The sequence below is a fragment of the Lampetra fluviatilis genome, chromosome 21 (genome assembly GCF_964198595.1).
Source record: "Lampetra fluviatilis chromosome 21, kcLamFluv1.1, whole genome shotgun sequence".
Taxonomy (NCBI): Eukaryota; Metazoa; Chordata; class Hyperoartia; order Petromyzontiformes; family Petromyzontidae; genus Lampetra; species Lampetra fluviatilis.
Genome location: NC_136295.1, coordinates 6,680,910 through 6,792,269, shown reverse-complemented (window position 1 = coordinate 6,792,269; position 111,360 = coordinate 6,680,910). Strand labels below are relative to the sequence as shown.

Genomic DNA, 111,360 nt, shown 5'->3' with positions numbered 1-111,360 from the left:
TTATCGATTTGATTTTAAAGCTCATGTTACAAGCATCAAATTTTGCCCATGAATGTGTATACTTTTGGGGGTTGTCTACATAACTGGTAGCCGTTTTCAGAATTGATTACAAATTCCCTGAAGTGAGGAATCGGTTATTGATTCCAGTAGAATGTTCGTCATGAATGCATTTTTATGGTTATATAAAACATCAGGGTGAGGGACTGCAATGGCTTGCTCAAGCCACTGCTCCCGTTTGGACCTCCTCTAGAGGGAGCTGTAGAGTTATTGGCCAATATTCACACTTTACCCCACCACACTTGCCCTGCTGAACGACTAACTTTGGTGTCCCCATTTATACTGCTGGATGGAGAGAGGCGATGAGGGGTTATGGTGGGGGGGGGGGTTTAAGAAACGTGCCCCATTGTTTAGACTGCCGTGCTGGGAGGTGGAATCAAACCGGCGCCTCTGGATGGAAAGTCCAGTGTTGCTATATGCATTGCACCAAGGCATCTCTCTATGTTTCTCCATTAAAAAGGTACAAACGTTGCGTTTAAAAAACGTGTTTGGAGTGGTGACGTGAACAACTGGTAGCCTGTTCTCACTACCTGTTGCAAAGCTTTGTGGTTCGAATTCGGAAGGTCCTCCTGGTTAGTACTATGGGTGCATTAACCATTAAATAAGTGCCGTCAGCCTCGCAGCGGGCGTTAGAAAATCCGAGCCGTCATCTGAAGACAAGTAGGCTATTTTCGTGCCAGCTTCACGGTCCAAATTTGCCAAATGTGAAAAAAACTTAATTGTAAAACACAATAATCGTAGCCCTCTTCTGCGAAAACTTCAGGTCCCTCTTGAAAAATATTGTTGAGACTCAGTGAGACTTTCCTGGCTAAACAAGTGAATAATACTAACTAGTAATGTTTTTCGTGCGAAGAATAACCAGACAAATACTATACACGTGTTGCCCTTTAATCACAGATAGTTGCCCGTATTCAAACTCAATGTCCGTGGTGTTGGCTCAGTGCTCTGTTACAGCATTAACCGGGAGTCATCTACCCACCAAATGTACGAATATTTCATGGGCCTGTCCTTTGGCAACATAATCTTAAGTTTTGATTTAAAGTTTTCGTGACTGCAGGGATTCATATTCTTGGTTCTTTCGGTAAAGTCACGTAGAAGGGAAGTAATAAAATAATACAAATATTAATTGTTTAATAGTTTTTATTATTATTTTGTTACTTCCCTTCTACGTGACTTTACCGAAAGAACCAAGAATATAATCGAAAGTATTTCAAAAAACCACGTGACTTTTTCCACGCATTTTTATGCACGCTCATGACCACAATAATCCCTGGGATGTATGCCAGCGAGTGGCAACACTGACAATGCGAGAGGGGGAGATATTGATATATTTATTTATTTCGTGCTTAGGTTGGCATTGCCAAGGAAGACCAGCTGAAGGTGCACGGCTTTTGAGCGTTGGCACGAAGATGCGTGCGCACAGACCATGATGCGGCGCCGCGCTGCACGACCGGAGCCACCCACGCCTGTTCTCAGATGCTTCCAACACCGCCACGCTCGACCGCATCTCCCCGCACATCTACGCAGAAAATGAATACCCACAGTTGCACATTTATCACTGTTTTAGTTGAAGATGAAGTAAGGTTTGAATAAATTTTACCCAGTTCATTTTCCCCACCACCTGATTTAAACGAATTATCCCACTATTCTGTTTAGCACTTATTGCAGTCTTTCACTTAAGAACGTGTTTAAATAAATCTGAGAAATGCACGAAAATATTTGATTTTGTATTACTACACATTTTTTTACTTAATGTTACAGTGTTCTTTTTTTCTCTCTATAGCTTTCAGACATGCTTTCCTGGCCTACATGGATCTCTATATGTTTTATTATTTAAAAAATATGAGAAGATGCACATTGTTTCAGAGACCTTCATAATATGGATGAAAACATGATAATATATTTTAAGAGAATGTAATCCAGGCATGCCAATTATCTAGTTTTAAGAGGATTACCGCAATAACACTGAGAAACAACTATTAAAGCACTAAGAATGTTTAATGTCGACTCATGTTGGACAAGACATACATCCCTTTGAAATATATTTTTAACTATGGGAAACATTGCTTGCCCTGTTCAATGTGACACCGGTGTTCATGGATGTAAACGAGATGTGAATGATAAACACATTTTGTGCAGAATTCAGTTTCATTTTGTGCTCCACTGACCATTTTTTGTCGTAAAATTCATCCAGGAAACGCAATTATTATACTTGGCTTAATTTATGTCAGATAAAAACACTTTAGTATAAATACATATAAATTTTGATTCATATGTTGTTTATATCTGACTTTATGTGAAAGAAAAGACATTTGCCTGTTTTCTCATTGAAAATAGGTAAGTTTCAAAATATCACTGTTCTGGTCACAAAAGCAAAGTTTGTGGGGAATAATAGCCATTTTCTGTACTTTTGAGGCATAAGAAATTAGGAAATAACACTACCCATGAACAAAATATAAATAAATGTTACATGCACAGTCGAATGTTCTGTGATGTCAACCAGCGGTGGAGCGTAGTTGGCATTATTTCTGCCTGGAACTGTATGAGAAATGAGAAGGCCCACTACCCAATCTCCTGCCACCTAGCAGCTCGGCACTTGCGTTTCACTGGGCTATGGTCTCAGTGCATTTCCAACACCGGCACACGAGGTAGCCAAGCCACTGATATCAACACTGATTGTGGAAATGTCTCTGCGGGTATCGTACCTACTCCCAAAACAACCTCATGACAGTGACTGCTATGGATGATTATAATGCATCTTATACATTCTTAGTTTAACACGTAGGTTTTCGTGACCAATATCCATAATACAGGTTTTTAAATTGTAAATGTGGCTTTGCTCTCCAACACACTTGTGCTGTACTAGTAACGAATTGGCATGTTCTGTTTACGTGAAAAAGCTTACTAATTGGCTGTCGGCTGGTAACGGGTTTAATAACACTTTTACAAATTTACGCGATCTAACCCCAAAAAACCCCTTTATTTTGTATAAATTATTAGTTGTGTGTTTTGTTGGGACAATACTGGTCTTGTCTCACCTTCAACTCGCCCTGACCAACGTGGAGAAGTATGGTCAAGCAACCCCTATGACCGACAGCGTGGGGGGAGGCATTTATCCAGCAGTGTATTGGCAATGGGCTACGCATTCGGCAAACATTAAATTGGAAACCCGGTAACCGATGTCCGTGGCTATCTTGTTTATCAGTGATTAATAACAAGCACGTGTCCACTGGTGTTGCTCGCTTCCAGTCAGATCGCTGGCTCTTGCCACCCCTCTACTTTTTTACAGTCACTGGGCTTTTTATTCCCTTTTCAGCATTCCTGGACATTTACAAATTCATATTTTAATATCTATAATAATAACGAACTTGATTTTACACGGAAAATTCTCACCGAGTCTTAAGACTTTTTTTTAGGAGGGTTCTGCATTCCACGTTACTACGGCGGAGCTGTGTATCAATAAAAGCGCAACATTCGTCAATGACACTATCTTAAAAGGAAACTAAATATATACAGTAATACTGTATGCTAGAATTCAGGCAATAGCCCTTCATAGAACAAAAACGAGAATCGGAATAATGGAGGAATCATATGAGCTTTGAAGCTCGTTTGACAAAAACAGAAAAACGATATACTGTAAGAGCAAATATAGAATAGGTAAGCAAGTCGTCATACATAAATATAAAGCATATAAGAACACATTTTCACAAGTACATAAATTGCCGCCGATTTAGCAACACCAAATGTAAGCTTGGACAAGGCAGAAAAACAACAAAAACAGCCCCGAGACCACACCAAGGCAACAAGGACCATTGCCCGAAACGTCACCAATTATATATTTTTCATTTAAAGGCAACAGTATTATTGACAAATGTGTTAAGGTTTGCTGTGTTTACACTATTGGAACCTCCTTTGCCAGTAGCAAAATATGATAATAGTTTTTTTACTCTTTTATCTGGCAACAAAACTCACACCTTTTTTACAAGGAGTATTTTGGCGTTATCTGGTGCAACACCATGTGAGACAGGGCTCTAAGAAAAACTGTCTCGGGTGTGGACCAATCAATTTCAAGGACAGTGCATACATTATCAGAGTTGTGTGTTTTGTTTGCATTCCGACCGCAGGTATTGTGGTCAATGCAAACATGACTCCTTGTAAAAAAGGTGTCAGTTTTGTTGCCAGATAAAAAGGGTAAAAAAACAATCATCATAGTTTGCTGTGTTATTTGTGATCGTGCCCACCGCTTGCCAACGCAGTCCTTGCAGCAGCAGCAGCATCATCACGCAATCATGATTTGAAGTCACGTAGGTAAAAAATAAATAATAAAATAATAGAACTAATCTAATATAAAATTTTTTTAAATATTGTTAAATAATATAATAATTAGTTTTTATATTGTTTCTATTATTTTTATTTCGGTAAAGTCACGTAGGTAAATAATAAAAATAAAAGAAAGCAAAGAAGTTTTCTATTATTTAATAATTATTATATTCTTTTTCTATTATGATTTCTATTATTTTTATTATTTATTTTTTACCTACGTGATTTTACCGAACAACCTAAGAGTATGAAGTGGCCTCCCCACCACGATACACAGCGGTGACGTCAGCACTCATCATCACCTGGCACAGGTGAGAGCAACGAGGTCCGGGGGAGGAGGGGCGGTAGGGGGAGGGGCCAACACAAACGCTCGCGAGATTTGGCGCACAGGTGGGCCAGAGTTCTCGCGAGATTTCGAGCGGCCATAGCCTGCATAGGGGGAGAAGCCGCGCGGAGGAAGTGGTCGCGACTGCTCGCGACTCGTTTTATTTCTTCAACTAATTTAAGTTATTCTTGCTTGTCATGCATCCGTAACGCGGTCTGTCTCTCTATCGTCTACAAATCGCCGAGCTATGGAGGAGGAGAAGCGACGCAGGAAGGTTGAAGCGGGAAAGGCGAAGGTAAAACCACCACCACCCCCCTCATTGATGCACCGAGTCGAGTGAAAATTTCGTTTAATTCGCCGCGGTTTTTGCTGTTGGTGTCGTGGTCTCCCTTCTACCTCATGCCTTCTCTCGTCGTCGTCATCGCCGCCACCACAACCACCGCAGCTCCCACCACAACCACCTCAGCTCCCACCACAACCACCACCACAACCACCTCATCTACCACCACAGCCACCTCCCCTACCACCACCACAACCACCTCATCTATCACCACAATCACCACCAAAACCACCTCAACTGCCACCACAACCACCACCTCGGCTACCACCACAACCACCTCAGTTCCCACCACAACCACCTCAGCTCCCACCACAACCACCTCAGCTCCCACCACAACCACCTCAGCTGCCACCACAACCACCGCAGCTGCCACCACCACAACCACCACAACCACCTCAGCTCCCACCACCGTCTGTTGTCAACGCGTGTCTATTAACCCCGTATCTGTCAACCCCTTAATCGGTGCCCTCAGCTTATTACGGGCACCAATTCAGGACCTTATTGGTCACCACCGTGCCCTTGTACATCTCAACGTTCGTCCTACAAAGTCTCACGACAGGTGAGAAACACAAACAAATTGACACGTTTTGTGTTGCCCGTACGCCGTATGGACCTGAAAACTCAAATTCCCTGTACAAGAATACGGAGTGTAAATCGTATGGGTTGACATCGCTATGAAATCTCAACGTTTATCCTACAAAGTCCCAATCACAAGGGAGAAACACAAACAAATTGACACTTTTTTTTTACTGAAACGGCTGTACTCCGGATGGACCTAAACACTCAATTCGCCTGGACAAGAAAACGTGGGACACCGTATGGGTCGACACGCTATCTCTTAAACCGGCTTTTGCAACGTGGACAGGGGCTCTGCTTGGGCGAACCTACCCACTCAGCCCGCCAGCGGGACGATTGGTGTCGCTTTTAGTTGGTGGTGGTGGTGGAAACGAAGTTGCCACCCTGCCTCGAATGTGCGTGCGTGACCATGTGATGGGTGTCAGTGACACAGCTGATGGCTGGCTGTAGGTTAAAACTGGTGGTGTGGTGGAGGAACCGGGGTGGGTGGGTGAGTGGGGGACATGTGTAAGATGATGTGTACATACTCTCTGGTTCTTTCGGTAAAGTCACGTCGGTAGAAAAAATAATAAAATTAAATACAACTTTTCTATCTCCGTGACTTTTTCCGAACGAACCAGAGAGAATTGATTCCTGCAGTCACGAAAGCTTCAAATCAATATGATTTTTAGCTATTCTTTGGGTCTATCGGTAAAGTCACGTAGATAGGTTCAAAGAAAATAACAACAAAAAACTACGACGTTTAGATCGCAACACAAGCGGTCGTCATCAGGAAGACAAACGTTTGTGTTGCGATCGAAACGTAGTTTTTTCTTATTTTCTTTGAACCTATCTACGTGACTTTACCGAAACACCCAAAGAATTTTCATTCAAACAGTCACGAAAGCTTTAAGTCAAGATGACATATAGCTGGCTGGTGGGAGTGGATGCAACAGGTGTATTTTTTGAAGTGACACCTGGGGTGGTAGATGAACTTGTAGGATTATATCAGCTGATTGGTGTAGGTGCCCGGTGGCCTTCTACGACCTCATCTGATGGCTGTAGGTGACGGCTACGTTTGTATGCTATCAATTGGTGGGTGCAGATGTAAGCAGGGGGGGGGGGGGGGCTGTAAGATGATATCACCAGGCTGGTTGGGTTATCGATACAACGGGTGGATTATTAAAGTAACACCTGGGGGTGGTTATAGACGATGGCAGATGGGCTTGTAAGATGATATCAGCTGATGTGTGTCGCTACTTTACAGGTGGACCTGTAAGGTGATCTCAGCTGTTGGGGTGGCGCTTAGATATTGTATGACAGGTGGATTGGTGAGGCGACAGCATGTGAGCGGGGGTGACAACAGGTGTACATGTGAGATGGTGGTTTGTAGGTGATATACATTTGCAGCCCCTTTTGTCAACTCACTGCTGGCTGAGGGCCTCCACATGATCCACTGCTCACGGGGGTTGTTTGATCATATTTCACCACTTTGGTCAGCGTGGGTTGGTGAAGACGGCGGTTAACACAGACGCCTGGTACAATAGTGCAAGCTTCACCGCAGCCAAGAACAACAACCTGCTGTGCATGGCGGTCACTCATCCAAGCACTATACTCTTTGGTTCTTTCGGTAAAGTCTGAGGCAGTCTGCCTCAGCAGCAGACCATGACGGACGCTTGTGTTGCGCCCGAAACGTCGTGATTTATTTTATTTTATACCTGCGTGACTTTTCCGAAAGAACCAAAGAGTATGGATTCCTGCAGTCACGAAAGCTTCTAATGAAGATTCATCCAAGCACTGTTCGAGCTCAACCAGACGAGATCGGGCACATTCCAGGAGATACGGTCACAGGCGCGGATGATGAGAGGGGTGTATTAATTATGCGACCAGTGGAATTGCGGAGGTGACGGCTGGCAGGTACAGATTCAAATGTCAAGTTCATTTTGTTTGAACCAGGTGGGAAACTCTGTAGAGATCAGAAGGATAATTTGATTTGCAAGAGCGACCTGGGGCAATAGTCAGCCAGTTGGCGGGCAATGATTGCTGTGTGTAATCCCCATTGAGTAATCTGTGGGTTATCATCATCACTCACGATCTATGGGGCAGATAGCCCGTTGGTGTCCACATTTGTTTCCACTTCCCTCTGTCTTGTGCCAATATTCTCAAGTAGTGGCACATCAATATGCTCAAGTAGTGGACAATTTGTGGGTAATTTTAGAATTTGTCAAATAAAAAATAGATAATAGTAGCAGCATTCGTGATATCACATTAGTTAACGATTGAATAGACATGTTGTCGTGGTTACAGCTGATTTTTGTATGTGACAGCAGGTGAATAGGTATGTGGCTAACCTGACAGTGACTGAATGACGAGACAAATTGACAGGGATATGTAAGTGCCCAGAAGGTGGGATCAAGTGGCAAGCCAAGGGGCAATGGAGCAGATAATTCAGGACACCCACCTGTTTAGGTATGAGATGAGCGGTATGTATGTTCAACTTCTTTCACACAACTTATGTCCATCCTTGGAAGGGGGAGGGTGCCTAGGTTGGTCCCTGTGAGCACCAAACCTGTTTCCCATGCTTAATTTTACTCGCTCACATTGAGCTATTTAAGTCTCCCCGTGTAGTTATTTTTTACATGCTGCTAGGCTTACTATTAATACTGGATTGTATGTATGGCAATCCTGCATAAGTTCATTATTACCATCTTTAATCAAATCATCCAAAATTCCATAAGCCAAGCAGGTTTGAGCATGGATAGTGATTGGATGAGCGACCACCAATGCATCAAATAGGTGTTGTAGGTTTCTGTGGCGTTGCATTGTTAGCAGACTGCAGTACTGTACCATGCTCCAGCATCTGTGCTCTCTGCCTTCAGTATCCTGCGCTGACCAGTGTGGTGAAGTATGTTCAACTAACCCCCCACATAATGGGGGGGAGACCCTCATCCAGTAGTGGACTAACAAAATAGTTAACGTACATGTGGGAGCGAGTAAGTGTGGTTACATGTGCAATCAATGCCACGCAGAGAGAGGGTGTGTGTGTGGAGTGGTTGAAACTAAGTGTTGCTTAACACTTTGGCCATTTGCAAGTGTCTGGATCAATCCGCCTTGGAATGAATGACGTGGGCCAGTGACACGGAAATGCCAGCATGGCACATTTTCCCCTCCTTGTCCACGTTTATTTACCCGTGGGTGCCTTTGCTCGCTCTTCTCTCTCTCACTGGGTGGCTGTTGAAGCAACGCGCCCCCACCACACGCCCAGCCAGAGCCCCCCAACCATCGCCCAGCCAACAAACAAGGGGTTTCATTGAGTCAAGGGTGAAATGTTGGCTTCATTGCTATGCCACACGTGATTACTTCGCGAACAGTTTGGTTGCATCAGTCCTTGTTGGAGTAAAACGAATATATAGTAGAGATGTGTTGTTAACTTTGTTAAATTGTGGAGCCTTGATCCATGCCATTTCTTCGTTTGTACAAAAGCATACTGTGCTGTACTTGAAAATGTTATGGTTGCTTTGTGATCAAAAGTACATATTGTAATTTTTCACTCTCAAATTTGGAATGAGATGTTATTTGTCTTGTATTACTGAAGATTATACAATGATTAGTGTTTATTTTTACTATTTAGCATCATCATCAACCATAACCAATGCACTGCTGGATGAGGGCCTCCCAGTGTCATCAATGACATAATCTATATTGCTACGGTACATAAGCTCATGTCATCTCTACATCTTTATGGTGGTTGTCCTCAAGGATATGTTTCTCCCTTTGGCTGCCATTCAATCACCAGTCTTGTCCATTGGCCATCCCTTCCCGATGTGCCCTGCCTGCTTATTATTAATAGTCAATGTGATGTGTCTGGTTTGTGTTCTGTAATCCACGTGCTCCCCTTTCTGGCGTGTTTCTATGTGTACCTTTCAGATTTTGTTTCATTTTGTTTGTCAGTGTTAATATTTGCGACCATCTATCGCAGCAGGATATACAGTATGTGCTGACAGAAAACATTTCACTTTAGTCACATTAGTTTGTTGCTTTTCATTATAAAATTCAACTTTCCAAAAGTGTTCATCTATTTAATCATTTTGGTCCAGGATAAAGCAACATACCATCCGAGCAACAGAGACTGGCTGGGGGTGGTAGTGTCTTGTTAACGTGTACGGAACTGGTTGAGCTGGCCACGTCACCCATCACAGGTCTGTCTTTGTAATACGAGATGAATGGAGTGGCAACGTGTATCGTCTTAGCAGAGCTGACTTTCACTGTAGGTGGGGTAGATTGGTGAAGGTTTTAGAAACACGTTTTGCATGGCAAAGCAACATTAAAAGTTTTTCTTTGCTGATACGAGTGTTAAGTCACCCAGTGATCGTCTCACATGGCAGTCGTAAGCAACTGATGGGAGCGTACGTTTCCTGAGGTTGGCAGTCGGCAAGCCAGGGGAAAATCACGTTTAAGGGGAAAATCACGTTTAAATTACTCCCAAGTTGTGCTTGATTGTTTATTGCAAGCTTTATTAATGTGAAATAAGGCGAAGAAAGGCTTTAATTGCGCCTCTAATTTCATCATTATGAGCCATGATCATTTCACTGCTGGATGAAGAACTCCCAAAGCCTTAGGCGTCTTTGACAAGCCAGCGATGTAATAATCAGAACCGGCCCTAGACCTTTGGGGGCCCTAAGCTAAATTTGGTTGGAGACCCCTTTGATGTATGATTTTTTTCACCCACTCGCTAGCAGTGACTCTAGGGGGCCCTCTGCTGGCCACGGGGCCCTTTGCAATTGCAAGGGTCGCTTAGTGGCTGGGCCGGCTCTGGTAATAATCCACCAAGCACGTGTACACACGACTTCATCGCTCCGTGTCCTGGGTTTCATTTCTTTGCTGCGACCGATTACTTTTGAACATTTGGCCATAATCACCTTGAGCAATGTGTTCTTCCCAAGCCCACTGACTCTTCTTAACAGTTTGAATTATCTCATTAACCTGCATATGTCCAAATGATGGGCCAATTTGTTGAGCTATCATTTGGGACTAGGTCACTTCTGAAATAGAAATTAATACCTCTGGACTTTGCCTGGTAGGATGGGGATGGTTTAGTTTAATTTGTATTTGTTTGGGCCATTTGTTTATCTTTCTTGTACTTTGTACTACGATCATATTTTTGTATTGTTTGTTGTTGTAACGTTCTTACTCGCCCCATACTGAACATCTATGAAAAAGAGCTTTATAGCTCATCAGATTCCCCCAGTGTAAATAAATATGATTCTAACCAAATTGACAACAATTAGGAGGGTGTTGTTCAGATGGAGCGTACGCCTTTATGCAGGTTGTCAACACACTAACATCCTCCGCACAAGCCGATTGAATTTTGGGATTACAAGGTAATCTGTGAGACCCAATTGGACGCTCAAAGATGAGAGAGGAGGAAGTATCTTGGGAGTTTATGATCATCAGCCATTGTCTATCCACTGCTGAATGAAGAAGGCCTCCCTACATGTGTCCACGGGATATTAGTAATGTTCGTTTGTTTCAAACACACTAATGGAGTTGTCAGTACTGTAATTATTTATAAGTTGTTAATTAATTGTGTCAATGTTATAGTATTTAGGAGGTCGCTGGGTGGCTCTGCTGTCTGTGACCCTGGGTTTAAATCCGGCCAGGGCAGACATTCGTGATTCAACAGGTTTATCAAATACAGTACAGCAAGGTCATTGGATCAGCCTGGTCACTGATACATGCACAAATAAACCATGATATTAAATGTGGGTTTTTGCTTAATTTGGTTGAAATAACCAAATTTTGCGACAAATACTCTTTGCGGGACATAAAATGTGTGCCTTGAATGTGGATAAAGAGTGTGGGCGCCATGTTCGTGAGATGTTAACTACCTCGCCTGATATACGGGAGGTGGTGGGTTCTATTCCGACCCTGATGCCTGTATATTTGGAGTTTACTTGTTCTCCCCGTGGTCGCGTGGATTCTTCTGTGGGTCCTCCGGTTTTCCCCTCCACATTTAGAATCAATGTGCGTTTAGGGTATTTGGCTGCTATAAATTTCCAGTTGATAAGCCACTTCGTTGAGCTATCATTTGTGGTCAGGTTGCTTCTGAAAAAGAGCTATATCGCTCAGTTTAGTTTATAGTTAATAAAGCATAGTGCGGTATAACCACTGTGCCACCGCTGCACCCCAGCTATTCCAAGCTACAAATATGACATTTAAAACCCACAATCCAGGCATAAATTACTTTCAATAGGTAACAAAACATGGAACAAGATGAGTTTGCCTGGTATACTCACAGGGTCAGAATGTAATTGTGACTTTTACAGAAATGCAACCATCTGCACTCAATGCAGCTTCTGTGTATGGCTGTGGAAATATTGTATTATGGTATTGGACTTATTTTTACACATTCTAATGTGTATATATAGGAGTTATCTTATCTTAACTTTTCAATGTGTACATGTATAGCCCTCTGTCAGTACATTGCTGGATGAGGACCTCCCCATGTTGTGCAGGTCTTGGGTTATTTGACCGTACTTCACCATGCTGGTTAGTGCACGTTGAAGGTGGTGAACATGTATGTGGGAGCATAGAAGTACAATGCAAATAATGTTTTTGTTGCGATGTCCTATCGTTCCCATAACGTAGTAATTTGGCAACACTGAACCTACGTTTTTACGCAACATTTTTGACCAATGCAGTAGAAACGAGGCCAATGGGTTGCCATGCATATTCACAATCTTATCCTATTAGCGCTATAGGGCTGTCTGGTAATTCCTGTAATCCGCTTTCTTTGGATTACCCGTAGCGGGGGCGGATTTGCAGTTGCAATTGTGTCTCTGCATTAAAGCATGTTGCATTTATGAGTCTACAGCATGGATGGGGGCGCAGCGACGGCGGGGAGGTTAGGGCGAAGGGTGCTCGGAAGGAGCAGTCTGTGGTGAAACTCCATGTGAGCCGGCGCTTTGTAGGTTCCCTATTCGAGGCACGATCTAAGTGTCCCACGGTGGTCGCGTTGATTCGCAGAGTGCGCCCTCAATAACGTCTCGTTCGCCGTCTCGCCATTAATAATGTACCGTGAGTCTCCAGCTTTAGGTCATTGGGTTAATTTACTGCTGGGTTAGGTGTGTCCGTCTGCCAGTTTCCTTTGCAAGATTTCCGTGTTAAACTTCCACAGGCCACAATGTAATAATTGTGCGAATGTAGCCCGCAATTTTTTGTTGTTTTTCGCGTAGTTAGTAATACACGGAGATGTTCGATTGGAAGCGCGCAATGATTGGACTCGTCGGCGCGGGCTGAGGAGGGCTTCACCCTCGCTGGCCGAAGCGGCATGCTGCTACTGTGGTCGTGCTATCTGTTCCTCGGCTACCTGTCGCTCTACATCTTGTTCGCATTCGTGTGCAGCTTGCTGAGTTCCGACAGCGAAAAGCAAAAGGTGACGTCGCGCATCCGGAGAAAGAGAAGAAGAAGGGGAAGAGGACGCCTCTCCATCAACATGACCTGTCGACGGAAGAGCACGCATTGACCGCCGGTACATCCCGCTCGCCTGAGCTGGCGAAACTTATTCGTTTTACGAGAGTGGTGGGGGGGGGCAGCTGACACGTGAGAGTGGGAGTGCGGGAGGTGGAATCACTGTTGTAGAACAGGCCACTGTATACAATGCAAACAGCATGTCACCAGTCTATGCTCTGGTATTGCTCTAGACTGTGTGTATGTTTAGTCTATGTGCCAGTATCACTGCAGACCACTTCTTCTGTCTCTGTAATTTACAAATAGGCATATCTGCAGACTGCATGTCTCCAAAGGTGACACTCTGGACATGTCCTTGCGGGCTGCTTAGCTTTAGTCCATGCAACGGTATCACTTTTAGGTCGTGTGTTGGTATCGCTACAGACTGTATTCCTCTGCAGTCTACCACTCGGGCGTCGCTGGAGACATGCTCCTCTAGTTGGCACATCGCGCATCCGCACTACACTGGTACCTCGCGATAGGATCGCATTGTTCGTGTACTGATGACATTGCTCCATTGGCTCGTCATCAACAGTGCACCACACCTTTTCATTTGTGACGTTTACCTTTTGCCCTGCCAAAGCAATTCACAAGAGGCATCTGCAAAGCCTAAAATGTAGGGTCCACCACTCAAGCTGCTCATGCATACATCACAGCCGTCCTCGGAATCTGCATCTAGCTGCCAGTGTTGCTTTAAAGACGAAGCCACCGAGGTGTGGAGGCTTTCACAATGAGAGTCAAGATTTGCTCAGTCGCATTTGAACGTTCTAACAGTTAAAATACATGGCAGGTTTATTCACGTACTATTTTGACCTGTATCTTCGCAGTGGTAAAAGTTGCCTAACTTTATTCTTTGTGGTCGGGTTAAGCGTAGCCACCAAATTCTCTGCCAACATGTCTGGTCTGCTTAAAAGAGGTTTAAATACCCCTTTTTTTGCCAATCTTGTTTGGAATTCTCTGAGTAAATCTTTTGGTTGTTCATGTTTGTGATAAACCTGAATAGACAAACCTGTGTTGTGAACATGGGACATCAGCTCTCATGTTATTGATATTGTGTGCACCTTGTGACAATGTACATAAAGAATAACAGCCTAAGGCTAATGTTTACCAACCTTAAGCACTGTACCACAATATTTGCACAATTCGGTGATTATTGTTTTATCTCGTTTAGTATTTCATCACAAAATGTACAACCAAGCATTTCAACATAACATTTGATTGAACAATAGCTTAATCTTTTCCCCCCATTATATCCGATTGATAAATGGTAATGCATGATTTAGATTGTAAAACCCATGATTATTGCAGTATTGCCTATTAAATGGTTGGATTAAAAAATATATTGATACTATAACATGCACGTGTGATTCAAATAATTATTTGATTACCTTTGTAAATCCACTGCTAGATGAAGACCTCCCCAAAACTTTGTTGGTCACCGGGGTTTGTTTGACCATACTTCACCTTGCTGGTCTATGCGTATTGGTGAAAGGGTGGCTCAGGTGGCTTGGTACCTGATGCCAGCCACAGCTAACATCGGTGGCGACCTGCGTGGTGAAGTATGCTCAAACAATTTCCATGACTGACACGGAGTGGGGAGCCCTTCAACCAGCAATGGATTGACAAAGGACCTTCAAGATGTTAGACACTCTTCATTGAGATTGTAATTAACTGGGCAGCTATATTTTGCTGTATTGCTGTGCAGGCGAGATGGAGGGCGGCATGGAGGTGGGTGTAGAGACGATAGTGGAGGCTGGCCTGGGTGAACAAATCCCCTCTGAGGATGATGCTCCTGGAGGCCTGGGCTCTGTTGAGCCTGAGACCACAGAGGACAGGTCCTCGGAGGTCCCATCTCCGCCCACGGACAGGGACACAGATGGGCTGATGGCCCTTGAAATCACCCAGGTAGGCAACAGCACTACATCGCATTGTACATATCCCCCAGGCCAGGCCACCAGCACTACACCGCATTGTACAAATTAGCTGGGATATACGATTGATTACTCTACTGGTTATTGGTTCACTTGCCAAGCTAATTTAGATAACACAAAATTGGTTGGGGGGTGGCGGGAAAGTCTCACCTCTGTTCCCACATGTGCCGCTAGACGGGAGGAGATGGGCGGCGCTTGGTGAAATTATCGGCATCATGAGCCACACCACGCCTGGGCGTGACTTGCAGGGGGTTTCACGTCTTGCGGCACCATTTTTAAAGGAGCCTGAGTCATCCATCGCATGAAAATAGCCGGTTACAATTCTTAATCAATCAATTGAATTATCGGATAATCTGCCTCGCTCTACTCCTGACACCGACGTAATTCCTGCAAGTGGAACTTTCTGCTATGAAGCATAAATGGCTCGTCATGTATAAATTCCTTTTATTGTTTAATATCGCTTTCTCAAATTGAACCTTGGATATTTTTATTATCCATGCATTGATGCTTCCTGGTTGTTATGCTCATGTAGTGTGCTGATCCTGGGTAGTGCTTGGATTAGGGTTTGGGATAGTCTGGCATAACAGGCTATTATAGGCTACAGCACTCAATAGTGGACGGCAGAGGGCAATGTAGTGATTGCTGTGTGTAATCCCAATTGAGTAATAAGTAAAAACGATATTAATTAGTGTGGCATGCCCGTGTTTGTGTGCACAGTTTGTGGGAGTGGTAGTTTAGTGATTAGCGCTTTTCACTTTGAACTCGGATGACCCGAGTTTGATTTCCACTTGAGGCCAATGCCAGTGAACCCTCCTTAAGCCTCTCCGAGATCGACTTGGCCTCAAATTATTACCTTATGCGGTGTGTAAACATCACCTCTCGGGAGACAAAGACGGTCGGGCGTGGTGCTGGCCACCCACCACCTCGTGTGCCGTGCTGGCCTTCATAGGTTGCTCGCTAATAGCACACTTGCCCCAAGAATCTGCTAAGGATATATGGGGGATCTTTGTCTTCGTGTGCACAGTTTGAAGCCGCAATCCAGCAGAGGGACGAGATCATCACGCAGCTGAGTGCCAACCTGCAGCAGGCGCTCAGCAGCCGGGATGGGGTGCAGCAGGAGACGCAGCACCTTACTACCCACATCCAGAGTCTTCAGCAGCAGCTGCAGCAGGTGGGAACTAAAGTGTGCAGCTGTCACCATTGGTCAGATGTTGTGAACACGAGATGGCTTTTTGAAGATATAATTATCAACCTGCACAACTTTTGGACATCCATCCCTCCCACCTAGCCAGCCAGCCAGAAGAACGTTGTATCTTATATCGAGCCCTGTCTCTCTCCACCTTCATACTCTTAGGTTTTTTCGGTAAAAATAATAATAATAAAATTAAATAATAATAAATGAAAATAACTAAATTAAATCCACGACGTTTCGGAGGCAACACAAGTCTCCGTCTTCAGGTGGGACCGTCACAGCCAAAATTACTGTATCAAGTGAAGGGAAATCCAAGAGACAAGATCTTATATACTGGTTAAGGGGAGGAGCTTATCTAAATGTGTCAGTCAGGGACTGGGAGGGGGGAGGGAGGTGGGCGGGGCTAGAGGGAAAGGTACTGGTTAAGCACCTCAAGAATTACGGCCGGTGTTGGCTTCCAAAACCAAAAAATAGCAACACTGTTAAACGCTGGGGATGTCAACAACTTGGTAAAATAGACTAGTACCTGTCAAATAAGATGGTACAAATATGCGTAGTTAAATCTTTTTTACATGGTTAATAACATATTTCCAATGATTGCTCAATTTGTACCCATCATCACGGTTGAAGTTATGTCTATGTTTGTATATCTGGATGGATTCATGCATAAACCTTCTTAGTACTGCATATCCCATTTTGCCTCGATTTCTCACTTTGTTTCTTTTTCTCTATTCCCGTGTTCCATATTATACATCTCCCTCGATATTCCTCTCCTCTCTCCACCTGTATCTCACCCACTTCCCTCCCCCCCAATCTCGCTCCCCGTTTCTCTCTCTCACCTCTCACCCTCGCTCTCCTTCTTCCCACCTCTCCCTTTCCTGTCTCAATCTCTCTCACCTCTCCCTATTCCTCCCTCCCACTGCTCGTCGCTTACCCTCGCTCTCCTCTTTCCGTTTTGCTCTCTCGCTTTCCTCCGCTCCAGGTTCTTTCACTCTCTCCCCGTCCCAGCGGTCTTGGTTCAGTGCTCTGACCCCTAAGCTACTCAGCCAGCTCAGAAAATAGGTAACTTTTATTCTCCAGAGTAACATCTTTCCAAAGTATATTAACGTTACGGTTTACAATCATATGCATCTGTCCTTATTAGGAATCTCCTAAACGCTCAAAACCCTTATTTAATCACGGTTGGTTGCCTATATTTTACCCCCTGACATCTCAGCAGTGTTGGCTCATTGCTGTGCCTTCTGAGCCACCCAACCATCTCGAATACAACTCGGCCAAACGCGGCGCTAATGAGGGGAACCCTCGTTTCTGCACGTGTGCGTCCTCCCATCTCCGTTTGCACAGGCCAGTGAGATGCTGAGGAGCACGCGGCAGTGGACACAGACCCAGGAACTGGCGCAGGCACAGCAGCAGTTGTCCACGTGCCAGAACCTGCTGTGCGAGAAGACTTCCGAGCTGAATCGCCTGCGCTCCCGGCTCGAGCTGGCGCATGCAACTCGGCAGCCGGGAGCCGAAGGAAGTCTGGGAACTCGGCTGGATGGGCTGGCCCAGGAGGGGGCTGCAGATCACGAGGAGCACACTCTCATCCTTCAGAAGGTGACTATCAGCATCATAATCATCATCATCATCGGCCATGATTATTGCACTGCTGGATGAAGGCCTCCCCGAAGGCCAGGAAAGTCACAAGTTTTTTTTACACGAACGACGCATTCACACTAGCACCCGATGCTCAGTTTTGAAGTTTTAAAATGAAACATCTTTGAATTGTATGTTTTGAATTAGATAATTTTATTTCATAATTTAAAGCTTAATGTAATTTTACATCTGGAAGACTTAATTGAAAGGGACATTTCGTGTGAATTTTCTCTCGTCGTTAAGTGGATGGCCTTGCTGGGGGTTCGGTTCGATGTGGACTTTCACCTGTTTGGGATTGCGGGATTGAGATAAGGCGACATAGAGCTGGCCGTGTGATAAGACAGCCGTCTGCAGATCGATTCCAAGTAATTGAACGTCTGTCCCTGCGCCTCCTTCGTTCATGCAGGGGGCGCGTAGGTTTGCAGCGCTCCCTGCATGAAAACGACGGAAAGTGCAGCGTTCATCACAGATAGATAAAGTTGTGCGCTTATAATAATGGATATGTCTGAAACTTGAGTAACACTCCTTAAACTACTAGACCCGTTGTCATACATTATAGATCTTTGCAAAAGTGTCAGTCTAAATAAATAGGCCCATGTGCACTAACAATGACTTTGATTTTAACCCTATAACAGCCAAATATGTATTTTTTTTTGAAAACATGCTTTGTAAAGTAACGTATCATTGCTACGAGGTAGCCAGTAGATGGAATTACAACAATGTATTCCTACATATGTGTGGATCGTTCATTGCGTATCCCCTTGTATATCTGGGTTTTCTCTGTATAGTTTATTATTCTCCCATATACCAAACATATTGATGGAATTGGCAAATGCAGGATGCTGTTGAAAAAACAGTCATAAGACTCAATGGAGTTTTCCAGAGCAAAGAGCATTGTTTTTCACTTTTATTATTATTTTACTATTTAATAAAATCCATCACAGATAAGCGTGAAGACTTGTGTGTCATGAGCACTGTCCATTAACAACGCACATTAGGATAACGTATTGGCCAATGGTTCCTGTTATAAATATTTTTGTTATTATCTAATCTGACGTCTGCAAAGTATAATTAATTCCGTGAGCATGCACACTGTTATGCTGCATTTACCCCTTGCAGGGGGTATTTTTTTTATCTGCCGTAAAATATTTGCACGTGACATTTCACAAAAATTATAGTCTGCGGCTGTAGTTTTGCTTCTGCCTATGGGCCGCCAACTGCTTAATGCAGCTTACTGGATTAATACCGTCGGGGTATATTGACCTATGCCTTTGGGGACGAGATGTGAAGAAACAAAACGTAAATTATCTTTGTACCGGTTGGGGTGCACCGCGCTGTAAACCCAGTGCTGTGCATTTGATCCCTAGCCACCCCCTTCATAGAGTGCCGCAGTGGTGATATGTTAACAACCTCGCCTGGTATGCAGGAGGTCGTGGGTTTGATCCCGACCCTGAAGCCTTCTATAGTTGGAGTTTGCATGTTGTCCCCGTGGTTGCGTGGATTTTTCTCCGGGCCTTACCTAGTAAAATAAACACTGTTTAACAAAAGTAAAAATAAATTATCAAACCGCTTTGCTCAGTGTGGTGAAGTATAGTCAAACAACCCCCAGGGCCCATGCTATATCCTTTCATCCTGCAGTAGATTGACAAACAGCTGTATCCAGTATTTATTTTTACAAGTTTTATTATGCCGTGTTTGTGAACTTGGAATGCAAACTTTTATGGCGTTTGATAAACTATGAAACACATGCAAATATTCGTACAATATACGTTTAAACGTTAACATTACTGAGTAATTTATATTAACGGCTTTGTTGAAATGTGGCGATTGAATTATAAATGTTTTCTTGCAGGAAACCGATTCTATTAAAAAAATAATTTGTATGAGATGATTAATGTTTCACATTCTTCGTTTGCGCAGGAATTACAAGAATCCAAAACCATCGTCAGCCAGCTTGAGGCCACGATCTCTCAAAAGGAGGCCATCATCCTGACACTTCAGCAGACTTTACCCAGCAAGGACAAGGCCCCTACAAGTACGTCCACCAGTTCCACTGGGACAGAAAGAGCTGCTTTTTGCGAGCCGACAGAGAAGGTAGGAGAAGCGGAACGCACCGTGACCGAGTTGCAACGAGAAGTTTCATCCAAGGACTTGGCCTTGGAGGATCTAAGGATGCGACTGTCGGCTTCCGCAGAGAAAGAGCAGCAGCTTTCCAGAGAGAATGTCAAGCTTCTCAATGATCTTGATAATTTGGCCAAGAAGCAAGGACACCTCGATGGTAACCTCACAGAAGTGGCAGAATCAAACTGGGAAAGAAGAGAGGGAGAACTTAAGACGGCGCTCGGTGAAGAGCGCGATCAGCAGGTCGCCGCCCTTCGTTCGGAAATGCAGCGAGAGGTCGAGAGGCTCCAGGCAGTCATCGAAGACCTCACGGAGAGCAACAGGAGATCGCACGAGAGTTTACTGCTGCTGGAGGAATCCAACGGCCAACTCAACACATCGCTGAGAGATTCGCAAGCGCAGCTCGCAAGTGTGCAGGAGCAGCTGTCGTCGGTGTTGAGCGAGAGCACAGAGATGGATGCCAGGTATGGGCGGGAGCTGGAGAACTTTCGCGTCAAACTTGAGATGTTGGAGAATGAGCGGACAGAGGCTCGGGGTCGCGTGGCCGAACTGGAGGAGCTCAACGCAGAGCTGTCTTTCGGCCGGGAGGAAGCTCAGAGGGCACTCGAGCAAATCCGCGAGCAGCAGGAAAAGGACACTGAAGGCTTGCGGGTAGCTCTGGGACTGGAGTATAAAGGGAGCATTGACAAACTGACGGCCGACATTGAGAACCTCAGCGTGGCCTTGTCGCAGAGTGCGGAGGAGTTGCGAAGCACGAAGGAAATGTCAGAGCGGCAGTATATTGAAGAGATGGAGGGTCTCAAAGAGTCGCTGAGGCAGGAACACAAAGAAAATGTCAACAAGCTTCTTGCGGACAACGAGAGGCTGACCGCGGAGCTGTCCCTCGGTAAAGAGGTGGTGAAGAGCGATCTGGGCAATGTGCCCACAGGCGAGAATGACTCTCTGGGCATTCAGGACAAGTGCAACAGAGAAGTAGAGAATGAGAAAGATGCTGATGTCCAGGAGTACAAAGAAAACCTAGAGAAGCTTGAGGCAGAGCTAGAAAAGCTTAGAGGAGACTTGGTGCACAATACACAGGAGGCACAAAGCGCTCTTGAGGAACAACGGCAGCAGCACATCGCTGAGGTGGAGAGCTTGAAAGAAACTCTCGGGCAGCAACACAAAGGAGGCTTGGACAAGCTGCTTGCGGACGTTCAGAATCTCACCGTGATGTTATCTCGGCATGAGCAGGAGGCACAGAGCGCTCTAGAAAAACAGCAGCAGCAGCACCTCATTGACAAAGAGGCTCAGAAAGTCACCCTAGATCAAGAGCACAAGGGAAATATCGACAAACTGTTGGGGGACCTGGAGAGGCTCAAAGAGGAGCTGCTGAACAATAAGGAAGAGGCACAGTGCTCGCTCGAGAAGATGAAGCAGCAGCACAGCATTGAAATGGAAGGTCTCAAAGAAACTCTAAGGCAGGAAAATCGGGTCACCATGGACAAATTGCAGGCAGAGGTGGAGAAGCTCAATAATGAACGGTCTCAGAGTCGACAGGAAGCTGACAGCAGATACGAACAGATGCAGCAGGACTACAGCAGGCAGGTGGAGCAGCTCAAAGAGCAGCTCAAAGAGCAGCGCATGGGGGTGCAGGACGATGCGTGCAGACTGGAGCAGCTACTTCAGCATCACCGTGAAGAGGTGGAGGCACTCAAGGAAGCCTTGCGTCTGGAGCACAAGGGGGCCGTGGACAAGCTGCTCAACGACACGGAGACACTGAACGCGGAGTTGTCGCTGAGTCGGCAGGGGGCGTGGGAGGCGCAAGAGCAGCTTCAACAGCAGCAAAGTCGACACACGGAGGAAGTGCAGAGCATTTGTGAGCAGCACATCAAAGAGCTGGAGACTCTGAAGGAGACCACAGGCCAGGAGCACGCAGTGAAGGTGGACACGTTGACGGCTGACATTGAGAAACTCGGCGCAGAGCTTTCTCTGCGTCGAGAGGAAGAGCTGCATGCAACGGTTGAGCTCCAGGAGCAGCATGCGAGAGAGCTGGAGCGGCTGAAGGAGTCGCTCGTTCAGGAGCACAAACTAAGCACCGACAAGCTGCTGGCCGAGCTGGAGAAGAGCCATGGGCTCACTCTGAAGGACTCGCAGGAGAAGCAGAAGGACGTAGACGACCTAGCCAAGCAGCTGGAGGAGAAGCACAGGTTAAGCTTGGAGTTGGCGTTGAAAGGTGCAGAGAATCAAAGTAAGGTAACTAATGAGGAATCCAAGGCAGAGTTGGAGAGCAAGCATGCGGAGGAGTTGGCAGCGCTCAAAGAAGACTTCAGAGAAAAAGTGGAAAAACTGATTCAAGAAAATAAATCCTTTGAACTGGAGCAACTTGAGACTGAAGAGGGCATCAGTGGAATTCTCCGTGAGCTGGAGGACTGCGCAACCTTCCAAGAAACACTGGAAATATCTGGCAGCACATGTGACAATGTGCAAGCCTCTGGACCCGCACTTGTCCCGTCAAACCCAAGTGGCAAGGCTGTCGCAAACCCGCAAGAGTCGCCCCCTAAACCCGATGATGACCCGGCCTCCCAAAAGCAGGGTCGGCAACTGTCGCAGCTGCTCTGTGCTTTGAGGCGGCAGTGCATTGCTATGAAAGGGCGAGTGCAGGCGCACGTGCTCGAGAAGAATCCACGTGAACCGGCGGCACAGTACCAATGCGAATCGGAGCCAGCTCCGGATGCTTCACCCCACAGTGTGGTTGATGGAGCAGGCACCGCGGGTGCAAAATCGAGCGGCGGAGGTGATCAGACGCAAGGTCAAAGTGCAACAACCATAAGCACAGCTGTTCCTTCCGCGGACGAATTCAACGCGTTGCTGCAAGAAAACGCGGCTTTGAAAGAGAGGGTGGGCGACCTGCGTAAGACGTGTGACCTTCAGCAGGAAGAGATGGCGTTTCTTAAAGCTCAAGCGGCAGGCGACAACGAGGTGGTGGAGGAGGAGAAGAAGGAGGTGGTGCGTAAGGGGCGCGGAGGGGTGGCGCAGCTGAACGTTGGATCTCAGGGGGATGTCCAGACGAGAACCGTGGAGGAGCTGGACCTGCCCGGGGCCACTGGACCCTCGCCACAAGCTGCTCTGTCTCACGTGCCACAGGTGAGAATTGCCTACATTACATTTCACTTCTGGGCTTGGATCCCCTGAGATCTATGCATTGACCACAGGAGCATTGGACGAGTTTTGATGGTGCTGGATATGGGCGATCCCTGTGCACTACAGGTTGTCGTCTGCTGCGGTGCTACTTGGTGGGTAGCATAGGGCAGTGCAGCTACAACATTAATTGTTGGACTGTACTTCTATGCTACCCAACTTCACCCAAGCCACACTCGCCAGCATGATGAGAATGGTCAAAGGCGGAGGGGAGGCTCCCTCATCCATCAGTGGGTTGACAAAGGAATCTACATATTAGCACCTCCGATTAGTTGCGGTTGGCTACTTACGGTGCAAAAAAGTTCAGCATACATCCAACAAACATATACATAGACTAGTTATGAATAACAACTATTCGTATGGGACGGCAACATTTCATGCAAGGGTTTGCTTCATCATAGCTTAAATCCGTTATAACTAAACAACACTTTAGTGGTGTGAGGGAAAACATGATTAGTCACCATGTGACATGTGGTTTCCTGATGATGAATTATTCTGTGCACTCTGGAAACACATGCTGTGCAATCACATTTGTGCAAACACAAATGTGATTGCAAAGGAATTACAATTTAGTTAAAAGCCTGACCGCTTTGTCCCATTATGCCCAGGGCTAAACCTTTGGACGTGTAGACATGCCAAGGCACCTGTTCGCATGCTAATGATGAAGGCCAGCTTGATTAACTTTTGTTTAATTACAAGTGTGCTCATTTGTCAATTTACCCATGCATGCATGACCGCAAATATGAGTCAACACATAGGAACATTCTGTGCCGGTAACTAAATTGATAAAGATGAATTCTGTGGGCATGCACGCATTGATGCATGCATTTGTATAATTGATGGTACGATTAAATTATCCCACTGAGTAACTCAATCGTAATACATGTAATAATTATAATTTACAGACCTTTATCAATGCACTGCTGCCTGAAGGTTCCTGCATTCCATGTTAGTCATGGTGAGATGTGTGATCATACTTCACCACACTTGTCAGTGCAGGTTAGTGATGGGGGGTAGTTGTCCAGGACTGGTGTAGATATAACTCGCCACTGATGTTAATCACGGCCGGAAATTTTACTCTGGACACCAGGTTGATATTGCAGTGTGCTAGCCACTGTACCACTGCTCGACTCCCAATGATTTATTGAACATGGTGAACAATGTAATTTTTCTGCAACTAATCAGAATCGGAATATGTATTTTTACTGGAGGAATCCGATGAGCTATAAAGCTCTTTTTCACAGATGTCCAGTTGGGATTGGTCAGAACATTACAACAACAAACAATGCAAAAACACGATAGGAGTGCAAAGTATAGGCAAGGTAAAGAAATCGCTTAAAAATGTATATTTTTTTTATCTTACCTGGTAAAACCCGCTGAGATATTAACTTATCTTTTAGGAAGCGGACCTGGCCACAAATGATAGCCCAACAAAAGTGGCTTATCACGTGGAAATGCATAGCAGCAAAATAATCCAGCATTCATTCTGTCATTGGAGGGGTGGTGCCCTTTGTGCCAAGTGTCTTGGTTGGCGTACCTGCTGGACAGCGCGTGCACCGTGTAGGGGAGGCATCTGCCGCGACTCGGGTGACGATGCGTTTCCTGTTGAGGCAGCTGCGTCTCATCACGGTCTTACCTTTCAGCAAAAACATCACAGGTTTCCAGGCTGCGCCAACATTTTCATAAGTAATTGCATACAATTACGTTTTAATGTCAAAGTATTTTTTAACAAATAATTTGGTAAGTCAATGTCAGTCCGCTGCTGGATGAGGGCTTCTGCACTCCGTGAAGGTTGTGGGGGTTATTTGACAATACTTGACACTGGCCAATGCTGGTTGGTTAAGACGGAGAAAATATGCATGGGAGCATACAAGTATAATGCAACAAAGGGGTAATACACATCACTAGCCTATATAATTAATCGTGGTCACCCATCCAAACGCTATCCAGGCTAAACCCTGTTTAGCTGCTGGTTTTCCCAATCTCATTTGTTTAAGCTGGTTTACTATGGACTCGTTTTAGCATTTCTGGGTAAGGTCTCTGAAACATCAGAGATTCAAGTGTTTTAAACAAATGCCACTATGTTCGATGTTTGTGCCATGTCACCTATTAGTAATATATTTTGTACAATTTAAGTTTATAAAGTATAAAAATGCAATTGTATACTGAGACGCTCTATAAAAATGAATAAAACTACATCTGGGTTGCAAGCTCGGTGGGACGGTTACTTCATCGAAACATGTGAGAGAGAAGAAAGACAGCAACAGCGTGGAACAGTGTGGCATAGCGTGGAATAAAGTAACCAGGGTGTAGCACAAACGAGCCCCAGAGACAGCTGGACAGCTGGGGCAGCCAGGGCAGCACCTACGAGCCCCAGAGATAGCTGAGGCTGGCTAGGGCCCATCCAACATTGAGTCTCGCAGGAATATCAGGGGGCCAGGACCCATCCATGTTGAGTCTGAGAAGAGTCTTGGGGGTCCAGGGCCATTTTTGCCAATGAGTTCCAAGTTGTCTACATGTGGGAAAAAACCCCATCAATAAGTCTTCGAGCAGCCCTAGGGGGGGCTAGGGGGTCATGCCCAAGTGAGTTCCGGGCTCGGTTGGGGCAGCCCAAATTGATGAGTTCCAGGGTAGCCACAGTGACAGAGTCCGAGAGAGAAATGAAATTTTTTTTTGTCAAAATGTTTAGTTCAGTAACAGTATTATAATGTTTCTTACTGTTCTCCTCTGATATTGCTGAGGCTAGGATAAAGTGTACTCAGCACGAACCACACATCTGAGATCCCACTTGTGTTCAGTGCAGTTTGTCAGAGTAGAATTTAATTTCATAGCTATTTTCACTCTTGTAGTTTTTGACAATCAGTTATTGCTTATCAATAAATGCACATGGGTGAGGTTTTCACTCCTGTACTTGTTTAGCTTATCTACAAATGCACATGGGGTGAGTGAGTTGTTCAGGTTCGTGCAGAAGTGGGAGGGTAAGTTGGTTTAAACTGTGTAAGTGGTTTTAAAATTGTGCAAATAATTTGTCCAAAACGCCATACACACAAACTTGTTGTTCAACTCCCATTATTCAACCTGAACTGTGATGATCCATTTGAAAGAATCTTCATTTTAATAAGATAACGACTCATACTTTTTAAATATATGCATGGTGCGTTGATTCATGGTTTACATGGACTAGACGAGATGCCGTATTTAAATTTTGTTTACATATTAAGTGGTAATGTTGGGGTTAAGATTAATTATGGTGGATGTGCATGTAATTGTGTACACTCCATAGATATTTACGATATAAGCCATACTTCCTACTTTTAAAAAAAGCGTTATCATATCTGCCTTCTGCAACAGCAGCCTTACTTGCTACACAAACTGCAGAAGGGAAAAGATGAGTGCAGATTTGATTTAAAATCTGTGGATCCGAGTCCAGCTGAAATGGCCCATGGCCTCTCAAACCTCTACAGTCAAGAGACAAAACTGACCACGCAGTTTCCAACCTCACTGACTGTCACCGTGGAGTCTCGCACCCCAAATGAGAGTGAAAATCCCTTGGAAACAGCTGGTTTCACTGCTGGAGATAACACAATTCTACTGGTTGGCAGTTCACAATTGAGAGGATATTGTGAGCAATATCCAGATGAAGGGTCTTCTTCATACCCAGCCATCTCAAGTTCTCACCAATTTGCCGATGTGTGCACCTCTCCCAATGGGCCTTCTGCGCGGGACATTCAAGCACTTTTTTATTCTGTTGATGGTCCATCACAGCAGCAACAGGAGGATAATCCATCTGGTTTTGATGTCTCGTTGAATCACGCTGCTCCGGTTGATCGACCTGTGGTCATCTCCAAGTACAATGTGGTACCCGGATGTGATCCCGAGTCCGAATCGACCGTCGACCCCGTACGATCACCTGACATGGAGTCCTTAGACCGACCTCTCGTCCTCACTCACCCGTCCCGCTCCGAGCCTGACGGAGATTCATTAGCTCGTGATTTTGACCACTGGCGTCCAGAGGAGTTTGCGGAAGGTTTCTCAGAGATGATGGTTACTATTCCTCTGCCGGTGGGACCGCTGGTGCCATGCGCTGGCGATTCCGGCATTGACGTGCACACGTGGTTGTACCGCTGTCGTGGATCTCGAGGGAGCGGTGGAAGCGGTCGGCATCGACTCACGGCTCAAATATCCCTCCCGTCGCCACCCTTCGCGGTAAGGACCTGGTGTCGGAGGCTGGGACTGAATCTGGAAAAATTGAAACCAAAAACGCGAAGCAAAAGCGGTCCTTTTAATTGAGAGTTCTCCAATGGCACAATGTTAGGTTTAAATTATTTTTAGATTTTTTTTCCACCTTCTGTGTTGCTTGCCAATGGTGGCTTGAAAAAAATGTAAGCTAAAAGCAGAATATTGCATTAACTGCAATATTTTTAAGACATTGCTAGAATTAAAACAATATATAAAGAAATATGACAAAGTGTAATTATGATTAACTGCATTACTTGTTTACATGTAAGATTTAATATCTAACTCTACTATAAATCTCCCATAGGAATTTGAAGCACAGGGCTTTGCGTTATAATGTTGTTTACTCATCTGAAATTCAGGAGAACATTATCATCACCAGTGTGGGCATCTAGTTTATTAAAGGATTTAACCTATTCGATACCAATTGTGCTCTAGGCATCACACGATGGACCAAGGTGTCCATTAAGAACATTCACGCTGCTGTTACTCCTTGGCCTGTGGAAGGAAATGTCACAGAACTACCACTGAGATCCCCCCTCACTTGACCTATTTATATCCACACTACAAAGAGGCACTGCACGTTGTTTCATGTCCTGCTACAGATAAATGTTGAAATGCTGATATTTTATTGTTATTCGAGATAGAATTTGACCTAATGAAGTGAAAACACGAATTTAATCATGGATTTTTATTGTGCATTCATAAGTGCTTTATTTGAGAACATCAACTCCCTACACTTGGTAACCTAGTGCCTGAAATCTGAATTCAAACCCAGAATCTCAGCAGTGCCAGTTCAGTGCTCTTACCCATAAGCTAGTTGACCATCTTGTGGTAATAACCCACATGGATCACCTGAAGTAACATGGTTGCCAAGTATATGAATGCATACAATTTACAATCAGAATATGCAACTTGTTGGAATCGGCCTCCTGATATGACGTCCTAACTAATCGGTGTTTGCTGCATTGTTATTACCACTGCACTTGGGGAGTTTCATCTGAAAAGGTAAGTCCTTGACTTTTAAGTCGCATGCCGTGTGTGGTTGGAATAGGGTGCTGTGGATCCTTTCCAGAGTTTGTTTGATCAGATATGCATTTTCTCATTTGGTATGGCATGCAGTGTGCCTGGCTTGGATTTTATTTGCATGCACTGTTTAATCAAGAGGTTTGTGTTTGTGTCTCTTAGGTGTGGCTGGTTGTTGATTAACTTCCCACCTTGCAGGGCCTGTGGTGTAAATGGCACTTGCATTGTGCCCCACTCTGAAACGATGTGCCATGCTCTGAAGCTACGTCCTAGCCTATCAAAACGCCGAGGTGTAAATCGGTGAATCCACATCAAGCCGTGTAACGGGTCCTCCGTTGTGCGCGCAACGTAAGCTAAGTTGCGCATATCATCCCGTCAGGTGGAGCAGGCGAGCGGCGTGCAGGTGAGCCTGCTGAAAGGGTGGGCCAGCGGCAGCCCTCCCCACCACGGCATTGATGACAAGGCCACGACAGCGCCTCCACCCGCAGAGCAGGAAGCTTGCGAGGATGGTGTTCAGCAGCAACAGCAGCAGCAGCATCATGGACAAACAGACTCGGAGTCTGAGCAGAAGAGCAAGACACAGCTGGAGAAGCAGGAGGCTGAGCTACAGGAGCAGGCCGGCAGGGTGATGGTGCAAGTGCAGGTGCAGCAAAAGGGGCAGAAGCAGCAGCAGCAGAGGAAACATCATCGCAAGCAGCAAAAGAAGCATCCCGGCATGGTGCTGGTGCAGCATATGAGCGTGGTGCCAGAGGAGGGGCAAGAAGACCAGGTATTCGTTCATTCACCGGTTTGTTTGTTGACTTAACAGTGTCTGTTCATATGGCTTAACAATTCTAGATTTGAAGCTTTCGTGACTGCAAGTCACGTAGGTAAAACATTGAAATTAATAAAAGTAAAATAAAATAAAAATCACGACGTTTCGGAGGCAACACAAGCTTCCGTCTTCAGGTGGAACCGTCACAGCCACGACAGCTGTATCAAGTAAATGAGAGATTGCAAGAGCTACCACTCCGTTATATATACGGAGTGGTAGCTCTTGCTCTTGCAATCTCTCATTTACTTGATACAGCTGTCGTGGCTGTGACGGTTCCACCTGAAGACGGAAGCTTGTGTTGCCTCCGAAACGTCGTGATTTTTATTTTTTATTTTATTTTACTTTTATTAATTTTTATGTTTTACCTATGTGACTTTACCGAAAAAACCTAAGAAAATATGGCTTAACAATGTATGGCTTTAAGAGAAATGGCATTTCAACTGAAACTTCATTCTTGAGAGACGTTTTCGAGTTCGGTCCAATCGAGCTGTCAGAAACTGCGTTGTCTTTTATAGTGAACTATGAGCAGCTTCGGCATGAATAAAGGAGATGCTCATAGAAATTAGGGCTAACTTCGGAAACGTCTCTCGATAACTAATTTTCTGTTGGAATGCGATTTTTTTTCATCGTGTTTTCCCTTCAAAAAGTGTTTGTTTTGTCTTCATATCGCTCAATAATATGAGAAACCAAGTGATTGAATTGAGCTGGAAGAAGAAAGTCGGGAAAAAAACCCCACTTCAATTACTTCTCATGTAGTTTTCTGCTTGACGAGTTATCAGAACATTCATTGAGAACAAATTTCATACGGAGAAACACGATCAGGCGCAACGACCCATTCACGTGATTGTGTTACACCCGGAATGCAATAAGCGCGCATTTCACAAGCTCGATACATTGTGGATTCCCTGTGCATCCTCTCATTTTCATGCCATTTGTGTTCATCTGAGGAGTTTACCAGTTTGACTAACGACCATTTAAAGGTAAGTTGTTGCATGAACATGAGAAAAAAGTATTATTTTCTTAAGTTAAGCTGCTTAACTCAACATTTAGTGTGCTGCTCTACCAACATTGCACCTCCTTTGAAATACACAAACCATTGAGCATGCTTTTAACGTGCAGAGCCTCCCACCCAGTGAGCCGATTCCAGAGTTTGCTTGTACTGAATCAATGTTGCTTAAATTATGCACTCCCAGAAACTTGGTGGGTGTGTCATAAATATATATTTTGTATCGTTTACCTGGAGAGACATATTGTGAAACAGATGTATTGTCTGCTTTACCTATTTCGTTACTTAGATTTTCCACGGCGATGCTAAATATTATTTTGTGATTCCAGTGTGAAGTTTTTTATTTGTTGCCACTGCCCAAATTCTGGCCCTTGTGTGAGTCGTGCTCTGCCTTGGGTCATTGAGGCACAGCCCTAAAATGAGCCTCTTGTAATTTTTACTGCACACTTTATGGCCACCGTCAAAGTACTAGGCTGTTAAATGTAAGCATATATAAAGTACATTTCATAAGTCAAGGCATAAATTTCATCACCGCACCACACAAACCTCCATACACTCCCACAGCCACTGACATATTACACGAGCTATCAGAATCAATTTATCCTGGAGAAATCCGATGAACTTTGAAGCTCTCTTTCACAGATATCCAGTAGTTTCACAAATGCCCAGTTGGTTAAGTGATAGCTGTAAAGCATTAGACACCGATTGACACTATCCAAATAAAAACATTAGCTCGTGCAATGTGGCAGTGTGTGTTTGTATAAAGAAAATATGGCAACAACTAGGACCCCTACAAATCTTTTTGCTTTGTAGTTTCATTCATGGCTTTGTGCGATAACTGTCACATACCTGTGCAACAAAGTTGTTGCACAAGGACATCGATTGTTGTCTAACTTACTCTCCCTCCGCAGGTCGTCCAGGAAGATGTGGACCGTCGCGGTGATGGCACAGAACTGCCTCCATCCGGAATTCTCTCCGAACTTCGGAAGATTTTGAACGATGGGGGAGACCACACATCGGACGGTGCGTGGAGCCGCAGCCTGGGTGAAGTCCTGCGAAGAGCCTTGCAAGAAATCAATTCCAGTGCAACCTCCGGGGAAGCTGGGACTAACAGAGCGGCAAATCTGGACTATTGTGCGCTCGGACCTCAGAAACCGGTAGCAGCAGAGGGGTGCAGCAATGCAGCCCAGAGTTGGAAGGGGCAGATTACAGAGCTCCTCAGGTTGTTGTCGATGTTGGAAAGCCGTACAATTCAGAAGTGCGGTGAACAGGAGAACCCTGACACCAAGTTGTTTAGGTCCCTGGAAGCCGAGCTCCACTCGTTGCAGGTTTTGCTCGACATAAAGCACACCGAGGTGGAGCTGCTGCAACAGCAGGTTCAAGCTTGGGGCGACCAGCAACACTCGGCCGAGGTGAAGCAAAAAATGAAAAAATCCACGTTCACGCACTTCCAGGTGTCTCTCGAAGACCTAAATGCCTCGGTCAGGGGCGAAGAAACTGCAGGTGGAAATGGCGCTCTCCTCAACGGTGATTCCTTCGCCCTTCAGAAGCAGGTGTTGCAAAAGCAAGACGAGATAGTGTCCTTGCAGGAAAAAATCCAGGAATTACAACCCTTAGGACGTCAAGTGAAGGAGATGGAAACAATCTTCCACGGCCTGAAACGCCAGCTCGTGCAAAAAGAGTCTGCGATCGTGTCACTGCAGTCGTTGGTCTGCGAGCTCAGGCTCGGGAGACGGGGACTTGAAGGAGGCTGCAGGGAGGAATCCGAACACGGCGCGCAAGACCCGTCTAACGTCGCGCACATGACTCTCGCCGCCGGTAAGGATCCAGAGCTCCAGTGTCTTCAGTCGTGCATTTCTGAGGTGGACCACCTGAAGGAGCGACTTAACTCCATGTCACGTGGTGCCGAGACCCTGCGGTCGCAGCTGAGCCAGAAGGAGGTGGAGGCTGAGAAATTTGAGCTGTGCGTCGCGGAGCTAGAGACGCTCAAACAGCAGCTGGATTACGTGGCGAGGGACTGCGATGGACTGAAAGATCGGCTTGCTGTGAAGAACGTTGAGATGCAGACGATGCTGATTCCACCCGTTCAAGAGGCAGCCGAGGGTCAGCCTGGCGAGGCCATACGAAGCTACCAATCCCTTTGCGCACAACTTGAATGGCAGAACACAGAAATCCGCTCTCTGCGCGCTCACATCGTTGAGCTGGAGGTGCTGAGGCACCAGTTCCATTCGCTCAGGGAAGACTACACGAGTCTCAAGTGGCAGCTCTCGCAGAAGGACGACGAGATCGACACGATGGAGTTCCGCATCCAGGAGCTGCAGTCGGTGTACAGCGGCTTCATGGACGAGAGCCACGAGCAAGCGGACAGCCTGGGCAGCGGCAAAACATCGCCCGCTTTTCCCCAACAAACAAGCGCGGCCGCTGACCGGGAACGCGCTCAGAATTTCGACACCACCACGACAGCTGCCACCGGTGCATCAAACCCAGAGTCGGAGTGTCCAGGAGCAGATGCCGCCCACTCTGCGATGTTGTCACAGACTGACGCCGCCGCCACCGCCGAGGCCTCGTGCCTGAATGCCGCCGCCACCGCAGCGGCATTCGGCGAAGACGGCAAAGGCGAGCAGCGTCGGGAGCACGGAGGCCGCACCGCCGTCCAGGTACTGCGGGACGCGTGTGCGGGTCCCCCGTTGTGGCAGCACGTGGCCAGGCAGAGGAGCAGGATGAGCGAGCTCACCCGGAGGCTGGATAGGCTGTGGGCTCCAGGCGAGGGGTTGGTGCGGATTATCCTGCCGGGGGGTGGAGGAGCGGCCCCAAGGGTAGAGGCGGCCGGCCCGGAGGGTGGCGGAGGCGGCGGCGGCGGCCAGTCGAGCAGCGTGGCGGCCTCGCATGTCCTCTGTAAAACGGTCACGATATACCTGTGAGCGGGGCTTAATCTCTGCTGCACCCGGCATGCCATGTCCAGTATACGTCTCGCTCTGGCCATTACTGCCAGTTGCATGCTACCCACTCCAGTCCACGAGTGACGTGGGAAATGTTCGGTGAGAAATTAAGCCCTGCCTGTGAGTGTTTTTAACAACCGGGCTTGGTGAGGGAGTCATGGGGAGGGGGGTGGTGTTTAAATGCCTGGCAGACGCTTGCATTTCTGGTGCAATGGACGTTTCTGTTACACTAACTGCTGTGGCTATATTTTATGTGCATATATATTAATGACAGCTTATTTTTAACTAATGCTTGTGCATGTCTTTCAATTTTAAGCAAATGGAAATTAAAGTGTAAATATTTGTATATATATGAAATAGCTATTGGGAATGTGGCAAAAAAATCTAACTCGCAAGTGCAATTAACAGGGGAATTTATGATTAATAATGTTGTCTTGGGAGGTAAGGACTTGGAGGACATATGTTTAATATATACACATCATATACACGTCACAATAAACTTTATTATGAATAACCCTCCTGCCCAATGGCTTCTTGCTTCGCCAAATCTGTGTCCTAACCCATAAGAATGACAGTGTGCTTGTGTGTCTTTCATATTGTTATTCCATGCCTTCATTTGGATATGGCCTTTTCTTCGACACAAAACTCTTAAAAAACTGTTGCAAATTTTAAACTCCAAAGCCAAACATTATTCATGCAAGAGCAGCCGATGATCTGGCCGTGTTTCCAAATGACTGCCAGAGCTTCAGGTTTGTTCCCAGCCATTCCTGCTAAATACGCTGACCATGATGAGCATCCTATTTGTGGTCGGTGTCTCGCAACGTGAACGACATCGATGAATTCCAATATTGCAGCATTGAAGAGTGTAACGTGTATTAATATGGGGGTGGGAGATGTTTGTCATACAGACATCTGTATGTATGTATGTTGAACTTAATTAACACCGTACATAGCCAACCGTGCTAATCCGAGGTGCGATCGATTGACATAACATGGCCCTATGTCAAAACCCAATTGGATGCATCGACCACAAATAGTCTGCATCAACAGCAGACCAAGCTTTCTCACCTGATGACGGACGCTTGTGTTGCGCCCGAAACGTCGTGATCTATTTTATTTTATACCTACGTGACTTTACCGAAAGAACCAAAGAGTACTTGCCATAAACATTTTGTCTGTGCTGTGCCCGACTAACTGATCGTAAAGTGTCCACGTGCACTGCAAACATATTAACGCATTTTCTTTGACTGTGACAATACATGTTGAAACGCAAACGGTCGCACATCTTTGTCATCATTGGCTTGGCTTCTTATGCGGCCTTTCAAGCGCATCCTTTTTGCCAACTTGGTCCGAATTAACGCCTGTCAACCCCTAGTGCGCACTGATTCGCTGTCTCAAGTCTTTGCGTGTGTGCATTGCATTCTTAAATTTCCTTATGAAGCGATTTAACCACTTGCACTGTCGCCTAAACTTTCTTCTTACTTTCTTTATAAAATCGCGTTGTATATCCGTGTAAATTACGTGTCCAGAATGATGAAGTTTGATATTAAACTTCTTGGCAGTCTTAATTCGTCAACACGTTATGTTATAAATGGTGTAATGTACGTCATGAAAACTAATAGTTTACGGATGACCTCTGAAATGATAAACTCTTTAATTCCCAAATAATTTGTGGACACTAAGTGGGAGGATAGCAGTTGGTTGTCATGTAACACAATTTACCATAGCAGCCTAAACTAATTTAGTATTCATTACACACAAGAGTATGTATTTGTGTTAATCTTCACATATGCTGTGCATTTAACACGATTGAATAAATAAGCACGAGCCAGTAACTTAACGATAAACGACAGATTGAAGCTGCGTTTTTGGAAAGCAAAATCGAGTTTTCAGCACAATCTCCAGGTCTACCACATGCAGTTGCCGCCAAGACCTGGAATGGAAGCTGGGGCCGGAACAAAACAAATAAAACCAAAATTGCAGGTCTTGTTTTCAGCGCCACTAAACCTCCCAGGTGCATGAGCATGCAAGACATGTCTGCCCTGTCTGTAGCCTACACTATTTCTTGCTAAATGTCAACGTTAAAACTCGATTGCATCGATAAATCTGTTCTCTGCGTGCAATGACCCATGAGGCACGGTACGTGAACACGTGGCTTTTATTCGCATCCTTATTATGGGTGTAACAGTGAGTTCATTCAGCGACAAATATAGATTTTTGGGCTCACAATACGTGCGTCGAATCGTACGTGTAAGGCTAAACGTTTCTCTTTTCCACATCCTTCCAGCCACTAGAGGCTATTCACAGTATAAAAACAAACAAATATATAGATTTTTAAAAAATCAATTCAAGGCGGTGTGGGGTACGGACCCGTTGCGTCTCTCATGTTTACAAATGAAATTTAATAATTGTATCTGACATGGAATTTCATTATTGCCAGTGAGTATAGAAATGCACAGTTATCATATAGGACTGCATCAAGACACTACCCTGTAAAAGGTCCTCTTTCCATTAACCTCTCCAAATTCAGTTTCCCAACTCCAAAGTAATTGTTTTTTCAGGACACCCCACTTTGAAAAGGCCACTTTCAGATTTCATGTGTGAAGTTGGCCTAAAGCAGCCAACAGGTAAGTTTCTAGATAAAATCTTCTTGCCCGTGTTCCTTGAATGATTGCTCATATCCAGGTGTAGTCCATTTGGTTATCGACTAGTGGCAGGGAATCCTCTTGAGTCGTGAGCCAAACGCGTTCCGTAACTTTTATTTATACGGCCCATAACCACATGAAGCCTAGCAGTTCAAAACAGTCCACTGATGACATCGGTCTGTGACTGAAAGCATCGTAGCTACACCAGTGGGGTATTGGAGGGAAATATTTTGACCTGCCAATACCATCTCCAATTTTAGCGCCCTCGGTCAGTTCTGTCACTGCAAAGGCCGAGGTGCGTATTTATTGTGTGGGCCACCAAAGGTATTTAAAAGTCATAATTTGGCCCTCTGCAAGAAAACTGTTACCCAACCTTGCTATAGACCTTTAAACCGACCAGCACCTCCCATATCCAAAACCTGCTGCTTATGTAAATAATGCCAGGAAAGCACATTCTGATAGGCGGTGGTTTTGTTTGGCAAGTTTCCGTCACATGGTCACCCAGGTACCCGAACCCAGCACCATAAGCGAAGCTCGTGAACTAGCAGGGTCATGCGTGGCGGGTGACGTCAGTGACATTGTTTTTTTAGGGCAGAGGTGACCTCAAAGGTAAGAATTGTGTTAATGTTGGTATGTCTGCATATTGCTTCTAGCTGTGACTTATTTGCATAGTCATCGAAATCCGCAGAAGCCTTAAGTTGAAAAAGCATGTTTTGTGTAATGTAAGCACTACAAATACTGCCCATGCTTTTTTTTGGATAAATGTGCAGGGTTAATTTTTAATGAGTTTTTTTTACATATTTTACCCTAATTTTCCCATTTCATGCAAACGATCGATCAGCTTCCAAAACTTAAGTCGACACTTTCTATGATTTTCACTGTGCCCTGTGGTGGTAGCATTCGGCTGCACCGTGATGGATGTCGCAAATAATGGAGGGGCAAGCTGGTGACCTATAAAGGTATTTCAACCTGACAGTGTAAACCTCAAAATAGCTTGCCATATCCTCGTAATATTTCGTATGTAATGATTCCTTCTGCCCCTCCCCCCTCACAGTTTGGTAACTGAGCACGATTCAGGGGGTCGCAGATCAATTCAAGAAAATGTTTTCAACAAAATGGGTGAATTTTTAGTGCCTCCTCGTGGCCGCACTGGTCATGCAAACCCATTACAACATCCAAGTCGTTCATAATTGATTCTCACACGCATGATTCCATGCCTGTGTCATAAGCGCAATTATTATAAATCAGTCCATCCTTGTATATCTCATTAAAAGTTAACATTGTCAGTGTCCGCGAGTTGTTAAACTCGCTCAAGAGCGAGAACACTGCAATTCCGTTAGCAACCGCCACGTGTGCCTCTGTGTCCCCCGTGTTCGAATGGCAGTGCAGCGCCCAGGCAGACAAAGACGATGCGAAGCGATGGGACATGCCCAGCAGCCAAGCAGCACTGCAGGTTGCAGTGGATGCCCAGAGGGCTTCCCTGGAGGAGGTGCACGCACTCCGGTAAGAGCATGGCCTCAAGAGCGTACAATGAATGAGTTTGGGTAGTGGGGAGAGGCTTGAGCTCAGTACGAGCCAAGGGCTGGGGTTGATCTGAAATGCATGGCGCCAGCTCTTCATAAGACAGTTCTCTGCAGTGAGTACCATATCTTGAAAAACAACAGTGCTATGCCTCAATCAAATTGACGCTGAACCGCTTGAACATTCCGAAATTCGGCGGTAAACGGGACCCACCACGCAACTTGCAGATATTTCAAAACGGGTCGGGGTGAACAAGTGGTACTGGAAGGCGGTGGTTGGATGGCTCAGAGGCTCCAATGCAGAACTGACACCGCTGAGAACCTGAATTAAAATCCAGGCAGCTGGGTTCTCAAGTGTAGGGAGTTAATGGTCTTAGGCCGGTCACCAATGACGGCACAAAAAAACGTCACGTTAAATTTGGTTCTGCACTTTAATTTGGCTAAATGTTGGGTTGAAAGTCACCTAATTTTTTTAGTTTTCCAGGTAAGGCCCACGGAGCTATATGGCTCTTTTTCAGAAGTGACCTGGCCACAAATGATAGCTCAAAGAAGTGGCTTATGTGTACATTTTTAGTTGGCAAATACTCTAAAAGCATGTTGATTCTAAATGTGGAGGGAACAAAAACAGAGGACCCGGAGAAAAATCTGCGCGACCACAGGCAGAACATGCAAACTCCAAATATACAAGCGTCATGGTCGGAATTGAACCCACGACCTTCGGCATACCAAGTCAGGTAGTTAACATTTCGCCACAGCAGCGCTCCAATTCATGTTGAAGCACAACACTCTCATGCAGAGCGAGTGGGAAAAGTGCTGCCTCCTACTGCTTGGACCACACGTCGTTTGAAATAATCTTGAGCATCGCTCCCGAACATGAAAATATCTACTGCTGTGTTAGAATCGAATGGGTACTGTCTCATGACATGATGCCGATAGCACAATTGGGATTAAATTGGGGAAACATTACGAAAAAGAGTGGCAAAAACAGGCGTGGTGGAAGGCCTTTAGGCAGGGAAGGAACATCAGTCTGTGAAATATTTCGTTGGGTTGAACAGATGGTGCAGAGAGCTAACAGAGGAGCCGATTGTTTGACAGGTGGCTCTGGTTATCAGCAGGGTTCTTAGATGGTATTGTGAGTGGGAATTAAGCCTTGTTCAAGCAGGGGGCTTAAGCCTAATGTGATTTTCCTAGAACTTGGATGTTCACTGCATGCCTGTCTGTGATGCAGCACGATACTGGCGAACCAATCAACTGGTGCCATCCCAGTTCTTTGTTTATCATAACTGACACGTCACGCCACCTTTTGAATTGTCCATTTGTTTGTGTGAAACAGGCTGGCCCTGGCGATGAAGGAAGAGGAGCTGGAGGCCTTGAGAGTTTTCATGTCCACACCGCAAGGAGCAGTGGAGCTGGCGGGAGAGAGCGGATCGCACAGCGAGGAGGTACGTGTGGGATCTCCCATTCCCATGTATCTTTGTGTTATTTGTACACGCATGTAATCTTATTATTATAAATATTGAGAAGGGATATATTTTACGTTTATTGATTGGTGCATTGTTAAACGTAAACTGGTGAGTCTGGAAGCTCTGTCTATGAGCTACGTTTATATTCCCTTATCCGAAAGCTTCAGTCACAATGTGGTGAACGTTACAGAACATTCAGTACTGCCACAGTCATTTGCATCGGCCACCGTGATTCCCCTTCTCTCCGGGTCTTCATAAATCCTCTCTACATATCATTTACGGTCTTCCCCATCATTATTTTTTCTGTTCATATAAGCTCCTTTACTCTTGTATGCATTGGTATGAACTATATTAATATTCGTGTGTTTCTGTTGCATGCGCTACAACAGGATGCAGCTGAACCTTCACATGCGGACTCCGACGGAAGGCAACAAACGCAATTATCCAAGGTCGCTAAGGACAAAGCCGCTGCGACAATGTTCAAAAATCTGCCATCGCAGCAGTTGCTTTTGGCTGCTCTTGAGGGACCGATGCCCGAGCCTGACACAGACACCACAGGTGATACTGTGTGCACAAAGGCTGCCCTAAGTGTTGCAGATTCTGAACATCCCATCCAAGGCCAGCATCTGCACTTGGAATCTGTACCCCCGCAAAAGGATCTGGCAAGAGGCTGGCAGAAATCTGGACCTTGTCGTGGCAGCTCCCCCTCCCAGGGAACTATCCCTGGGGAGACGAGGAAGCTTTCCAGAAAAGAGACAATGAACAAACAAAAGCCCGCAGGCAGGTCCGCGAACGTTAAGAAGGAGCCCGCCTCCCAGACGAAGCCTTCGAGCAGGGCGGCACGAGCCACGCCACCAATGGCACTGCCATGCGGAACGTGCACGCAGCTTGAAGCGGAGAGGGACGGCCTCGTGGAGGGTTTGAGGATGGAGAGAGAGGCCTGTCAGCACCTTCGGCAGCGGCTGCAGGTTCTGCAGCAGGAACGGTCGCGCCCGGCTATCGGCGGTGACGCGGATGTGGCTGGGAGTGTCCCCTCGCGGGGCGACCGCTCTACGGGCCGAGGAGATTTGGACGTCGAGCAGAGGACGGGGTCCCCCTGCGAGCTGGTGGAAGGAGCCACGCCATGTGGCACGGACTGTGGAGATCAATCGGAGCACGTGGAGACTCGGCGGGAAGAGCCATATGGGCCGAGCCTGCCTGTGATTGAAGGTTCTGCTTCTGGAGTTGAGACAGAGATGCAAGCAAGCACTTGTGTCAAGGTGAGACATACCTATGGGATATGTTCAGGGTTATCTATATGACATTGCGTTTGTGTGTCTGTATGTGTGTGTGTCCAAAGGCAGTGGTAGTTTTGCGGTTAGCGCGCTGCGCTATGAACCCAGTGACTTGAGTTTGATTCCCGCTCATTGCCAACACCAGTGACGATTGTAATCGATTATAATTGTCTGAACCGGTCCTGGACCTCCCCTAGGTCGACTCAGCCTCAAATAAGTACCTCATGTGGTGTGTAAACATCGCCACTCGGGAGTCAAAGGCGGTCGGGCGTGGTGTTGGCCACCCACCCTCTCGTTTACCGTGCCGGCCTTCATAGGTACTCGCTTAACAGCTCTTGCCCCAACAGCCTGTTAAGGCCATACAGGTAATATTTGTCTTGCGTGTCCAAAATCCACTTTGATGAACTGGGAGAGATGTGCGAAAGGTAATGTGTAAGGTATTGCTTGTCAATGGCATGGATATTTGTTTTTTTTCTGGTAAGATGTCTGCTTACAAATAATAATTATAATATCTGAATGAAACCTGAATGTTAAAGAATATAAATGTAATCACGAAAAATTGTATCATAGTTTGGTTACAGATTTATCTGAATAAAAACGGTACATAAATACATTTTAGGGATAACAAAACGTAAATCAATCGATTAAAATGAATAATGCTTACAATGTGATGTATTGCAAGTGTAAAAATAATTTACTTTAAATGGATGCACATTATATAGAGAGAGTTGTATTAATATTACATTGAGCCTAATAGAATAATGAGTGTTTAACACATAGGCTTTCGAGACCAATATTATGTATAGATATATAACATCAATATTTAACAAATGAGATTGGAAATATGGGGCAACAAAATCATGATGCTAAATCATATCAGTTTATTAAATAACTAGGGGCAGAGGGTGTCCTCAATAATTCCATACTTAGTACGAACAATATTGGAATAATCTTGATTTGAAGCTTTCGTGACTGCAGGAATCCATACTCTTTGGTTCTTTCGGTAAAGTCACGTAGGTATAAAATAAAATAAAATAAATCAGGACGTTTCGGGCGCAACACACCTGATGGCGGACGCTTGTGTTGCGCCCGAAACGTCGTGATTTATTTAATTTTATACCTACGTGACTTTACCGAAAGAACCAAAGAGGATAGTATTGGAATACTATATAAACTAGCTACGGTGGTGCCATGGTTAGCGTCCTGCACTAAGAACCCGACGACCTGAGTTAATTCCCTGGCCACTGCTAAAATTACCGAAGATTAGTGATGAGTATTATCCGAACAGATCGTAGGCCCCCCATTCACCACCATGCGCTGACCAGTGTGGTGAAGTATGATCAAACAGCTCCCATGACCGACACAGCAGTGGATTCACAAAGGGCCGTCAGGAATAATTAAGTACCGAACAAATTCTCTCCCTCTGTCTCTCTCTTAGGCTGCAGAGAAACTTTCCCTCCTGAGTGGCTCCCGGACAGAGGATGGGACGGCTGACACGGAGATGACCAATGGGAACAGGGACATAGCCGGGCCTAGCGAGGGCTCTGGCTTGGTCGCATGTGACGGTGGCAGCAGCAGTCGCACAGCTGGCCTCTCCTCCGACAGCACCGATCTCTCGAGACGCCACGGTCTGCTGCAGTGTGCATGCAGACGACTGCAGCTGGTGTCAACGACCACAAGAGATCTGCTGGCCCAGATCAGCATCAGGTATGTTGAGCTGTTTTGCTGCTTCTCTCGCAAACCAGTTAACATGCGTAGTGGTCACCATTTAAACTCAGAGCATTGGGGTTACCCATTTGAATCCAATCCATGGTTTCTAATGGTCGGCTGCGTCAAAATATGCGGCTCTAATTTGCGTGTATTGTTAATAATTTTCTCCAATTACAAACGAGGCTTTGGCTTATTTAGCTTCCAAGGTTAAATGTTCCATTGATGCTGCCTTAGGTTTGAAGATTACACACTGGTTTCAATTGTCATTTGCACAACTTCCAATTACTTTCTGTGGTTCAATGGCCCATATTCTGGCAAAGGAGGTTTCTTTCGATCCTACTTTGGCAACAAGCAAATGTTAAAGGAGATCAATTTTGGCAATTATAAATAAGTAACAAGAGCCTTTGGTATCTATATCAATGCTTTTCATTCACACGTGTACAGCCCTCTTTGCCAATCAAGACTCGATGAGGGCCCCTCATGCAGTTAAGGTCGTGGGGGTTATATGACCACACCTCACCATGCTGTTCGGTATGGGTTGGAAGGTGGGGATTGCAGATGAGGATGCAAAAATGCTTTATCACAACAATGGATTTTGCTGCACTCCCTTCTGCTGCGCGCCAGCGCTCGACATCCGCCTACAGAAACCTATTTGTGCATGTTTTTGTCGCCCATCAAATCACGATCCAGGTTAAACCCAGCTTCGGTTCCGAAATATGATGAGATGTATGTTGAATTTCTTTCGCGCCGTACGTAGCTAACCGTGCTAATCGGAGGTGCCGGATGAGGTGCATTCTTGGCGATTTGTCATCGGCCACATTCACACAACACCATGTAACTCTGCCCTCTGTGCTCTTGCCGTGCCCCAGGGTTATCTCTGTGGTTGACTTGACTCGGGATGAGGAGCTGGCGCAGCTCTTGCGACGTTTGAAGGAGCTCGACGCTGAGATCGCCCACTCGGAGGCCGATCTGACATGGGTAACGGCCGCCCCCCCTTCGTTCCCCCTCCACACCGAGTGACTTTTGCCGTCTCATCCCGATTTGTGGGAGAAACCTCGGAAGTCGTTTATGGAGTGTTAATGAATATTTCGCATGTACTGATAACGACTCAGATTTGCTGATGACCAGTGGCATAGCTATGGAGCAAGCAGGCATTGAAACTTCACTGGGGCCTACGGGCTGGAGGGAACCCAGGAGGTACGCATGCGCAAGCCTTAGACCATGCTTAACCAGCGCCTTGAGTGCCTTGCAGAAAAGTGCTTTATAAATGTTATTTGTTCTTAGTAATATAATATGACATTCTTATTTATCTATCCGGGAAAGCATTATTGAGTCGCAATACATTTTCAGGCGGTACTGTTTTTGCAGTTCATTTTTAGATAATGTTTTTTTTTGGGGAGAGCACAGGAGTACGCAGAGAAGACTCGCACATACGAAGGCATAACACTCACAAGATCTGCACAGATAGCCTTCCGAACCCATTTGCGGTGTTGCCGTGTTCTTGCAGGGGTTTAAGATAAAAACAATTGTTGCAATTGACCAACCCTTGCCCCTGAAGCACTGCTGTAGATGTGTGGGTACCACCACACCCAACTTAGTAGGCCTCTCTCCGAATTACCAATTGAGGAGCCCCATAACAGAGCGCTGTCATACATTGTAATTCAGTTTTTTTGTAAAGCGTCTTGAGATATGATTGCAGTTAGACCTGTTAGCGTAAGTCGCACTCGGGCAGATTATCTTGACAAACGATTGCATTGAGACGACGTCGTAATTTGAAACCGTGGTCATCGTGTCGTCGTTGTTCGTCCCCGGCGCGGCGATCAGGATTCGCGACTGGCGAGCGGGGACCCGTTGGGCCGTGTGGCGCGGCAGCTGAGCGAGCTGTACGGCCGCATGACGGTGCTCTCCGAGGAGAAGGAGGCGCTGAACGCCGTCGTGCTGGACCTGACCCGCTTGCTGCAGCAGCGAGCGCAGACGCCGCCCCCGCGGTTGACGGGCGGTCCCGAGCCGGCGCCCACCTGGAGGAGTGACCGCCAGCTGGTGCCGCCGCCACGCAGGGCCAGCCGCGGCAGCCCAGCCACAGAGCGAGCGATGCTCTGCGTGCCCATCGGAAAGGCGAGTGCAAATTATCTCTTACACGACGAGAGGGTTTATTGAATATTTTGCGCGTTTTATTACAATGCCAACATTCGGCTCGTCAACAGCATCGTCAGCCATGATCTGTCCACTGCTAGTTGACGGTCTCCCCAAGTCATCACCATTCCTCATGGCCACACGATGCCACTGTGGTCTCGCACCTACACACGAGCTGATCTTGTTGCTCCATCTCCACGGTGGACTTACTCTAGGTGGATTAAAGTGTGCCGATTCCCACCACTTCTACGACATCTGATTAGTTAGGCCAAAATACCTTATGTAGGGGCTCCCTGTAGCGGAGGCCCTTCTGCCAGGGGGCTGGCATGAGCAAGCATCTGCAGGACTGCACCTTGACCTTATTATAGATTTTTATATCCAAACCATTCAAATTCATAATTTTAAATTAGTGACTCTTAACAGCATATTGTAAATCCCCCACCCACTCTTAACGGCATATTGTAAATCCCCCCCCCTCCCTCACCTCTTGTCAACTGCACCAACCACAGTTCCAGTCGCTGCACCGGCGGTTCACGAGAGCCGAGAGCCAGCGCCGCGCCCTGCTTCACCAGAAGCGCTACCTGCTGCTCGTGCTCGGCTCCTTCGCCGGCCCGGAGCAGCCGGCGCTCGCTCTGCTGGCTCGCCCTCGCGTGGAGCTGCTGCTCATCGCGCGGGAAACGGCCGCCAACGCAGCCAACGCAGCCACGCAACGGCGCTTTCGCGTCGTGGCCCGGGCTGTCGCCGCCACCTGCAGGTGAAGCGTGTGTATTGCACCCGCGGCTGTGGTATTGTATTGTGGGGAGTGGCGGTGTAGCGGTTAGCGTGGCTGTTCTACGAACTGGGCGAGCCGAGTTTGATTCCCGCTCACAGCCAACACCGGTGACGATTATCCGAACCGGTCCTGGGCCTCCCCTAGGTCGATTTAGCCTCAAATGAGTATCTCGTGCGGTGTAAACATCACCATTAGGGAGACAAAGGTGGTTGGCGTGGTGCTGGCCACCTACCCTCTCGTGTGCCGTGCCGGCCTTTATAGGTGCTACTCGCTAAAAGCACTTGCCCGAACAGTATGTTAAAGGCAAAACGTAGGATCTTTGTCTTGTACTCACAGCAGGGGAGGGTCTGTTGGTTATCTGTGTAAAGAATGAGAAGCAAAGGGAGGAACGACGATTTGGATTGATGTAATAAATAAGACATTGAACAAAACGGTGAGAGGATAGCTGCAGCAACAAGGTTTGTATACGACAGACAGACCGAGGGAGTTATTTCAGCTTCGTCGCTCTTTAAGCTGACGAAGAGGTCCTGCGTCAGCTGGCAGGAGAATGTGAACTCGTTCAATAAATTAGCGACAGGAATAAAACAATCTGGATTGGGTCGGTGGTAGTGAGAGGGAGCAGCTTTCTGGAAGAGGTGATTAGAAAGAGGATTCCTTGGGCAGAAAACCAAGACGTTGGAAAAGAAGGCGGATATCGGAGAATGTTTAACAAGAATGGACATATGGACAGATCAAGCGACCAGAGGAAAACAGCGGTACATAGAAGAGAGAATAGTTTCTTAAACCTGTTGTAATCCTGGGATATTACGTATTTCGTTAAATTGCAGAAAGTGATGGTGTCAGCTAAAAAAGAGATGTTTGCGGAATGTAAGGGGAAACCAATTAAACTGTTCTTCTGTAGTTGTGGCTCAAGAACCCAAATTTAGAGCGTGGTGTTGTGTGATGCGGGGAGAAGAGAGTGGGATCAGATGAGATGGATAAAAATTGTGCAGTGGACTTCACCTTGGGCAAGTTAATTTAAAGACAGGCGCTATGCTCTTTAAATTACCACCACAATATTTTTTTTGCCCTCCGTTCATTGATGTACTTGAGTCATTTCCCCTGTTGCAGATTGAGGATGCTTCTGCAGAAGCAACAGCAACAGCAGCAGCAGCGGCAAAGAGGCTGTACAGCACATGGCTGGAAGGTTGACATGCCCGTGACGGCGTTCAGTACACCGGGTAACATTGCGAGCACCGGCATGCTTATGGCAGGCCTTCAAACGCGCACATTTTCCCCCAACCATGATGGTACAAGATCCATACCAATGTCAGCAGGTGTAAGTGGTCATATAATTGCAATGCTCAAGTAGAATGCAAGGGTGGCCGATCTTCTGGGTCTGCAGGGAGAGGTTAACCTGTTCTTTTACGTGAAGCGTGTAAGGCCTATTGAGCTAAAGAAGCTCTTTTAATTTTTTTATTTTCAATATCGCACCTGCCTATAACGCCAATTACCATTATCTGGCTGCTATACATTTCCACATGATAATTTACTCATTTGTGGCCAGGTCACTTCTGAAAGAGAACTGATGCTCACTGGGCTTTACCTGGCAAAATAACAATAGTGTAGCGATTTACTTACCTTTCCCTATACTTAACAGTCCTATCGTTTGTCTCTGTATTGTTTGTTGTAGCTTTATGATCTGCCCCAACTGCACATCTGTGAAAAAGAGTTTCACAGCTCATCTGATTTCTCCAGGATAAATAAAGATGTTGATTGTGTTTACAGTTTTCTAAAGAAGTACAAATGAGCATCCTCCCTCTGATTTCCTTTTCCCAATTGCAGTCCTAATGCATTGCCTTCTTCTTGTACAGCATTTTGAGATGTGTTCAGCTTGATATGCCTGTAAATTATAATTGTATTTTTTAAATTGGGTTTCCAGGTTAATTTGTGCCCAAGTGAGGTCATTGTTATTTATGTATTCCCACAATGGTGTGAATTGTAATGGTTGACGCACCTGCCATTGTGAAAATGTTGAACCAGTCGTAACCCGTGTCTGTGTTTTGCTGCAGGCCGACACTACCGTGGTCATAGTCTGGATGAAGTAGAACGTGAACACTTTTGGAACTGGTGAGCTCTTATACTGCTAGCTTTTTTGCCCGCCCAAGGACGGGTGTATATTGCAGTAAGTCTGAAATAGTCAATAGAAAAGTTGTTCAGCTCGTGATTATTAATGAGGGCGGGGGGTTGCCCCATGTGGAGTGACGTCACCCCCTCATGGTTATTGTGGAGGGGTGCGGCATGTGGAGTGACGTCACCCGCAGGGGTGCGGCAAGTGGAGTGAGCGACCTTCTTGTGCGTTCGTGTAAATTTCCACGCGGGCATAAATATTAATGAAGGGGGGGGCCTCTGTTGCAGTGACGTCATGCACGGATGTAGTACTGTGCTGCATAGATTTTTTTTTTGCGTCCCTTTCTGTAAAGAAACGTCAGATTTGAATCGACTTTGCATAATAAATTATTTAATTCAGCTAGACCTTCTGTGTTAGTTTAAAAATCCACCCACTCATGAATATTCATGAGGGAGGTGGGCCTCATGTGGAGTGACGTCACGCGGGGGGGGTGGGCCTCGTGGAGTGACGTCACGCGCGGGACGGACAGACATTTCTGGGTGATTATAGTCGGTAATGGCCTAGTGCTGACCTTCGCCCTGCCTCCTATCCCCTAAAGAAAATCATCTTTAACCCTTGAATTTTCCTGACAGATAAACTGACTTTGCTACGTACACTCACCCTTGAATATAGGCATAGATGGTGAAGCTTATAACAGGGTGTGGTAGATATTTCAGGACCTTGCTGTGTATATTGTAGTTTAGTGTGGAAGATCAGTGTTGATATTGCAGAATGTTCAAGCATCCAGTGTGAAACAGATTGAGATGTGTCCAAGAAAATGCAAGGTTTCATGACCTCCGATTAGCGCGGTTGGCTACATACGATGCGAAACAAGTTCAACATACATACTTACATGCATCTGCTAAAATTTACTTACTTTTTGGCACCTGGTTGGTGTTCCCCTGAAATGTTTTTTTAAAATCCTAGGCACTGCCCCTAATAAAATGTATACCTACGATCAAATTACTCTAAATGCACCCAAAATATCATTGGACCTTCTTTGCCAGTACCAACATATGAGAATAGGTTTTCCACTTTTTTTTGGCAACAAAACAGGTGTTAAGATGTTAAAACACCAAACTGAAACCTTTTACAAGGAATTATGTCTGCATTAATCACAATACTTGTCGTCAGAATGCAAACAAAAAACACTCTAATATATGCATTGTCTTTGAAACTGATTGGTCCACACCAGAGACAGCTGTCTCTGACCACAAGCATTGTGGTTAATGCAGACATGATTCCTTGTAAAAGGTTTCAGTTTGGTGTTTTAACATCTTAACACCTGTTTTGTTGCCAGAAAAAAGGAGAAAACCTATGCACCCAATATTTTGAGATCATAGAAGCGAAGCGGGATGATGAGCCTGGTTCGTACTTGGATGGGAGACAGAAAGGAAATCCCAGGTGTTATAGGGTTGGGCTGGGAGGTTCGTTCGTTTCTCAGTCCGCTTGTCTTGGTGATGGTCGTGGCGGCAGCATGTTGAGTAGTGGCGGTCCAGACCTCCCTTTCCCTGGCGACAGACTCTAGCTTTCCTGGGGAATTCCCAGGCATTCCCAGGCCAGCCAAGCGACATAGTCCCACCAGCGTGTCCTGGGCCGGCCTCGTGGTCTTCGCCAGGAAAAAGCAGTGCAGTGCCATGTTAATTCCTCATATTCATGGGTTTCTCTGGACACTCCGATTTTCTCTGACATGCCAAACATTCATGTCATAGAATTGGCCAAATATCCCAGTGCAGGACCCTCCTTAAATAAAACTCGGTGAGGCTTTCCCTTATATAGGGCATCTAACCGTTCTTCCCCCCCAACAAAAATTGTGTTCACCACTTCTGAGCATATCTCAGCCCAGATTTGTATGCTGGTACAATTTTGCTGTCGTTTCAAAAATTCGATGTATAGTTGCCTTGCTTCAGCTTACGTGAATCATAGCTCCACCTCATGCATTCAAAATAGAAATTCGTACCTGGCAAAAGTTAAAGTTTTTTACAACATAACAAAGGCAACGGCGTGAGTTCTCTGTAAAGTTATCATACACTCATGATTGAACACCCCCCCCCCCCTCCTCCGCTGTATTCTAGCTCACCGTGGTCCTCCCACAGTGCTCCTTGCGCTGACGAGCACAAGAACCCCGACTCCTTCCTGCACGACTTCATCAACAAGCTGGAGTCCATCCAGCTGCGCCTGGGGCCCTACTACACAGGTAACTAGTCGTAGCGTGTTCACCGCTTGTTGCAGAGGTTCGTGCTTCAAACCCCGGTGGATGTCGCCTGCACAGCAATTGAAGCAATGGGCACTCGTCTTAATTCCCTCCACTTATGTCCACCCCGCAGTATAAATGGGCAAAAACCACAGTTAGTCGATCAGCTGTGGGGTAAAGCGTGGATACACCAACATCCTTCCGAGATGTCTGGCCAGTGTGAAAGAGTAGGCCAAAAACACCATATAGATTGGTTCTCTCGAGCTCCATCTAGTGGAGGCCCTTCTGCCAGCAGTGGCATGAGCAAGCAAATGCAGGGTTGCAACTTTCCTCACAAAATTCTGATCATGTCTGTTATTTTGACCACGGAGTGTCCACCAGCCGTCACCTTGAATGTCAAGCTCAGCTTTACACCGTTTATGCCGTAGTCGTCACATGTTTCACCACTAGGTGGCCACACTGAACAGTTGACGTCCTCAGGAAAAGGACTGCGCACACCAAAAAGTTATGGGGTGTGATCACCGTAGGTGAAATGCCAACAAATCATAGCAGTCCACCACACTGGACATGATGTATGCGAAGGTTAATTGACATTGACGAAAAATGGTCTTTGAAATTGGGTGGGGGGAGGAATGGGGGTGTGCATTCAGTTCACTGAAAACTGGTTCCCAGAACCCTGCTGTTCAAGACTGGTTCGTGGGGTTTTGATAAACACTGAGGATGGAATACTTTTCACAGAGAGTGCAAACATGCATACATAATAACATGTCCTGCTTGTGTTGTGTTCGTGTTACAGAGACGTCGTCCTTTTCACGTCTGGCCAAGAAGCCCTGAGCTGCACATCTCCTTTGTCTTGGGGAGAGAGCGCCTCCGACTCAACTTCCAATGAACTCTACTTAACTAAATAATACATTGTTTTAGCTCTCAATGCCCCATGTGTCTCGAAAGACCTTGACACCACGGTCAGAAAATACTTATTTTATGAAGAAATATAACTTAGTTGTTATTTGTCTTTGTGTCTATTTAATTTAGTTGGAATGTCACTTGCCGGTCTTTACAAGGTAATGATGTTGTTTCAGTGCAAGGTAGTACACTACAATAATGATTAAGTTCAAGAAGAGATCCCCAGTGCAAGATAGTGCACTACAAGAATGATTAAGTACAAGAAAAGATCCCCAGTGTTAAGGTAGTGCACTACAAGAATTATTAAGTTCAAGAAGAGATCCAATCACCGGTGATAACTCTACCTTTAGCAATGAACTTCAATTTAAACCCTCGCACAAGGTGCAACTCTAGTTCTAGCTTAAACCCTATGACAAACCCTAGTCCAATCTTGAGCCTTATATATCCAGCCCTTTCTATTAGCTGAAATGGGAACAATTAAAGTGGTCTTGTTTGTTTAACATAAAAAGGTGGCACGTTATGTTTTTTTCTCCCTGATGTATTTATGTTCAAAGCTTGAGTGATAGACTTAGTTGATCAAATGTAGAAATACACTTTTTAGATCTTGTTTTGTAACAGCCTATTCAGATCTTGCTGAAGTCGAGAACTTGCACTTTAATGTGTAACACGATTGCCGTTCCAGTGGTTGAGGGATAATTTTCACGGTCCTTTATTTCTATAGTGCAGGGTTTTCTAAATCCAGGCCTCATGACTTAACACGGTATACCTTCCCATGTTTAGCAATCTCTGTTCAAACACAAATTAAGTTGTTACCTTCAGCATATGCATAATGATTGCTAAACACGCCTCGCATGACATAGGTAATTGCTGTTTTAGATTAAGCTTGCTTCAGAGATCACCTGAAACACACACACAAGATCTCTATCTTAATTTCAATTGGCAATCTGAGAGGAGACGTGTTTAACACCGATGTGTGTAGCATTGTAAATATATAGTTTGTATGTTGAGCAGAGAACATGGAAATCTATATCATGGTGGGTCATAAGGACTGTAATTTGGGGAACGGTGTTTAGAGTGCAGTTATTTATTTACTACTTTATTTATTATAGAATATTGCTATTTTCACCCTCCCCCGTTAAGACAGTCTCATAGTCAATGTTGAAATAAAATGAGTGTAATTACTGCAGTCTCTACAGTGGGTAGTACTTGCATAACTAATGCTAACCCATGCAGCAACAAACACTCCTATGGGCTAAAGTTTCTCATTCAGAATCGATACTTTATTTCCTTACTATTTTATTAATTCGTCATCAATATTATTTAGTGTTGTTCTTTATATACAATTGAATCCATAAATGAGCATCGCCTAATATAAAAGCATTGGCTATATCCACACTTGCACGATATGCATCGCAGGTTATGCAATGTAATTAATGTAATTAATATAATGAAAATCTCAGGTCGGAAATTAAAACTATTTGCACCAACATGCAAACATTCCATATTTATATTAACTTAATATACAACTTTATCTTTTAGCAGAGACTCTTCTGCAACGGTTATCGGCTACAGTATTTACATGTTATCTCAAAAATGTTAAAACGATTGTGCATGCCGGTCAAAGTAAATAAAACTGAGCCCATGGCAATAGGTTTCTCTGAACATCAATGATCCCCTTTAACATTAGTAAGAGGGGCGGTTGTTGCTTACAGTTATTTCCACATTGTCTTATAGCTCTGCGATGTGTTTTTGGGTTGTACTGCGTGTTGTTAGACATGATGTCTTGACGTCTACGTCCAGGGAGCTTCTTCAGCAACTCAACAAAACATTCAGTTTCTTAACAAGCTCCGAGCACATGCAGCGAAATGTTGGACATCATGCTGAACAACACACGGTACAACCAGAAAATGTATCGGAGGGCTGTACAGAACAACCGACGAAACCCACATTTGAGTATCACTTGTTGCCTTCGTTTAAACAAAGCTCACCTCCGTATTGCAAGTGTGAGATATATAGCTATGCAACTCCTTCATGCTACTTTGAGCAAGTGTCATTTATGTTGAGGGGATCGCTCTAAGTCATCCTGAAAGAAGCATAACATCTCATGTCTACCCAGTGCCTGGGCCAATTCTCAAGAACACTTGTAGCAATTTTCATAAAATTCCTTAGGTGGAAATCACTTGAGAATGTGTGTGTGTGTGCAACTGGCATCTAATCAGTCTCAGTAAGATTTGGGTGTGCAGATGCTGATTACAGAGAACAATTAGGGTCCCCCACGGGTTCTTCCCAGTCCAGCATTACAATATCAGCCAATCTTACCAATTTTCACATCACACTTTGTACACTTGAAAAAAAATCATAGACCGTTGAATTGTCAATGTTGATACGATTGTAATTATAATAAAGATAATAAAATAGTTTTATTATAAGTCTATACATTCATCTCGTGTCAATATTTCTTGTTGTGTTTACGAGGCTACAATGAACTTTTGGAAACGGCGTGTTTGCGATTCAAAGGGCACAGAATATGCTGCCACTGCAGTGTGGTGAATGTGTTTACGGTGAACTTGTACACTTTATAATATACCCTGTACATGCAATAAAAACTAACGTGTTGAGCACCCTCGGCAATAACGAGGTCACAAATTACGACTCGTGTGTGCTTTTAAGCTCCAGTGCTATGTGCACTTTGAAGTTTGCTCACGTTCTGATTTATTATATTTTTGCTAAAGTGCCATCGGTGGCGTTAGCCGAAACGTAAAAATTACACATTTTGTTCAACCACTGAACCGAGAAAATAATTTAATTATTTTAAAGGCAAATGGGTAAATGTCACGGTGCATACACATCTCATCATTGTACTGTCAATAGTGACGTTTTAACTAATACAAGATCAGGTATATGTTTATGCAAGTGTATACCTACTCTTTGGTTCTTTCGGTAAAGGCACGTAGGTAGAAAAATAAAACAATAATATATCACGACGTTTCGATCGCAACACAAGCGGTCGTCCTCAGGCGGAAAAAATAATCCAGCAGTGGAACTGCTGAGCCAGCGAGAGAGCTGTTACAACAAGAGATTATTTACGTGGCGATGGGCAAGCAAGCGGGGTCTGAGCTGTGTATACCATGCATGAACATATTTCAATTATTGTATTACGATTATAGAGATGTTTATTAATCAAATGTCCGACTCGGAATATATTCTGGAAGTATCCGATGAGCTCTAAAGCTCGTTTTCACAGATGTCCAGGAGGACAGGTCAGAACGTTACAACAATGAACAATATAAAAACACGATAGGAGTGAAAAGTACAGGGTGTTTTTAAAAGATGGAACCGATTTGAAATCGCTATATCTCTGCAACGACGAACCGCCCATGAATGAAACTCTTACCACTTGAAAGGGCGGGGCATAGTGAGGAGGGCGGGGCATAGAGGAGGGCGGGGCATAGAGATTTCAATGACCGCGAGATGCCTCTCCCAGCGCACAAACAGCCCCTAGCCTCAGTCATTCGCTAGATGGTGACCCCGCAACATAAGGCGTGTTGCGTTCTGCAGTTCAGCAAGACTGAATCCGTAATTGCGTTGCAGCGTGCGTTTCAACAGTGTTTTGACATTGATCCGCCAATGTCAAAGAGCATTCGTCGTTGGTACCGACAATTTGAGGAAGCAGGCTACTGTTTATGTAAGGGGAAGAGCAGAGGACGACCACGCACCTCAGAGGAAAACGTGAGAAGAGAGGCGTTTGGGGCGAATTCAACTATCGTCTCGATGTTGTCCGTACAGCAGGTGGAGGGCACATAGAGCATTTATAAAATGGTTAGTAAAACTTGATAACTCATTAAACCGTTTGTAACTTTTTGTGTAATTGTAACATGTTGCCATCGTGAAATATACTGCTTTGGAATTGGGTCAATCTTTTTTAAACACGCTGTATAAGGAAGGTAGAAACATCACTTTAAAACTAGATACAAATAAAACTAAGCTTTTTAATCTTACCAGGTAAAGCCCACCGAGCTATTATCATCTTGTTTTATAAGCTACCTAAATGATAAGCAGCTCAACGAAGTGGCTTATGTGGAAATTTACAGCAGCATTATAATAAAAATAATGCAGACGCATGTTTCTAAATGTGTAGGGGAGGATTTGGAGACACAATCCACGCGACCACGGGGAGAACACGCGTGTCGTCTCCAAGCCAATGATTCTGATGTAAATGTTGGCCATCGCTATGACTGCAGTGTACAAGGCGGTACAGATGTCTCGTGACCCCTCAATTATCGTGTTTTTCTATTGTTGTAACGTTTTGCAACCTACCCCTACTGGACATATTTATAGCTCGTTCGATTCCTCCGGTATAAATAAATATTCTAATTTTGAATGAACCTTCTGAACTTGTGTTTCCCTTGAACATGTGCTTTCCACGAAGCACGATTTTATAAGCAAGCAAATTCTGCACCTGTTTCAGCTTTCAAAGTGTCACCACTGGTCACGCCTGTTATATAATTGTACAGTATTCGTTTATTGCATTGCCTAACTAAGCCAGAAACAATTTTTTTTTGTAATTTAGGGTAACCACCTTTTGATTTTAACAAAAGGTAACACCCAAAAGTGCTGTGCTTTAAAGCCATTTATTTATATCCTGGCAAACAGTTGTTTGGAACAACTAAGTCAGACCATGAAAGCTATTTAAGGAATCAAAACAGACCAGATTGCAGTAAACATCGCATATATAATGTGCTGTCCGTAATTAGGATGTATGGTGGAAACGCGATTGTTAATCCACTTCTAGATGACCGCCTTCAGTGGGGCAAGTGCATGGAGGTGGTGTGATCTCAAGGTTTATTCAAGATGGGATTGGGAGCCAGTGGAGCAATCAGAGACTTGGGTAAAAATGTACAGTCTTATACTGGTAGGAACCTCCTGGTTACACCAGCCCACAGGGGATTATTGTGTCCGTCCGTCCGTCGTGCAGGGAGGGGCTGGGTGGAGAGGGAAGGGCTGGGTGGGGAGGGGAGGGTGGGGAGGGGCTGGGTGGGGAGGGCTGGGAGGGGAGGGGCTGGTAGGGGAGGGGCTGGGTGGGGAGAGTGGGGAGGGGCTGTGTGGGGAGGGTGGGGAGGGGCTGGGTGGGGAGAGTGGGGAGGGGCTGGGTGGGGAGGGTGGGGAGAGTGGGGAGGGGCTGGGTGGGGAGGGCGGGGCTGGGTGGGGGGCGGGAGGGGTGGGGCTGGGTGGGGAGGGGCTGGGTGGGGAGGGGCTGGTCACCCCGTGGTGCCCTTATAAAACTCAACGTTTAACCTACTCACGCCGGCTTGTGCCCGCCCTCACAGTCGGGCATATTTGCGGAATACACCACGCCGCCGTTGACCCTGGCCATTGACCGAGTAACCCAACGTTCCTACCAGCTCCCTCCGCAGGAATGTGTTTTAAGGGTGTGGGTAAAGAGTTTTGCAGTGACATTTCGGACTTTTGAGATGAGTGATACGGGGTAGCCATAGAGGAGAATAGCAGCAGTCGCGTTGGGATGAAGGCATTGATGAGGGTTTCTGTGACATCCGAAATAAGAAATGAAGGAGATGTTACACAGATGGAGGTATGAGGTCCTACAGTGTTGAGATCTGGGAATAGAACACAAGCTCAGAATCAGTTAGTCCATCAGTATCTACTCATCTGGAGATTACATATACCTAATGAGATGACACGTTGTGCATTTTTCAAGGCCAGATTTTCAGCAATACAGAATCAGTACATTTATGCTGGCGAATCTGATGAGCTATGAAGCTCTTTTTCATATATATATCCAGTAGGGGCAGGTAAGCAATTTACAACCAACAATACTGAAAACAATAGGAGTGCAAAGTAGAGAAAAGGTATGCAAGTCACTTGAAATGTATAAATACAAATACAGTAGAAAGTACAAATGGCATAAGTACACATATTCCTGCTGATTTTTCAACACTAAATGAGAGTTTGGGAAAGGCAGGAAAACAACAAAAAACAATCCCAGACCACACCAAGACAACACACAGTCCCACAATAAAATGTAAACTATAAATACACGGGTAAGGATCAAAGTTCTTAAATGACATTTTCAAATGTGGTTGTATCAAGCACTAATCTGCTTGAGGGTATTTTTTGAAGGAAGATTTACAATGTTAAGGGAGGAAACAGGGCTTTTTTAAAACGTTGTATATCGAGTGTTTTAGAAGATTACATTTATGAAGCCAAGATTTCACCAACTCTATGCCAGTGTTAGCCAGTTACCTAGCTAGTTCCGGTGGCAAAAGCCTGCAGTCATTAACAACAGAGTTATTTAACACGTAGGCTTTCGCGAACAATACTGTATTAAACTAGATTCGAAGCTTTCGTGACTGCAGAAATTACTCTTTGGTTCTTTCGGTAAAATCACGTGGAAAATGTAATCAAATAATAATAGAATACGACGTTTCGGTTGCAACACAAGCAGCCATCATCAGGTAAGAATGAATTATGAATGTTGTTTCTGTGTCTGTGTTTTATGATTAAATTGTACCTGATGATGGTTGTTTGTGTTGCAACCGAAACGTCGTATTCTATGATTATTTTATTTTCTACGTGACTTTACCGAAATAACCAAAGAGTAATACTGTATTATCCACAATAGAAGGTTTTTTTGGGGTAAGATTGCTAACATATAAATGTGTCGTTAAACCCGCCACCATCCTATAGTCAATTTGTAAGGTTTTTCACGTAAACAGAATATGCCAATTCGTTACTAGTTCAGCACACCCAGTGTGCTTTAGAGAGTGAACCAACAATATTTACAAGTCGAGTCCGACGTTTCGCCCCTAATGGGTGAAACGGTGGTAGTGGGTTTAACGACACATTTATATTTGCGCAATCTACCGCAAAAAAAAAAACCTTTTATGGATTATAGAGTTATTGTTTGGGTGAAGAGGAGCCCAGCCAGCAACCAAGCAGGAAACTCGAGCCACAGAACACATTCCTGCAGAGGAAGCTGGTAGGAACGTTGGGTTGCTCGGTCAATGGCCAGGGTCAACGGCGGCGTGGTGTATTCCGCAAATATGCCAGACTGTGAGGGCGGGCACAAGCCGGCGTGAATAGGTTAAACGTTGAGTTTTATAAGGGCTGACCAGCCCCTCCCCACCCAGCCCCTCCCCATCCTCCCCTCCCCACCCAGCCCCACCCTTCCCACCCCCCACCCAGCCCCACCCAGCCCCTCCCCATCCTCCCCTCCCAGCCCCTCCCCACCCAGCCCTTCCCCACCCTCCCCACTCAGCCCCTCCCCATCTTCCCCTCACCACCCAGCCCTACCCCTCCCACCCCCCACCCAGCCCCTCCCCATCCTCCCCACCCAGCCCCTTCCCTCCCCACCCTGCCCCTTCCTACCCTCCACTCCCCACCCAGTCCCACCCTCCCCACCCAGCCCCTCCCTCCCCACCCAGCCCCTCCCTGCACGACGGACGGACACAATAATCCCCTGTGGGCTGATGGAACCAGTGGGTTCCTACCAGTATTATTTCTAAAAACTGTAGTGTATGATTTTACAATAACATACATTATTGAAACCCAGTAAACTTCAGCCCTCCATCTCTGCTTTGCGGTTATGGTGACTGAATGAGTCGTGTTAAGTTGTAAATATTTTGTTAATTGCTGTTACGTTAGTACGCGTAATTAAAATGTTGGATGTTAATTACATCTAAAAAATATAAAAAAAACATTCTTTATTTATTTGCAGTATGCTGGACAGCCCCCATAACTTAAAATTATCTCCATAGCCTGGCTTGGAGAGGTTTTTTTTCTGTATATGTCATTACAAAAACATTTCAGATTGGCAAAATACTAATTTTACTTCTTGAGTCATTAAAATTACAAATCTTACTGGAGTAATGTGACGAAGGCACACATTACAAATGCAGTGTTTTGTGTAATTGAATTTTGATTAGCCCGAGCCAACTTTCGTGACAAGAAATAGTTTTCTTTCATATTTATGTGTGTGCAGTATTATAATGCAGTTGTTTTTTTTGTTCTCCGAGTTCTATTTGCTTGATTGTTGCATTTTTATCCCACGTTTTCACTTTTGTCATTTTGATGACCCAGGACATTCGCAAATGAGACTAACCCTGGTCTCTCTGGTCATTTCTCAACTTGTTAAACAAAATAAACATATACTTTAACACACAATACCAATTACTTTCATGGTGGGTCATTTAAATGCCAATTACAGAATACAAATGTAACGAAATTACATATTTAATTCACACACTTAAAATGTGTGGCATCTCAAAAATAGCCCCAACAACATGGAACCGTGAACAAAAGGGCACGACTCCTATTGGCCGACACAGCCGACCAATCAGACCGCCGTATCTTACGTCACCCCCCCCCCCACTCACCTCCTCCCCCACCCACCCTATCCCCCCCCCCACCCGCAACAACGACATCTCGCGAGACTTGGAGGGGGCGAGGTGGTTCCACGCAAGCGAGCGCGCAAGATCTCGCGAGAAGTGGATGTAAACAAACCCCTTGCTGACAAGCGCTGGGCTTTGTGTCGAGGTGAGGCTGACGTTGTTGATAATTTTTTTCCCCTCACGGAAATGTTTTTCCGAAAAAGGTTACAGTTCGAGGATAAGACGACGACGAAGACGACGATGTTTAATTCCCCTGGTGTTTTAAATTGTTTTAATTAAATCGGTGTTTCTATTGCGGTGGCCGAGAGGGCCGCTTTATGCGGAGCGTCACTCGCGGCGTGCAGATTCGGCTTTTGAGACAAAAAAAATGTTGGAAAATATCTTTCCCATCGATTGTGCTACTTTAAATTCTACAGTAATACTTATCGCCCGTTCGCCGTTTTGATCAATTTTTTTAACAATAAAAAACTATCGATAAAGTTATCCGAACAAAACAAAGGGCCCTTTGATTTAACGGGTGGCTGAACGGCGACGAATCGGGGCACCGCGGGGGGCGCTGCTGCCGGCTTGTCGTGCGATTCTTAGAGTTCAAGGGGGGCTCATGGAACCAGAGGAGGGCATCAACAACAACAGCAGCAACAACAGCGGGGGTGGTGGGCGATTAGGCCGCCTCATCGCCGGCTGAGGCTGTAAGCGTCTCTCCTCAGACTCCCTCGCTCATCTCTCTCTCTCTGTGTGTGTGCCTTGGTGTAAGCGCAACAGCAGAGTAGGCGCCGTTATCGAACCGTGGCACAGTTACCAAAGTGCCCTCTCCCCCCTCTCCTCCCTCTCTCTGGGTTTGTTTGTCAACACTTGACGGCTGTCTTCGGGTCCTGCCATAATAACGTGGAATTTCCATCGCTTGCTTCGGGTGGTAGTGGTTGTACAAAAAACAAACACGGGCTGAGAGAAACGATTGCGATACTTTGAGCTGAAAAAGGCGTTTGAGACCTATTATTTGAAATTGTTGTGGTCATCGATGGAATTGTTTCGTCTTCAGGCCAAGTGAACGTTGCATAATTATTATTTACGGCCGTGTTTTTTTCCCATACGTGAAGTATGGTGAAGTAATCTCCACGACGTGTGGAGGGATGCACTCATCCAGCAGTGGATTGCCCAAGAGGGGTTTAAGTGGGTTTAACACGTTGGCTTTCGCGACTAATATCCATACGATGCTATTTGGAGTTAGATCGCTTCAATATAAGTGTCTTCCCCTCCCAAATGGCCTTTTACACCTGAGGTACTCACAAGTGACATCACATTTATGCCCTCTATTTAAGAACGAAACAGGATTTCTCCACAAATCTGGCTGTCGCCTGATGATGGTTGTTGTAAATACTGGCGAAACGTCGTACTCAGATTGTAAATGTTGTGGATTTGCTATCCAACACACCGGTGTGCTGTACTAGTGACGAATTGGCCACGTTCTGTTTACGTGACAAACCTTACTAATTGGCTGTGTCGGGTGGTGGCGGGTTTAACGACACATTAACGCTATCTACCCCAAAATAAAATCTATAGGGTTATACGTGATTTGAAGCTTTCGTGACTGCAACAATCCATACTCTTTGGTTCTTTCGAAAGCTTTCCCACCTGATGATGGACGTCTGTGTTGCGCCCGAAACGTCGTGATTTATTTTATTTTATACTTCCGTGACTTTACCGAAAAACCAAAGAGTAATGAAATGAAAGTCTCTCAAGTTTGTAGTGCAGTGCGTTAACCACAAAAGTAATTGTGATGAATTTTTTTTAACAACGCATGAACATCACTGCTTTTGGAAAATGTCAGTATTCTGAACGATGGTTTTCTCTCCATCCTAACTTATGACCTGGTGATGTGTATGGTGAACGTGAAGTTATATTAATGCGGTCCAACGTGAATAGACGATTAGATTACTGTGGTTGGACACCAGGGTTATTGGGAGTTGACCTCACCTTGGTAGAGGCAAATTCTCACTCCTGTGAGTTCGCGGCCATGTGAGAGTGACACGGGGCTGTGTCGGTCCCGTTGTTATTGCCATGCTGCGAGCCACAGCATTTGACTCTGCTTAACCGCATCAAGTCACGTTCGGATTGATTTTACCCAGAGTTCGATAAATAAACCTGTGTTTAAAAAACGATGGTTTTCTCTCCATCCTAACTTATGACCTGGTGATGTGTATGGTGAACGTGAAGTTATATTAATGCGGTCCAACGTGAATAGACGATTAGATTACTGTGGTTGGACACCAGGGTTATTGGGAGTTGACCTCACCTTGGTAGAGGCAAATTCTCACTCCTGTGAGTTCGCGGCCATGTGAGAGTGACACGGGGCTGTGTCGGTCCCGTTGTTATTGCCATGCTGCGAGCCACAGCATTTGACTCTGCTTAACCGCATCAAGTCACGTTCGGATTGATTTTACCCAGAGTTCGATAAATAAACCTGTGTTTAAAAAAAAGAAACCGATCGAACGGATGTTCTCATACAGTTCCCCCTCGGTAGTGTTGGTCGCAGTGAGTAAATTGCCTAAAGACAGAGACAATCGACACTGTTTTGTGGCCAGGGGGCAGATTGCGACACAACCTCCATTGCGCGTGTGTTTTTGACTTTCGCGATTTCTTGATAGCCGTGTATGTTGACTATTGAGAGTTAGACAGGCTTGGTGGGTGTCGGATTCTAATACCGAGGCAGACGTGCGTGTTGTTGCCTTGTTGTGGGCGAGACAAGCGTGTGCATTGAGTGTGTGTCAGGCGTGTGTGTTGTTGACTGTTGAGTAGAAAGTTAGGTGTGTTTGACTCGATAGGGTGATGCAGGATTGTGTGTGTGACTGTTGTATGTGAGACATGCGTGTGTGTAGAGGGTGTGTCAGGCGTGTGTGTTGTTGACTGTTGAGTAGAAAGTTAGGTGTGTTTTGACTCGATAGGGTGATGCAGGATTGTGTGTTGTATGTGAGACATGCGTGTGTGTTGACTGATGGGAGTGAGGGAGGTGTGTGTGTTGAGTTGACAGTGAAGCAGACGTTTGTGTTGACTGTTGTAGGTGAGACATGCGTGTGTGTTGACTGATGGGAGTGAGGGAGGTGTGTGTGTGTTGACTGATGGGAGTGAGGGAGGTGTGTGTGTTGACTGATGGGAGTGAGGGAGGGAGGTTTGTGTTGACTGATGGGAGTGAGGGAGGTGTGTGTGTGTTGACTGATGGGAGTGAGGGAGGTGTGTGTATGTGTTGACTGATGGGAGTGAGGGAGGTGTGTGTGTGTGTTGACTGATGGGAGTGAGGGAGGTGTGTGTTTGTTGACTGATGGGAGTGAGGGAGGTGTGTGTGTGTGTTGACTGATGGGAGTGAGGGAGGTGTGTGTGTTGAGTTGGCAGTGAGGCAGACGTTTGTGTTGACTGTTGTAGGTGAGACATGCGTGTGTGTTGACTGATGGGAGTGAGGGAGGTGTGTGTGTGTGTTGGCTGATGGGAGTGAGGGAGGTGTGTGTGTGTTGACTGATGGGAGTGAGGGAGGTGTGTGTGTGTGTTGACTGATGGGAGTGAGGGAGGTGTGTGTTTGTTGACTGATGGGAGTGAGGGAGGTGTGTGTGTGTTGAGTTGGCAGTGAGGCAGACGTTTGTGTTGACTGTTGTAGGTGAGACATGCGTGTGTGTTGACTGATGGGAGTGAGGGAGGTGTGTGTGTGTTGACTGATGGGAGTGAGGGAGGTGTGTGTGTGTGTTGACTGATGGGAGTGAGGGAGGTGTGTGTGTGTGTTGACTGATGGGAGTGAGGGAGGTGTGTGTGTGTTGAGTTGGCAGTGAGGCAGACGTTTGTGTTGACTGTTGTAGGTGAGACATGCGTGTGTGTTGACTGATGGGAGTGAGGGAGGTGTGTGTGTGTGTTGGCTGATGGGAGTGAGGGAGGTGTGTGTGTGTGTTGGCTGATGGGAGTGAGGGAGGTGTGTGTGTGTTGAGTTGACAGTGAAGCAGACCTTTGTGTTGACTGTTGTGGGTGATACAAGCGTGTGTGTTGACTGTACAGTGAGGCAGGTGTGTGTGACTGCTGTGGGTGATACAAGCGTGTGTGTTGACTACAGAGTGAGGTAGGTGTGTTTTGACTGTTGTAGGTGACACAGGGGTGTGTTGACTGTTAGGGCGAGGCAGGCTTGTTTAACTGCTGTAGGTGATACAGGTGCGTGTGTTGACTAGTGATTGAGGGAGGTGTGTGTTGAATTGTTGGTGAGGCGTGTGTGTTGACTGTACAGTGAGGCAGGTGTGTGTTGACTGTTGTTGGTTAGGCGTGTATGTTGACTGTACAGAGTGAGGCAGGTGTGTGTGTTGACTGTTGTAGGTGATACAGGGGTGTGTTGACTGTTAGGGCGAGGCAGGTGTGTGTTGAATGGAGAGAGCGAGGCAGATCTGTGCCTACTGGAGAGTGGCGTGTGTGTTGACTGTTGATGGTGATGTAGGGGTGTGTTGAACTGTAGAGAGTGAGGCAGGCGTGTGTTGACTACTGTATGTCATACAGGCGTGTGTGTTGATATTCATGTAGGGGTGTGTGTTGAAATGTTAGGGTGAGATCGGGGCCTCAGTTAGCACACTGTACTACTATCCCAATGACCTGAATTACATTACTGGTCAAGGATAACATCAGTGGTAAATATTTGAACTGGTTCAGGGCCTCCCCTAGATAGACTTAACCTTAAAGCATAACCTACTATGATGTATAATCATCAGCACTGAGGAGACAAAAGTGGCTGGGCGTAGTGCTGGCCATACCACTCTCTTGTATAATATTCCGACCTTCATAGCAGCACGCTAACAGCACTTTCTCCCGCAGCCTGTGTAGGCTGTATTTTGGATACTGTATTTGTCTTTGGTCCAGACGGGCACGTGTGTTGAAGTGTTGTGGTTGAAACAGGTATGTTTATTGACTGTTGAAGTTGAGACAGGTGTTTTTGCATCTATTTCAGGATGGAATCTCCTTGGCGAGCGAGCCGGTGCAGTGCTGGTGGAGCCATCGTGCGTCCTCAGCCAGAGACGTGCGTTGTTGACTCACTTTACAAACACCGATGTCATCGTCATCATTGTGCCATCGTCCATGTAGTTATGTTCTCACTAAATAAATAAAACAACTCTCACGTTGCGTAATGGTGCCATCATCAATATCAGTCCTGTTCTGGCCACTGCTGGATTAAGGTCTCTCTCTTGCCATTGTCATCCCAGACTTTTCCGTGATGCCATAGTGCATCGCAGTCCTGCAAGGCGCTGATCTCATGGCTCCTCTACTGTGGTTGCCTTGGGCATATTTTCTGTTTTGGTTTCCATCCCATGAACACATCTGTTGGCCATCATCTCTTATGGCGATATGTAATTCCCAAACCCAATGACTTTTCTTAGCAGTCAGTACGATGCCCATAAATAGTTTGTTCCCTCATCAATGTGATTATCTTCTTGTCTCTTCATGTCAATCCGACGACAATTGTACAGCGCAAACAATGAAATAGTTTAATGGTGCAGTTAAAGCAATGAATAATACATACTCTGCTATGATGGTCAAATAAAATGCATTTCACTTATACCATAAACTCAACCGCTTCTGTAAATGTTATTTCTGCAGTCGTAACAGCTAATGTACACTTGGTCACACGTGCGATGTTGAATGCTGTGTTCTTGTGGATTTTGCAGAGAGCAGTCGTACATGGATAGTGTGTTTACATTCATACAAGATGTTGTGCCGCAGGTGAGGCTGCCCTAGCCACGCTCATTGTGTTAAGCAAACACTCATATTTACACCAAGCCAGCGCCTCTGATAAGCACGCTTGGCTACGTACTGTGCGAAAAAAGTTCAATACATACAAATAACTATTTTGCACACACTGTCCACAAATAAGCTAATATTTAAGTTAATGGTCAGAATGGACTTTCCCCCATCTAGATTATTTAACTGAAAACTAACGGTCTGCTCTTTTTTAATTTAGTCCTTTGCATTTGCCATGCTTTATACTGTGTAGCCATCATGTGTTATGTGCTCTGAGTGATTTGCAGTTTGCGGTCATGGTTGATGTGTATGCCTGCTTGTTGTGCCTGCATGCTGAGTTGCAGGCATATGCGGGCAGCCCAGTAACAGATGAGAAGGAGCGTGTGGTGTGGGTACGCTTTGAGAAGGCTGATCTCAATGGTATGAACTAAAGGCACATTGCACATATGGCAGTCTCCAATGAATATTGCACATCCATGAACACATTCTGTATCTGAGTACACACACAATTATTATTTATGTTTGACGTGACACATCTATTTTACACGCGTAGTGTCAACGATTCAGAGACATGAGTTTCTAGTAGGCACCTTTATTAACAACTTCCACGGTCTCGTCCACACACTCTCCGCAGTATCTTAGCCTAGCCTAGCCTGTACACAACACTAGCCGCCTAACACTGACGGCGCTGACTGAGATAGCTAACTGCTATCCTTCGTAGCGCGGAGACGTTTAGCGACGACGGCGACGAGACTACAGCAACGACGAGACGAGTCCATTCCCAGAACCGGCAGCCTCGACCTCCTCCTTTCGGCTCCTTTTATGCTCCCAGCACGGCCTGGCTCCGCCCTGACTGTGCCTCCCTTCTCGAACCCGCTAGCAGGTTCCAGGGGCCTCCAGATGGGGCCCTCCATGACCCATGCCCTAGTTCCTTCTCTCTGCCACACCTGCACACCCTCACAGGCGTGTGTACTGTCTGTCCACGACAGTTGCCGCTGCTGTCCACCAGCCAGCGCTATTACACTACGCATGTACGCATATCCCTTTTTGTTAATCAACTGCTGGATATGCACCTTCCAACGGCGTGCAGGTCGTGGTGGTTATTTGACCATACTTCATTCACCGCACTGGTCAGTGTGGGTTAGTGAAAGTGGAGAGCACAGGCATTATATATATATCATAATGTGCAACTGTCCGCCTGTCATGCTCTTTATCTCACAAACGGTATGTTGCACAGAACAAAAATCATTTAAACAAAAATATATTTTTTTCTCAGCAAGGACCTGCCTGCAAAAGTGTCACTTTTGTGCATTAACATTTTGCCTCCAAAGTTATGAAAAACAACGTCCAATACAAACCAATGGGAGCCAAAATAATCTAGAAGATTGACTCGTATTTTATTGAAAGAATTGTCCAAAAGTTCGGCTCCCCATTGATTCATGCCGTTATCATCCCTTAACGCTTTGATGCTGTGGTGATGTTATTGTGCTTAATGCAGACTCCTGCAATGTTTGGGAGCAAGGGCACGGTTAAGTTATATTCTCCGCAAATGTGTGGGCAGTGCTAGTTGGAGCATATTACAGCGTTGGATGTTGCTGTTCTGTGCATAGTGGTTGCCTATCCAAGCACTATGCAGGCTCTACCTTTTCTTAGCTTCACCTTTCAGGTTATTTCATCATCGGCTTGTGTGTATTGGTTCAAAGATACTCTTGTTTTGTGTGCCACCGGTGCCGCTCATAATGGATGAGAAGCCCCGGGGCTGTTTGGAGTATGGGCCTGGCCTTAATGCGTCCCGTGTTTTGGCGTGTGCTGCAGATGTGAGCAGGAACCCTGAGCTGTGGGAAGGTGGAGGAGGGGCAAGCACGCCCCCCCTACTGCTGATGTTGGGTTACAACACTGGCATGCACATATGGGGCCTGCCTGTAAGTGTACACCTTGTCTGATTTCACATGTACAATTCAATATGCATGTTTATTGGAAGAGTTTGTAACCCTGTAGTTTATCTTTAGATAATCTCTCACAGTGAACTAGGTTCCATTTCTACTTGTGATGGTGAATATCAGATACATAATTCTACTCCAGATGAGTCCTATATATATTTTTTTACATTCGAACATGAGTATTTGTACCAATGTATCAGTACTAATACTATCACTGTTTCACTAAGAGCACTTAATTAATTATTTATAAAGGATAGTCCTTTATAAATGTAGTCATTTAAATACATTGCCTTTGTATATGGCATGTGTATCACCCAGAGAACATGATAACTACTCGGAGTGAGACATCATTCACATTGCTTTGTTCACCTTACAATACCATACAGTTTGGATTGTTAGACTGTTTTAAGTACAACTGTTGCTCAAGATGTTGTACATTACACTTTTTAGCTGTTTAACTGTAAGTGCCATGTTTGGAAACAGCATACGCGAGTGTCCATTGTTACATCTGTTGTCTAATGCCCATGTGTTGAGTGTAGGTCAGTGGAGAAGCTCAGGAGTTGTACTCGGTGAGGAGTGGCCCGGTCAGGTGTGCTCGCCTGCTTCCCACACCACACTCTGGTGAGTGAACGTTGGCTACGGACAAGCCATGAGTTGCAATGCATACCATAAACCTCACTCTGCTTGTTGCTTGGCATTTACTGAGTCTTTGTGTTTGGAAGAGCAGTTTGTATTGCCTCTTGTTCATTGTTTCATTTGCGTCATTCGCCTAAATTACATATTTACATATAATTAGCATAATCTGTAAATAATTTTTTTATCCCATGGTTTGGTGTGTGTATCATGAGTGTAAAAATCGGTTAAAGAGATTATTCGATGCAGTTGTCTATGTCTATGTGTAAATAATGAAAAGTTCACAATAGTGTAATCTTCAACCATGAATAAGACGTTTTCTGGGTCTCGGTGTCATCCATTCCACGTCACACCACAGGCGTGGACAGGAAAGACCTGTTTGCAGACAAGCGGCCATTACTAGCCACGTGCGATGGAGCCTCATCTACCGGGTGAGCTAAGCCAGCTTGCTCACTGAGCGCCCACCTGTCAATCACTGTTCTGTGGCATTTTTGGCACACTGGCTGTCACGTGATTTCATGGCACTAACCCCCTACGCGACGTATCCGCCGCAGGTCTCAGCCATACTGCGGTGTGGAGGTGCGTTCATTGCGTACAGGAGAGGTGGTGAAATCCATTCAGTTCAAAACGCCCATCTTTAATCTGCATGCCAACCACAGGTAGGTATGAGAGGGTGCTTATTCATTTGCTGACCCTGTGATGTGTCGGCTATGTTGTTTACATTAATTGGTGTGAGACACTTGATTCAAGGACTTTGTAAAACCTTAAAAATGGTGCTCCAGACTATTTTATTATTATGCAATTGTGGTAAGTCATCCGGATTTGAAAACAAAAGGAAATGAATGCTGCCTTAAGGAATAACAGTTTGATCATGTAAAACATTTTTAAATACCAATAAAACTTTTTGATGAAAATAAAATGCATGAAAAACGATAAAAAATTAACTTATGGTGTAATTATTGACAAATTATTTTAGGATAGCTCGGCTATTGTTTATAGTTTGTATTGTGTTTATGTATGTGTGTTGGTTGCATTAGTTGTACCAATTTCTGGGTTCATTGTGTAAATATATGCGGTTATCTTGGTGAAAACTATTTTCCACAGCACATCTGTGTCATTTAGACACAATTCCAAATGATGTATTTGTGGCTAATGGTCTGAACCATACTAATTTAATATTTTGTATTTGTGAGTGTGTAGGGTTCTGGTGGTGGCATTACAGGAGAAATTGGCAGCTTTCGATAGCCGTACACTCGTCAAGACCTTCTTTATCACAAGTGAGACGAAAGAAAAGTTCTTATTTTGCACCGTTGCAAACCCACCATGCTAGTCTTCAAAGCACACGCCAGTATTATCGGTGACCTTTTATAGGAATAATAGCAAGTCACACAAGCATTCACGTACATATTTACTTGGGCATTTCGGACACTTTTGGGTTATTTTTATGGATGGAGATATAGTGGATTTAAATGGATGATTTGTAGGTCTTAGTTGATATTTTTCATTGATTGGACATAAGGCACTTTATACATATATAAGAAAAATAAGATGGACCCACAGGCACACAAAATGTGTACGAGTATCCATACGAAATAGTACTGCACTTATTTGAATTTTAATATTTGGTGTCACACATTCCCAAACATATGTCTGCATCTGTCGAGTACACGTTTGCATGGAATATGTAAATTGGCAAAATGTAAATGTTTTTGTTCTATGAATCATTGTGTTGGTATAGCACATGTGCCAAAATCGGTCCGAGAATGATTTAGATAAATTCACTAATATGACTGACAAACGTATATGATGTGCTCACAGTAAAAAAAAAATGTTGTATACTTTCTTCATCCACAAATATTCGCTATATTCATGAAGTCTTAATGTTTATGTGTTGTTATTCTTGTGTGTCCTTTACTGCCTCAGGTTGCTACCCCAGTCCAGGACCGAACCCAAACCCGCTGGCGCTCGGGTCACGCTGGCTCGCTTATGCTGACACTAAGGTTGGAGCGCGCTATGTATGTTGCAACGCAAGTCTCACATTTCACATTCTCATTATTATGGGTGCAACAATTTACAATCCTCCCCCCCTCTCCCAAATCCATTACATACAGCATAAACTCATGAAAGACATTTATTCTTACACACACAATTCATTGCATGTATCATGAGCTGAATATAAACCGATATTAATCGATATGTTGACGCATCATTGCACCCATATTCATTGATCTTTCAATTGAGAGTATGTTAGATGTTTGTTGTCTGCATGTACTACATGGCGATGTCGAACATTTTTGCACGATGCCTTGCTCATGTTGTGGCCTAAATGGGGCGCACAGGTGTGCCGGTACGAGTAGTTCGCCGCTCTGCCCTGCGTGTATTTGGTGCCGTTGGCAGTTGGTACAGAGGCACCAGACGTATGGTGGAGTGAGCGGAGATGCTGTGCAGTCCTACACTGCCACTGTGATCAGTGCTGCCAAGGTACCCCTATGCATGCACCATCCATGTCCCGTTCTGGTGAAAATTAAGTCATAAACATTTGTCTGCTTCATTGTGGCATCCTATATAATCTATTGTTTGATTGCCCTTCTTGGCCATTTTGTCACGTGTGCAGACAATTCGCTCTGGCCTGTCTCTGTTTGGAGAGGCAGTCGGCAGGCTTGCCGGCGGGGTACGTGGAACGGGGATGGGCCCGGGGGGCTGTGAGGAGGATGGGGGTCCACCCCCTACACCGCGCAGACACGCACACCTTCCTGGGATTGTCACCATCATCGACACTGAATGTGTCCGGCATGGGCAGGTGCGGGATACGTATCATCTCACTCGCGCTCTAGTGCCTGTCATCTAATATTGTCGTTTGATGCCAACCCTTGATCGGTTTTGTACGAGAATTTTGTTAATGCGAAAAGGGTGAGTGAAATTTTACGTGGATGAAATTTTAATATCTTGGATGGTATAATTTGACATCTTTTTCACTTGTTTTATTATACTTTGTGTAAATGTGTTTGCCTCTATACTACAAACTTATGCGTTTTGTATGTGTCCAAGAAAAAAAGGAAAACCTGGCAGGTGTGTAAAAAATTGTGATCTATTATTTTTATACCTACGTGACTTTATCGAAAGAACCAAAGAGTATGTATAAATAGGCTTGGAGAGATGTCAGCATGATATTACATTGAGAACAGGAAAGAGGTACAAATTGATTACAGAATATACGCAATTTACACATCATTAATTGTTAGCAAAAAGTATGTGAGCTTGAGCAGCACACATCATTTGAAGCGATGATGGCCGGTGGTTGCAACTAACAATTGGAGTGGCAGCCATAGGAGGGACCACGACCGGAATGACTTTCACCACGGAGATGGAGAGGTTACTTCAGCTCATGTAGAGGTGTGAGATGGATTTCTATATTGCAGGAGGATGAAATTTCAACAGCTTGGGGGGAGGCCTGCATCCAGCAGTGGCTTGATTGTTGTTGATGATGTCTATTGTTTTGGTATACAGTGATCCCTCGTTTATCGCAGTTAATGGGGACCGGAACCCCTCGCGATAGGTGAAAATCCGCGAAGTAGGATTGGCCCCCTAGGAATTTCCATATATGTGTGTGTGGGTACCAGAATGTTTAAAATATGTATATTTATACTTTATATATATATTACTTAAATCTATTTAATTATAAAACCTTAATATTATACATTCACTCTCTCTCTCTCATACGATACGTATTATGGTGTTCTACACTCACCAATGACAGTAGTATCTTGAGACTTGACTCCAGTAATGACGACGACGACGATGACAACGATGATGCGCAGCCAATCAGCTCACGGGATACATCCACTCGCGCTCTCATTCGTCGATCTCGCGCCGGAAACCAATCACGTGCCTTGTCTGAGTGCCCGTGGGTATGTACAAAGCCTCTGAGAGAGTTTCTCTCTTTGTCTGGCATCCTGGGAAACCGTTTCTCTCGCGCATCACGATGAAACAACGCTGCTTTCCGCAATACGGCTGCCGATATGGCGGTATTTTTGAATTTTTATTTTTCGATTAATATTTTTGAAAAATCGCGATGCACTGAGGCCGCGAAACTTGAACCGCGAAGTGGCGAGGGATTACTGTACTCTTCTTTCAGGCACATTGCTTGGCTCAAGTACGGTACGAGTCGTAGTTGTTGACACTGTAATGTGTTGTGTGTAGGTGGAGGTTTGTGAAGAGGGAGAAGGGGACGGGGTTGTGGCTCATTTTCCAGCACACGACGGTACCCCAATCTCGGCCATGACCTTCGACCCTAGCGGTGAGTTCCTCATGTTTTAGTATATGGTTTGCATAATTCTTAGGTAGGTCAGGGTTAAGATCATAGTTGGTTCCAAGTAAAGAAAATACTTTGACTCTTTGAACTTTATGCACCCTTTGCCTGAGCCATAGGCAATAACCTGCTCTTACTGTGCACCTGATAGATGAGCTCTTTAGAGACCTGGTCCAGCCTGAAACTAATCTATGTTAATCATCGTAAGTGGTAATGTTTTACAAAAAAATTGTATAATATTGAATGTTTACATAGCGTAATTTATGGAATCGCAATACACTCAATGCTGCACTATCCGCAAATATGGAGGCGCATGTATATTAAGATGTTGCCAGCAAAGTAATGAGTATTTATACATGTGGGAAAAACCGGAGAACACCCACGCATGCGGGGAGGCACCACTATCCTATACTGATGGGGACAGATAATCGTGCACACTTGCTGTACCACCTTTCCTTGACGAGCCAGGGTATGGCACCTCGATGACCATGGGAAGGGAGTTTCACAACATTTGTGTGATCCACCAACCCTCGCTTCCACAGTGTAGGATTATAAGCCCATGTGCATAACCACCGACGCCCCTTTAACCACTAACCACCTGGAGTGGTTGTGGTGGTTTTTAAAGCATATTAAGTCAAGAATGTCAATAATTTTCAGCCCTTTGTCTAGTCACTTGGATAGAGGCCTCTCCATGCAATGTCAGTCATTGGGGTTGTTTGACCATACTTCACTACAATGGTCAAACATGGCTTGAAGGGGATGAGTGTACAGTACCGATTCAGATAAACTTGCAAATTTATGTTAGACGTGGCTGGAAATTGAACTCGGGTCATCAGGTTCGCCGCACACCACCACGTGAGCACTCAGCCGAAGAATGTAAAAAATTAACCCGTAAAAACAAAGTTTTTGACTATAAATCCTTTATATGCGTGGCGGCTAGAGTCCTCTCGTCCTCTGGCTTGAGATGGCTGCCACCTATGGGTCAGATGATTGCCTGCCACCATTAAGTAATTGGTAATTAAATATAATTTATTTTTTTCTAAAAAGTGTAAAATTTAGGAAAAAAAATTTCACGAAAATAAATTGTCACGCACAACGAGTCTGTGTGCAAAATGTCAGCTCGATTGGATCACGGGAAGTGGGTTAAAAAACGACCGAAAGATTTGTACGGTCGTAAGCGCACAAGCAAGCAAGTGAACTTAATATGAAGGATTTAAAAATGACATAGGATTGAAGCTTTTGTGACTGCAGAAATTACCATACTCATTGGTTTTTTTGGTAAAGTCACGTATGTAGAAATAAAATAAAATTGAACTAAATAAAATTAAATAAAAAATTCTGATGATGATTGCTTGTGTTGCGTTCGAAACGTCGTGAATTAATTTAGTTGAATTTTGTTTTATTTCTACATACGTGACTTTACCGAAAAAAACAATGAGTAATGTAAAAATGACTCGCTTGAAAAACAAGTATAACTGTCTCCAGTCTATTGTTACATATGAGTGGTGCCAACACATTGCTTTGGTATGAATACATCACATGGCTCGAATACTAAGAAAATTAACCTACTTGGCATTAACTCGCCTTGAATGCGTGGAATTGATAGTCTGACAGCATTTCCATAATATAGGGGTTTTTTTGGGTCAGATCGTGTAAATATAAATGTGTCGTTCAGCACACCGGTGTGTTGGAGAGTAAACCCACAACATTTACAATTCGAGTCCTGCATTTTTTGCCGGTAATTACAACCAGCCTCATCAGTTGACAGCCAGAATTGGCTGTGTCGGGTGGTGGCAGGTTTAATGACACATTAATCTTTATACAATCGAACCCAAAAAAAACCTTATGGATAATATTTGTCACGAAAGTATACGTGTTAAACTGACGGTATTTGTTGGCAATTGCATGTGCTGTATCAGGAAGGAACTTTTTGACATTTCTTGCAAAATCTTGCAATCAAGCATTTTTGTGGTTTGGCTTGAAACTTCAGTGGGAATGGTTGGTGTTGGTAACATTTGTGTTTGGAAATATGTTTGGATCCACAACTGTTGTGACCACAAATTTTAAGGTTCTCATATGTGTTATGGTTTCCTATTTTTATCTCGGGGCCATCATTTGTGAATTGCCAATCATCAGCCTTCTTGCTGGGGTCATGCTCCCACTGGTTTTTATGATCATCTCCATTTTTGTTTTGTGTGCTCTGACTTATTTCATAATGGTCCTGTGTGTTAAATCTTTAAGCATCTCCATCTATTTTCATAACTCTTCTCTTGTGCTTTAAATTTGTTCTCCGTTTACTTTCTAAACTTTCCCTCCACTTTTAGTGCACTCTCCTACACTATGCCAGTGTATATATCATGACTGGTGATGATGAATTGTTGTGACCACAGCGTGTACTTTAAATTGGGATGTTGATACCATTTAGGGGGTGTGACATGTACACATTGGTCCTAGCATAGTTGGCATGGACCCTGGTGCATGGAATTAATGTGGGCCCCTTGTCAAATACTGGTACTTGGGCCCCTCCTGCACGTGGGCCCCAGTGCAATTTTACCGCTTGCACACTCGACAGCTACGTCACTGCGCTTGCACTTATTTTCACAATGCTTCTCTCCAGGGTTGCTGCTCGTGACGGCCGATGCTCAGGGTCACGACTTCCACGTGTTCCGCGTGATGGCTCATCCGCTCGTGTCGGCGCAGGCCGCCGTGCACCACCTCTATACGCTGCACCGCGGGGACACGGACGCACAGGTGAGCACCGTCCCAACACACCTTTTAGTTGTACAAACGCGTTTCCCACTGTGTAGTGATGCACGTGCACATTATGTACACCTACAGCCCTTTTGTCAATCCACTGCTGGATGAGGGCCTTTCCTTGCCATGCGGGTGCCGAGGGTTGTTTGACCTCAACATGACCAGGATAGTCTAATTTCATTGTGGGTTGATGAAGGCGGAGAGCATAGATTAGTGTGTATGGAAGTATCATACGGCAGTGGATTTTGCTGTACTGATTTAGCATAAGCGCTGTTCGCATAATATGTTTCTTACATCCATGTTTCGTGATGTACAAGAGACAAAGAAGATGTGATTAGAACGGCTATACAGATGTTGGTCCAGGGCAGGAGAAGACGAGGGAGACCGAGCATGAGATAGGACGATGTTGTGTTGGAATGAGATACGAGTACAGTGGATGTGACTCGGTAAGAGGTAAACGGTAAAGCACATGGAAAATGAAAATATGAGCATCTGGCTCCATGCAATACTGGGACTCTTGCTGAGAGGAAGACGATGTGAATTATGTATGCATGTCCTTGCGTGCAGGTCCAAGACCTCAGCGTGAGCGACGACGGGCGTTGGGTGTGCGCCTGCACCCTGCGCGGCACGTGCCACGTCTTCGCCGTGTGCCCCTATGGCGGCGTGAGCTGCGTGCGCACGCACACCACCCCTCGCGTTGCCAACCGCCTAAGCCGGTTCCATAAGAGCGCAGGCCTCGACGAGATGGGCCCAATCTCCTTGCAGCTGCACCAAGTGCAACAGATGCAGCTACAGCATGGCGCAGGCGGGTCTGGGGCAGGTGGAGCCGGTGGTGCCGGGGCTGGCGTTGGCGCGGGGAGCCCTGCGCCCAGCCCAGGAGCGTCCCCTCACCATGGTAAGGTCATTCATATTTTAACTCTTCAGTGTGTTTCGGGGTTGTGCCGCATGAATTCAATTCCTGTAGAAGCTCCCAGCACATGGAGCAAAACGTTGGAAAAATAACATTGGAGAGCTGTGTAGGACAATTGTTACTGTGTTTCAGGCTTACTTGTTTTGTCACTATTGCTTGTGTGTATGTCCAGAAATTGTGCACATCTCTTGCGTTTGTATACAATTTGTCTATGAATGTGCCCTGTTATCCTCATAGGCACAGCGGTGTCAACGCCAAGTTGGCACCCAGTGCAAATTGATGGAAGAGAGGTCCTCGAGATATAAACATAGAAATGAAAGAAACGAGGAAGGCATTGAGAAGCCTAGAATGAGACTTGCACACAAAGAGAGACACAGACAGGGAACGAGAGTAAAGACTTGGAGAGAGGTCCTGAGAAAGAAATGGACAGCATCTATAAGATGTGAGGTCTCGTTTGCACAAATATATGTGGCACATATGTGAAGATGGTACGGCTCACTGGGTGTATTGAATGTCGTGTGTGTTCTTGCGTGCCCCAGGCAAGCTATCCAGGCAGGAGGTGCTTAGCAGCCGCTCCAGCTTCAGCTACGGGAACCCACGCTTGCCGCCCTTCCCCCACCCAGGCGTCACAATTCCACTCGCGCAAGTCAAGCAACCGCTCACCCTGGGCTCGCTCACTACCGGGTAACCACGCCACATGCCCTGTTCACGGCGTGTAGCACCACGCTGCATGAGACCACTATGTCTGAATAAAGTGGCCTCAGGCAAGCAATGCGGGAGTGCTCATGTGTGATTGCCAGATGCTTAGATTCAATGTGCCATGTCTTGCACACCGCATCACGCATCATCACGCATTCCCAACATTACGGCACTCATGACTGTGAAAACATCATTTTACATTGCATTACTTATGTAGCGACCCGAATCCCATTGGTGGATTACATATGGTGGAGGTGAAGATGTAGGCACTCTCCCTTCTTCCTATCGATGTGGCTAGTGCATATTAACATGGTCTATTGCCTCTTTAGAGTGAGGTCCTCTGCCCCATATTGGCTTGATTCCTAAATCCTGATAGATCTTGCCTTAGCAGGTTATCTGCTGTGCATATTTCCATTGGAACCCCGTTGTAGTAACGCATACCTGTGAACTTTCATGGGCTATCCCACATGCCGACCCTCATTGAAGCCGAAGACACAGCATGTCACCATGATGTGTAGGCATGTGACCAGTGTTCCTTTTCATGTAATTTCCCACCTATTGTTTATTGAAGGATGCATGAAATCCTGTGCAGGCATGTGTGGTACAGGGTAGACTGTGACAGACATAAAACACCTGCACAGTGCTAGCCGAGATCACACAGTCTCCTTCCTTCTCTCTCCCTCTCTGTGCCTTTCCTTGCCTAGGCCTGGCCTCTTTGCCACTGGCTGTCTGGCTATTACACCACCCTGGTGAGTGGGGTGTGCGGTGTGATGTGCGACATAAGTGTTGGTCATGTGGTGGACTTTCTAGGGCATTCACACTCACCATATCCCCCACCTGTGGTCCAGCCTGAACGCATTTGCAAGCATTAACCTGCTTGCACTTGTGCCAAATATATTGGACAAAACTGGTCCTTTACGTTTTCTGTTGGTTCAAAGGTCTGACGAGTGTAAATGTGCACTGGATCGAAATGAAATTCTGGTACGTCTGTATTGAGTAACACAAGCACAGTGTTCTGCAGAAGTCTTGTTAGTGCAGTGTTATCATTTTCTGGATGATGTTAAACATCCCCCATTGCTCTGTATTTGTAGTGTGCGCCTGTGTTTTGGCATAATGGTCACTCGCTTAATAAAAAAAACCTGTCCTCTTTGGTTCTTTTGGTAAAGTCACGTAGGTGAAAAAATTCAAATAAAAGAATAAAAAAAAATTGAAATAACTAAATTGTATTTGTATATCTGTTTATCTATATTTTATTTTATTCCTAATTTAATTTTTTCACCTATGTGACTTTACCGAAAGAACCAAAGAGTGGATCCTTGCAGTCACGAAAACTTCAAATCTAGAACGAAAAACATGTCTTTCTATGTATATGGAAAATGTGAATTCATTTTAATGCAGAAGTATTGTTTCAAGATTGAAGTTGATTTGCAAAAGTCGTATTATTTCACCATTTGCTTTGTCACGTGCTGGTAGTCTGCTGTTTACTGTATAAACTCATAACTTGTGCATAGTTTGACCTTTGTGTCAAACAGTGTCAGGTTTAATTATAATAATGTACATTTACTGTGAAACATGTGTTGTAGATTTGGGATAAAAATGTAGTCGCATTTGTTTTTTTGTATTGATTTTCCTTTGCAGTTTGTGTTATTTGTGTTTTTAGCACATTTAAAGTAAGAGTGGTGTGTGTAGAATTTGGAAACTATGTATTGTCACAGTCCATAACTATATATAATAATGTGTCATTTTAATATTGTATTTATAAGTACCTCGTGTTGTATGGCTATTGGGCAAACATATTTATGAGCCATTATTTGTCTAGCATCCTCCAAGGTTACAGACACCTCCAAGTTAGAGAAGTTATTTTGGAACACGAGTAGCTCGAGTATCATTCAATTTCTGTGAACTAATTAGGCATTTTGGCAGTGCTGGTGGTGTCACGTGTATATATTTTGTTGACATGACTTTCCAGCATGCTCAAGGAAAGTCACCTCTCTCTTCGACTTCACAATTCACGTTATTTGTCCGGAGACCTGCAATATTAAACTAAACTGTGACACCCATAGGCAATGGCTGTCACCATGTATGGTGGATTTTAACTGCACAGCAGAATTATTTATTTCGAGTCGTATGATGTTCAAGTAACAAAAGTGTGTCTCATTTACCCGTCAGCAGGGCTTAGTTTTAGCCGGGTCTGTCCGGGTTTTCGACCTGGAAAATATTTTCACACCCAGCACATCATATACAATATCCTTCTCTCACCATGGTTGAGGCCACTTAGTGACATGCCTCCAGCCTACCAGCGACCGCCCCGAAAATATTAATTTAGAAATTAAGCGCTGCTTGGGAAGCATGCCAATAATAAACCACTCGGCTCAATGGTTTGCAACCCCCAAGAGATTTGGGGTCATGATTCAGTTCAAGACTGGATTATTGTCTGTCGCTTTTGCTTTCTTTTTTTTGTATTCTATTTTTTACGTTTCATTTGTACAAATCAGTTTGCTCTGTTTCGCACCTCCAATTAGCAAGGTTAGCTATGTACGCTGCGAAAAAAGTTCAACATACATTTACAATTGTAACAATAGCTGATCATTTTTATTTAATGCTTGTAATTCATCTGTTCCCATAAGTATTGAACATAACAATCCATTTTCATCAATGATCCGATAAATCATTACATGCCTAATAAGTATACATTTTTTGTTGAGAACCTGGTGAGAACCCATTCACACACAGGACTTCATCATCATAATCGTCAGCCATGCTCACTCCACTGCCGAATGAAGTTCTCCATCTTCCATGACGCAGCAACCCATGCAGCACCTACACGTGAGCTGATTTAATTGGTCCGTCTCCGAAGGGGATGACTCTGTCCGGTGGTGTGGCGGCCTTGTGAGAGTGAGCTCTAACGGCGTTGCACGTTGTGTCCTGCCTCACAGTAAGGGCGCGCCGCGCACGTCTCCCCAGCCAACGGGCGGCGTGCGTGAGGTGTGCGTGTCGGCGTGCTTCGCTCCCTCCCACTCCCCCTTCAACACGGCTGCGCACACCCGCGAGAAAGGTATGGAGTACACACAAAGACAAAGATCCTCTGACAGACTTTGGAGCAAGTGCTGTTAGCGAGCACTTACGATGGCTGCCACGGCACACGAGGGGGTGGGTGGACAGCACCATGCCTGGCCGCCTTTGTCCCCTCGTGGCAATGTTTAAACATCACACCAAGTACTTATTTGAGGCTGAGTCAACCTAGGGGATGCCCAGCACTGGTTCAGATATTCATCACCAATTTGGCTATGAATGGGAATCCAGCTCGGGTCGCTGGGTTCCTCCCGCGTGTGCCGTTAGCGAGCACCTATGGAGTGGTGTTAGTGAGCACTAGCACAGAGCATAAGGAGGTGGTGTGGCAAGCACCACACTCATCCTCCCTTGTCTCCCTGGTCCTGGATGAGTTTACCTCGGGGAGACTAGTTCAAGTATTCGCCACTTATGAAGCCGTGAATGGGAATTGAACTCCAGTCGCTGGGTTCGTGGTTAATTAACCACTACAGAACCGCACATACACACACGAACTTCCAATAATCGACCCACAGTGATTACTGTTACCTTGTCATGCATCAGTAGTCCTTTGGACATTAACTGATATTATTTTGCTGAATGCATCTGTTGCAATCAACACATAAAAAACTATAATTTGCACATTTGTCAAAAATGTATCCATTTTACCAAAATTTTACATCAATTCTTTAGTCAAGGGTTGTAGAATCTATGGCCTGCATGTTAGATACAGCTGGCAACTTGATTTCATATGGCCCGCGGCCACATGAGACTAATTACTTCCAAACAATTGATTTATCTATCGCTGCAAGCATCGTGTATGACTGCGGGTATCTACTGATGCCCGCAGTAGTGCGTGGTGAATGCTTGAGAGAAATTCTCAATACACAACCTAACCTGGAAGAACGTGAATGCCACCATTTTCCTTCATGTGAAACAGCCTGGCCGTGACCTTGGACACGAAGCTGTGCGAGTACGCTTGTGTCAGTGAGGCATGATGTGGTGGAATTGTGCGGTTTGATGTGTGGTACAATTATTTAATTTGATGGTTGCTGTACAATAGTGCTATGCGACACTTGCTGTGGTGCGCTAGTACAATGCATTGGTCCGGTGTGACTTTGCTGCGGTGTGATTGTTTGGTGTGATGATGCGACCGTTGCAGTGTGATGCTTAGTGTGGTGCGATGGTGCGGTATGATGCTTGATGCGGTGCGAGGGCACATTGTGACTCGTGGCGACGTACAGTTGTGCTTTACCATGACGTGACGTGACTTTCGATGCGGTGGGATGGTGTTGTGGTACAGAGGCGCACGCAGTGGCGGGTTCGCTGTTTGTGCTGTGCTCCGTGGGCTCGCTCGTGGAGCACACCCTGGAGCCGCACCCGGCGGTCGGCGTCACTCGCATCTGTGACGACACGCCGCTTGAGCTGTCCTGCACCCCCAACGCCAATTGGGGCATCGCCAGGTACACGCCTCTCCTCCACAGTCCACCGGTTTACACTTTAATAGTCTTTGTTGCTGCTAAAAATAAAGCCCTCGCTGCCTTCATTGTTTAACCCTTGCCTTATTTACGAATAATCATGATTTATAGCCCACTAGCGGAAGTACCCGGCTTTGCCCGGGTGAAAAATATATTTCTTAAAAACCTTACATATATATACACAGATACTAAGGTATTGTCAAAGCCCGGTGGGCTGTTTGTACATTTCTCCACCAACAAATATATAAGAGGCTTTCACATGTCCAAAAAGTTTTAGAAAGTGTGGAGTAAATAGTTGATGTCAAAAGGTTTCCGAAAATTGTGGTCTCCCCCCCCCCCCCCCCCTCAAAAAATATCTTTACCCCTCGTAGGTATATATACTAACAACACCTTACATACAACAGAGGAAGTGGTATCTATTGACTCTGTAGTAGTATCTACTGACTGTACCGTAGTATCTACTGAGCCAGTAGTAGCTACTGACTGTGTAGTAGTATTTAGTGACTGTAATAACTACTGACCATAGTAGTATTTACTGGGCCTACAGTAGTATCTACCGACTATATACTCGTAACGACTAACTGTATAGTATCTGCTGACTCTATAGTTGTATCCACTGACTATAGTAGTAACTACAAAATCTATAGCAGTATCTACTCACTCTATAATAGTATCTACTGACTCTAGTAGCTACTCACCGTGGTAGTATGTACTGACTGTATAGTAGTATATACTGACTATAGCAGTATTGACTGACTAGCGGTATATACTGACTGTTTTAGTATTTACTATAGCGGTATCTACCAACTCAATAGCAGTATCTACTATCACTACAGCAGTGTATACCGACTGAGGTCGTGCCTGCTATCACTACAGCAGTGCATACTGCTGTGTTGGTACCTGTTATGATGACAGCAGTGCATATTGTGGTGGAACCTGCTATGATTACAGCAGTGCATACTGCTGTGGTGGTATCTGCTATGATGAGAGGAGTACATATTGTGGTGGTGGTACCTGGTATGATAACAGCAGTACATACCGAGTGTGGTGGCACCTGCTATGACGACAGCAGTACATACTGTGGTGGTACCTGCTATGATGACAGCAGTACATTCTGTGGTGGTGGTACCTGCTATGATTACAGCAGTGCATATTGACTGTACTCATCATTCACCCTCACCATTCACCACTCACAACTCACCCTTACCACTCATCCTCACCACTCACCACTCCCACTCACTATTCACCATTCACCCTCACAACTCACCAATCTCCCTCACCAATCTCCCTCACCACTCACCCTCACCACTAACCCTCACCACTAACCCTCACCACTCTCCCTCACCACTCTCCCTCACCACTCACCACTCACTCTCACCATTCACCCTCACCATTCAGCCTCACCACTCACCCTCACCACTCACCGTCACAACCACCACTCACCCTCACCACACAACCTCACCCTCACTACTCACCATTCATCCTCACCAATCACCACTGACCAATCACCACTCATCACTCTCCACTAACCCTCACCACTCAACCTCACCACTCACCCTCAAAACTAACCACTCTCTCACCACTCACCCTCACCACTCAGTACTCACCCTCACCACTCACCCTCACCACTCACGCTTACCACTCACCCCTCACCACTCACCCATCACCACTCACAACCGCCACTCACCCTCACCACTCACCCTCACCACTCACCCTCACAACAACCACTCACCCTCACCGCTCACCACTCACCCTGACCACTCACCACTCATCCTCACCAATCACACCCTCACCAATCACCACTCACCCGCACTGCTCACCCTCACCACTCACCCCTCACTAATCACCACTCATAACCGCCACTCACCCTCACCACTCAACACTCACCCTCACCACTCACCCTCACCACTCACCCTCACTACTCACCACTCATCCTCACCAATCACACCCTCAACAATCACCACTCACCCTCACCACTCACGCTCACCACTCACCCTCACCACTCACTCTCACCACTCACCCTCATAACAACCACTCACCCTCACCGCTCACCACTCACCCTCACTACTCACCCTCACCACACACCACTCATCCTCACCAATCACACCCTCACCAATTACCACTCACCCTCACTGCTCACCCTCACCGCTCACCACTCACCCTCACCACTCAACCTCCCCTCACCACTCAACCTCACCCTCACCACTCACCCCTCACTAATCACCACTCACAACCGCCACTCACACTCACCCTCACTACTCACCACTCATCCTCACCAATCACACCCTCACCAATCACCACTCACCCTCACCACTTGCCACTCACCCTCACCACTCACCACTCACCCTCACCATTCACCCTCACCACTCTCCCTCACCACTCTCCCTCACCACTCACCAGTCATGCTCACCACTCACCATCACTACTCACCACTCACCCTCAACACTCACCGCTCACCACTCACCCTCACCACTCACCACTCATCCTCACCAATCACACCCTCACCAATCACCACTCACCCTCACTGCTCACCCTCACCACTCACCCTCATCACTCACGCTCACCCTCACCACTCACCCTCACCATTCACCCTCACCACTCTCCCTCACCACTCTCCCTCACCACTCACCAGTCATGCTCACCACTCACCATCACTACTCACCACTCACCCTCAACACTCACCCTCACCGCTCACCACTCACCCTCACCACTCATCCTCACCAATCACACCCTCACCAATCACCACTCACCCTCACTGCTCACCCTCACCACTCACCCTCATCACTCACGCTCACCCTCACCACTCACCCCTCACTAATCACCACTCACAACCGCCACTCACCCTCACCACTCACTCTTACCACTCACCCTCACCACTCACCCTCACAACAACCACTCACCCTCACTACTCACCCTCACCACTTATCCTCACCAATCACCACTCACCCTCACCAATCACCACTCACCCTCACTACTCACCCTCACCACTCACTACTCACCCTCACCACTCACCCTCACCATTCACCCTCACCACTCACCCTCACCATTCACCCTCACCACTCTCCCTCACCACTCTCCCTCACCACTCTCCCTCACCACTCACCCTCACCACTAACCAGTCACGCTCACCACTCACCCTCACTACTCACCACTCACCCTCAACACTCACCCTCACCGCTCACCACTCACCCTCACCACTCACCCTCACCACTCACCCTGACCACTCACCACTCATCCTCACCAATCACACCCTCACCAATCACCAATCACCACTCACCCTCACTGCTCACCCTCACTGCTCACGCTCACCACTCACGCTCACCCTCACCACTCACCCCTCACTAATAACCACTCACAACCGCCATTCACCCTCACCACTCACCCTCACCACTCACCACTCATTCTCACCAATCACACCCTCAACAATCACCACTCACCCTCACCACTCACTAATCACCTCTCACAACCGTCACTCACCCTCACCACTCTCTCTTACCACTCACCCTCACCACTCACCCTCACAACAACCACTCACCCTCACAACAACCACTCACCCTCACTACTCACCCTCACCACTCATCCTCACCAATCACACCCTCACCACTCTCCCTCACCACTCTCCCTCACCACTCTCCCTCACCACTCTCCCTCACCACTCTTCCTCACCACTCACCCTCACCAGTCACGCTCACCACTCACGCTCACCACTCATCCTCACTACTCACCCTAACCACTCACCACTCACCCTCAACACTCACCCTCACCACCACCACTCACCCTATTCCCGTTTTAAAAACTTACTTATGTGTCGCCAAGTATGCTTGAGGGTGATTGATGATTGGTGAGGGCGAGTGGTGAGGGTAAGTAGTGAGGAATAGTGGTGAGGGTGAGTTGTGAGGGTAAGTGGTGAGGGTGAGTGGTCAGTGATAGTGAGTGGTGAGTGATAGTGAGTGATAGTGAGTGTTGAGGGTGAGTGGTGATGGTGAGTGAGGGAGAGTGGTGAGGGAGAGTGGTGAAGGTGTATATATTTTTACCTATGATGACAGCAGTACATGCTGACGTTTTGTATGTTAAATGTAAAAGCTAAATGTGTGAATGTGTGTGTGTGGGAAATGTTAAGCAACGTGGCAGGAATAGGGCGATTCTAAAGGAATCTACAACCTTTGACGATTCCTTTGCGCGATTCAAAGAATCGATTCCTGGCGCGTAGGAGGTTTCCATATTTAATTACAGAGTTTTATTTTCATTGGTATGTTATGTTTTAAAGTTTACAGGAGTTTTTAATTATATTTTTGCCCCGGTCAACGCCGGATATTTCCCATTCGTAGCAGTTTACATCGACTCTATAACAAACTTATATTAAACTGGAACAGGGCGATTCTAAATGAATCTACAACATTCGATTCCTTTTCGCGATTTAGAGAATCGATTCTTGGCGCGGTCGGGTTTAGAATTTTAATTACACAGTTGTATTTTCATTGGTATGTTATGTTTTAAAGTTTTCAGAAGATTTTAAATGTAATTTTCCCCCGGGCAACGCTGGGTATATCGAGTTTATACCACAAAGTCGTCGCCTGACAGAGTTGCGTGTCGAGGCCTAGTACCGTGCAGAGCCTCCGGCCTCGCCTAGATTGCCCACCCGGCTGAGGCTGGGTACTGGGGCCGTTACCCCCCCCCCCCCGCGCTACAATAATACTGTCTAATCGCTATAATTTTATTATCTACCGACCCTATAATAGTAATTGCACACATTGGGTGGGGGGGGAGTGAAGAGGACGTGAAACTTTGATGAATTTACCTCAGAGTCGCGTGTTAATGCGTGCGCATATTTTTAACCGGAATTAAAAATGGCGTCCACCCCGCAGCGAAGGCGTTGCTACCCGTTGCCAGGGGCAACCGCCGTGGTCCGCGCCGGTCGGCAATATTAAATAAATAAATAATGCACTAAATAAATAACGCGAAATCGCACTAAATCGATAATCGGTCCGATTTAAAGTTTAGAGACGAAAAATCGGAAATGCCTAAGTTTACCGCAGGGCCGGGGGCGTGCCCACCTGCAAAATTTAATCTCGGCGAACCCCACGGTCCGAGAGCTACATCCCCCGGTAAGGAGCGTACGCAGACGGACGGACAGACAGACAGACAAAAAATGAATTATATAGGTTAGATTATGAATCCACTACTGGATGAACACCTTCACATGATGTGTCAGTTTGGGAGTTGGATAATACTTGACCGCTGTGGTCAGTGTCAGTTGGTGAAGGGGATGGGTGCCTCGGACCAGTTCTGATGTTGCTTTCCACTGATGTGAGCTGCGGTCAGGAATCAAACTTTGTTTGCTCGGTTCATGGTTCAGTGTGCGTGTCTCATCTCTTTGCGCCGTGTCATGTTTGTTAACATACAATTAGTACATCACAATAACATTTAATTTATATATTAAAAAATAATGGATTTTTGGGAAAGTGATTTAATCCCTGTATCATTTGGTCCAGAATTGAGTTTCACTGATGCACCATTTGAGACCTTGTCTAATTCTAGATTTGAAGCTTTCGTGACTGCATGGATTCATATTCTTAGGTTTTTTCGGTAAAGTCACGTAGGTAAAACATCAAAATTAATAAAAATAAAATTAATGTATCAAAAGAACAGGAGAATATAAAACAGATGAGGAGTTATAAAATGAGATATGCTCTCACCAACACTTCATAGCATATATTCTCAAAATTGGATTGGCAAAATAAAGGCATAAACCTGCCATATTAGCCAATGACAGTCGATGTATAACAAAAATACCTAGAGGTAGGAATCGTTTCCTATCGCTAATTTTTCAAAATAATGCAGCATTTGTCGATATGAACAGAAGTCATATACAACAAGTTTACTAAACAAAGTAATTTGCTGAGGGACGCAATTATTTTAAACACAGTAGAGTATGTATTCCTAGGACAGATATTGGAGGCAGATAAGGATCTGAATTATTAAATAAAGAGTCGGCAAGAGCAGGTTGGAACACTTTTGGAAAGCTGGCCTAGATAATGAAAATCAGCATGCAAAAGTGCCTGAAGAAAGTGTTTAATTCGTGCATAATGTCAGCTATGGCATAGACCAGAAACATGGCATATGGCACAGTTTTACATTGATGGGAGTTATTCCAATAGCAGATAGTTATCATCCGATGATACAAAAATTCATAATCGGTTTCCAATTATGAATAATATCGGTTGTGAAAGCCTACATATAAAATTGATATTAATATTGCTGCAGTCTCCTTTATCCTTTTTACTTCATGATTTGTTTCATGGCATCTTAGTTTATAGAAACCACCTTTTTAAAGTAGTATGAAGTGGTGTAAAATGTATTTTGAAAGAGTAAGTGTATTTTTGTTTACGATGCAGGCAAAGCACGAATTCTGGTAAGACAAGCCCTTTAGGCGTATGTGCATGCTGTTTGTGTGTTGGTGTGTTTTTCAGGAGTACCCATTGGGCCGAGCTGCGACCCCCATTCCACACAACTCACCCCTTAATGCTGGCGGCCGATGCAGTACAGGACGCACTTACACTCCCTTCAGGTCAGCACTGAACACCCATGTATTTTTTTAAGCTGTTCCCCGCAATCTTTTTTTCTGATTGTGCCTTTAGCATTATGTCATGAAAGGAAGACGCCATTCAGATTTCACACAGTGTAATGCAACCCTTTTTCCGAGAAAATACATACAGTAGCGGATGTCACAGAGCTACCTTTGAGATCAGTTCAAGTGATATCTTTTCCACACAGTGAGGGGCAGCACTTTCCCAGCTTCTCGAAGCTGGAATTTAGCCCAATTAAGTGTAGAAACACATTTTATATGATTATATTTTGTACAGTAGTTGGTGACCAGGCTGAGACCATTAGCTCACCACTACATTTGGGAACCCATATTAATCACAGGCGGCTGCCTGGATGTGAACCCAGTATCTCAGCGGTGCCATCTCGGTGCTCTTGACTTCCTGACCTCTGAGCTACTTGGCCTCCAGTGCACTGACCTGTTTTGTAATGTGTGTACATGTGTAGTGGTGATACGCGCTGGGTGTATATGTCGTGTGCCAGCGCGTATGTACGGTTGTGTGTGTGGTGACGCGCGCTGACGGGGAGGAGCAGGCGTCAGTGCGCGGGTGGGGGTAGTGCTGCTGATTGGCTGTGTGCCGGTGACGCGCCCAGAGGGAGTGATCGGGTAGCAGCGCGGGGTGATTGGTCGGAGAGTGGAAACACGCGCTGAGCGGAACCGGATCGTGGGGATAGCGCGTGGGGATTGGGTAACGGAGGAGCGGTGCCGACGTTGAGGTCCGCATCCGCTCCGTCTCCCGGGAAGAAGGGGTATATAAGGTGATGCACAGAGGAGCAAGGGGCAGAAGTGGAACCATCTAAGAATGAAGACGAAGGTGTAGAGATAGAGCCCGGAGAGGAGAGTAATGGAGAGTAGAAGAGAGTAAGGTATAGTGTGTAGCCAGCGAGATAGAAAGGTCTACACGAGCTGAGCAATGTATAGTGTGTAGCCAGCGAGATAGAAAGGTCTACACGAGCTGAGTAATGTATAGTGTGTAGCCAGCGAGATAGAACGGTCTGCACGAGCCGAGTATGCATACGGTGTAGCCAGCGAGAGAGAACGGTCTGCACGAGCCGAGTATGCATACGGTGTAGCCAGCGAGAGAGAACGGTCTGCACGAGCCGAGTATGCATACGGTGTAGCCAGCGAGAGAGAACGGTCTGCACGAGCCGAGTATGCATACGGTGTAGCCAGCGAGAGAGAGGCAAAGTCTACACGAGGCGAGAGAGGAGAGTGTAGCAGAGGCGCAGAGTCTACACGAGGCGAGAGAGGAGTGTAGCCGAGGCGCGGAGTCTACACGAGGCACAGAGAGCCGGCAGCACAGAATCCTGAGTCAAGAGAAGTGCGGTGTGAAGAAGAGAGGCCACGCGTTGTATTGTTACAAGTCAAGATTTAATAAAAGAAGTGTGTTCCCGTCAAGGAGTTTCCTGCCGTCATTTTCCAATACTTCATCTGGCGTCAGAAGTGAAACGGGCTTCCAAGTATGGAGACGAGGAAGACCCGTAGGACCCACGGGATTGACCGCGAGGAAGACCTGGACGACTCGGAGCCGCTGGTGGCGGGGGGTGAGGAAGAGGACTTGCCCACGCTGCAGGGTCCGTCGACGGCGCCGGCCGAGCGACCGGGGACAGACGCCGGGCTTCGTGAGGCGCACTCCCGACTGGCGGAGCTGCTGCTCGCCGCCGCGTCCATCTTGGCGGAGATCAGCTCGTCGGGAGGAGCGGGGACGGTGGGGGACATTTTACAAGGTCGCCCCGCAGATTCCCGCCAAAACGAATGGGGGATTCCCGCCATTGCGCCTGGGCCTGCTTTTGGCGGGAACGGCGAGCGCCACGTGGTGGTGGGTTCCCAAGCGCGCGCATCGACTTCATCAGCGCGCGAGGGGGTCCGCCATCTTACGTCTGCTGCTGGAGCCGCCATCTTAGACACCGTCGGACAGGCGGAGAGGAACCACGAGGCGGATGACTTCATTTTTCAGCAGCGCCTGCCCACGTTGTCAGCCTTCAAGGCGGAAGGCGGAGACTGGGGCCAATTTCAGCGAAGGTTTTTGGCGCATCAAGAGATGTCAGCGTGGTCCGATGCTACGGCGCTGCGGGCATTGCCCGCCATGCTGGACGACGATGCGCTCGCGGCCTTCAGGGCTGCACGGAAGTCGGACCGCTCCACGCTGAAGGATGCGCTGGGTTTGTTGGCCAGGGTCTACGGGCCTCCCTCTACATGCCGCCATCAGTTCTACGCAAGACGGAAAGCGGCCACGGAGACCGCGCTGGCCTATCGCACGGCGTTGCTGGCTCTTGCTGATGCTGCGTTCCCTCGGATGGACGAGGAGGGCCAAGACGCGATGGTTTTGGAGCAGCTGCTCAAGTTGGCGCAGGACCTGGGGGTCCCTATCAACACAGCTGACGACATTGATATTTCTTCTTTGAGAGTCGCCACGAGTATTCAAGCGCACGAGGCCCTACAACGGAAGCAAGGCGTTGGTTGCAACGCTGCTGTCGTCGCAGCCCCGGGGTTGGTGGTCGCCGAACCCCAAGTCGTCAGCCCACGAGAGGAGGCGTTCGCCACGGGACGACCAGGGGACTGGAGGCCGGGGGCCCGGTCGCCTCTGCGATCGGGCCGAAAGTCGGAGCAACCAAGATCTACTCCGACCCTCGTCACGTGCTATAACTGCGGCCTCCGGGGCCACGTGGCGTCCGGGTGCCGCGCTCCGCGGCAGCGCGCCATGGGAGCTCGGCTGGACGACGACCGAGAGCCCAAGTCATCTCTACAATCCCCGGCAAGTCGCGGCACCTCACACGCTCGGCCTGTTTATTCGGCACACATGGGACGCCGCGTTGCGGCGGAGGAGGGCCGGTTAAGGTTCGGGGATTCGGTTCGGCGAGGGGGGTTCGGCCGGGACCAGGGAGACATTGAATGGGCGGAATTGGGGCATAGAATTGTGGCTGCTTCAGCGGGTTCGTCCGTTGTTACGGGATCTATTGATGGGGTTGAGATTAGGGTGTTAGTGGACACGGGGGCATCGGCAACTATTATATCGGACCTCATTTATAATATTCTTCCAGTCCAATGTCGTCCGCTGCTTCCAGTGGATGTGCCATTTTACGCCGCTAATGGGGGATCGTTGGGCATTATCGGTCAGGTTAGGGCGTCCATTTGCATTGGAGATATCAAATTATCGGGACCCGTTTTCGTTTCGTCTTCCTTGGCAGTTCCGTGTCTTTTGGGCACTGACTTTTTGGCTAAAATGCCCATTAAAATTCTTATCGATCAACGATGCATTGAACTGCCATCGGGTCGCCGGATTTCATTTTTGACGGGCCCTACTGACATTCGGACGGCGTGCGCTACGATACAAGCGGTGGCGACGCAGACAGTGCAAGTGCCCCCGGGTTCACAGATGTTGATTCCCCTCCGGTTGCGAAAACCATGGGTGAGGGAGACTTCGGGACAGAGTATGCTTTTGGGTCCTTCTAACAAGGCTGTCGGGGGTCTTGATTTATCGGTGGCTCACACTTTGGTGCGGGCTGACAGGGATCCGTTTGTGATGGTTTTGAACGCGGGGTCGCGACCAGCTGTCATCCCGCAGGGCACCGTGCTGGCTCACGCGGCGCAGGTTCCTGGGGATGATGGGTTGGTTGCGCAGGTGGGCTCGAGCCCCGCGCGGAACGTTGAGCCAAGGGAAGACCTTGAGTGGGTCCATTCGTTATGTGCCGCCTCGGACGATTTGTCGGCGGCGCAGTTGGGTGCGCTGCGCGAGTTGCTCATTGAATTCTCTGATGTATTCAGTAAACATAAGTATGACATTGGGTGCACGGATTTGTTGCACCATCACATTGAAACGGGCGATGCGGCGCCGGTCAGGCTAAATCCCTTCCGACTGAGTCCCGTGGAGAAGGAACATGTTCAGTCGGCTGTTAACGATATGCTAGAAGCCGATATTATTTCACCCTCCTCTAGCCCGTGGGGAGCGCCTATTGTGCTGGTTAAGAAGCAGGACGGGTCCCTGCGATTCTGCGTTGATTTCCGTCGCCTGAATAAGATCTCTGTGGCTGACGCGTATCCGCTCCCCAGGATGGATGAGTCCCTTGATGCATTGTCTGGTGCGCGATATTTTTCGACTCTTGATTTGTTATCGGGGTTTTGGCAGTTGCCGCTCGACGAAGAGTCGAAACCTAAGACAGCATTTCGGACTCCAGGGGGGCTGTTCCAGTTTAACCGGTTACCCATGGGACTTCACTCCTCTCCAGCGACGTTTCAGCGACTTATGGAGCTGGTTTTGTCGGGCTTGCAGTGGGATACATGCTTGATTTATATGGACGATGTCATTGTTTTCAGTAAAACGTTTGAGGAACACCTCCGGCGATTGAGAGGGGTGTTCTTGCGAATGCGATCGGCTAAGTTGAAATTTAAACCGGCCAAATGTCACCTCCTTCGTAGGTCCGTTAGATACTTGGGTCACATTGTCGATTCTTCGGGGATCTCCACCGATCCCGCGAAGACGGATTGTGTCGGTTCATGGCCGACACCTACGTCCGTTTCCGACGTGCGTAGTTTCATCGGGTTTGCTTCTTATTATCGGCGGTTCGTTGAGCACTTCGCCACTATTGCAAAACCCTTGCACGCTCTAACGGCGAAAGGAGTGAAGTTCAAATGGGGACCGGAGGAGGAGGCCGCGTTTCGCTCCCTCCGGGACGCCTTGGTGGGTGCCCCACCCTTGTGTTATCCCGATTTTGCCAGTCCCTTTTTGCTGGACACGGATGCTAGCAACACGGGCATTGGGGGGGTGCTATCCCAAGTCGTTGGGGGTGTCGAAAGAGTTGTCGCCTACGGTAGTAGGGTGTTGTCTCCGGCGGAGCAGCGCTACTGTGTCACCCGTCGCGAGCTGCTTGCCATTGTTTTTTTTGTGCAGCAGTTTAGGCCATATCTGTATGGTCGTCACTTTACAGTCCGAACGGACCACGCGGCGCTACAGTATTCATTGAGGGTCGCCCAGCCCTCGGGCCAGTTGTCGCGTTGGTTGGAAGTCCTCCAGGACTATCAGTTTACGACTACGTACCGTAAGGGGTTGCGACACACGAATGCCGATTGCTTGTCGCGGTTGTTGCCTTGTGATGAATGCGCGTGTTTGTCGGGATCGGCGCGCTGTAAACCGACGCTTGCGGGGGAGATAGGGGCACTGGCTGCGACAGCGGGCGCACCGAGTGGGGATGATTCCACTGCCTCTCAGGGTCGGGACTCGCTGCTCTCGCTGTCGCTCAGCGAATGGGGCCGCCTCCAGATGGCGGACAGCTCGCTGCTAGCATTGCGCCGCAAGGTTGGGGGTCCCGAGGGGGACCAGGAGCGTACCGGCTCCTATGTACTTGAGCGGGGCGTGTTATTGAAATGGGACAGTTTGTCCCGGCGGAACGCACTCGTGGTGCCTTCCGCTGTGAGGGGGAGGGTTGTCTTGGCGGCACACGAACGCCTCTTGCACTTGGGAGTTAACAAGACGCTTGCCCTGCTTCAGCGTGACTATTACTGGCCGGGAATGGGAAGTGATGTGGTGCATATTCTGAAGGGGTGCGTTGAGTGCGCCAGGCGTAAACCACCGGCCGTGGCAGCTAATCCACCGCTGCAATCTATTCAGGTCTCGCGTACCAACGAGCTCGTGGCACTCGATATTTTGGGGCCCTTCCCAGTCACGCCGAGAGGGAATAAATATTTGTTAGTGGGGGTCGAATACTTTACCCGATGGCCTATGGCGTGGCCTCTCGCTAACCAGTCGGCAGCGGCTGTGACGGATGCCTTCGTCCAGGGCTATGTCCTGGACAAGGGGGCTCCCGAACGCCTGCTGACCGACCAAGGTAAAACATTTTCGAGTAAATTGTTGCAAGAGGTGTGCGATCTGTTGGGTACCAAGAAGGTGCGTACCTCCCCGTACCACCCGCAGACTGACGGGATGGTGGAGAGACTCCACAAAACCTTGACTTCCATGCTGTGCCAGCAGGTGTGCGAGGCACATGTAGATTGGGACCTGCAGGTCCCGGGAGTCCTTGCCGCGTATAGAATGGCCCCCCATGCAGCTACGGGGTTTTCCCCATTCTATTTGATGTACGGTCGGGAAGCTGACCCGCCAATAGAAACGCAACTTGGCCTGTCCGCTCCACGAACTAATTCTAATTTGGCAGAACATATTAAGTTTAATATTCATAAGCTGACAGAGGCGAGGGAGGCCGCACGGCTTAATTCGCGGGCTCGCCAAATTGCTAATGAACGGTTGCGGGCACGGAAGGTGTCCATGCACGAATGGAAACCAGGTGACAGGGCCTGGCTGCATTGCCCTCAGGCACCCTTGGCTACGTCGCCTAAATTGTTGAGACCGTGGAGGGGACCCGTGGAGGTCGTGCGCGTTGCACGGCCCCAGTGCGTTCAGATAAAGTGGGGAAAGCGCCGGTGGTACGTTCACCCCTCCCGACTGAAACCGTTCTCGCCTCCATATGGCCTCCCCTTGTGTCGTGATGGCCGGGCGTGTGACGTGACCGGCGACCCAGAGGGGGAAATGTCTCTGCCTGATCCACACGTATTGTCGCCTGATCTGCTCCCAGGTGTCTCGGAACTGACAGCTGCCGATCACCGGCGGCCGGATCTCCGCGGCGGGGCCGGCCCTTTCAGGCCCGTTCCGCGCCGTCTGGAGCGGCCGGAACCGCCGGACGGTCGTCAGTGTCCCGCCCCATACGATGGACCAGCCAGACGGACTCGCGCCAGGTCGTGCTACTTTGCATGACCTGCCTCGTGAGGAGTCGGGGCAGCTGGAGCGCCTCGTCACTGCGTGTAGTCGCAGGGACGTGGGGCGCGTTCGTTTCGTATTTGCTCGTATCGTGTTATTGTTGACTTTTCGCGTTCATTGTCAATCTGTACATAGTTATTCTTGTTGTTGTTGTTGTTGTGTTATGTTACGGGGCACACTCGGGGGGTTATGGGGTTTTTTTTTGTTGGTTGTTTTATCGTCGTGGTTGGTTGTTGTTAGCAGCCGGGCCGGCTGCGAGCTATGTGGGAGGGGGTGATGTAGTGGTGATACGCGCTGGGTGTATATGTCGTGTGCCAGCGCGTATGTACGGGTGTGTGTGTGGTGACGCGCGCTGACGGGGAGGAGCAGGCGTCAGTGCGCGGGTGGGGGTAGTGCTGCTGATTGGCTGTGTGCCGGTGACGCGCCCAGAGGGAGTGATCGGGTAGCAGCGCGGGGTGATTGGTCGGAGAGTGGAAACACGCGCTGAGCGGAACCGGATCGTGGGGATAGCGCGTGGGGATTGGGTAACGGAGGAGCGGTGCCGACGTTGAGGTCCGCATCCGCTCCGTCTCCCGGGAAGAAGGGGTATATAAGGTGATGCACAGAGGAGCAAGGGGCAGAAGTGGAACCATCTAAGAATGAAGACGAAGGTGTAGAGATAGAGCCCGGAGAGGAGAGTAATGGAGAGTAGAAGAGAGTAAGGTATAGTGTGTAGCCAGCGAGATAGAAAGGTCTACACGAGCTGAGCAATGTATAGTGTGTAGCCAGCGAGATAGAAAGGTCTACACGAGCTGAGTAATGTATAGTGTGTAGCCAGCGAGATAGAACGGTCTGCACGAGCCGAGTATGCATACGGTGTAGCCAGCGAGAGAGAACGGTCTGCACGAGCCGAGTATGCATACGGTGTAGCCAGCGAGAGAGAACGGTCTGCACGAGCCGAGTATGCATACGGTGTAGCCAGCGAGAGAGAACGGTCTGCACGAGCCGAGTATGCATACGGTGTAGCCAGCGAGAGAGAGGCAAAGTCTACACGAGGCGAGAGAGGAGAGTGTAGCAGAGGCGCAGAGTCTACACGAGGCGAGAGAGGAGTGTAGCCGAGGCGCGGAGTCTACACGAGGCACAGAGAGCCGGCAGCACAGAATCCTGAGTCAAGAGAAGTGCGGTGTGAAGAAGAGAGGCCACGCGTTGTATTGTTACAAGTCAAGATTTAATAAAAGAAGTGTGTTCCCGTCAAGGAGTTTCCTGCCGTCATTTTCCAATACTTCACATGTACACTGACAAAAGCATTGCATTATGAACATTTCTTAAATGGTGTATAACAACTAAATTACGGGCAGTCTCGTGTATGTTTAATTAGGGAATATACTGCTCAGCATATTTTACATTTTTCTCAGAAAGTTAACTTTTATCAGCAATCATGGATATGCTGGAAATGAAGTAATGACAACAAAAAGGCCTGTATTACAAATGTTATCACTTGAGCTGCTATGATAGTGACAATGAGAGAGATGTAACAAACTAACTGCCCATCCATCATGGCAGTGCATTCGTGTAATTGATGTAAACAAAGAGTGTTTACTACACACTGGATGGATATTTAAATGTTTGGAGTTTGATCATCGTTTGGCGATGGCTTTGGATATGCTTAGGATGTGAGCTGTGTCTGTTGCAGGAGTGTGTGCACGTGCAGGCAGGGGATCCAGTGAGAGCCTAACATCGGAGCCTGAGGATGAAGAAGATGATGAGTGGCTCTCTCAGGTTCCCCAATATCACCACAACCAGAACCACCCCAACCAGTACCACTGCTTAAAACACCAGCAGCACCACCATCAAAATTACCAGCACCACTGCTATCCGCATCAGCCCCACCCGCCATCACTATGTCATGTCATGTCATCATAATTATCACCTCTCAGCAGTTATTAACTTTCACATATCCTGCCTACTATTGGCAAAAGGGCCTTCCACATTGATTGTGATTTTTGTACACAAGAGCTTTTTGTGATATTTTACCATCTGTTGATCATGTGCTAAATTATCTATGTTATTTGAAACATTTTGAACTTCTATTATATTAATAATGATAATATATATCCCTTTGTCAGGACACTTCACCACACTGCTTCGTGCATATTGGTAGAGGGGAATGGGGAGGACCCATGACTGGTTCCGACACTGGTCCAGTAATATCGGATTTTCAGACACTGGTCAGTGTCTGAGAATCAAATTCAAACTTGATTTTAAGCTTTCGTGACTGCAGTAATTACTCTTTGGTTCTTTTGGTAAAGTCACGTAGAAAGAAAATAAATTAAATAATAGAATACGACGTTTCGATTGCAACACAATCAACCGTCATCAGGTAGAACTAAATTTGAGAGAGAGACAAAACACAGACACGGAGACACACAGACAGACACAAGCAGAGAGAGACAACACAGAGACACACAGAGAGAGACACACAACACAGACACACAGAGACCCAATGCCTGTGTCGAGGCGTTAAATAGAGAGAGGGGGGGCAGAGTTTTCTCAAACGGCCTATTTCTCTCTATAAAATTTACCAGGCTCTCATTGGTCCATCTGCTCATTCTCTCTCTCGGCCGCTTCGGGGTGGATTTCAACATATCTCTCTGTGTGTCTCTGTCAAGTTTCACACTTAACTTTTAATTTTAGCAATCTTTGGAGATCGCAATCAACCAGGCTATGTGTTAACTGTGTGTTAGCCGACTCTGTGTTGCATTGCATAATATTTCCCAAAAAATAGCAAAATTTTGTTTTCTCAAACTGCCTATTTCTCTCTATAAAATTTACCAGGCTCTCATAGGTCTATTCGCTCTTTCTCTCCCTCGGTCACTTCAGGGAGGATTCCATACAACTCTCTCTAAAATGTACCAGTCTTGTTTGGTCTTTCATTGACATGCTAATTTCTCTGCCCCCCCCCCTCTTTCTATTTAAGGCCTCAACACAGAGGCATTGGGTCTCTGTGTGTCTATGTTGTGTGTTTCTCTCTGTGTGTCGCTGTGTTGTCTCTCCCTTTCCTTGTGTGTCTGTCTGTGTGTCTCCTTGTCTGTGTTTTGTCTCTCTCTCAAGTGTAGTTCTACCTGATGACGGTTGCTTGTGCTGCAATCGAAACGTCGTATTCTATTATTTTATTTATTTTATTTCTACGTGACTTTACCAAAAGAACCAAAGAGTAATGAAATGAAAGTCTCTCAAGTTTGTAGTGCTGTGCGTTAACCACAAAAGTAATTGTGATGAATTTTTTTTTTAACAACGCATCAACATCACTGCTTTTGGCAAATGTCAGTATTCTGAACGATGGTTTTTTCTCCATTCTAACATTTGACCTGGTGATGTGTCGTGGTGTATGGTGAACGTGATGTTATGTTAATACGGGGCCGTGCGGGGTTTGTAAACGCTCGTGTCTGTGCCGCAACAGGTGGAGATCGTGACCCACTCGGGCCCCCACAGGCGGCTGTGGATGGGTCCCCAGTTCACTTTTAAGACCCTGCAACTCCCCCCGGGGCAGACCATGCTGGTGTCCTCTAACTCCTCTGCACTGTTGTCGCACACCGCGCCCGAGAGCGCGCACGCTACTCATGCCGCGCACGCTCCCCACTCGGACACGCTGGATGTGTGCAGCCTCAGGTAAGTGCCGCTGAGCACACAGCTCCTCCACAAAACTCGCATAGATCTTGGGTACTTAAAAAGATCACTGCCTCAACGGCCCTTCATAACTTCTTGCCCATAGTTGGTTATCGTCGCCAAGCAAATAATTATCTTTTGACGCAATGGCAATGATCACAAACACCAATCTTGCCATTAACCTCTATTGCATGCGTATTGATCGTTTACCAAACACTGCAAAGATGGGGCATTTTGAAAGATGTCTTGCTGTTATATTTATGCTTCCTCATGCTTTTCTAACTTATTCAATACTACTTGCGGTATTTTATAATCCTCTAACTTGTTGAAAAAAAGTGGCTAATTTACCAGATATCCCTGTGACAAAATTATAGCTGCAATATAATCAATTCAGTCCACTGAGAAAACAGCTTCTAATCTTCGTCATTAGCTTATTATCTGTGCAGCTGTCACAGCTTTGTTTAAATTCTGTTGTTTGCCTGTGACATGATGTGGTGCATGTGATGTGCTGCAGACTACAGCCCGTGCGGTCTGATCCAGTGTGCATGCCAGCACGGGCCTCCACTTTGGAAATCGAGGCTGGATCAGGTACGTTGTCGTGTGTTTCCACTCATGTGCACCTGTCGGACTGCACATGGATTTTTACTGATTCACGCTAACAAAATTAAGTGAGTGATTTAACCAAGGCACCAAGTGGCATGCACGAATTAGTGTGTATTGACTGGCACTGCATTTGCTGTACGTTTGGGTGTGATGAGCAGGCATGTTTGAGCTGGAGGTGTGCGGCAGCTGGCCAGATGCACAGCACCGTGCATGGGTGTGCGACCCCGGGGATGAGGCATTGAGGGAGAGGATCGCCGATGCGATGATGGAGTCACCGGGGGGAAACATGCACACCACACGTGGTAGGTACACATAGTCCACTACCACTTCTCACCCTGCCTCCTGATCACTGTAAAACAAACTAAAACTGCCTAAAACTGAAATGGAGACTAAATATATTCTAGAGAGGCTCCCCCAATGCTTGCTCTAGTGGAGGCCCTTCTGCAAGCAGTAGAATGAGCTCGCTATTGCAGGGCTGCACCTTTATTTTTACCTTTCATAATTATAAGCAATATAAACATTTTATGATTTAATAGACATACATACCCACTTATATTAGCACTATATAGGTATTTTATGGACCCCTTTTATGTAGTTGTGGACATTCACTCTGCTTGTGATTTACTGAATCTTCACAATCCATATTCACGATGTGATCCAAATTTTTTTTTTTTTAGAATGGCTCTAGTTTCAGGAGGAGTCATGTGCAATACAGTAAACCCTTGTTAATTTGACACATGGGGCTCTGGCGTTGCCAAATTATCCAATATTCCGAATTATGTACAATGCTACTCCCCAGTCCCTCTTGTCCCAATAAAAAAAAAAATCCAAATTGGTTTTCCAAACTCTTCACACACCATAATAGACTTTTTTCGGGTTAGATTGCGTAAATATAAATGTGTCGTTAAACCTGCCACCACCCGACACAGCCAATTAGTAAAGTTTGTCACGTAAACAGAAAATGCAAATTCGTTACTAGTACAGCAACACCGTGTGTTGTAGAGCAAATCCACAACATTTACAATACGAGTACGACGTTTTGCCAGTAATTACAACTCGCATCATTCGGTGACTGCCAGATTTGTGGAGACATCCTCCTGTTTCGTTCCTTAAATAGAGGGATAGATGTGATGACATCACTTTTGAGCCCTTCACTTGGACGTACAATGGATATCATTTTCTGGCCGGGTTATTCATATGGTAATTTACGTACATTATGCATGCACATTATGAATGCACAAGCTATCAACATAAGCTGTGTGCCAGTTAATTGCACTTGTGGCAAATGCTATTTTAGGCAGACAGGACAAATGATCAGCACGAGACTAAAATTACGCCAAAGTTGTTTTAAATACTCCCAATTACAACTGTCGACAGTGGCAGGATACGTGTGCCAACAAGGACACTCAATTGATTTTGATAATGTTGAAGTTCTGTGCAAAATTAGTTGCTACTGGCCAAGACTAATTTGAGAATATATCCAAATTGAGAGAAGTAAAAATAATTGTAACCGTTCGGATAGCTACAGGCTGAGTGCTGCTTGGAAGTGAATCATCGAATAATACATTAATACATTGTTTAAATGTATGCCTATACAGGTTACCATACGTCAATGGGGATTACCTGTACGCAGACCATAACAGGTCCTGCTATTTTATTGCACGCAAACGACAGGAGGTACATTGAATAGCATATAGCATATGAATAACCAAACCGGCAATGGATATCCATTGTAATTTAAATATGCATCCATTAAACCTCTCCCGTTCGCACGTGAAGGGCTCACAAATGACGTCATCACATCTATCCCTCTATTTAAAGAACAAAACAGGAGGATGTCTCTACAAATCTGGCTGTTGCCTGATGATCGTAGTTGTAATTACTGGTGAAACGTCGTAATCGTATTGTCAATGTTGTGGATTTGCTCTCCAACACACCGGTGTGCTATACTAGTAACGAATTGGCATGTTCTGTTCATGTGACAAACCTTACTAATTAGCTGTGTCGGGTGGTGGCGGGTTTAACAATGCTTATGTTTATGTGATTTAACCCAAAAAAACCTATAATGGATGATATTGTTTGCGAAAGTCTACGTGTTAAACTCTTCGCACACCATACGTATTGACACACCTGCAGAAATTATATCCAAAACTTTGGATTTGTCTCACAAGCTGAGGGATTTATACTTTAGTCTCATTCTATTACGTCTTGATGTAGGTGTAAACGATATTTTTGAGATGATTGGCTTGCATAAACAAGGTAAAGTCCAAAGCAATAGGTCTGCACTAACGCTCACCGCATGCGCCGCCAATAGACCACGTCATTGTTTTGGTCGTGGTATGCGGCGGCGCTCCTCGTGTGTGCCGAAATTGGACCATTCTGTATGGGATTTCGGCTCATGGCGAATTACTAATACTGTATGTATGCCGAAGGCGCAGCCATGCCAAATTTGACCCAATTACGCATGATCAAATACCGAAAGAACGAGTTTTTCCTATATACGGTATACAAATTGAAAAATCATGTTATGACGCATATCACTTAAGCTTAAGGAATATACAGTATATATTTTTTAAATATTAATCGATACATCAGTACATTTAGACTTAAAACTTTCGTGACTGCAGGAATTCATATTCTTGGTTCTTTCGGTAAAGTCACGTAGATAGAAAAACAAACAAATCTAAATTGAAAGCAAAAAAACCCCACGACGTTTCGATGTCTTCTTCAGCAGTGTAGATGGGCGTAGTGAGGTTAAATATTTTCATTCCGTTCTTCTTTCTCCACCCCCCTCCCTTTCCACTCAGTCGGTGCATCACCATTCCTCCCCCCCATTGTCTGATGGGGAAACCCACGGTGCAATCCCTCCCTCCTCCCATCTCTACCCCTCTCTCCTCCCCCCCTATCTCTGCCCCACCCCCTCTCTCTTCCCCTGTCTCTTGTGCAGCCCTTTCCCCCGCCCACTCACTCTGGAGCCCGAATAAGCAGCTACATCTGGAGGTTTGCCCTCTTTTCTTTCCACCTGAAGAAGACCGCTTGTGTTGCGATCGAAACGTCGTGGGGTTTTTTGCTTTTAATTTAGATTTTTTTGCTTTTAATTTAGATTTTTTTTATACTCTTTGGTTCTTTTGCTAAAGTCAGCGGCCGTCCTTAGGCGGCCGCTTGTGTTGCGGCCGAAACGTCGTGATTTAATTATATTTTTTCTACCTACGTGACTTTACCGAAAGAACCAAAGAGTATAGATTCCTGCAGTCACGAAAGCTTCAAATCAAGTTTAATTTGTTTGTTTTTCTATCTACGTGACTTTACCGAAAGAACCAAGATTACATCAGTACATCATAGCATTACTTTTGACAGGCACCACAGAAAACCATACCCCAAGAGAACACGTTATTCTGCGCCTAAATATGCTTTAGATATATAAAACATGAATATCTAAAACAACAGTTTATATGGCACGGCTTCACACCCCAAACAAAGTATGTTGTGTGTAAGACAGAGCATGCTTTTACCATCGTATTTGCAAAAATACACGTGTTGTATGCGCAATTGTGTAATTTGCAATGTGATTATTATTGCAGAGCTGCAGAGAGAGGGCAGCATTGAGACACTCAGCAACAGCTCAGGCTCCACAAGTGGTAGTCTTCCCCGCCGATACGACTCGAGCCTGCCCACTCTCTAACCACCCAAGCACTAGCACTCTGCTTTATCAACGGGTATACCAGCAACGTTTTGAGTCCACAGTCCACGAGCTATTTACTGCTGCACTGCGATGACGGCCCACTTTGATGTCATCACATTTTATCTACTGACATGCATTGCCACACTTACACAAATCTGAAACCAAACCTGTCGATGCGTACACGCACACTCATATATAAGCAGTTGCACGTCAATGCACATTCACACGACATAATTTGATGGACGCACTTTTAAAAATCACAAAATGACTTGGCAACATATTGAAGTGAATGGGGAAAAAATGCTTCAGCAGGCTGGTAATAGGGTTGACTGTGACACAATCATGTATTCAGAAGTGCTCCTAAAGTGTAATGGAAAATCTGAAGGTAATGCTACTGCTATAGGAGCTCTGCTGAGCAACTATAAAGGGGCATTTAGGTGGTGCTTTGTTGTTTATTGGCACTTTAGACATTATGGGCCTTGTTACATATTGGGTGAAGTGTTGTTTGTACACTGGCCCTTCATATTAAAATGAAGGGAGTGTTTGTGGAACAAATTTCAGTTCAACTTATTATACAAAGCTCTCTCCACACCTGTAGTTTTCAAATCGGTGCATTGTCCTTTAAACGTTTTTATAGTTTACCCACATCACTGTTAGAAGGGGTAGCAGGGTTGGTTCAGAGGTACCGTACTTATCTCTTGAGTCCAAGGTTCGCCGGTTCGATACCCAGCCTGGACCCTTGTACAGCATCGTTGAGTGTGCCGTTCTGTGGGCCGATGCTAAAGTGGTTTGGTTCTGCACGCAAAAGGTTACCTTTTCACATGACTGCAGTTGTGTTGATGCAAATTGAGCCCTCTTAAATGTCTGTTTAAATTCCTTCGGTTCGTATTTCAAGCCAAATGTACTTTTTTGTTCAGTTAGTCAATTATACTCAGCAGTGCTTGTCAGATTAAGACAAATCAGGTTATATGCTTAATCACTTTTATGTTAATTAAGGAATATTCCATTATAATGCACGACTGGTCGTGACACTTCATACCATATATATAAGTTTTTGATGTAAAATGAAATCACAATCGACTCATTACTGAGAATTATTCTTTTGCTCAAGCCATGACAGTTGATATGCAGAAATTGTAGTATTTAAAATTATTTTAACATTACAGCATAGTCACTGCTAAAATTGAAATATAAAAAAGCTTGCACTTTTAAGTGTAAAAGAACGTGTTTTTATGTTTGTTGCATACATATATGCTATTGGCTAGTGATGTGACTTTCGACATCCAATTCAAGTCCTTATTACTATAAAATTATTATTTTCATGCTTGATTATATTGTGTGTTAAGCATTAGGCTACAGTATTAGTTAATGTACAAAGTTAATCTTTTTTGAAGTACATGCCCTCCTGTTAAATAGTAGGCATAACACTGGGTCTACAAATGTCTTCATTAGTTCTTTATTCGTGGTGATTTGGACAAAACTGCCATAGCTGGGAGAACTACATGCCTTGTAACAAGGTGATGTTGACTCATCATTAGGTATTGCCCTTTAAGAAGGGCAGCACTGCCCTTGGAACAATATCACCTCCCTTTCAGCCAAATATCTGTTCACCAATCCTGACAGTGCCACTAATGGATGATGCGGCCAAGTTATACATTACGCCCCTTTTGAAGCATTGAGATGGACGCTCTTGCCAAGTTATATATTTGCAGAAGAAATCTAAAATTGGCATCGGGTGACATTTGTTGCCTACCGTACATTTTTTCGAAGTGGCCGACCTGATAGGGTTGGGAGGAGTCGCTGTTATTGAGGATTGGCCCAACACATCTTTTATTTCCAAATGATAATTGTGGCTAATCCGGAGTCTTAAAAACACGTATCAACTAGAGACTAGAGACAGCAGGAGAGGAATAGTACAAATATTAAATAGTGAAGGGAATAATTGACTTTGGTTAAAATAGATAATTATTTAAGGAGTTAATTTAGTAATAAGTTATGTATATAGAACATGGTATTTCATGTAAACAGTAATATCTAAACTATTGAACGCATGCTTCAAGTAAATACATAATGGGAAGATTTGTAATATACTGTACTTTATATCCCAATTGCCTTGATTTTAAAAGACCACATGCCCTACCCTGGTGAGTGCACAAGCAGACATTTGCACACACAGTGCTGTGTAACAGTAACGTAGATGTTAATGATAACAGCACTGCAGATGACGATAGTCCCATGTAGGAACATGCTCAAATGTGCTGAGCACATATTAACGCTACTTTTGTGACTGCCGTGCTTAGTATAATTACGTGCATTTATGTATGTGAGCGATTGCTAGGCGAATGTGTGTGTGTGCGCGCGCGTTCGTAAGTGATTGGACCAATGTACTGTTTTGTCATTGAATAATTATCTGCTGTGTGGTTTATTGCATATGCGTAAGTGGGTGGTAGGTGTGTTGGATGTCCGCCTGACAGTGGTATCATGACTTTCATCCCGGGCATGCAGGAACGGTGATGTTCCTTTGTGCTGGAATGGCTTCAGTATGTTTACAGGTTCTCAGTGTATGGCTTAATGCAGCTGTGAGGAGCATTCAATGTCCTGTCAATAAATTCATGGGAAAACTTACAAAGAATTCTGAACATTATTGCATGTCTGTTTGATGTACCTTACCCCCACACAATCCTTTTCACAGGACCAACCAAGAAGCCAATTGTTTTGCTGTGGGAACATCTATTTATATATCTATTTATTTATATGGTTGCCCTTTTCCCCCAAATCCAATATTTTGAAAATATATTCTAAAGTATTTGTAAACATCCTTGTCTGAATACTGTTTTGATTTTATTTTATTAACTTATGCAGGGCAAATCTTTTTTTTACAATTTGTTTTGACCATTTATGTTAAGGCATTTGTGTTGAGAGCTTGGATAACTGAATCCGTTTATATTGAATCAAAAGGTCTTTCATATTCCATGAAAGCCACGGGCGGTATGGTATATAAAATCCATGCCTTCTTTCAGAACGGACTGATAGTGTTGTGATAAATGAAAAGCATTTTGCTATATGCAGATTTTTTCACGTTGGCCTCTAAATGATCAATTAATAGGTTCTATTTTAATGAGATTTTTTTAAATATTTGTACACTAATTGATTCTTCAAATCAGTATTTATCTTCATGTTAAAAAGAATGAGGCGTCATTCCAATCGATACTGTATTGCATTGTATAAATGTGTAATAAATGGGTCCACTAATTGTTTCATAAGCATGGCTTGAAAGTTGGACTCAAGATAAATAGCAAAACAATATAGTATTTACAAACAAACGTTGTTAAGACCATGTTATATGGGTCTGACAGGCAGGCTCAAAACCTTGTAAATTCCAAGTTACTGATCCCAAACCTGGAACCCGTAACTCGGCCTCCCACTCCACTTGGCATTCGCATTACGTCACAAAGTAAATGACAGTTGGTTAAATGACGTCACCGACACTAGGTGAGGGATAGGTGTGATGACGTCACGCGAGATTGGGGTGAGTAGAGGGGTGACATCATTGACGCGGTCGTGGTGAGGACAAGGGGTTTATGACGTCACGCGCGAGTTTGGTGAGTTGAGGGGGTGACGTCATTGACGCGGTAAGTGGTGAGGACAAGGGGTTTATGACGTCACGCGAGATTGGGGGTGAGGCGGTGAGAGGGGGGGTTATGATGTCACGACGGTGAACTAAATTAATATACTAAAATATAAAATGTCTAAAACATAACTACCAAACGATAACAGGACCCTGTGGGGTGGGCTGGTAGGACCGAACAATTGAATGGCTATAATAAAATGAAATGGCAAAAAATGGCCGCCAATATGTGGATGTCCCGTGGCCCTGCCCCCAGCTCGTTGCCCCGCCCCTTACTGCCGTAACCCCGCCCCAACCCCGCGTAGCCCCGCCCTCCATCTCCTGCCCACGCCCCCTGCCGCCGTTGCCCCGCCCAGCCCCGCGTAGCCCCGCCCCCTGCCGTTGTAGCCCCGCCCAATACATCCCGAGCGGGGGAGAGATTCCCAGGCCTGGCTCGGCAGGAGAGCCGCCGACGAGGGGGGGGTAGGGAGTTGTTTTTAATGTAAAAGCTTTAAATGTAAATGTTTCTATTAAAAAACATCAGGGAATGTAACATTGTTAAACATTAACTCCCTTTCACACACACGGGGGAACTATACGAAGGGAGAGCTTGAGGCCTAGGTCTAGGCTTTAGGCCTAGCTGTAGGCCTTAGGCCGCCGTGAGTTAATTGTTAATATAAATGTTTTAATTATTTATGTAAAAGCTTTAAATGTAAATGTTGCTATTAAAAAACATCAGGGAATGTAACATTGTAAAACATTAACTCCCTTTCACACACACGGGGGAACTATACGAAGGGAGAGCTTGAGGCCTAGGTCTAGGCTTTAGGCCTAGCTGTAGGCCTTAGTCTGCCGTAAGTTAATTGTTAATATAAATGTTTTAATTATTTATGTAAAAAGCTTTAAATGTAAATGTTTCTATTTAAAAACATCAGGGAATGTAACATTGTTAAACATAACTCCCTTTCACACACGCGGGGGTACGATACGAAGGGAGAGTTTCAGGCCTAGGTCTCGGTTTTTGTAGGGTCATGCCAAGTGTTTGCAGTAGGGGGCGATGTTGCTACACGGACGGACGGACGATATAATCTATTGGTGTCTGGTCCACTTCGTTCCTACCAGTAAAATGTACATATTCGCCCTCCTTTAACCGCAGAAGTACCACGGGTTCCTGCTAGTAAATAATATTGACCAAGTCAATCTGGACTACTGCTGCGTGTAAGTTGAACTTCTTTCGCACCGCACGTAGCCAACCGTGTTCATCGGAGATGTGTCGGCGGGGGGGGACAACAATCTAAGTACACAAACTCATTCCTGCGGAGGGAGCTGGTAGGAACGTTGGCTTGCTCGGTCAATGGCAAGGGTCAACGGCGGCGTGGTGTATTCCGCAAATATGGCCGACTGTGAGGGCGGGCACAAGCCGGCGTGAGTAGGTTAAACGTTGAGTTTTATAAGGGCACCACGGAGTGAGCAGCCCCTCCCCACCCAGCCCCTCCCCACCCAGCCCCTCCCCACCCTCCCCACCCAGCCCCTCCCCACTCTCCCCACCCAGCCCCTCCCCACCCTCCCCTCTCCACCCAGCCCCACCCCTCCCATTTTTGGATGCACGACGGACGGACACAATAATCCCCTGTGGGCTGGTGGAACCAGGTGGTTCCTACCAGTAAAAGCAGTTCTACAGAAGTGAGTTTGTCAATCTCGGTGATTTCAACGTGCGTAGCCTCCAGTGGCTTCCTATACATTTGATGGCAAGAGAGCGTTCCAGACGGCCGAAGAAGCGCATCTGAAAGCGCATCGCGATGCAAGTCACCGATTTAAAAGGGCACGGGGTGACCAATAAGGTCTGAATTGGTCTGTTAAAAAGTAGGCACTGATAAGGGGGTTGACAGGTATTGCCATTTAAGCCCAGGGCATCCACAATTTTGTTTTGTTTACACAAGACTGATCGAGTGATATATTATTTTTTATTACACGCTTTCTATTAACTCACTCTGTCTGCTGTTGTTGTATCCTCAAATCTTGTTTAACCCACTTCCCAATGTGGTATCGACTGCAAACTTGGTATACTCATGTCTTACTGATGACAATACTATATTCTATCATAAAAAATGTAATATATTTTTAAACATTAATTTTTAGATGTTTTGTTTCGGCTTGGGTCTAATTGTCCACGGTCAGCTGACGTTGGCTGTAAATCACCACGTCCCCCTTACGTTATGGCAAGCTTCGGGGCTACTACCTGGAGTCGTGGAGTTGTGCCATAACTAGTCGGGTACATTTCATAAAAGCGTGTTTAAAAAAAAGTTTTTAAAAATATTACTTATTCACAAAGAGTGTCCATTACGGTGGGGAACTTCACGTCGCGCGGTGAATTTGCGAGGCGTGTTATAACCCGTGAGTGCTGTAATGATGAGTGCGTGAAGTTCACCCGAGGCTTGAGCTTGCTCGCACTGTACCGCAGTGAATGAATAATCCCCGCGAATTCCAATGGTGACATTGCGAGCATTATGCAATGGGTGTTGCCACTACGGTTGCCAACTCTTGACTTAAGTATAACAATAGGGTTTTACATATTCTTAGGTTTTTTCGGTAAAGTCACGTAGGTAAAACATTAAAATTAATGAAAGTAAAATAAAACAAAATAAAAATAAAAATCACGACGTTTCGGAACGTCGTGATTTTTATTTTTATTTTGTTTTATTTTACTTTCATTAATTTTAATGTTTTACCTACGTGACTTTACCGAAAAAACCTAAGAATATGAATCATTGCAGTCACGAAAGCTTCAAATCTAGAATAGGGTTTTACCCCTTTCTGGCAATAAATCACGTGTCCAAGATGTTAAAACACCAAACAGAATCCTTATTCAATGAACTCTGTTTGCATTAACCACACAGTACTTGTGAACATGCAAAAAAAATGCTCTCATGCTTGATTTGAAGCTTTCGTGACTGCAGGAGAATCCATACTCTTTGGTTCTTTCGGTAAGGTGACGTTAGGTATAAAATAAAATAAATCACGACGTTTCGGGCGCAACACAAGCGTCCATCATCAGGTGGGAAAAGCGTGGAACCCGTAACCCGGCCTCCTATCCCATTTCGCATTACGTCACAATGAAATGACCGTTGGTTAAATGACGTCATCAGGTGTGAAAAGCTTTAAATGACGTCATCAGGTGATAAAAGCTTTTAATGACGTCATTTAATTGTGACGTAATGCCAAATGGGGTGGGAGGCCGAGTTATGGGTTCCAAGCTTTTCCCACCTGATGACGGGCGCTTGTGTTGCGCCCGAAACGTCGTGGTTTATTTTATTTTGTACAAGTTCAAGTTTATTTATTAGGTATAGCCCTGTGAGCCATGCGGCTCTTGAATCGGGTGCAACCGCAACAAACAAAAAACAAAAACATGAACAAGAAAACATCTTATAGTGAATAGGTGACTGAGTGCAAACAGAAAATCCAAGAAAAGACAGCAAAATATTGCAGAAAAAGCACCGTACACCAATATTGTGTGCAAAAATCCCAGTGGGATGCAAGTCATACCTACGTGACTTTACCGAAAGAACCAAAGAGAACGCTCTCATGCTCTCGTTTTCTCATTGAAAATAGGTACATTTCAAAATATCACTGTCCTGGTCACAAAAACAAAGTTTGTGGGGAATAATAGCCACTTTCCGCACTTTTGAGGTATAAGCAATTCGGAAATAACACTTCCTATCCAGGAACAATAAATAAATGTGTTACACACTGTTATTAATGGAGTGGATTATTAACTTTTGCGTTTGTGTCCTGGTCACAAAAGCAAAGTTTGTGGGGAACAATAGCCACTTTCTGTACTTTTGAGGCATAAGCAATTAGAAAATAACACTTACTACCCAGGAACAAAAAAAATTGTTTCATGGTGTAATATATGACATTGTCTTTGAAACTGATTGGTTCACACCAGAGACAGCTTTCTTTTGAGCCTCGTCTCAAACAGTGTCAGACCAGAGAACGCCAAAAGGCGAACAGCACAAAGACAACGCACGTATCAAGAGCAGTTTAATCTCGGGGTGACCAGCTAGCTACATCACGGGTCCATTTACGAAACGTGTCCAATTAAAATCCCCTCCCATCCCCACACCCCCGGGCATTGCTTTCGAAAGCCACCGGGAGAGATCAACGCCAATTTTTGCGCCAGATTCCCGGTCCATCCAGAAGTGTTGGCAATGCCCAAGTGGCTCTCGTGTCAAACCCACCACCAGCCAAAAAACGACGGTCATCAGCTCTGACCTCTCTGTCTGCACGCACGGGCTCACGCTTATTTAATTATATTCCTTTCTGTGGTCGTAAATGAGTGAGCAAAGTCAGCAAAGCCCCCTTCCTGGGCAAACTCGTTCCTGGGTATATAAATCGCGTGACAGCAGGTCCGCCTGACTTAATCGGTCGGACAAGTGTTGCTGCCATCTCGATGGAACGTGAGTGTTACCATTGTTGAATAGTTTTTTTTATACTCGCATAGATACATCGCATTCTGTGGACTGTCGTGTGTGTGTGTTGTTGTGCTGTGTGTTTTCACATCGCATTGAGGTTGATAAGTTGCGAACGTAACATGCGGTGCATGTTTGAAGTGAGCCAATAAATTGAGTTTGCCGGCCGACGGCAGATGCAAGTTTGTACCTGACATTGGATTGTCGTGTGTGGATTTTGACCAACATGTTTTTGCGTGTTGAAACACAGTGTTGTTCATAAGAGAGAGAGAGAGTGTGTGTGTAATGCTGCATATTATTTTTCACGGAAACAATGTGTAACTCTGCCTTCGTGTTTCTATGCTGTATACACAACATTTATTGACGTGGTGTTGATACGATGTGAATGCCCGTTGTATGGGGGGGTATTGAATGTGAACAAATTATTAGCCTCATCAATATGATGTGTGCATTGCACGGTGGAGGGGTAGTGCAGTAGTCAGAACACGATATACTCAGAAACTTGAGTCCATTTACTGGCCACCGGCTCACATCGGCGCTAAGTAATATCGGAACCGGTCCTGCCTCTCCCGTAACCCTCCGGTCACCAACCCGCATTGACCAGCGTGGTGAAGTATGGTCAAACAACCCCCGTGAACGAAACGGGAGTGGAAGCCGTTATCCAGCAGTGGATTGACAAAGGACTGTAAGTTGACATGATCAGAATCTACTGTTTGCAGTGTACTTTGTGTACCTGGTTATACCCTATATTGCACGTTTACTTTGTAACGCATATTGAGTCAAGTTTGGTGGACTTTGTAAGGTCCAGGATGCATACATGTCAACCCATGCCTGTCAGCCCGTACGGTTTACCCGTATTCTTGTACAGGGAAATAGAGTTTGCAGGTCCATATGGCGTGCAGCCGTTTCAATATGGGCTAAAACATTGTTTTGGGTATATTGCTTTGTGTTTCTCCCTTGTGATGGGACTTTGTGGGATGAACGTTGAGATTTATTCGGGTACGGGGTGACCAATAAGGTCCTGAATTGGTCTGTAATAAGGTAGGGCACTGATGAGGGGTTGACAGGTATGTAGTGGTGAGTGTACTCGTGGTGAGTGTAGTAGTGGTGAGTGTAGTGGTGAGTGTATGAGTGGTGAGTGTAGTAGTGGTGATTGTCTATTTGTTTGTGTTTCTCCCTTGCGACGGGACTTTGCAGGATGAACGTTGAGATTTATAAGGGCACTGGGTGACCAATAAGGTCCTGAATTGATCTGTAAATAAGGTAGGGGCATTGATGAGGGGTTGGCAGGTATGAGGATACTGTTGAGAACCTCTTTCGTTGAAAATTGGTGTGCTTTCAATTCGAGTTAATTCTACCAAATCGCACCATTCTTATTGCGCAAGGTTATTTTTAACAGACGAGTAGAGTCTGCCGTTGCATCGCGGTTGGAGGCAATGTTAATCTGCCCCCCCCCCCCCCCGAATATAGAAGTCAAAAACTTCCTATGTTTGCGAGTACAATTTCAATTTTGGCAAATTTGGAGCGTGACTCGGCCATACACGGGCTTACAACTTCGAATAACGTCCACTGTCAAGCAGACGGATCACGTTTGTTGAGCAATACACGCTCCGTATTAACCAGGGAGGCCGCGCTGCCGGGCTTGAACTGCAAATAGTAGCAGACGCGCTGAAGATCTGTAACGTGACCACCCCAAATCACGAAAACTTTTGGCCACGAGTTGCCTCGCGAGTCAAATAGAAATGCGTGTTGGGCTGTGCCTGAAATGCGCACGTACTCTTAAACATGCCATCCCCTTTTCGATTACTCGCGTAACGGCATGGTGCACTGGGATGAAATGTGTTTCTAAATTCACGAAGGTATAATTTCTATTCTTTGGTTCTTTCGGTAAAGTCACGTAGATAGAAAAATAAGAATAAAAATAAAGTGAATATAAATGAATAAAAAAAAACATTGATGTAGACTGGTTCTTAATCGGAGTGAGTGTACTGGCAGTCTATAATGTAGACTGCAGCCTGGTTATTAAGTATGGTGAGTGTAGGACATCCAAGAAAGGTAACATGCCCATTCTCTTCTACCTCCATGGTGAATTTGATGGCTGGGTGTATGGAGGTTGAAAAGGATGG

The 111,360-nt window shown here is 45.8% G+C and overlaps 3 protein-coding genes across 11 annotated transcripts in view; all 3 read left to right on the top strand.

The window, feature by feature from the left end:
• The first annotated feature begins 4,745 nt into the window (after nt 1-4,745).
• LOC144938176 (uncharacterized) lies at nt 4,746-52,325 on the top strand. 3 transcript variants are annotated; one of them, XM_078865956.1, is made up of 19 exons: nt 4,746-4,997; nt 13,002-13,128; nt 14,812-15,011; nt 16,062-16,208; nt 17,574-17,825; nt 19,785-23,108; nt 28,804-29,193; nt 31,156-32,901; nt 37,213-37,331; nt 38,682-38,790; nt 39,201-40,070; nt 41,524-41,792; nt 42,665-42,773; nt 43,620-43,910; nt 44,438-44,682; nt 45,811-45,920; nt 46,752-46,809; nt 48,925-49,046; nt 49,840-52,325. In XM_078865956.1, exons 1-19 carry the CDS (start codon nt 4,950-4,952, stop codon nt 49,875-49,877), a joined length of 8,574 nt encoding a protein of 2,857 aa, XP_078722082.1. In that variant the 5' UTR covers nt 4,746-4,949; the 3' UTR covers nt 49,878-52,325. The 3 variants fall into 3 exon arrangements, with proteins under 3 accessions (XP_078722082.1, XP_078722085.1, XP_078722083.1); XM_078865959.1 differs by lacking the exon at nt 31,156-32,901 and having other exon boundaries at nt 4,747-4,997; XM_078865957.1 differs by lacking the exons at nt 4,746-4,997; nt 13,002-13,128; nt 14,812-15,011; nt 16,062-16,208 and adding an exon at nt 17,257-17,291.
• Nucleotides 52,326-58,387: 6,062 nt separating this feature from the next.
• Nucleotides 58,388-103,795, top strand: BCAS3 (BCAS3 microtubule associated cell migration factor). 7 transcript variants are annotated; one of them, XM_078865946.1, is made up of 25 exons: nt 58,388-58,499; nt 63,321-63,389; nt 64,036-64,090; nt 64,453-64,528; nt 65,924-66,030; nt 66,588-66,669; nt 67,040-67,112; nt 67,236-67,340; nt 67,882-67,958; nt 68,605-68,681; nt 69,079-69,162; nt 69,296-69,481; nt 70,882-70,978; nt 73,608-73,741; nt 74,312-74,639; nt 75,194-75,338; nt 76,058-76,102; nt 78,290-78,408; nt 79,705-79,864; nt 86,350-86,447; nt 94,901-94,986; nt 96,668-96,876; nt 97,388-97,461; nt 97,635-97,778; nt 101,058-103,795. In XM_078865946.1, the coding sequence occupies exons 2-25, from the start codon at nt 63,322-63,324 to the stop codon at nt 101,156-101,158; spliced, it is 2,730 nt and encodes a 909-aa protein (XP_078722072.1). In that variant the 5' UTR covers nt 58,388-58,499; nt 63,321; the 3' UTR covers nt 101,159-103,795. The 7 variants fall into 7 exon arrangements, with proteins under 7 accessions (XP_078722072.1, XP_078722070.1, XP_078722071.1 ...); XM_078865944.1 differs by having other exon boundaries at nt 68,605-68,696; XM_078865945.1 differs by having other exon boundaries at nt 64,450-64,528.
• Nucleotides 103,796-109,122: 5,327 nt separating this feature from the next.
• The window catches only part of CDA (cytidine deaminase), an 11,245-nt gene continuing 9,007 nt past the window's right edge, over nt 109,123-111,360 (top strand). Inside the window, exon 1 of the mRNA XM_078865744.1 lies at nt 109,123-109,222. Coding sequence (XP_078721870.1) covers nt 109,216-109,222 — 7 coding nt within the window. The 5' untranslated portion in view covers nt 109,123-109,215. The remainder of the gene's footprint in view (nt 109,223-111,360) is intronic.

What these genes read in the sequence shown, in the direction of transcription:
- BCAS3 (XM_078865943.1), top strand. Translation starts at nt 63,322, where the DNA reads ATGGAATCTCCTTGGCGAGCGAGCCGGTGCAGTGCTGGTGGAGCCATC. An exon ending in GCTTCCCACACCACACTCTG is followed by an intron (nt 66,670 to 67,039) that starts GTGAGTGAACGT and finishes GTCACACCACAG; the next exon opens with GCGTGGACAGGAAAGACCTG. An exon ending in AAACATGCACACCACACGTG is followed by an intron (nt 97,779 to 101,057) that starts GTAGGTACACAT and finishes TTATTATTGCAG; the next exon opens with AGCTGCAGAGAGAGGGCAGC.
- LOC144938176 (XM_078865956.1), top strand. Translation starts at nt 4,950, where the DNA reads ATGGAGGAGGAGAAGCGACGCAGGAAGGTTGAAGCGGGAAAGGCGAAG. An exon ending in TCTGCGTGCCCATCGGAAAG is followed by an intron (nt 43,911 to 44,437) that starts GCGAGTGCAAAT and finishes CACCAACCACAG; the next exon opens with TTCCAGTCGCTGCACCGGCG. An exon ending in CGTGAACACTTTTGGAACTG is followed by an intron (nt 46,810 to 48,924) that starts GTGAGCTCTTAT and finishes GCTGTATTCTAG; the next exon opens with CTCACCGTGGTCCTCCCACA.